This window comes from Mustela erminea, chromosome 5, assembly GCF_009829155.1.
Source record: "Mustela erminea isolate mMusErm1 chromosome 5, mMusErm1.Pri, whole genome shotgun sequence".
Taxonomy (NCBI): Eukaryota; Metazoa; Chordata; class Mammalia; order Carnivora; family Mustelidae; genus Mustela; species Mustela erminea.
The window spans coordinates 145,975,555-146,103,949 of NC_045618.1; the positions used below are offsets into that span (position 1 = coordinate 145,975,555).

Here is a 128,395-nt window from a genome sequence, read left to right on the forward strand (position 1 = left end):
GACCGGAGCCGGAAGCGGACGGGGGAATCCTCGTAACGCTGGCACGGGGGGAAGTGTTCCTCACAGGACACAAAACCCAGATGCGGTAAGCGAAGGATGAATTCTACAGGGAAACCACCCCGAAGCCAAGAGATGACTGACAAATGGTAAAACACACACATTTGCAAGTCGCGTCACAGACAAGGTCAGTCTAACCTACCAACAGTTCTTGGACAGGAACCCGCTGGAGAAACGGACAGAAGATGCGATCAGACAAGCCCCAAAACAGGAAGCCAAGATGGTCCCGACGGTCAACCCCACACCGGACTCAATGACAGAACTGGGACGCGGCTCACCGGAGAGTGCAGGCGAGAGCAGCCTCGAGGTCCGCGGATCCAAACAGGAAGGACCTCCGGACACGGGCTCCCACGTGGAGGGCACAGGAGGACGCGCTGCTCCGCGACGTCAGCCTGTCGCAAAGGGACAAGGACTGTGTGACACTCACACGAGGGCCTGCGGGAGTCACACCCACAGGCACAGAAAGCAGACGGGAGTGCCGGGGAGGTGCCGAGCTTCCGCTCGGGGAAGGGGAGAAGGTTCTGGAGACCGACGTGGCGGCGGCTGTAGGGCGGTGGGAATGCGCTTCACGCCCCTGAGCTCGGCTCTCGGAAGTGGCTAAAATCGTCAAGTTTGTGTTACGAGGATTTCAGCACAGTAAAAGCAAGAACACGACCCACCGTTTCACAGGGGCGGAATCAGAAAGGCCTGACCACGTGCTGCGTGTGCGGCTGGAGGACACGAGGCCGGTCCCCTGGAGGGGACCCGAGCAGCATCTCACGGAACGGAACTACGCACTTGCCTCCGCCCCGAGCCACCCCCACCCCCAGGGCTCCAGCCCCAAACACACAGGCACACGGCGACTCGGTGCGGCGCGGTGGTGGCCGCCGGGTCCCATGGGCCACCCCAGCTGGCCACGGGAGAGCACGGGATAAAGTGCGACTCACCGTGGGGGTTCGGCAGACCCCCATGAAGGGGCAAAGACCCCCATGAACCCGGGCTGCGGCCTGACTTCCAGGTATAAAAGCAGACAGCAGAAGCGCGTCTGGCACGCTACCGTCTGTGTGAGGAGGAGAGAGAACCCCACAGAGCTCCGCAGCCTGCTCCTTTGTGCAAACCGAGACAAGGAAGGGTAAGTCAGAGAGGCCGAGGCCATCCGCTGTGGGGCTCGGGGCTCAGGAGGAGTGGGGAGTAAAACGGGGTGGGGGGGCGGGGGACAGTCGTCCAGGCAAACCCTCCCGGGCGTGGTTCTGACTTTGAGAGTGACGTCCACGTTCACATACTCAAACACGAATAATGAATTAAAAATCAACAAAAGGAACCGAGCTTCTTCGAGAATCCGCCAGGGAGGGAAAGAACGGAACAGTCCTGAAATCCAGAAGCAGCCGAAGAACAAGAGACCACCCCAGCGAGACATAGCAAAGGATTGAGTTAAAATGGATAAAATAAGAACTCGGGACTTGGTTCTGATGTAAATATGCGATACTTACAAAATACGAGTTCTAATACTGATGCCAATAATTTGATGGATACACATATAAATTATTAAAGTATTATTTCAAAAACCATTAAAGTCAACATTTTTAAATCAGTGCACAGATGCACCAGAAGCTGGGACGCAGCTGGCGAGAAAGCCACCGTGGGCGCAGATTCAAGGAGTCGCCCAGAAGACAACCGGGAGGGAGGGTGTTTGCATCCCGAGGAGTCAGGAAGGAGAGAGGGGCAGGTCTGCGGTGCTCTGACCGGGGCTCCGATGGAGGGAGAGACTGTATCGGGGCCCCCAGGACCCCCCAGGGTCCGTGACGCCGGGAAGCTCACAGGGCTGGGGGTCTAGTGGCACTCACGGCCGTGATCGACCTCAGTGAGGGACGCCGGACGAGCTCAGCCAAGCGCAAAGGGACGTGGGGTCAGGTCTGAGGACACCAGACACCGGCTTCCAAGAGTGCTTCCCCTGTGAGGCCTCGGCAGCAGAGGCTCCAGGACAGGCCCCACGTGGAATCCGACGTCTGCCGGGTCCGGCCCGCCGCACGGCATGAAGCTCCCGCAGCGTCTCCCGCGGGTCCAAGGGAGCCGCTCCTGGGCACGTGGAAACGTTTTCTCTGCTGCTCACGTTTCCCCCCGTGAGGATGAACTCGTGAGAAGCGGTTTTTCATGTTGAAACTGTGGGTTTTGTGACTCTGTTGATTGCCACGCTGACTGCCGCTGGGCTGGGGCACGCAGCACGCAGGACCAGGGCTCGGCACTCCGAGCGGCGCGGCGTCTCTGCGGCGGTCGGGGGCCCTCGGGGAGGCCTGGCCCCTCCTTGAGCGCCCTCGTCGGCACCCGGGCCCCTAAACCGCTTCCCTGCGTCCTCCCGACCCCTCCCGTCCTGGCTCATTTCCACGGACGCGACCGCTGAGCCTTTGAAATAGGACCAGCCCAGCTGGGCTCTTCTCCCATTCTGCTTTTACATTTCATTCGCGTTAATTAGCTTAAATTGAAAACGCTGCACACGGTCAGGGGCCACATGCTGTCCCACGTGCGGTGAACGCCGGTTTAACAAGCCAGGCCAGAGGACTCGGTTCCCTAACACCCGCGCGCCGACTCCCAGGTGCGCGGAGGGCCGGGGGGCGACCGGCCGCGCTGCGAAACTTTCAGGAGAAAACGGAGAGGACCCGCCTAGAACGCGGGCGCAGCGACAGGTTTCTTACCGCACAAAATAACCAACAATAAAGGAGCACGTTGACAAGTCTGTCCCTCTTAAAAGTAAAACCTCTGAATGCCGAAAGCACGCAGGAAAGCGAGCACGGGCCTGGGGAAAGCTTGGCCGCGCACATGAATTATCAGAATCCAGAATACATAAAGAATTCCTATAAAAAGCAATTTAAGAAGAAAAAAGACGTGCGTCCCAGTTGAAAGAGCGAGCGGAGGGCGCGGGGAAGGGGTCACCGGCTATCTGTCGCCTTTTGATTCTGCAGGTGACGCTGGCCGGTCACAGGAGCCCCGGCCTGAGCCGTTACCCGTCGGAGGCCAGCCGCATCCCTCACTGGGTGCTTAAATCCTCCGCCTGGTTCTCCACAAAGTCAGGCCAATCCATCTTGCTCCGGGCGGCCAGGCTAGAGGCGCCCGGGACGCCGGCGCTGATGGAGGGTCTGCAAGAGCAAACATCCATCCTCCCCTCCCGCCGGGCTCGGCCGGCACAGAGCGACCGCGGACCGGCGGTCCACCAGCCTGGACCAGACCCCAGCCTGAGGTCTGCACAGCAGGGCCGACAGATGGAGACAGATGAGCACACGGAGCCGCGGAGCCACGCTGAGGGGACAGGCTTGGCCGCGCAGGACGGGGGGGCCTCTCTTCCCCTCCTCGCCTGGGCCTGGCCCCGCGCAAGCCAGCCTACCACGGCCAGGACGGGGCGTCTGGCCGGGACCCTCCTGTGAGTGGACGGAGGGCAGAGCCCTTCTGACCTCATTCAACCTTAATTACTTCTCTTCTCCAAAGGCAGCCGCGCCGGAGCTCAGGCTTCAACAGAGGAACTTGGGGCAACACCGTTCAGCCCAGAGCGCCGTGTCAGCCCGTCTGCCAGTGCCTCCGTGGGGCTCCCCACCGGCCCTGGGGGTGGCTCAGCCGCCCAGCCCCCACCGTCAGGAAAGCAGGGGAGCACATCCTTCCCGTGAGCAGACCCACCGGGGCAGCTCGCAGCCTGGGGCCTGGGGCAGGAAGGAGCAGGGACACACGGGCTACAGCACCCCGGGACCTGCACGGGATCCGCATGGAGGGGGCCACGCAGGCAGCAAGGTGGGCAGCCAGGTGCCTCCAGGTGGGGTTTCTGCCCCTGCGACCCTGGGGAGGAGGCAGGAGGGCCTAGGCGGCACCCTGCCAGCGTGGGGGAGGCCCTCTCCCCTTGAGCCCCCCTTGAGTTCTGGCTGCTGCCTTCTGGGGTGCCCTGGGCTCCCCGGCCAGTGCCCAGGCAGCTCCCCAGGACAGGGGCCTGTGGTCCTAGTGCACCGGGGGGGCCGGAGAACTGAGGCCACTGGGAATGCTCACCCCCAGCCCCGCCTCTGTGCCTCTTTCCCTGCCCCCACGGGACAAGCAGAGGCAACGCTTCCCACGGCCGCTGACCTCCTGCCTCTTATTTATGGGACCTTAACATTGTACACGCTGAGCACAGTGAGCACAGTGCCGCCGCGGAGCAGGAGTGATGGCCGGGTGGGGGTATAAATCGCCAGGCGCATCTCCGGGCCATGGCCGCATGTCCCCTCCCGCTGACCTCTATTCCCTGGTGCACAGAGCTCTGGACACGGAGATGCCCGCCTTCGGGACAGACTGGAAATCATGGCTTTTCTAAGCAAATCCACAGAAAGCCTTTGCTCTCTCATTTAAATCACTGAACAGTTAACGAGGCTGGGCCCCACCCCCATTCTCTGCCCAGCCTGCGGAGCCGGGGCGGGGCGTGGGGAGGGGGTGCCGGGCGCTGGCGGTCAGCAGCGGTCAGGCCAGCGGCCCCACGTCCACGGAGCCGGCAGCCCCACCGACGGCGGGGGTCGCGCGGGGATGGGTGGCGGCTCTGCCAGGCCAGGGGCTGGGGTCCAGGGAGCTCCGCCTCCCCCAGCACCGGGCCGTGAGGGACCGTCCTCCCCGAAGGGGCCCAGCACGGACTGAGCCAGCCCCACGGCCACGCCGGGCCTCGCCCCAGAAGGACGCTCCCTTGGGGCTCCGAGAGAACAGACAGAAAGGAGGGGTGCGGCAGGGGGCCTGCGCGTGAGCAGGGACCCCCACAGGGCCCACGGGAGTGCCGCCCTGCACCCTCCACCCCTGCACCCTCCACCCTCCACCCCTGCACCCTCCACCCTCCACCCCTGCACCCTCCACCCTCCACCCTCCACCCCTGCACCCTGCACCCTCCACCCCTGCACCCTCCACCCTCCACCCCTGCACCCTCCACCCTCCACCCCTGCACCCTCCACCCTCCACCCCTGCACCCTCCACCCCTGCACCCTCCACCCCTGCACCCTCCACCCTCCACCCCTCCACCCTCCACCCTCCACCCCTCCACCCTCCACCCCTGCACCCTCCACCCCTGCACCCTCCACCCTCCACCCCTGCACCCTCCACCCCTGCACCCTCCACCCCGCCGTCCTCTGTTCCCCCTTTCCTCCCTCCCTCTAGCTCTCTCTCCTCCATGACCCTCACCCACCCCTGCACCCCACCGCTCCTTCCCTACACTGCTTTCTCCCTCCACCCTCGCATCCCCCACCCCTGCACCCCGCCCTCCAGCCATCCCCCACCAGCTGCCCCGATGCCCACCGCGTGCTGGGCCCTTCACAGAGCGTGGGGCGGGGTACGCAGGCAGCCCCAGCTGAGGGAGGCCGACCTGCTCCGCAGGCACTTCCGTCCACTGGGAACTTGCTGCTGTGGCCCTCGGGTCGGGGCCAGGACCCCACGCCAGAGGCCTGGCTGCAGCCCAGCGCCCGCCTTACGCCCGCCACAGTCTGCACCTGCAGGAGGAGCCGCAGAGCCTCCCAGGCCCGGCACTCCGCTGAGCCCTTCCAGGACATCCTGTGTCCCCTCCCTGCCCTCCCCCAGGCTCAGGCTCGAGTCTTTCCGGCTCTGCAGGGGGCACTCCAGGAGACGACCCCTGAGCCTGCAGGCCTCAGCTCAGAGCCTGCCCTGCCCAGCTCCTGCTGCCGAGGGAGGTGGGGGGCACGGGCTGTGGCCAGCAGGTGACCAGGGCCCCAGGCAGGACAGCAGAGGCCTGTCCCATGGTGACAGTGCCCGGCCCAGGGGCCTCCTGGGGACAGGAGGGTAGAGACTGTGCCACGGACCAGAAGAAGGGCCTTGCCTCAGTGCACTCCAGCGGCCCCAACACCACAGGCTAAATGCCTAAACCCGGACACGCCTTCCTCACAGTCCCAGAGGTCCCAAGTCTGAGGTCAAGCCCCTGCAGATCCCCGGCTCCCTCTCAGGAGGACACAGACCCCACGCAGGGGCTCCATTTTCCAGACCCCCCCTAACCCTGACCATCCCCACGGGCCCACCCGCAAACGTCATCCCATGGTGGGTGCAGGGCCCTCGTGTGACTCTGGGGGACACACACCTCAGGCCATGACTGGCCTCAAACAGCTTCCCGCAGACCCGTGAGAGCTCACCCCTGACTCACGCCTGCCCTGACGCACCACACAGCCACCCACGGAGGGACCCACGCAGCCACCCACGGAGGGACCCACACAGCGACCTCCTCACAATCCCAACTCCGGCCAAGGAGGAGCGCAAGCCTCGCTTACGGGACGGGCCCTGCGTGTCTAAGGTGTTTCCCTAAGGGACATGCGCGCCTTTCCGCCCGCCTCCGCCTGTGATGACAAGCCCCCCTTTCTGAGTCCTCATCCTAACCCTAAATAAAAGAAACCCACCCAGGCCTGCTCGGAAGTCACGGCTTTGGGAGTCAGTCCCCTGATCTGCACACCTGCTGCCAATCAAGTTTCCTTTCCGAGGACTCGCCCGGTGGCGTCTCTGTCCGGGACTCACCGAGAAGCGAACTCACGTTGGTCCTCTCACACGTGTAGCGCCCACCCTCTTCTGCTGGGGGCACAGGGCCTGGGGACTCGCTGGGCCCTCCCAGGAGGCCCCCCGGCCTGTGAGGTGCCTTGCCCTCAGGTCAGTGCACACAGAGCCTGGGTTCCCCCTTTCCCCGCGTGATTCTGGGGTGCAGCCCACACAGCTGTCCGCCCCGTCCTCCGGGGTCGCTCCCCGCCGCACACACCTCGTCCCACGGCACCACGGTCCTCACTGCTGCTCCAGACCAGCCCCCAGGGCCCAGCTCTCCTTGTCAGCTTGTCCAGAACCAAACGGGGAGAGCTGATCCTCCCACCTGGATTTGAGCGGCGCTGGTGCCCTGAATAAAGGGGGTCCTGGAACCCCTCCACGTCCCAGCAGCACGCGGGGCCCAGGTCTGACAGCACTGAAGCAGGCTGCATGGAATCAGTCTGTCTGCTGGTGGCCAAGCTCCCGGCAGAGCTTCTAAACCCCTGGGCTCCCAGCGGGCAGGGCTGTCTTGACTATCCAGGAAGCCACCGACCTCCCCTGAGCTCCCGGGAGGGTCTGGTCACCAGAGAGACCACGCGGGGCAGGGGGCGGCCCACTGAGGGGAGGGCTGGGGACAGCGATCCAATCCATCAAGCCCACGTAATAGGACCCCGGAACAAGCTGGACACCGGGGCCTGGGCTCGCTGCCCAAGGGGAACGCAGGAATGTTCTAGACCAACGACTCCTAGAGTCCACAGGGCAGGCCTCCCACACGTCTCTCCTCCCTGGCCCGCTCCTGACCTCTGTCCTTTCCGTGAGCACTTCCGTCCTGAGTGCCCGGCCTTCTGGGCTCTGCGAGTCTGTCTACTGAGTTATGGAACCAGGGGGGTGGGGGGGCCACGGGAACCCTGAGTTCCAGCCAGACAGTCAGAAGTGCGATGAGTCAGCGTCCCTAACAGGTGGCTAGTGCCAGAGGTGGGGACCGTGCCCCTGCACCCGCGGGGTCAGGACAGAACTGAGCTCAGCCCCGCAGGCGGGGTGGGACAGGACACGGTGGCTGTGGACGACCGGTGTCGCCCAGCGGACACAGCGGCTTCCATCCCAGGCCGTGGGCAGCCGCACGGGGGGCAGCCGCGGGGGGCAGCCGCGTGGGGCAGCCGGCACGTTCCCTTGTGGCCGGGACAGCCTGCACGGCGTGTCAACAAGATGCCAAAAGGCCACGTGGGGAAGAAGTGTGTCCGGACGCCTCCTCTGACGCGCTCTGGAGCGAGCAGGAAGCACAAGCGCCCACATCCAGCGGCCAGGAAGGAAACCGGAGCCACGGCGCCGTGTGTCCGAAGCACACGCCCCCCACGCTCCTGACGGCACAGGGGCCCCTCAGGGGACACGTCCATGCAGAAAAGGTGGACAGAGGTGAGGCACATCTGGGAGTGACGTGGGGGGCTCTTTCTTGACCGTGCAGGCCCTTGGGGACGGCCGGACTCATCTCTTATTTTCAGTTTTATGCCGGCCTCGAGGGCGCTCTGATGAAACTCTACGATTAAAGAAGGCTGGAAAGAGCGGTCGCAAGAGTGCTCAGGTGAGCGTGAACAGAACTCACGCTCGGGAAGCTCTAGGCCAGGGTCACAGACAGCCCCGGCACGCTCAGAGGCGCGCGAGATAACGTGCACCTGTGATCGGCGGCGTTCCACCAAACTGGGCAAAACTGGGGAGGACACTCAGCCCAGAGGAAGACTCACCCCGGATCTGGGCACGGCTGTGGCTCGCAGGTCCCCTGAAAGGGCAAGGAGGGCAGAACAGCCCGGGGAGCGTCTCCGCAGACACAGCAAGGGACTGGACGGCGTCCAGCACCTACTGACAATTTCTGGAAACTCACAGACAGCATCCCTCCCTCTACAACCCCTTGAAATACAGGCTTGAGAGAGGAACCCAAGACATGGTGTCTTGGAGAGCCGCAGGGAGTCAGGATGTCCCTTGTCAACCTGCGTCACGTCATTCTGGAAGCACCAGAGACCCACCCGAGGTCTGGGAAGGCAAGGCTTCCGGCCGCCGCCGCTTGTGTCTGATGCGACGGCACGAGCCACGGCTGGAGCTATCGAGAGCTGCACCATAAATCGAAAGCGTGACTCCGTGCCCGTGAAAATCACCCAGAAAATAGGATCGCGCTCACAGCAGCCCCCGCGGCCTTCGAGCCGCGGGAACTCAATCACGGAGGACAGCGGGCGGCGCACGGGGAACGCCGGGAACTCAGGTGCCACTGCCAGACCGCATGACGCAGCACAGACAGTCGTCCCCGTCACGCAAACCGCGGTTCTGGCTGTTTAAGGAAACTTGGAAATCCGGTTGTAAAGTCGCTGAGGAGGGACAAAGGCCCGGGAGCAGGCGTGCTGACGGCAGCGGCAGCCCCGGCGTGAGGACAGACCCTGCCGGGGACACACCACCTCAGCAGCGGCCCGCAGTGCCCACCAGGGAGCAAGCTGGCCCGTGGACTCCCGGACTCCTAAAGGGAAAGGGGGCTGCGGGGCAGGGCCTGCTCCTTCCACGGGGGTGCATCTGGGTTCCCACGTTACGTCCTATAAAAAGCCGGCTCCAGACGGACCGGAGGCAGGAGCGTAAAGGAGAAAGTGAAAGCAGCCGTGGGGGCTGGCCCGCGCGTGCGGAAGGATTCCAGCCGCCCACGGAGCACAGACCGCGGGCGGCCGCCAGCCAGCCAGCCGCGGAGATGCCCTTGAACGCCACGGCTGCGGCTCCTGCCCCCGGCCTGGCCCAACCGAGGGGGTCCGACCTGGGGAGGGTCTACAAGCACGCCACAGGGGGGGCCATGGCGCATGGCTGGGGGTCACGAGGCATCACCACTTGAGAGCAAGGGCACATGTGCCCCATGGCCCGGGGCCCCAGAAAGCCTCGGCCATCAGAAGGGCAGAGCCGGGAGGGTCCGCACCCCCCAGACTTATAAATGGCTGAGCCTTACAGGCCCCCACTGTGGTAAGTCCAGTCCCGGGCCTGCGGGCTGGAGCCCCACCCGGAGCCCTGCGGCTGGGCCTGGAGGGAACACACACAGAGCCCCTCCCCCGCCTGTGGACAGGGTCCGACCTGGGGCTGGGGAGGGGACGCGGACGAGGACAGGCTGCTGGGGCATATGGGCACTGACCCCACCAAACAGACACCCGAAACCCAGTAAGGACAAACAAGATAGCCCAGAGTGGAGGACGACCCGAGGGCAGGCCGGAGACCCCCACCCCTGGCCCCTGGGGGTTCCCTGCAGATCCTCCGCCTCGGCCAACTTCAGACCTTCTGCCAAACCCTCACCCATGGCCGTGGCCAGGTAAATCCACTAACGTGTACGTGGCTGATGGACTTCTCGGGGGAGCAGCTTACGGTGTGGCATTCGCAGCCGGGCACAGTCCTGACCGTGGGACGCTTGCGACGGTCCGGACGGGTCCGCACTGACCGCTCTGGGCAGCTGGGCCCCCCAGGGACAGGTGCAGGCCAGCTCCCGGCAGGGACCTCCGCTGCAAGCCCAGGTCACCGCTTCCAGCCCCCAGGCCCTCCCGGGAGACCCCGCTCCCATACCAACCCCCAGCCCCGGCTTCAAACAGGTTCCTGGAGGGGGAGGAGAAGCAACCGCCTTCATATAAATGTTTAATTGGGAATTAATATTTATGAGGCTCTTGAATGACGGGGCCGAGGTCTTCATAAATATTAACAAGGGATGAGCCCCACCCCGCTCCCCCGACCCGGACGGATACGTCTGTTTGTGCAGCATCCATTATTCACGTGGCCTCCTCCTGGGCTGCTGGGGGCGGGGCCTCCGTGCAAGGCCACAGGAGGAGGCCACAGACGGACCAGCCAGCGCCCCGTGGGCGGGTTGAGCACTGAACAAGCGGCGGTCCACGGGTGTGGCCCTCGTCACACCACAGAAACCACGTCTCAGCCCTGACCCCAGCTCCAGGTGGGCTGCTGCCAGAGACACTGCCTCCCCCAGGAAGCCCTCCTGGCCTGCCTGCATGGCGGAGGGGCTCCTGCCCTCTTCCCTTGGGCTGACTGTCCTCCCCACAGGCCCTCACCCGTGGGCCGGGCGATCAGGCCGGCACCCCATGCCCGGCCGGCGGGGATGGGCGGCCCCAGGGACAGGAGCAGGCGCTCCCCAACCCTTCCGAGCGCTGGAGCCCTGGGTTTTGCGTCTGGACGTGGCCGGGGGAGGGGGTGGAGCTCGGGCGCCCTCGCGTGGCCAGTGTGGGCACGACCTCGCGCGGGGACAGGAGACCCGGGGGTCGCGGCGGACGTTGAAGTAGACCCCCAGGGCTGCCCCAGGCGCTGGCCGCGCGACCTGCCCTGGCTTGCGGCCCCTGCCTGCCTGGAGACCCGCTCCTCTAGCCGCCGCAGATGTCCTGCAGGGACGAGATGCAGCCCAGCACCTCGGCCTCCCGGGCCCGGACGCAGCCCACCCCTGCAGCCCGGCGGCCGGGCCTGCCTTCCTCCACACCCCCAGGTCTGCGGGGCCACTGCACCGGGGCCGCTTCCAGCATGCCTGGGGCTCCAGGCCCTCTGGGGAGTCAGCAAGGGCAGGGTCCCCCAGGCCTGGTCCCTGGCTTGCGGCCTCCTCACCCCAGGGCTCAGGGGCCTGTGGACTCCCACGGGAGACGCCGGACAGAGCCCCCACCCCATCCCTCCACCCACCCCCACTTCCCGTGGGCCTCCAGTGCCTGAGACGAGGCAGGGAAACAGCCCCTGGGGAGGCCGGAGTGGGGCACAGACAGGCCTCGCCGTCTTCCCAGCTTGAGCGGGGTCTGGGGGCTGAGAGACGCAGCCCCCGGGCAGGTCAGCACCAGCTCTGCCCTCATCCCACTCGTCCCAGCGCCCTGACCGCAGGGCCACCTCCCCCGTCTACCCCCCATCTCCTCTCCCCTGAACCCCCCAGGGCACACCTGCCCCGCCCTGCAACACAGACCGCCAGAGGGACCGTCCTAAATGAACCTCGACACCCCGGCACCATCCTGCTTATAACCCACGGCGGCCGTCTGTTCTCTGGAGAGAGCCCTGCCCAGCCCGGCCCCCTAGGGCCTCCCCACCCCACGGACAGCCCCTCAAAGCAAGCTCATCGGGCCTCAGAGCTTCCTGACATGCTGTTCCCTGCCTGGAAGCAGCTTCCCCCTCCCTTCCCTGAGCCTTCATTTGCTTGTTTTAGAGCTGAGTCACGTCCTCCGGGTGAGGAGGTCCCAGGGGAGGCCAGAGCCCACTGTCCCCCCTGTCACGGTCATTAGCACAGTCCAGTGACACAGGACACTTGGGTCATGGGGCATAGGAGGGAGTGCTTTGGGCAGCTGGGCGCCGGGTGTAGGGCAGAGCACAGGCAGGCAGGGTCACGCTTCCAGCCCGGCCGCAAGCCGTACAGACATGACACACGAGGGTCTGCCACCACCCTCCCTGCGTGCGGTCACGGCCCAGGCCGGGATGCCAGGAGGGCAGGGAAGACCCCACGTGCCAGCCACACGAGCGATGCACTGACTGTGCGGGGCGATAAATCCTGATCGAGCTAGTCCGTTAGTTACTGGTACAGACACGCAGCGGAGAACCCGTGGCGTCCGGGAAAGGCAGCAGGTGGAAGAACACGGCCGCAGGCACCGCAACGCGAGAAGCAGAAGCAACGCTGGAAAAGCCCCCGCGGGCCGTGCAGCCCACACGGCCGCCCCTGGAAAGGAACAACCTTAGACCCCGGGAGAGCTCCCGGGAATTAGAGATGCGGTCGGCAGGAAGGGTCCCCAGAAGGACCACAACAGCCGGCGGGAGCTCCGTGAGCAGCCTGGACGGGGCACTGACGTCCATCTCGGCCTGAGCTGTAACATCAGAGGCTGACATGAAGACAGGTGGCAGGCACTGTCCCTTTTTCCTGCCCGGCCCCCACTCTGGAGCCTGAGAACGTCAGTAGTTCATTTTCCCAGTCTCCCTGGGAGCAAGGGCTGCCCTGTGACCAGCAGGACATCTGCTGAGGGGCTCCCAAGCGAGAACTCTCCTCTCCTATGAAAGAGGACAGGCTAGCGAGGAACCTTCTACACCGCACGGGTGTCCCCTGCTTCCTGCCTTTAAACATGGCATGCGTGACCGATGGCTGGAGCCCTGGCAGCCAGCTCGTGATCAAGAGGCAGCAAGTCTGCACACTGAGGATGGCAGGGCGGACGGAGGGTGTGAAAGCCATGCACAAGCTACTGAACCCATTCTGGGACCACCGACCTCCGGCTTCTTGATGAATAAGTGGAAACATCCACAAGGTAATACGGCCAATGTCCATATGGTTTAGGCCACTTACTCCGGATTTATTACATGTAGCTGAGCAGACCATTCTGGAAAGGGTCAGATCTCATGTAACAAGAGCAGGTCCAGTCCTAGGAAGACAAAATAGGGAAGACGAGACCAAGAAATGGGAAGAAACGTGGTTAGAACCAGTTCTCCTGACGGCATGATTCAGTCCCAAGATCGCTCTCAGCCCGGTGACTACACGGACCGAGCCTGTACTGAGAACGGGGAAGATTCTAGAAGAGGTTTCGGGTGTCCTAGCTGTAACTCTGTGAGGAGCCCACCGTACGCATCACTTCCTGTGTGACACGCATCCTGTCACCGTGTTGCATGCCTTACCTACGATTAGAGGTAAAATTATACCTGTGTAGTTCTATTTTGAAATAAAATACATTTTACACCTTTAATTTAAAATGTTTAGTTAAAAAGAGAGAGAGAGAACATTGTTCTGATCGGAACAAAGACTTGAGGTCTGGTCGTAGCGATCACCGTACGTCCCACAGGACTGACAGTAAAAGAAGCAAGACGTCACGCACCTGACACATGCGGGTGGCCATGCTGAACCCCAGAGTTGAGAGGGACAAACTGCTGGCGGGAAAGAGCAGGTGGCCTGTGGAGGGACGGACGTCGGGGTGTAGCTTTCTCCTTCATAGACCGCGGAGCGCCATCTGCCCGAGGGAAGTGGCTCACCGAGGAGAACTTTGGGGCCCTAGAGCGCTAGGCCCAAGCCAGCCGTCGTTGGAACGTGAAGGGGAAACTTGTCCTCCGACCCTCTCTGGGAAAGCAAAACCATTCAAGTGTGCGCACCCGCAGAAACAGAATGCAAACTGGAGAAAGGGGGGAATGCAAATGAAGAAATGGTGATGAACAAAGGAACGTCCCCAAAGATTTTATTTCTCGAGAGAGTGAGCGAGCACAGGCAGAGGGAGATGCAGACCCCCCGCCGAGCAGAGAGCCCGATGCGGGGCTCGATCTCAGCACCCTGGGATCATGACCTGAGCCGAAGGCAGGCGCTTAACCCACTGAGCCACCAGGCGCCCCAAACATAAACTATTCTTAATAATTACCAACCACACTGTTGTAAGGAATGTGGCCACGGAGAAATGATTCCTCGAGCAGTACATGGGTCAGGTAGAAGCACTCACGGCAGCTAGAAACTGAAATTCTCGGGCGGAAGAGACACAGTCACTCCACAGCGTGGGTCTGAAACAGGCTGCGGGGTTTCCATTTTCAAAGCACAGCGTTGCCCAGGGAATGTCAGAGTCCCCAGCAGGCCAGGGGTCCCTCCTGCCTCTCCCATTCAACCGCCCGTGACCTCGGGCACTCACGCCCTTTCTGCAAGCCCAGGAATGTGCACCTGCAGGACGGTCGGCCGAGGGACACACACCCGGTGGCACTCACCAGCGTGTCGGGGCAGACAGCGAGGCCCGGGGAGCCCCAGGCCCAGATCAGACAGCCGCGCTAAGACCAAGCACACGTCAGCCCAATAAATGTAAATGCAATAAATTCCCCAGGAAGACAAAAGCTCTCAACGTGGGTCGTTTTCTATACCCAGCTGTGTTGCTCACAAGAGACACACCAAACACGAAATGACGCAGGTTGGCTATATTATGAACAAAGTTATACCAGGTGAGTCTTTTTTTTTTTTTAAAGAAGTCAGAACCAGGGGCAACCGGATTATCAGACGAGGTAGATTTCAAGGCAAAAGCACTGAATGAAATAAAGAGAGCCCTCTATTCGGATAAAGAAGGCCCTCTACCCCGTCGGCAAGCCCTGGAGGAGGCTGACCTCTGAGGGGACGGGAAGCCCTCTGCACCCCTGCAAACTGAGCTGCCATGGCCTGCACACACGCCATCAAGAACGTCGTCTCTGGAGGGGGGGTCTGCCTGCCGCGAAGCCAGGCTGCGCGTCTCAGAACATACAGACAAGCTGAGTGGGGCCAGCAGGCCTGAAGGCCAGTAGGACCTGTAGGTGGAGTGGACGTGGCTCTCTGGAGAATCCTCCAGTACGGGGGGTTTGAGTGTGTACAGCGACTTATAAGGGACTAGCCCATGCAGAGAGCCCCAAGTTCGGCCGTCAGCAAGCTGGAGGTCCAGGAGAGCCAACAGTGAAGCTCCAGTCTGTGTCCAAGTGCAGAGGCAGGAGAAGACCTATGTCCCAGATCAAAGACAGGCAGCCAGAGGGAGGACGCCTTCTTACCCTTTGTGTTTCCTTCGGTCCTTCCACTGCTTGGGCGAGGCCCACCACATGGGGAGACCATCTGCGTACTCCGTCTAGCAGTCTCGTCCAGAATCACCTCCATGTCCACAACACCACCGACCCCCGCGCCCAGCCCAGCCGCTCACAGAACTAACGACCAGCCTTGGCCAGCCTGCCGTCCATCCCAGGACACAGCTGGGGTCTGCTCAGCAGGTACTGGCCCCAGAAATCTCATCCCGGTGCCTGTCATCCCTCTGCGGGACCAGGAGGCCAAGCTCCACATCACCGCCGCCGCTGGTGGGTGTCTCATCACGAGGTCGGAGCCACCTGGCAGATACCGCCCGGTCTGAGAGGCTTCCCAGGCCCAGCCCGCAGCAGTGCCTCCCAGGGGACGCCCCACTGCCGCCCTACCAGCTCGGTGGGGACACGTGCGACCTGGCATGGCCACAGAGAGCTCTGCAGTCATCAGACCAAGAGTCCAACTCCATGGGACCTGGGAGCTGAGCGTCACTTACGAACCAGAGCCTTCCTGTCTCTGCCCCCCACGTGGCTCCCAGATGGGGCTGGAGGACAGCAGGTGTCAGAGCGAGGGGACCCCCGCGTCAGCTGAGACGTCACCCTGTGCCCCCGCGTCGGCTGAGACGTCACTCTGTGCCCCCGCGTCAGCTCAGACGTCACTCTGTGCTTCCTGCTTCCTGGTCCCTGAGTTTCTGTCTGCTCGGAGTCTGCGATGGTTGATTCTGTTTCCCAGGAGCCTCCGGGAGCCAGGCCCCGCAGTCTTGCCGGAAATTAAATTTGGAAATTAGGTACTAGGGGTGGCAGAGGGCATGGTGGAGCCCCATCAGAGCCAGACTGACACTCCACGGAGCCACATCACAGTTATTAACCTTCTGCTCCCAAACAGACGGAGACAAGCTGCCAGCAACCCGGGGGGTTCGCCCGCACAGCAGTCACGGCGGGAGAGGAAGACACCTTGCCCAGCGACTGCCAGACCCAAACAAGGCGTGAGGGAAAGAGAAGACGGGCGGTCACCCACCGTGAACTAGCAGACAACGGGCCTCGGCAGTCGGCACAGACAGGCAGTGCGCTCCTTTGAAATACCAAACGAGCAACAAAGGGCTTCTGTGGGGACCCCCAGAAATCTCGGTGGGTTCCTGGGGGCGGGGGCGGCGCAGGCAGTGGTCCCTGACCCCGCCCGCGCAGGAACACTCGAGGCCAACAACAGACGGGCCTGCTGTAAGGTCGTCTCCCGCCTGCTTGGAACGGCAGCGTACATCCGGCGGTCCGCCCGTCCAGTCCAGTCCAGGTGGCCCTGCTGCCGCGGGGGAGGGGCCTCCCTGTCGCCCACACCTGGGACACGGAGTTAAAGGCCGTGAGCATCCCCAGATGCTGCACCCCGACGGCGTGGCCGACGGCCCGTGCCCCACGCAGCCCACGCCGTCATCTGAGTTGAAGGGGACACGTCCCAACACGGACCCTCCTTACATTTGGTGACGGGACGGGCGAGCCAGAGATCACGACACAGCCAAAGCCACAAGGGCAGCCAGGCAGCCGTTCGCCGTTCCGGCCCAAGTAAGAAGGCGTCACTCTGCGGTTCCCTGTGCCAGGCTGGGCCTAGGAGGAACACAACACAGCCAGGCCTGGCCCCTCACCCCACACCCCTATGGGCGGACATGCATTCCAGCAACGCTGGTTCCCGTGGTCGAGGCTTTCATAGAGAGCCCAGGGGCTTCTAGCCCACAAAGGAGCGGAAGCGCACTTCCCGCGCTGGCAGCCAGCGCCGGCCTCCACAGCCCAGGGTCCGGCCACATCGCTGCCTCCACAGCCCAGGGTCCGGCCACATCGCTGCCTCCACAGCCCAGGGTCCGGCCACATCGCTGCCTCCACAGCCCAGGGTCCGGCCACATCGCGGCCTCCACAGCCCAGGGTCCGGCCACATCGCGGCCTCCACAGCCCAGGGTCCGGCCACATCGCGGCCTCCACAGCCCAGGGTCCGGCCACATCGCGGCCTCCACAGCCCAGGGTCGGGCCACATCGCGGCCTCCACAGCCCAGGGTCGGGCCACATCGCGGCCTCCACAGCCCAGGGTCGGGCCACATCGCGGCCTCCACAGCCCAGGGTCGGGCCACATCGCGGCCTCCACAGCCCAGGGTCGGGCCACATCGCGGCCTCCACAGCCCAGGGTCCGGCCACATCGCGGCCTCCACAGCCCAGGGTCCGGCCACATCGCGGCCTCCACAGCCCAGGGTCCGGCCACATCGCTGCCTCCACAGCCCAGGGTCCGGCCACATCGCTGCCTCCACAGCCCAGGGTCCGGCCACATCGCGGCCTCCACAGCCCAGGGTCCGGCCACATCGCGGCCTCCACAGCCCAGGGTCCGGCCAAATCGCGGCCTCCACAGCCCAGGGTCCGGCCACATCGCGGCCTCCACAGCCCAGGGTCCGGCCACATCGCTGCCTCCACAGCCCAGGGTCCGGCCACATCGCTGCCTCCACAGCCCAGGGTCCGGCCACATCGCTGCCTCCACAGCCCAGGGTCCGGCCACATCGCGGCCTCCACAGCCCAGGGTCCGGCCACATCGCTGCCTCCACAGCCCAGGGTCCGGCCACATCGCTGCCTCCACAGCCCAGGGTCCGGCCACATCGCGGCCTCCACAGCCCAGGGTCCGGCCACATCGCGGCCTCCACAGCCCAGGGTCGGGCCACATCGCGGCCTCCACAGCCCAGGGTCCGGCCACATCGCGGCCTCCACAGCCCAGGGTCGGGCCACATCGCGGCCTCCACAGCCCAGGGTCGGGCCACATCGCGGCCTCCACAGCCCAGGGTCGGGCCACATCGCGGCCTCCACAGCCCAGGGTCCGGCCACATCGCGGCGTCCACAGCCCAGGGTCCGGCCACATCGCTGCCTCCACAGCCCAGGGTCCGGCCACATCGCTGCCTCCACAGCCCAGGGTCCGGCCACATCGCTGCCTCCACAGCCCAGGGTCCGGCCACATCGCGGCCTCCACAGCCCAGGGTCCGGCCACATCGCGGCCTCCACAGCCCAGGGTCCGGCCACATCGCGGCCTCCACAGCCCAGGGTCCGGCCACATCGCGGCCTCCACAGCCCAGGGTCCGGCCACATCGCGGCCTCCACAGCCCAGGGTCCGGCCACATCGCGGCCTCCACAGCCCAGGGTCCGGCCACATCGCGGCCTCCACAGCCCAGGGTCCGGCCACATCGCGGCCTCCACAGCCCAGGGTCCGGCCACATCGCGGCCTCCACAGCCCAGGGTCCGGCCACATCGCGGCCTCCACAGCCCAGGGTCCGGCCACATCGCGGCCTCCACAGCCCAGGGTCCGGCCACATCGCTGCCTCCACAGCCCAGGGTCCGGCCACATCGCTGCCTCCACAGCCCAGGGTCCGGCCACATCGCGGCCTCCACAGCCCAGGGTCGGGCCACATCGCGGCCTCCACAGCCCAGGGTCCGGCCACATCGCGGCCTCCACAGCCCAGGGTCGGGCCACATCGCGGCCTCCACAGCCCAGGGTCGGGCCACATCGCGGCCTCCACAGCCCAGGGTCGGGCCACATCGCGGCCTCCACAGCCCAGGGTCCGGCCACATCGCGGCGTCCACAGCCCAGGGTCCGGCCACATCGCTGCCTCCACAGCCCAGGGTCCGGCCACATCGCTGCCTCCACAGCCCAGGGTCCGGCCACATCGCTGCCTCCACAGCCCAGGGTCCGGCCACATCGCGGCCTCCACAGCCCAGGGTCCGGCCACATCGCGGCCTCCACAGCCCAGGGTCGGGCCACATCGCGGCCTCCACAGCCCAGGGTCCGGCCACATCGCGGCCTCCACAGCCCAGGGTCCGGCCACATCGCGGCCTCCACAGCCCAGGGTCCGGCCACATCGCGGCCTCCACAGCCCAGGGTCCGGCCACATCGCGGCCTCCACAGCCCAGGGTCCGGCCACATCGCGGCCTCCACAGCCCAGGGTCCGGCCACATCGCGGCCTCCACAGCCCAGGGTCCGGCCACATCGCGGCCTCCACAGCCCAGGGTCCGGCCACATCGCGGCCTCCACAGCCCAGGGTCCGGCCACATCGCGGCCTCCACAGCCCAGGGTCCGGCCACATCGCGGCCTCCACAGCCCAGGGTCCGGCCACATCGCGGCCTCCACAGCCCAGGGTCCGGCCACATCGCGGCCTCCACAGCCCAGGGTCCGGCCACATCGCGGCCTCCACAGCCCAGGGTCCGGCCACATCGCGGCCTCCACAGCCCAGGGTCCGGCCACATCGCGGCCTCCACAGCCCAGGGTCCGGCCACATCGCGGCCTCCACAGCCCAGGGTCCGGCCACATCGCGGCCTCCACAGCCCAGGGTCCGGCCACATCGCGGCCTCCACAGCCCAGGGTCCGGCCACATCGCGGCCTCCCCAGCCCAGGGTCCGGCCACATCGCGGCCTCCACAGCCCAGGGTCCGGCCACATCGCGGCCTCCACAGCCCAGGGTCCGGCCACATCGCTGCCTCCACAGCCCAGGGTCCGGCCACATCGCGGCCTCCACAGCCCAGGGTCCGGCCACATCGCGGCCTCCACAGCCCAGGGTCCGGCCACATCGCGGCCTCCACAGCCCAGGGTCCGGCCACATCGCGGCCTCCACAGCCCAGGGTCCGGCCACATCGCGGCCTCCACAGCCCAGGGTCCCGCCACATCGCGGCCTCCACAGCCCAGGGTCCGGCCACATTGCTGCCCATCCAGGGCCCAGGTGGGGAAGCCGGTCGTCAAGGTCAGGGGCGTGCAGGGACAGCCACAGCCCCGCCCCACATGCCCCACACCGCAACCACGCTCGCTCCCCGGTGGACCACCCTCTCGCTGCCGGCCCGTCGTGGTCCCAGCGCGCGCTCAGCTGCAGACGCTGCCCGCCCGGAAACTCCCCAGCGGGCAGACGGTTAACCGCCTGGAGTCCAGATTTCTTCACGCTTCTCCTGGTCCTTCTGAGGAAAGCCGGGCGCTGCTCGCCACCGAAGGGAGCTCAGCACACGCAGCAGGATGAGAACACGACGCCCAGTGACAGGCGCCAGTCACTAAGGACCACCTGCTATGTGACCCTATTCACAGGAAATGTCCAGAACCAGGAAGTCTGCGGGGACAGCAGCTGAGGGGGCGGGGCACGGGCCAGGATGGCGGGGAGTGGGGACATCATCGGCCGTACCTCCCTGTGGATTCCTGCGGGAGCCAGTCCCACACGCTGGCACACAGCACCGTCACTCCAGAACATTCCCTCCTGCCGGGCAGGCCCTCGGCCCACCCTGTGGGGGACAACGCTGATGCTATCCCCCTCAGCGCATCCTAGAACTCCTGTCAAAGCGGACAGGTGGCCCTGCGGCCTTCGTCCGAGGCTCTGAGACCCACCCACCTTGTCCCACGTGCCTGACGGTCTCGTCGAGGACATTTGGAAAGCAGAGTTGGATCCGTCTTTGGAGCCGAGCCCGCCACCAGCTGAGGAAAGACAATTCTTAACGGGCACGACTTTCTCTTCCTGGGCCGGATCCTCAGCGCATGCCGCCCGCACGGAGGCCGTCACCTCGCTGGGGGCCTGCCCTGGGGCGCCGCCACCCTTCCCCGCGGGGAAATCACCCGTGGGGCCTGCAAGGGCGCGTCTTGGTCTTCTGGACCCCAGCGCCCCCCCACCCCCGACCTTCGGATGCGGCGGTGCCGACGCCCGCAGGCTCCCGAACCGCAGACCAGAAACAAGCACGTCACACTCTTGGACAGAAAGCTTTTCGGCAGCAGACGTGTCCTTGAACTGGGAAGTCGTCTCTGGCGGAGACGGCCGGGGGTCCCCGTGCGGTCCCTGTGTCCACCACGAGTGTTGCTTCCGGGGAGCCTGCAGCGTCCAGAGCCGGACTTCTGCTGTGGGCCTCAGACGTGTTAGCTCTGAGCACCTTGGTTCGCCGGAGCGCGCTGGGGACAAAAGGGGTTTGTTTCTGGATGAGAAACAGCTCATTGTTCGGGGATGGGGTGGAGGCGGCCGGCCTGGCCTCGCCCTCCCGCACAAAGGCGGGCAGGGGACAAGCTGCCCCTCCATCGGGCGCCTGTGCAAGTTGGGGCGCTGGACCGCACCCTTCCAAGACTGCGGGCCCCAGCTGGGCCCTCAGAGGTCTTTGGGGACCGACCTGGTCTCCCCGCCCCGATTTGAGACGACCAGTAAGGAAGACAAAGGAGGGTGATGCCGCCTCTTGCCACCAGAGGGCGCCCTTGCCCCCCAAAGGACGGGGTGAGCGGCAGGTGGCTCCTTGCACCTGCGTGTGAGCCGGGGCGGAGGGCTCTGGGCCCTTGCGGGGGTGGGGGGCACTGGGAGCCCCCATCCTGGGTCCCAGCTCAGCCCCGCCCCTCTGCCCGCTCCCCATTCCCTGGTTGAGGGGTGTGGCTGGAGGCACTAGCCAGCCCTCCCCGTCCGCTGGCCTCCACCCAGGGCACTGGGTCTGGGAGCACTGGAGGCATGAGGGTGCCGTGAGCTCCGGCACAATGTGAAGCCTGCCCTTGGCTGGGCGGACCCCCAGCCCCACAAAGGAGGGGGCCCTTCTGCAACCCAGCTTGGCCAGAACGGCCCTGAAGGTGTTCTCTCTTCTGGCCCTGCAGAGCACCTGCCAAGGCCCCTGGGAGGGAGTCCTGGGTGCCTTCAGGGAATGCCCAGGCTGCCCAGAGCGCGGAGGGAGGACCTGGAGCCGGGCCTGATCCGGCCAGCCGAGAGCCGTGTGACCGACCCGCGGGCCTGCACTTGGCACGTCCTGCGTCCCCTTGGGCAGCCCCCGCCCTCCCACCTCAGGCTGACAGACGGGAACTCAGCCTCGAAGCCCAGAAAGAGCAAGGCACACGTGGGGGTCCTAGAGTCCATGGCCAAGGCCCCAGCCACCCCGTGCAGCCCTGGGACCATCAGGCGGCGTGGGCTGCTCAGGCCGGGGCGGGTGTCCCTCCCTTCCATGGCCCTCACCTCCCGGCCCGGCCGGCCAGCCCCAGCGGGTCCCAGAGCCGCCTCCCCTCCTGGGCCTCAGTCCCCCGTCGGCAAAGCAAGGCACCAACGGCTCCTGGTTGGAAGGCAAACGGTCTCTGCGCTGGACGTGACCTCAGGTGCCGGCACGTAGTAGGGGCTCAGGATGGGATGTTCCCCCGGCCCCGCCCACCCCTCCACGAGCCCAGGACACTGACCGGCAGGGCCACCAGCACTGTTGGCTGCCCCTGGTGGTCGCAGCACTGGGAGGCAGTTGACGGTCACTGGACCAGACCAGACCCACACAAGATGCCGCAGCGTGGCCTCTCCCATGGGGGCAAAGGCCTCATTCAGGTCTGCAGGGGCTAACCCCAAGGACTCCCTCCGGCCCCCGAGACTGTGCAAAACAGGCCCAGACTCCCTTCCTTCCTGGTCGCGTAGGAGAACCAGCAAAGCAGTGTCTCCAGCAGGACTGGGCAGACCCCTTAGGAAGGGCCTGGCCTGGAAATCAGAACCGATCTGGGAGCTGGGGGCGGGCTCTGGGGCTGTCCCAGGTGGGAGGGGTCCTGGGGACCGGCCTGGGGACTCGGAGCAGTGATGGGACAGAGCTCACTTGGGCAAGAGGCGGAGCTTCTGATGAGCCACGGGGTGAGGATGAGCTCCCCGTCACTGGCATGTGACCAGAGCTGGAAGAGGGACCACAAGCTGAAGAGGGACCCCGGTCCTGGACGGGGCCTACCCGAGCCCCCAGAGAGGAGGTTCCTTGTCCCCAGAGGCCTCTCCCAGGGGTCCGGGACCTTGACCGCGGGAGCAGCCCTCAGGAGAGCCACCCAGCTCTGCCTCCAGCAGACACCAGCCTCCCCCCCTCTCCCTCCGTCCTGGGAGTACCGGGGCCTGTCATCGGTGAGCTGACCCTCAGCGGGCTCCTTCCCTGCCTCACCTGGTCCTCTGGGCAGAGACCGTGTGCGACATTGCGCTGTGCTCTGTGAACGGCGTGATGCCGTGCTGAGTGCTGTTGGCAGGGACAGGAGAAGGAATCCCTACAGCTCCCCGGAGCTCGGCGGCGTCCCTGACCCTCGCCCGCGGGCTCCTCCGCCCACCCACACCGCGGTTCCACCCGCCTGGACGGCCGCTTTCCAGGATTTCCCATAGATCTTTTAAGGCCTTAGAGTCCCAGGATCTAGTAATTCTGTAAAACTCTGTCTCGGCGTTAGTCCTTCTGGGTCAGTTTCCCCAAGTTGGGGCACTCCTTTCCGTATCTAGGCTTCGAATCTTCTTGTGCTGGCTGAGTGGTCTTGGATTTTAGTTTTTGGTGTCTTCTCTGATCCAGTGCTTTGGGGTTTTCCCCCAGGAAATCCTACTCTATGTATGTTGGCTCCTTTTCTTTCTTTCAAAACACCTCAATTGGGATAGAATTTACATATTATGAAATTCACCCGGAAATTATGAATTTCCGACGTACAGTTCAGTGGGTTTTAGTGTCGGTACAACACTGCGCACCAGAACTAGAACCGTAAGGTACAAAGAGACCTGTCAGCGGTCCCAGCTCCGGCACCACGGGTCCACTCTGTGTCTGCAGAGTCCCTGCTCAGACACCCCGTGTGAATAAAGTTAGTACGTGGCCTTGTCTGATGGGCTCCTCTCAACCAGCAGGGTGGGGTTATGACTCTCTTTTTTAAAGACTTTCTTTATTTAACTGAGAGAAAGAAAGAGTGCATGGGGGGAGGGGAGGGGGGCGGGAGAGAGACTCTCAAGCAGACCCCCCACTGAGCACAGAGTCCCCCTTCGGGGCGCGATCCCACCACCCTGAGACCATGATGAGCTGAAATCAAGAGCGGCCTGTCCGGTCCCCAGCGGCCGCACCCGTGGACCCCGCCCGGCGTCCTTGCGAGGCTCACTCGCGGCAGGACCCTCCTCCTGGTGGTGGTGGACCCTCCTCAAGGTGGTGTCTCCTGCCGTCCTGCCTGCCTTCCCACGTGCTGGGCGTGTGTTTCTGGGGGTGTCAGCCCCCCGCACCACTTCCCCCCCAAATGCCCACCGAATCCTCGTGACTTGCTCTCGGGATTTGCGGCTCTCCGACCCTTTCCGTGCGCGTGTGCCCCTTCTCTAGCCTTCGCAAAACATTTACTTCTGCGTTTACCGACCTTTGTGACCCTCTGGTTTCATGTGAATTTCCAAAATGATTTTCAGTTCAGCTCTAACTCCGAGGACGTCCTGTTTCCTGCTGTCCTCCAGCTTTGTCATGGCCTGGTAGCCAACCCCCAGGAGGGCCGGTGTGTCCCTGGGGCCCAGGACTCCCGCCGCTGTGTGTTCTCACCCACGTCGGATCAGGCCCGTGGGCTGCCTGGCCGCACGTGGGGCACGGTGCAGAGCTGATTTCTGGGGCGCGGTCATAAGCGGGATCACAGCCTCGGCCTTGATTCCTCGGAGCACTGGCCCCGGGGAGCGAGCGGCCGTGTGGTGAGGACGCTCGAGAGCAGGCGCGGAGGGGCGCGTCCGGGGAGGGGTGCGCCCAGGGGAGGGGAGGGGCGCGCACGGAGGGTGGCAATGCAGGGAGGAGCCACAGTTTGCTCCCTGTGTGGTCGGTCACCGTGGAGACAGACGCCGAGCCCCAGCCGCACCTTCAGATCACAGCCACCCAAGCCGCATCTGGCCCGAGGGAAAGCCAAGCACGGGCTCACAGGGAGCTGTCAGGCGGCAACCGACCGCTGCATCTGCCCTACTAAGTGTTGCGGTGCTCCGCTGCGTGGCCCCCAGTACCTGATAGCCGGGGGTTGTGAGCCTCCTCGCCCGCGGAGTCAGTCTCTGCACTCCTCACCCTCTCCCTTCCAGCGTCCTTGTACAGGGTCCGACGGCCGCTCAGCTCTCCGGCTCGCTCCTGTGAACTCCGGCTCCTGTGTGGGTGTGCTCAGCCCTCCTAGCCGTGCCCAGCCTCCCCGGCCCCTCAACCTGCCCCTGCTGCCTGCGGGGCTGTTCCTGCCACTCTGCTGACCCTGCCCTTCCCGGTGGGGCTCTAACCCCCCACCAGAGCTCACCGCGACCCTCGACCCTCCAACTCCTACGCAGTGTGGCGCCCTCCCTTCTGGCCTCCGGCACAACCAGGGTTCACGGGCTCTTCCCCTGCCCTCAGGGGCTCCTGTGTCCCAGGGCACCTCCTCTTGGTCCTCTGTGTCCTTCAGCTTCTCTCCTCCATCTCGCTGGCTCCCTGCTGCCCCTCCGGCGCTCCCTCTGCCCCTACATCTTGCCCCGGGCTGGGCCGTCCGGTCCTGCTCTGTCATTGGCCAGCGAGCTTGTCAAACCTAATCTCTCCCCTAGCTACGTTCCCTTTCTTGTGATTTCTTTTCTTGCTTCTTATTTTTTTTAAAGACTTTTATTTATTACTTTGAGTGAGAGCTCGAGAGCACACGAGCAGGGAGAGGGCAGAGGGACAAGCAGGTTCCCGCTGAGCGGGGAGCACAAGGCAGGGCTGGATCCCGGGCCCCTGGGGTGGGACCCGCGGGCACCGCACGGACAAGGTGCCCCTCTCCCGCTTCCACACAGGCGCCCGCGGGCTGGGCTTGGTTCTGTGTCTTCCTGCTCGTCCCTCTGCGGCCCGTCTGCGCCCGGTCCACACCGCACGCGTCGGAGGCGGCGGTCTTTCCTGCCCGGGCCGTGGTCCCGGAGCCTCTGCGAACCTGGCCCAAGAAGGCGCGCCCTGCCTCGTCCTGGCCAGCTGCCCGGCCTTGTCGTACTTCCTCAGAGCCTGGGGGGGCCCGGCGATGTGCCGCCCCCACTCCGCCACCCGCCGTCTGTCCCAAGAAGCGCAGGTCCGCGTAGTGGGGTGGGCCCTCAGCGTGTCTGCTGTACCATGATGAGGTGACGTTGGAAAGCCCCTGGGATGAGGCTGGAGGCCAGGGACCCAGCCAGGCCTGGCACATCCGGTCTCACCCCCTGACCTCTGGGAGGGGAGATGGGCGGGGGAGGTTCAATCCATCACCAACGGCCAATGATGTAATCAATCGTGTCTGCCTAAGGAAGCGTTTGTAAAAAGCCAAAAAGGACGGAGTTGGGGTCCAAGAGCTTCCAGCTGTCGAACTGTCGGAGACTCGGGGAGAGTGCCGAGCTCAGGGCACGGGGACTCCGCCTCTTCCCCGCCCTCGCCCTACACACCTCTGCGGGTTGTGTTCACAGTTGAGTTGTAGTGTTTCCTGAGTCGCGTCCGTAGTCAGTGGGTCAGAAGCACAGGTGATCGGGGCCGCGGCCGCCGGCATCTTCACTGCGGAGGAGCGTCGAGAGGGGCAGAGCGCTCGCCTGCCGGGTCTTAATGCGGTAGGGGTGCGGGTGAGGGCCGGAGCCCACGGCCAAGAAAGAATTCTGGAGACATCTTTGGTGCAAGAAGGTGATTTTACGCAAGCACAGGTCAGGCCCCGTGGGCAGAGAGGGCAAGGGCGCGGGCGCTGTGAGCGGCGGCTGATGATCCACGTGGGCGCTGGGGAGGTCCGGGCACGGGAGCCGTCCGAAAGGACTTTGATCCGCTCAAGAGGACTCTGGGGAGACGGGAGGCCCGGCCACGGTGCCCTCCAGCAAAGCACAACGTTGAGTCAGTGGGAGCTTCCTGCAGGGGTGGGGGGTCGGGGCTCCAGGAAACTGAGCTGTGGGTCTCTGGGTCTTAGGCTATTGCTAAGGAGGCTTTCCCCGTGGAAACCGCTGAGGCGATGGTGACCTGAGGGAGACTCCCGTCCTGGGGGACTGAGATCTCTGTCCGGGAGCCATTCGCAGCAGGAGCGCCTGGGAACGTCCCACTGTCCCATCTGCCGGCGGGCGGAGGGGGGTCCCTTGGCGGGAGGGGGTCCACTGGTGCTTTGTCCTCCACTGGCCTTCTGCTCCCTCGCCCGTCGGAGGCCGGCTTCCGTGGGCGTGTCAGAACTGGGGGCGCTCATAGGACACCCAGCTGGGGCGCGGGACCTGGTGTCAGAAGCGTCTCCCCCGTAGGTGCTCCTAGCAAGCCCCCTGGCGGGCGTGTCGCCTTCAGCCCCCGTCCCACCCACCACGGGCTCCGAACTGCTGACCCTGGGCCTGGAGACGGCGGGGGTGGGGGGGTGCTTGCCGGAGCCGCTGCCGACCTGCTCCCAACAGCCCTCCTACCCGCAGGTGCGTCCTCCCCTCCAGCCTCGCCCTGGGCCCGGCCCCCCCACTGTCCCCTCCCTGCCTCCCGGCGCCCCGCTCCTCCCGCAAGCCACCCTGTTCAAGAACCTCAGTGCCTCAGGCTTCCCACGGGCTCTGGCTGGGTTGTTCTGGTTCCCCAAATCCATCCGTGCCGCGGTGCCCTCCCCAGGTTGAGTGGGGAAGAGCCCGTGTCACCATGAATCAGAACAGGACCGAGGAGACAGGCGCTGGGGGTGCCCTGGTGGGGAAGACGGCCCCCCGAAAGCTCTGCTCCCTCTTCTGCTTTCCCAAAGGTCACTGGATAATGAGGTCTTGGCCCCGACAGAGTGGGCACTTGTGCCTGGTTAGAGGGGCCCCTGGGAGACGGGCCCATAGGCAGATGAGGCCATTCCTTCATCTCTGGGCAGGGTCGGGGGGCGGGGAAGTGGGGGTGCTGGGGAGGCTGGGACCACACCCCTCCCAGTGTGCGTGCACACACACACACACACACACACACACAAACACACAACACACACACACACACACACACACACACGCACGCACCACCACCATCTTCTCAGGCGGCTTTTTCTTTTTTAGATTTTATTTATGTTTGCGAGGGAGGGAGGGAGAGTGAGCACAAGTACAAGCTGGTGGGTGGGGGGCACTGCCGAGGGAGAAGCAGGTCCCCGATGAGCAAGGAGCCACTAAGCCTCGGCCTGTGCTGCCGCTAGAGCAGCTGCGCTGACCCAGGCCCACGGCGGCCCCAGGGCCCGGGGAACCACCCTTGGCCCCACCCTGAGCCCCTCTCAGGCCCCTGCAGCACTTACCCCCCCCACCCCCCCCCCCCACAGTCCGTGAAGCCGGTCGGACGCGTCACCCACAGCCACGGAGCCCCGCTGGGTCCCGAGAATGCCCAACACCGTGTGTCCCCACCTGCAGTGCCGCCCCTTCGCCCTCCCACTGCACTGCGGGCAGGGACGTCCCAGGACAGAGGCCTCTGCTAGAGGAAGGGCAGCTTCGGGCAGCCGAGCGCTCCCCGCACGGCGGCTGGGCTGCTGCGGAGCCCCTGGAGCAGGGCCTGGATTTCCACCTGGGCCCCCTCCCCTGGGCCCCGCCTCTGCGACTGAGGGAGCCGGGCTCGCCTCGTAGAACCCTGCGTCTGTCTGCCCGCCTGGAAACGTTCCTCTGACTGATTTGTCATCCACGACACCCTGGAGACCGGAGAGCGGCCCGGAGGAGGCTGTGAAGAGGCGGGCGTTCTCCCGTCCTGCTCCGGGTGTGGGCCCCGCCTCTGTCTGTCAGCCTCATCGTCCGGCACGCTTCGGGCATACGCTTCACTGCACGCAAATCGTACCTCAGAAACCCAGTCCACGAAAGACTTAGGAAGTAGGGAAACCCGACTGGCTCAGCTGGTTGTCCGCTCAGGTCCCGGGATCGAGCCCCGCGTGGGGCTCCCTGCTCCGTGGGAGCCTGCCCTCTCCTGCTCCCCCTGCTTGTGTTCCGTCTCTCACTATGTCTCTGTCAAAGAAATAAATAAAAATCTTAAAAAGAAAAAAAAAAAAAGGAAAGACCGGAAACAGGGCAGCCAGGCCATAGTGAACACGAGGAGGGTGACGTGTACAGAAAGGCACTATCGACACCACCGTGGCTTCTGCTGACTTCTGTCAGCCACAGAACATGATCCTGTTTCCACCAACTCTCACCCAATATTCTTAAGTGACCATGTGACTTATTACTGTATGCATAAACTGAATGCTTCTTCAACAAGTTCCCTACCATTGAGAATTCACTGTTTCTAGGGTTTTCCTTCCGACGTTGTAAACTGCCATCCACACCAGGAGCTCGAAGCCTGTGTATATGCTAAATCTTCCTCTTGACCTAAGTCCCAGGATTGGTATCCCTGGGACAAAATGCACTCATGTTTTAAAATTTGAAATTTCTTTTTAATGCCATGTGGAAAGCAGTGATTTTAATAGACTTTCTGGTCCCGCCTCTCATTGGTCTTTATTCCTGGGGAGGCTGGCGGTGCTGGGCCTGGAGGGGCCGGAAGGGGTGGATCCCCCGTGGGAGACATCACTCCTGTTGGCGACCAAGGGGGGCCGCACACTAGGGCCTCACAGCTACGTCTCAGAGAGCTGCAGGGCTGTGGAGACCCAGCCCCAAGAGGGGACACCCACACAGCCAACAAGCGTGGCCATCCTGCTGCCCAGGGTGTTCGTCAGTGCCAGCACTGGGCCAAAGACCGGACTGGTCCAGATGGGGAGCCACAGTGACAGGAACAGAACCCAGAGGAGCTTCCCACAGCCACAGGGACAGTGGCGACAAAACCGGAGGCTTCAGGGTCCTCGGACACACCGTTGGCTCTACCTACCCCAAAACATGTGGTGCAGGGAAATCTTGGTGCGGTATCCAGTGAGAGGCTGGGCCTTGCCAGCTCTCTCTGGTGAGACCAGTCCCCAAACCACGGCTAGCCAGAGCAAGACCGAGTCACACCAAATAACACTGCAATCCAGCTTGTCCTTCCTGACTGTGCTGTGGGACCCAGACCTCCTCCATTCCAGCTGCCCGAGGGCTGCTCCCAGCAATGGCCAAGTGGCTCCAACTGGACCAGCTCCAGTGTGGGGACATCCACAGTCACTGGATGTAAGGACAACTGTCCAACAGAGTGGAGGAGAGCCAAACCCAGACCGACGCTGGAGGACACAGACACTCAGGAGTCCGTGCTCGCTGGGTGAGCGTCCCATGTTTGTGCCTCTGTGTCGGAGGGCAGGCTTGCCTGCTTGAAGAATCAGAGGACGGAGTTGGGGGTGACTGCCGCAATTGGAAAGGGAGGGACGACCCCAGGAAGGGAGCCCCGAATGTTCGTGATGGGTTCTGCTCAACTCCTGGCTGATCTGTGAGGTGTGTTTGCACAGGACAGACTCCGAGCAGCTCTGTTGACAGCACAGAGATTTTACACAAAGCGGAGACTGTTCATGGTTAGAGTCCAGGTCCGCTAACCCCTCAATAAAACAAACAAAAAACAAAAATGAATGCTCTGAAAGTGAACCCAACAGAGCCCCCAAGCCCCTACAACGTACCGGTCACAATGTGCAGGACACAACCACAAATCACTAGACACGCAAAGTGGCAGGACATGGGACAACACCCAGGAGAAGCCAGAAGACAAAGGAAGAGCTCCTCAGCGAGCACACAGTGGGGGAAAGATCAGCCAAAAACACCATCCCGAGAAGACGGTGAGACACAGAGAGCCTGTCTTCCCTGGCCCTTTGCTAAGAGGAATACCGGAAGAGACGCTAAAGGAAATGATCCAGGCCTGGATGGGAAACTGTAGGAAGACGTGAAGAAGTCTGGACAGGACGACATCTGTGCACAAACTGAAGCAAAGACACACGTGCGCGACAGCGCTCTCAACACTTCACCGAGCTTGAAACACGAGGAAAACTGCGGACACCACAACCAGAGCAGAAAGAGCAGGCGGCAGGCGTTTGCAATACAAACGTGCAACAAAGCATCCAAGACTTACGTCCAGAATGTACAAATATATAAAGAACTCCTACAAATCAAAAAGAAAAAGACAGACAACTCCACAGGAAAACGGTCAAACAGACTTGAACATCACAAAGGAGGAGCGTCCAGAGATCCGTAAACGTATAACGGTGCCCGTTTCACTAACCAGCATGGAAAAGCAGATTAAAAGCCCAACATCATACCACAAACCCACAGAAGGACCAACACGGAAAACACGAAACCTTCCTGTTATCAGCAAGGATTAGAGTCGTTGGAGCTCGCGCGCTTCGCTGGTGACCGTGAACGCTGGCACAGCCGCTTTGGAAACGTGTCGGGCAGCGTCTGTGAAAGTCGAACACACGCAGACACACACCTAAGACTTATCCAGCAGAAACGAGTGTGTGCGTGTCCCCAAACACCTACTAGAATGCTCAGGGCAACACAGAAGCCGAAAGCCGAAGCCCTTCCATCAGTAGTAACTCGGGTGAATAAATGAGGGGCGTCCGCCCGCTGGATGACGCAGACAAGACAGGAGCCCCCCTGAGACCTCTCACTGCACTGAGTACGCAGACGCCAGGGACCTCACATGGGAGGCTCCACTTCCAGAAACACCAAAGCCCAAGAGACAAATCTCCGGTATCCTCAGGTGGGGGTGTGGGAGGAATGAGGGGAGCTCGGGGACAGGACCTGAGGATGGTCACCTCCATCTGCATGTGGGTCACAGGGTGGCTCAGATGGTGGCATCAGAGGCGCTTGTCAGCGCACATTCTACTTCAGGGAACACGTGCTGGGCCAAAGCCCCGGACCCGCACATTCGGGAAGCAGAGCGAGGAAGAAGCGGGGAGGGTGCCCGACCCTGTGTGCACGCGGGCTCGGGGGGCCTCCACCACAGCGGCAGAGACAGGACCACCACCCCCGTGCGCTCTCGTATCTGTGTCCTTCAGTCTGGAGAGCTCCGTTCAGAGCCAGTCGCCCTCGTAGTGAAGAAACAGTTCCTGAAACTTACCCGTTCCTTCTGTTTAAACCCAGATGAGATAAATTTGAAGTTTGGTGTTAGAGTGAAGCCTGCAGGCTTATCCCTGTCGGCTTTCCGGTGACTTGCACCGTCCTCCACGTCACACTTGCCGAGCAGGATGTCCAGAGCAAGGTTTAACAATTTAACAACGGTCGCTTCTTAGAGGTCGAATTTAAAATGACTTCTACAGACTCTTCTGTAAATTGTTCACCTTACTTGATATTTCTAATACCAAACATTGGAAAAAACCTTTATTTTCTGCATCTAGTTTAGCCATCACTAGCTGAGCAACCTTGAGCAAGTCTCTTCACCTCTCTGAGTTTCTGTATTTACAATTTTAAAACAGAGATAATATCCCCGATTCATAGATTTTGATAAGGATTAAGTTAGATCTTTCGGGGGGAGTGTGGGTGTGTCTGTCACCCCCGTCATCTCGCCAGCTGGCCGGGGCAGGGTTACCAGATAATGCAGAATAAACTCTGTGTTTAATTCAGAATAAATCGGATAAGTCTGGATAATTCCGATAAATCTGAATTTCAGACAACAAGTAAGTTTCAGCCTAAGTGTGTCCCATGCAGTATCTGGGACATATGTGTACCAAATATTACATACTTACATAGTTACACCAAAATGGGATTCACTTCTTATCTGAACTTCAAATGTATTAGATACCCTGTATCTATATTTGCTAAATCTGACACCCCTGCTCAAGCGCATTGCTGTGCTTTTGCCTACTTGGTTTAACAAGTACCAACCCTGCACCCAGCACAAGGCAGGCTTTCAGGAAATATCGGATGGATGGATGGACGCATGGATGGGTACTGGATACTGGAATGGTTTGAACACCAAACAGCCTTCAGTATCCGTGACTGAGCCAGGGTGAAGCAAAGGAAGAGCCTGCTGCTAGGAAGACCCCAGCTCGGACACATCTTACCGTGTCTGGGATTAATCTGCTCGGCTTCTGTGTCCATTAAATGGAAATGCTCTGCTGTGCCCCAGCAGGAGGAAGCCCAGTGTGCTGGGGCAGGGGCCATATGTCCTTGACATGGGAAGGAGGGAATCTGCCTCCAGGCTTCAAAACCTTCCCAGCCCATACCTGATGTCACCTAAAAGGTAGCCTCTCCATTCCTAGCACCAAGGAGCTGTTCTCAGACAGCTGACCACCCCCCTGCCCACAGCCACGCGTGCCAGCCTCTCCCGGCTGCCATCCAGAGCCTTCTTCAGTGAGGACATCCAGTCGGAGAGACCTCCCCCACCCAGGAGTCCTGAGCCGCAGGAACCACATCTTTCTAGAGAGGTCCACCTGCTTCTATAGGAAAGGGGCTCCGATCGGCGGGCCCACAACACCCGCAGAGATCCCGCTGGCCAGCTCTTCTCTTTTGGAGAGCCACCCCCTTGTTGAACCAGGCCTTGAGGGAAGCAGCCCATGGACTCCTGGCGCCCCCTCCGCTCGTCACAGAGAATGTCTGAGGGGGGGGGGCATCTCCCGGGGTGGGGAGCCCGTCATCGTCAACACGGCCCTTCCTGCAAGGCCCCCGGACAAGGAGCCGCGAGCTGTTGGCAGGAACGGCAGGGTGGGGAATTGTGCAAAGCGGACCAGGGACGGGGCAACACCGACACAGCAGCTGGGGAGAGCCCCTCCCACCTCCGTGGGACTTTGGGGAGACAATCCCGCTTCCTCTCCTTGCCTCCTTCAGGTTGGGTTTCTTGCAACGAAAAGTCTCCCGCTTACGTCCGCATCTCTGAACCACACCACACAGGGCGGCAGGGCCGGCCCTCGCCGGGACTGGGCCTGGCACCATGGGCACCCGCACCAGCGCTCAGGGGCCAGGGCGCCATGCCCCTCCGTCCGGTGGCTTCCTGCCGGCTCTGATGTGCGGGGGGCAGAGCGCGATCACCCAGCACACTCCCTGCCCCGCCAGCCCCATCTTAGACAAGGAGCCCGAAACCCAGAAAGAAATACAGCACAGCTGGGAAGCCAGGGCGCAGTGCGGGGGTGGGGGGGCACCCACCGCACATCGGCTCAAGGCGGCATGCAGGGGAGGGCAGGCCGAGGTCAGCTCCCTGTGCTTCACGTTGGTACAAACGTTCATCCCAGCACAAGAGGTCACTGCCAGGGTGGAGCCTCCGTTCCATACTCCAGAGCCCAGCTGGGAGGGATCCACAGCGAGACTAGGGGGCCAGGAGCCCCTTCCCCTCCGGGGCCTCAGGTGTCCCACCCACATAACAAGACGGGGGAGACTGACCTAACTGCAGCAAGTGGGAAGGCAGGGCAGCCTAGGGGGTGGCCCCAGTCAGAGGGGGCACCCTCTCCACCCACCCCTGCCCCAAGGACCAGGAAGGTGACCCCAGGGGCCAGAGGAGGGCCAGAACCTGTCCAAACCCCTGCAGAATCCACCTGGGGGACGGCCCCTCCCACAGCTGCCACGAGGTTCCCAGGGCCCCAGGGGAGAGGGGTCTGCCGCACTACAATACTTGGGGGAGGGGGCCTGGTATCGGGTTCCCCTGTGCTGTGCTAAGCTCAGGCAGTCCTGCAGATTCTGGGGTTCCTGCACTCGGGTAGGGGAGTCCCCAGGGGGAATCCCGGAGAAGCCCCTTGGCAAGGCCCCCCACCCCAGAGGTGGCCTGTTTGGCGATGCGAGCATCGGACACTCCTCCCCACTGATCAGAGGGCCCTGTGGGGGCTGAGGTGAGAGCCGTTTTGGGAAAGACCCACGGCCCGTGCAGGCCCAGGGAAGGCCGAGGTGAGGCGTGCTCCTCCTCCCCCAGCGGCTCCTCCTCCTCCTCGCAAGGAGACAGACGGGGATGGACACAGCCTCCTTCGCTTTCCGGAGGATGACTCAGAGCCAGCTGCTTCCTCAGCCCCACACAGCAGCCCGCAGCCTGCCCTCCCCCGCCCCGGAGCCTCGGGCCCCCCACCAGGCCACTCCTCCTGGGAAGACGCTGGGCAGAGGGTCTGCAGGATCTCCGCCCCCCCCACCCGCTCCCCAGGCCTGGGTGGGGAAGGGCTGCCCGTCCCCCAACCTGGGCTGACCCCATACAGCCCCAGCTGCGAAGCCTGTCGCTTCCCACCGCCCCACTGACGTCAGCACCCCTGGGCGGCAGGAGGACCGCGTGTTCTGGGCTCCCCCGGGGTCCCAGGGTGGGGAGATGTGGGGAGGAGCGCAGGGGAGGGGCGGGGCGGGCGGCCCTGGTTCTCAGGGACTCGGGAGAGAGCAGAGCGCCAGGGGAGGGGAGGGCTAGGAGGGAGAAGAAGCAGAGAAGTTTCCAGGAGCAGGAGGAGCAGAGGTCAGTGTGGAATGCGGCAGGAACCAGACAGACCAGCTTCCTCCAAGGGAAACGCCAGCTGGAGCCCAGCACGGCAGACCTGCCCCAGGATGGCCCCTGGGGACACAAGCCCCAGACCCCTCAACTCAGAACCCATTCCTCGCTCAGAGCTCAGGGGCAGCTCTCCCCCTGCGGAAGCCCCAGGACCGCTGGGCATGCCTTCTCCCCGTCACCCCAACGTCGCTTCCTCTCCGCATCCTGCCAGGCCGTGATGCGGACCCGCCCCCGGACAAGGGTGCACATGGACCCACACTCACCCGGGTGTGGAAATGAGGAGCCTGCGTTAGCGTCTCTGTTCGCTGCCCCGTGGGAGAGCTCCCCTGGTCCCGAAATCCCAGGCCGCAGCGGGCACTTCCTTCTGTGGGAGCAACTGGGCCTGGGTCGGCAGCCGGGACTCAGACCAGGGGCCTCCACCTTCGGGCCCAGGACGTCGAGTAGGTCCTTGGCTCCGGCGGAAGGTCCCCTGAGAGCTGAGCAGGCTCCGGGCCCTCCTAGGTTTCCTCCCGGTGTGCTGCCCCCCCATTTGGGGCTTCAGTTTCCCTAAGTCAGGAACAACCGAGACCCCTCACCTGCCTACCAGGTCGACGGGAGGGAGGGTGGGAGTCGTGCTGGGGGGGGCTGGGGGCCAACGGCAGGGTGGGGACGCAGGTGTGAGCTTCGAGCTGGGCCATGGCACCTGCCTTCTCTGTGGCCTCGAGCAAGCTCTTAGCGCCTTAGATGCCGGGTGTCCATCTGTGGGCAGAGGGCGACACGGGCCAGGCAGGGCCCCGAGACCACGGACGGGACCGAGCCCGTACCGGACGCCCCGCTGCTCCGAGCACCCTTCCCGGGCGGGGCCTGGGCTCCTCCCCACACTGCGCACTGGGCTTCCCACGGCACACACGGACCCACGTCCCCACGCTGGGGCCAACCACAAGGCCAGGCCCTGGCTGAGCTGCCCACGAGGGACCAGAGGCACAAGCAAGCCCCTGTCTCCTGGGCCTTCCTGACAGACCGTGGGGTGACGGCCCCACCTCCCCACGGCAAGAACCAGAAGCTGACCTCTGACCTGCCCTCACACACGTGCACACTCACACCCTCAGCTCAGGCCACACCAGCTGCGGCCAGCTTGGCGCTGCCTCCCTGCACCCCAACCCCGGGGATCTTTCCCCACAAGGCAGGTCGCCCCCATCCCTGCCCCTTCCCCAGCCTCCTTGCCCTGCTCCTTGGCTTGTCCAGAAGAGCCTTCCGGGACTCCCCCAGCCCCAGCCCCTCAGCCCTCCGTCTACAGTGGCCAGCTGGTCCCCACCAGGTCACCAGAGGGCTGCTTCCCCCGCCCTCCTCTCCTACCCCGGCCTCCACAACACACCCCCTTTCACAGTAGAGGGCGGCGCTCAGAGGACTTCACACCACTCACGCCGGTGGCCCTCCCGCAGCCCTGGGCTGGTCTCTCCTGGGGCCCCAAGCGGCCAGGGTTCCTGACCAGGACCTGGCAGCGTATGCGCGCAGAGCCTGCATCTGGGCCCGGTGCTCCCGGGCTGTACCAGGGGGCCACTGCCCGCCGTCCACAGGGCCCTAGGGCAGGCCGACTTCTGGAATGCGGCCTGTGGGCTACACTCCTCTGCATGGGGTCATGCCGTCATGCCGGTGGCGTCAGAAGGCAATGCTGCCCCACCCAGACCTCCGCAACCCCCACTCCCAAACCCGCCTGCCCCTCCCCCTACTCGCCCCGCCCTTCCTCCAACCAGGGGCCACTCCAGGGAGGCGGGGGACAATTCAGGCCTGAGCAGCTTTGGGAGAAGGACTTGGCCACCTCTTAGCCAGTACAAGGGGGGAGGACAGAGTCCAGGCTCTGCTAGCTGGGGTCAGCAGGGTCCCCCAACCAGCACTGAATCAGCCCGGGAGCCCAGAGACGCTCTCCTGCGGGGGCCTAACCCTCACAGGGCCCAGCACGCGGAAGATGGGTCTGGACCACGGGGAACCCGCAGAGGAGAGACTGCACATGGGGAGGGGAGGGTTCCGGGCTGGAGGACGGAGGCACAGCCTTCGGGGTTCCCTCAGACAGCAGCCGACCCACGGGCCCCCCACCCTGTGGAAATGGAGCTACAGGCTGACGCACTCACTCAGCAAACATCCCCTGGCAGGCGTCCCAGCCAGGCCCTGTGCCCGGAGAGCAAACATGGGGGCTGGGCAGGGCCCACGCCGGCCATCCAGAACCCGGAATGCACAAAGAAAAGGCTCCAGCTGCCGGCAGGGAGGGTGTGACGGGCGCCCGCGAAGCTAAAGTAGGAAGGACCCCCCGGCCCCCCTGCGCAGGCTTTGAGTCAGGACCTCATGAAGTCATCTGTGCTCAGTAAGTGAACGATGATTTAAAATGGGAAAAAGACAAAGGACATCCTCGTGACAGCCACGGGCAGGGAGTCTGGTGCCGCGCGTCCCTCGTCTCCGTGGACTCGATGTGGTGTTGGCTGCTCCCGGCTGGGCCGGGGTGGGCTGGGGACACGTCTGGAAGGACCAGCTACAGAAGGGCTCGGGCAGGTGCTCCCCCAACAGCCGGCTGCCCCGACTTGGCAGAGGGCACGGCTGTGCACCCGGAGACCACCTGCCAGGGGCCGACCTCTGCCAGCGCTCGGCCCATCCAGTCAGAGTTAGATTTCCAACTGATTTTAAAAAAACATGGCCAAAGCAGTAAGGAATGGGCAGATTAAAGGAAACGGGGTGCCGCCTGAGGAGACCCAAAAGGACTTCCTGGAGAGGGAGGCACACTGAGCCAGGAGAGCCCGGAGTCCACACCACATCACCGGGACAGCCCGCGCGAGGCACCCCTGCAGAGCTAGGACAGGGCAAGCCCACCCAGACCCCCCCCACCGAACCCCCTCGGCCACACCTGGTCTGGAAACCACAGATTAATCACACACAAGCCTGAGTCCAAGTTCAGCGGGAGAGCAGGAAGGACAGTGACCCTCCCTGGGACGGGCGTGTGGGGAGAGGCAGAGCGGGGGCAGCCCACGAAGGGCCAGAGGGAGCTGGGAGGGAGGGGCACCAGGGCAGCCCGGGGTGGGGGCCACCCCTGCAGAGCCAGCACCCTAGAAACTGGCAAGGCCGGGGTCTGCAGGAGGGCCACATTGCCGTTTGAGCTTTTGGGTTATTTTTAGCCGTTAAACCTCCGCCTGCTGTACCGGGTACATGCTGGGCCCTGCTGGGCGCTCAGGAAGGTACAGGGGGCTGGGGCAGGGGCTGGGGCAGGGGCCGGGGCTGGGAGCAGCGACCTGGGGGCATGGAGGCTTTGGGAGTGGAGCAGGCCAGCGGGGGCCCAAGGAGCCCCTTCCCACACCTTGGACTGAATCTGTCAAGTCCATCCATAGGACAGCTTAGGGGCAAGGGGGTTCTTTTCCACAAAGGTGAGGAGGCCCAGTGCCTCACTCAGGGATGGCGGGAAGAGCACGGAGCCCGGATCTGAACTCGGGTTGTTCTGGGACGACAGGTGGCTACGGGGCTGGGGGCGCCCAGAGCAGGGCTGAAGGCCAAGGGGCGGGTCAGAGGGAGGCAGGCGCCGGCCGCGATCCCACTCATAAACACTGTGTGGCAGCCTCCTTCCCTAAAATAAAACCTTTAAGACCTACGAGGCCCAGGCTTGGCACCGTGTCTCTAAGAAACACAGTTCAGGAGCCAAAAACCACTGGCAAGGAACTCCAGACTTGGTCCCCATCTCTCTAAGAACACCAGGGAGAGCCCAACACAGCGGCCGAGACGCCCTCTCCCCGCCCTCCACGCCTCCCTGAGACCTCTCCCTCCTCCCTTGCTCCCAGCCCTGCCTCTCTAGACAGAAAAGACCCACCCTTGAATCTGCAGCTTCAAGGCCAAGGGCAGGCCAAGTGGGAAAGGTCCTGCCTGCTGCACACCCCGGTCTTGGGGCCAGAGGCCTCCTCACCCTCAAAGCCCTAAAGATTCCCCGCGGGGACTCCATCTGGTGTGCCCCCAATTACTCCCTCCCCCCAGTTCCCGGGACCAGGGCTGCCCATCCTGCTTGTGTGTCTAGACCTTCCCTGGCCAGCTGTGGCCCCCGAGGAAGGCAGGGGAGCCCCGGGGCAGCCTGTCCCAGCCTCCGTGCAGCTCAGCACCTCGGCCTGCGGGTGCAGAGGACAGCGGAGAGCAGGTGCCCCTGTGCTGCCCCCAGCAGTGGGGTGGCCACAGTCTCGGCAGCCCGAGGGCATGGCCGTGGTGGTCTCTGGTCACCATAAACCACGAATTCGCCTCCAGGGGACCCAGGGTCAAGGTCGGCCTGCATCTGGCCCGCATGTTACCAGCTCGTCAACACACGACATGGTGCCATGCGTGTTTCTGGTTAGAGACGCCGTATTCCACGTAGAGCTGACTCTGACACCAATGCTGACCTGCCCCCCCGCACAGTCGAAAAACACGTCACTTTTAACTCCCCCAGAACTTGACCCCCCAAAACACAAGCCATCAGTTAACACACATTGTGCGCGCTGTGTTACACGCTGTATTTTCGCCATAGAAAAAGTCAGAGAAAAGAACGTGTAACCAAGAAAATCTTAGGGAGAATACGTTCACAGCACCGGACCACATTCACTGGGAGACACCCGGCGTCTACGCGGACCCGCCAGTTCAAGCCCGTGTTGTTCAAGGATCCGGCCGCACTGACTCGCTCGCGCCGAGCCCCGGCCAGCCGCTCTGCAACCGGGCCCTGGAGGGAGTCTCCTGACACAGGTCTGCTCCCGGGAGGCACGTCCCAGCCACTCCCACAGCAAATCTCCAAAGGAAGGACAAAAATGCGGAAAACACGTCCCTGGACAGGCCGAGACGGACCCTTGCTCACAGTGCGGAATGAAACCAGGAGGCAGGCCGTCCCTTCCCCGACGTCAGCTGGGGACCTGCTAGTCGGGGACTCAGAGTGTTTGCGGCCAGGCACATGCTCCCCAGCGGCCGTGGCCTTAGGGTCATAAACGTGTGTTCACCGGCAGGCACGTTCGCCAGCCATGAGACTGTCCTGTGCATGCGTGTGGGTGTTCACGTGAAGGACGGAGAGGCCACTCCTGGCCACTGCCCCCCCCCACGAGGACCGTCTGATCCCACTTCCTGGACCGCAATTCCCGAGCGGGGCGGGCCCTACGGACCTCAGCCTCCCGGAAGCCAGCACCAGCAGCCAGACCCTCGGGGGCTCCCTGCAGTGTGAGCTGGGGACACAGAGGACCGTCGGGGAACCCTGAGAGGCCACCGTGAGCAGGTACTGGGGCCACGGGGTCACGGCACTGAGGGAGAGACAGGGACACGGGGAGGAGCCGCCTCGGAAGGGACCGGAGGTACGGCGTCCTTATGGACAAGGACGGAGCAGGAGTGGCTGCCCGGGGTGCCGTGGCTGCTCTGGGCAAAGGCTGGGTACCCTGGCTCTTACTTACCAGGTAGAACTAGCTGAAGCAGGTGTGTGGACAGACCGCTGGGTGTGTGAGTGGGGGCACCGGCGGGCGGGCCGGTGGGTAGGGAGGCGGTTGGACCGACGACAGACGGACAGGTGTGTGGCTGGAGGGCTGGGTGGGTGGGTGGACCGTGGCTGAGTGGGTCGGTGGCCAGGCATGCTTTTGCTAACTCCATTGTGTAGCAGTGTCCGAGGTCATCTCAGGCCATCCCAGAAAGGAAACAGAAGGAAAAAGGTTTCAAAATGAAAGCAATAAAGATCACTCTGGGTGCCTGTCCGGGGAAGTGAAACTGCAGTCCAGGCTGCTGCCCAGGGTCTCTGGGGGCCCCAGAGGGTCCCCCTGGGCTCACAGGGGCCCACCCACCGCTCTCGGGACTGTCCTGGTTTTCACCTCCGCATCACGCGTCAGGCAAGGAGACTGCTCTCTGAGAGACGCCCACGCCTGCCTTCCTGCTCCCAGCAGAGCTCACTCAAGGTCTGCCCATCCAGTCTCTGAGCTCTGCTTCCTGACAAGAGGCGGGGGCTTGCTCTGTGCCAGCCCGGGCGGGGAGCAGGGCACCCTTGCTCTGCCAGAGCATGGGGGGGCGCGTGCTCCCCCAGAGTCAGGTGCCGGTGACACATGGACTCTGGCCAGTGGGTCAGAGGCGGCTGGCCACATGTGGAAGCTCCAGCATGTTCCATGTCCTCAGGCATCAAGTTACCCAGAGCTGGGGGTAGGCACAGATGCACCTGCAGCTCCGAAAAGAGACCCAGGTCCCAGGAAGGGACCTGACAGGTGGACGTAGCTTCCAGAAATAATGTCCGTCATCAGATGGGCCGAGTGTGCTGTCCTGGCTACAGGAAGTCTCTGGGGTGGGACAGGAAATCAGGTCAGAACAAGGTCTGGATGGGGGTGTGCCTGGGGTGCAGAGTCACTGGAAGAAATGGACCGGGGTTGAGGGCGTCTTTATATGTCTCTGCGGGTAAGGCAGGACGAGCCCTACCAAGCCGAGGCACGGTGGGTCAGAGCCCAGGGCTGAGGGAAAGCCACTCTCAGGCCAGCGTCTGTACCCCACAGCCTTCAAGGCCCCTGACCTCGGCCACCCACCCCATGGACACAGCCCCACACACACACTCCCCCTCCCCGCTGTCTTCAGCCGGCTCCAGCCAGTTACCTGTTGGCCTGCTGTGAACTGACTCAGTCCTTGGGGGCCAGGGCGCACCAGAGAGAAAGCCCTGGGCAGAAGGCCACACCAGTGGTGCCGGCTGGCCCCCAGCAGCCCCCTCCTCTCCATCGAGGCAGGGGGTCTCCCTGCTGAGCGGGCCGCAGGAGGACTGGCCAGCTGGCTGGGATGCAGACCCCAGCCATGCCAGGCGTCCACTCCAGTCTCTGGGTGAGGCTCTGGATTCTGCCCACTCCGCCGCCCGGGGGTGAGAGCAGGGGTGCGAGGCACAGAAACCCTGCTCAACGCTGAGCTTCCGGCTCGGCCATCCTCCCCAGCCCAGGCCCAGGGCTAGAAGGTCACCCTTTCTTCCACTGCCTAGTTCGATCCATTAAGCCAACAAATATACCCACTGACCACAGCCGGAGGCAGCCAGGCGCCAGCTCAGGACGGCAGTGAGTCAGCTGGCCCGTGTCTCCTGCCCCACCTCCAGGTCATGCCGACGCTGGGCATCTAGGCTCTGGGATCCAGGGATCCAGGAGAGCGAGGAGAGGCCCAAAACCCAGCTCTGGGGAGGGCAGGAAGGCTTCCAGGAGGAGGCCCCAAAGCTCAGAGGGTCAAGCAGAGGGGCAGGGAGCAGGATAGGGGCAGCTGGCCAGCCTTCCAGGCAGAGGCACTCACGCTGATCAAGGACTCGGCGCATTCCAAGAATCGCTGAGTCCCCATCCAGGAGTGGCCCTCATGTGCCTGCGTCTCCAGGTTGGAGAGTGTCCAAGAGTCAGCAAGCACCTTTCTTGGCTGGCTCTCCTGGGGACTCAGGGCCCTCATCCGGCACTGGCCCGTGGCCAGAAGCCACTCCTGTGCTGGGGCTGGCCTGAGATTTCCTGGGGCTGGGCAGAGGCTAGCGACGCCCCTGGGAGTCTGCATCGACGGGCCTTCTCCCCACCGGACAGAGGCGCACCGTGGGTCCTGGGGCAGAAGCTGGGGCAAGGTGGGGAATGCCCTCTGCCCTCTGCCCTTCCGTGGCCAGTCCCACCCACCCGGCCCGCCTCCCCAGGCTTTGAATTCTGCAGGGCTCCAGAAAGGTCAGACGAGCCTGGGGACAGGGATGCTCTGTCCCATGTTCTCATCTCGCCTAATTACAGGCCTTGGAGGCTCGAGTCATTCTCCTTTGCAGGTGGGGAGCAGAGGCTTGGCGGTTAAGTCGTGTCCAGGCCTGACTCGCACCCTGAGCGCTGGAGGGGGGCCCTGGGGGCAGGGGCTGTGTCTCTGTCAGCAGACGGGCTGGACAGAGGACCTCCTGCCTCACCTGCCCCTCGCTCACCCAGGGTCCCCTGGGCCCTCAGGCCTGGGGCCTTCCGCTCCCTGTGAGCTCCGCCTCAGGGTTACGTACCCCAAGGGACTTCCAGAGCTGGGGGCCGCCTCTCCCAAGCCGGTCAGCCAGGATTTCTGAGCGTGCAAGGGGCAGGTCCCCCCGCACTCCAGGGAATGTGGGGGTCATGGATCAGGCCCCCCAGTGCCGCAGGATTGATGAGACAGGGCAACAAGGAGGGGGTGGCAGAGAACACGGCCCCAGCACTCCCGCAAGCGGGGAGCAGGGGCGGCTTCCTCGGCCGTTGCCCGCAGGGCCCAGCTCCTCCAGCCTGCCCCAGACCCCCACCCCCAGCGGACTCCGACGGGGCTGCTGCGAGGCCCGCAGGGGCTGGCGCGGCTGGTGGGGGCTCTGTCCACCGCAGAACGCCCGCGCGAGGGACCCTCAGCCGGGGATCCAGGGGCCAGCGCAGGGGTCCCAGGCAGGGGCGCGGCAGCCGAGCGACAGCCCGACTCGGACTCTGCCGCTGAGCCCCGCGGCTGAGCGGGTCCGACGGCTGCCCGCGGGGGCAGGACCGGAGGAGGGGTCGGGGGCGAGAAGGCCCGGCGCAGGCGACACCAGGGAGGCGGCCCACCGCGAGGTCCGAGGTGGGGGGACTTTCCCGGGCCCCGGATCCGCGTCTCCCGCCCCCGCCGCCGCCGCGCCCGCCAGGAGCGAGGCCGGCAGGTGCGGAAGGGGCGGCCTCCGCGCGGCGCGGGCGCGGGGACACCGGCGGGCGCGGGGAGCCTCCCGCCGACCCCTCCCCGACTCCGCCCCGGGCGGGGCCCGCTCCCCACGTGGCCGCCGGGGGCGGGGCGGGGCGGCACCTCCTCTTCCGCGCGCCCCGCGCCGGGGGAGCCCAGCCCGCGCCCAGCCCGCGCCCAGCCCGGCCCGAGCCCTGCGGAGCCCGCGGCCCTGCCCGACCCGAGCGAGCGCCCCCGCGCCCCCGCCCGGTAAGTGCACACCTCTGCCCCCGCCCCGGGAGCCGCAGGGGAAACTGAGTCCGAGCGCGGGGGCTCCTGGGCCGGGGAGGGGGGTTGGGGCAGCGCCGCACGGGGCGGGCCGGCTCCCGGCTCCCGGCTCGCGGCTCCCGCGTGGCGCCCCCGGAGGCCCCGGCCCCAGGGCGCAGCCCATCCCGGACGGCCGACCCCCTCGCGGGGACGCCGCCCGCACGCCCCGGCCGCGGTGGTGGGCCCAGGGTCAGCCCGCCCACGCCCCGCCCGCTGCCGCCAGAATTTCCCGTCCCCGCGGCGGCCACGTCCTGACCATGAATCAGCCACAGTTGGGAAAAAAACTTCAACTTCGGGTCGGCAGCCGGGGGAGCCCGGCGAGCTGCGCGTGGGCCTCGGTCCCGCCGGCGCTGCTGCCTGTAGCTGCCTGGGCGCAGGTGGGCGCACCGGGGCCCTGGCACCGCCACAGGCAGCCTTGGGGCACGAGCCCCCGTCCGCTCGGGGTTCCTCCTGGCTGGGGCTGGGAGGCTGGCTCTGTGCTCCTCCAACCCCACCCCTGAACCCCTTCCCAAGGACGGAAGTGAGGAATGAGCACGGCCTCAGGAAGGAACTGGGGTTACCCGCCGCGCCCCCGTCCGCCTCCAGCTGCTCCTGCGGGGGGGGGGGGGGGCAGGTGGGTCTGAGTGCCTGGCCTCCTGAGTTTTGGTAACCTAGGGGCTGCCCCCACCCCCTCCACCCCCCAAACCCCCCCTGCAGGGCGGCCAGACTCCTGCGGTGACCACAGCAGCTCCTGCCCTGGCCTAGCCAGTCGTGTGCGCAGGCATGGCTGTGACCCTGCCTGGGTCATGCATAGCCTCAGGGGGAGCTGGGGTTGGGAACTCCCCTTCCCTCCAGCCCCACCTCCTGCTCCCTCCGCAGTCGGACCTGGGCAGGACACTCGCCTGCTTAGGCCTCAGTGTCCCCATCCGCACCCTGAAGGAAGGGGACAATGGTTCAGGTGTGGACTTCCTCCCTGTCGCTCTCGGTGGGGAGGAAGAGACCCCAGACCCCTTCACAGCGCCGTCCAGGACAGGGAGCCTTCGGGGAGGGGGTGTCAAGGATCTGGGGTCCCGGCCTTTCACTCCCCACCCCCACTCCCTCACCAGGGCAGCATCCACTCGTGACTTAAAAAGCCAAGTTGGGCATTAGCCCCCAGCTGACCCCTGCCCGGGGCCCACCTTCTGTCTCCCCCGAGGAGCTCGGGGCTGGTGGACAGCTCGTCACGTCTGCGGGCCGAGGGGCCCTGCTGCGTAGAGGGCCGCAGTGATCAGGTGGGGCTGCCCTCCTGGGACCCACCCAGGCAGCCTGTCTGTCAGGGTTGCCCTGGTTTCCAGCAGAGTGTAGCTCTCAGGTGAGGCGCTCACTTCGTGGAGGAGCTGACGGTGTCGGAGCTCCTCTCCACGCCTCACGTGCCGGGACCCGGGAGCTCCTGACCTCACAGACACTTTGTTCGCCTCATCAGAGTGCAGTGGCTTTCCAGGCTGCAGAAGGTAGCAGGTGCCCCAGGGCTGGGGAGGGACAGAAGGCAGCGGCTGGCCGGTGCAGGGCACGATGCCGTCGCCCTGGCTCCAGACCAGGGCAGGGGGTGATCTCCAGGGCACCCCGAGGAGGAACCAGAAGACAGAGTCCCCCCATAGTCTGGGGGCTGTGGCCTGAATCAGCTGCCCGGCTCCTTCCCGCACTGGTCTTGTACACAGTTGGTGTCTCATAGTTGCATGGTTCAAGGCCCAGTGGACACAGTGGATTGGGAAAGGCATGTGCACCTCCATTTCAAGACAGCGGACAGAAGCGGGTCTATGGGAGGTTGAGGCTGAGCCCAGGCAGGAGCCAGTCTCTTCAGGGCTGTTCCCAGACAGCGCCATGCCTGGGAGACCCTGGACGTCCAAGACAAGGAGGCTGGTTTCAATCCGTTAGGAAGGAGTGCGTGTGAGGCGGTGAGCTCCCCATCACTCAGGGTGACAGCAGGGTCTGACCCTGTGGCGCCTGCCAGCCACCCCCTGGTGAGGAGGGTCTTTCGCGCCCCAGCTGGTCCTGAGCAGGAGTGGGGACTGGTTGCACGGCTGCCCCATCTGCCGGGTGGAGAGAGCACTCCGAGATGAAGGGAAGCCCTTTCTCGGTGACCGCCAGCCTCCTCCCCTGCCAGGCAGGGAGAGAGGGGCAAGGGTGGGCCTGCACCTTCCCAAGGTGTGATTAAGGAAGGGACTGACTGGGTGGGGGTCTTCCGGGGGCCCCCTCTGCCGGGTGCACTGCAGCCTCCTGAGAGCGGGCCTAGGGGCCAGCCTGCGCACGGCCGCATGCCCTCGGGTCCTGAGCAGGGTCTGGGCGGAAAACGAGCGAATGACAGAAGGAAGGAGTGAGCCAGCCAGCCACGTTCCCACCGCATGGCCTCCGACCCTCGCATCTACCCAGTGAGGCACGGGTCCTGGGATGATCGTCCGTTTCACAGGACAGGAAACCGAGGCCTGAGGCTGCTGGGTTGTAGAGTCCTGCCATTGCGGCGGGACGCATTTATAAAGCCCCTACTGTGTGCATCAGCATCTATGCTCACCTCACTGCTCCAGTGGACCAGAGTGCAGCATAGAGGGCGTGCTGCCCCGGGGTCAAGGTGAGAACGGCTGGGCCATGGGGGTACATGGAGGCCAAGGCTGGACCCTCAGGTCCCCGCACCACCGCTCTGGGACTAGGAGAGCTCTGTCCCGGCCAAGTAGCAGCCCTGCGCCTCCCTACAGGGGAGGGGCAGGCTCTGGGGCGCCCCCCTGTAGGACTCCAGAGCAGCTCAGAGGGATGGGCAGCAGCCGCAGGCCTGCTGAGCCGGACCCCGGGAGCCAGTGGGCCCTTCCGGCCATGGGGGCTTGGTCACAGATGCCCGGATGGCTAGACCACACAGAGGCCCTCCCCCGGGGCTCCCTGAGGACAGAATGCTGTCTTCTGCCCGCCCCCGCCCCCCCAGGGCTACCTTCCCACCCAGCCCCACCTCATCCCTGCAGAGTTTTCCCTGGTCAGGGCCCCCCCCCACCCGTGGGCTGCAGCTACCTCACGAGAACCCCCTCCCTGCAAGCTGGGCCCAAGCGGGGGAGAAGGAGCTGGAAGTTGGACGGCCTAGGCCAACCCCCCACCCCCCGGAAGGCCGAGGCCCACCGAGCAGGCACGCATGGCCACGGCCACCGAGGGTCATCAGGTGCAGCCTTCCGTGGCTGGGAGACCAGTCAGGAGACACACTTGGGGGGGTGGAGGCGGATGGTACCTCCCATTTAGCAGATGGGGCCGCTGAGGCCTAACCTCCAAGCCTCGCCTCGAGGCTAACCCAGGGTGCAGTGGGTCAGGGAGCAGGCCAGCTCCAGAAACACACGCAGGGGCCTGGGTGACGGCTTCCCTGCCCCGCGCCCAGCGCCCGTGGTGCCCAGCCAGCGTGGGCCTACACGCACAGCACACTCTCTCTCACACACACAGCCCGTGGGGCGGGGGTTTCTCTGTTCCTGAGCTCAGTCTTGGCCTTGCTGAGTGCGTACGGACATGAGCGTGGGTGCCAGCGTGGGCCCTGGCCAGCTGTGTCAGAGGGCCTCTGTCTCCCCGTCTGTGCCTGCGCCCGGGCCCTCTCGGGCTCCGGGTGTGGCCTCAGTGTGCAGCCTGCTTGCCCCGCCGTCCGTGTCCCCATGCACGGGTCCCCATTTCTGCTCCCCAGTGCAGCTGGGCATGCAAGGGCAGGAGGGCCGACGTCTGCTCTTTGGCCGCCCAGAGATGAGACTGGGCACTCCCTGTCCCCCTCCCCTGTCCCCACCTTCCCACATACGGAGACATGAGAGTCGGAGAATAGGAGCACCACAGGCCCAGAGGGGAGCCTGCTCTTCTGGAGGCACACACGGCCCTGCTTGGGGCTTCAGGGCTGCTGTGGAGGTAGGGCACAGCCCAGGAGGGACCGTGCAGGCCAGGCAGGCCCAGTGGCCGGCGGGGGGGCGAGGCTCTGCCAACCCAGCATTCCCGGAGAACATCCTGGCCACTTGAGGATGGGAAAACCGAGTCCTCCACGGGCCCGGCCCTCGGCAGCTGGCAAGGAATGCCTCGCGGCATCTGGTGCTGGCCGCCCAGCGTCTTGCTCACCTGCCGAGCCGGGGCGACCCAGGGACCGAGTGGGGCAGCGTCCAGCTCCATGTTGGCCCCTGGCAGCCTGGCTGAGGAGGAGGCGGTGGCGGTGGGTGCCGTGGAAGGGTGGGCACTTGGGCACTTCCAGAGCCTGGTTTAGAGAGGGCGTCCCGTGGGTCTACCGGCAGGCTCCAGGGCTGGCACTGATGTGCTCGGCCCCGTTTGAGGACTGGACCCAGGGCCATGGCAAATCCTGTGGTTGTTCCAGGGACACAGCCAGGCCGCAGCAGAGCCTGATTTCACCCAGAAGCTGAGCCATCCTCTGCCCCCGGGGCCCTAGCCAGGGCCCTGGCAGTGCCAGCGGCCCCTCCCCCACCCTCAATCCAGGGCTTTGTTTTCCCTGCTCCTGGGCGGCCCGGGCGGCCTGGGCTGGGACTGCCAGTCTTCAGCCCCTCCTCTACAGCCTGAGGCCTGCGAGCACACACGTCAGGGCCCAAAGCCTGAGGCACCGAGGGTCCTCCCAGACTGGGTGAGGCCTTTCCTGAGGGCAGCAGGGACACAGGGAGGGACAGGGACCTCCTGGAGGAGGCATCTCTGAGCTGCCTGCCTCTGAACTTGGGGGGCAGAAGCCAGAAAGGAGGGATTCTGGTGGCCAGCCTGAGGTCCTCGTGGGGCCCCGGGAGGCCCTGCAGGTGGAAGGTGTGGTCGGGGGCTGGGCCTGCCATAGAGAGGCCCCAGATTCAAGTGCCGCCCTGCCACCTGAGGCCAGCCAGCTCCTTGCGCTCCCTCACACCCAGCCACAAGTCTGTACCCATCACTGCCCTCAAGGAGTCACTGACAGAACTGGCTCAGCCACAGAAGGTGGCAACAGTGGCCTCTGTGGTCCTTGGCCACACCGTGCCGCTCTCCAGTGGCCGCCTTGGGGCGCCAGACTCTAGACCCGAGCCCTGAGCATGTCAGAGGCGGGCAGGCCCTCCAGGGAGGCCCCTGGCCCTGCTCTTCGTGCAGCCAGGGAGATGGAGGCTCGGGCACAGCGGAAGGCCGGGGCCCACCCTGTCCCCGCGAGCCCTCCGCACAGGTGGAAGCGAAAGCTGGGCTTCCTAGCATGGGTGCCTCCGCCCTTCCTGTCCTCCCCTGCGCCGGAGCCATCCCTGGGGGAGGCGGGACTCCCAGACCACCCCCAGCCCTTTCTCAGAAATGCAGACGCACAGCGCCCCAGCCCAGGGCTGCGCCGCCAGCACCCTCCTCCCAGGGGCCAAGGGCAACGGCAGGCCCAGGGCCCCCCGCTACTTTCTAGCCGGCGTTTCCTGTTTGCCCAAATTCATCCTCAACCCCAGGGCAGCCCTCTCTGCAGCTTTCTGTGCTTCCAACCACTTCCAGTCCTAGCCCCGGAGGCCAGGACCCAGGGAGGGCACAAACAGGCCCGGCCTGGGCACCGTGTGTCCGCTGGCCGTCCCACCTGCCCCCCAGTGGCCCACGTCCAGGCCTGGCCTCCCTGACCGGCAGGGTCGCCGGGCTCTCCGCGCCAGCCCGCCCAGCCCTGCACCCTCGGTCCTCCTCCCTGCGTAGCTGTACCTCGCAGAGGAGACCAGCAGAGCTCCGCCCTGCCTCCCTGGTGACCTGCGCTGAGCCCACTGCCCTTCAGAGACTGTAGGTCTTTTCTCTCTCTGTGCTCTTCCTCTTTCTAATTATGAAAATGACCACAGTCACCCCAGATGCAACTTGTGTTAGGTTTCAGGAGTGTGTCTGGTGGGACTTGCTGGATGGCAGAAATCCTGCACAGTACGACTTGATGTCCTACTTCCCGTCTCCGTTTTTAATTCAGCAGCGCCGTGAAGGTCTTGGTGCCCATCCGCCCCCCCAGCAGCCCCTCTTGTCTTGTTGCTGGGTGGACAGTGGCCCGGCAGGCCTCCTCACACACGGGGGCGAGGCGGTCAGGTGAGGGCTTGGGAGCCACAGGCCCCATGCTCCGTCCTAGGACTGCTGGCTGCCGGTCCCGGCCCGTGAGGTGGTCCAGGGGCTGGTGAGGACACCAACACGTGGCCAGGGCCCTCTGCACTCTGCACCTGTGGATGGGTGGGCGGCGGGTTGGCGCTCAGCTGCTCCTCCTTCCCCAAGGCCCGCTGTGCCCGGGCCCCCGGCCTGGGGTGACCCCGTGGTGGGTGAACCACGCAAGTCCTCTGAGGGCTCACATCCTGGTGGGGAAGGGGCTGCGTGCCCTAGAGGCTCAAAAGGAACCAAGGTGATGGGGGGGGGGATCCGGGGAGGAACCCGCTCCAGGGGCTTCCCCCAAGCCCGCCGCCGGCCCCGGCTGCCCCCGAGCTCTAGGGAATTTGCTGCAGGAAACGCAATATAAGAGTTGCCAGGCAGTGGAAAAATTTGGAGCTAAAAATACAGCATGGCAGCCCCTGCCTCCCAGTTCCGGAGCCCCGCTCCTGCCGTTGTGCCCGCCTTCCCCAAGGAAGACAAGCTCGCTCTCTGCACCCCGCCCCCGCGCCCTCACTGGCTCTGGGCCCAGAAGCACCCCAGCCCCTGTGCTGATGCTGGCAGGGCTGTCCTGAAGCTGCCTCCCCACAGCAGCCAGCCCTCTCCCGGGTGCCCGGTCCCTAGCTGCTGCCCCCCTCACCCTCACTGCCCCCCCCCGGGTCCCCCAGCCCTCACAGCGATCTAGGAACAGAAGGCCAAACCCGCTCCTCCAAGGTGCCGAGCTCTGGCACTTAGTCTGGGCTCCCCACCCCTCCACGCTGTCCACACCTGGGGCGGGGGTCCATGCGGTGGCCTCCCAGCAGCCATGCCCAGGACCTAGCCTGGTACTCGATGCCCACCTCAGGAGGCCCTCTCTCTCTGGCTAAGTTTCTCCATCTGCGTGGCAGCCACTGGACTCTGAGGGCAGCGGGGGGGGGGGGGCAGCTTTGACCCTGTCCCCTGTCCCCTCCCCAGGAACACACTGCTTGACAGACGCCTGCCAGGGGCGGTGGCTTCTTGTGAGTCAGCACCGCTGCCCGGGCATGTGGGTGCCTGGTTGGAGGAGCTGGTACTGCTGTTCGGGGCTGGCTGGGCGTGGGCAGAAAGGCAGGTGGGTGTCTGTACCCCCTCCAGGTCCTGCGTGGGCTGGGTGAGCTCGGGTGAGCAGCCCACCCGGCTCAGCTGACCCAGGAGAACACTGAGGGGGAAGGCGTGATCCTGCCCCAGCGGGAACCCCACTTTATTGGTTAAAAAAGCTGAGCGCTGAAGAAGATTGGGGAACATGCCACTCATGTCAGAGCCCCAGTATCTTCCTCTACAAAGACCCCTGCCCACCGGAGCTCCCCTGGTGCAGGGGATGGACAGACCTCCTGTGGGACACTTGGGGGGTGCTGAAGCGCCCCTCATTTTGCAGCCACCCGAACGACTGGGTGCAGCCTGGACCCCGGAGACCGTCATGCTCTTCAGCCAGCGGTGCGGGCGGCAGAAAAGGCTCCGTAAATGCAAATTCCTGCTCTGTCCGAGCCCCTCTGTGGGGTGGGAGGGGCCGAGACCACATTCCTGAGCCTGTGGTTCCGCCCCGGCAGGCCAGCCCCGCCCCCACATGGGGTGGGGAGCCCCGATCACATTCCTGAGCATCTGACCCCGCCCTGTCTGGGCGCAGGGCCTGGCTGGTGGCCGTGGGCTGGGCAGGACGGCAGGCGGGGCCAGGCCGCCCACGGGCGGTGTCTGAGGGCTCCCGAGCGCTCCCACGGTGCCCGCCGGGTCCCGTTTGCCCCCTGGGAGCCCCGCCGCACCTGTCCCCGTGCAGACCCTCCGCAGAGGGGCAGGGGCCCGTCCCCAGGCGCACAGCCGGCAAGCCCAGGGGCCTGGCCTCTGCCTCCCATGCAGGTCCGGGGCCTGCCAGGAAGGGTGGTTCCCCGCGCTGTTCTCCTGACAGCGGGAAGTGCCCGCTTCCCGCTGGGGCCCCGGGCAGCAACGTTCACCAGCCCCAGACGGGGCCAGGCGGAGGCCGTCTCTCCTGAACGGCTCCTGGCGGGGACCAGGTCTCCGCGGCTTGCATCCGGAGGGTGGGATCACTTTCCAGTTGGATCACCCGTCTGCGCGGTCACTTACTGTGGGCAACCGGTGTTCTCTCCGTGTGGACACTGGGTGCGCGTCTGTCCGTCCTCTGCTGCCGTGTGAGATCACGTGCCTGCATGCGAGGCCCTAGTGTGTGCCGCGCTGGCACTGGTCTAGGCACGTGTAGGACGCACGCATGGAGGGGCTGGACCAGCTTGTGAAACTCAGCCCCAGGCCACACAACTAGCATCCTTCGTGGGCAGGCCGATAGTCGAGGCTGATCATCCCCTGCAAGGGGGCCGCTGGTCAGTCTCCTGGAGCAGTGAGCGGGTGCACAGGGAGGCCTAGGCAGCGTCAGGTGGGGCTGTCTCTGAGAGATTGTCTCCTGCATCTAGGGACCCCTGGGGCTCCTGGCTGGAGAAGACACCCAGGACGCTGAAGGCCTGGCCTGGGAGGGTTCGTGCTCTAGCCTCTCCGCTGTGCCAAGGAAACAGGGACTGGGGCCAGTGGGGCGGGTGTGGGGGCGGGGAAGGGAGGGTCATTCCTGGCTGCCTCTTTTAAGCTGCAGCACCCACGGTGGGCGGCAGTGTGTGCCAAGGCCGCTCTGCTGTGCTCTTCATGGTGCCGGGAGCGGCCCGGGAGGGACCAGAGCCGCAGCCGGCAGCAGGGCTGCTCAGCGGTTCGCAGGGATGAGAAGCCAGCAGAGCGAGAGGGGCAGCCCAAAGCAGGGCTTGGAGTGGGTGGGCAGAGGCAGCCGGAAGGTCCTGCGCATCTGGGTGAGTGGACCGTGGGGTACGGGGCAGTCCCAAGGGCTAACCACACGCCGCGCCGCACCCTCCCCACAGGGTCGCCCACACCCACAGCCTCCCAGGATGCTCCCAGTGGGCTGCTTCCGGAGGTTTGGGTGAGGACAGTGCGTCTCATGCAGGGTGAGTGGCCCGGTGGGCCCAGAGCCCGTGCCCCAGTAGGCCGGAGCCTCTCTTCCCCTCAGCCAGGCCGCCTCCCTGGGGCACCCCACGGGCCTGCGCAGCAGCCAGCCAGGGCCTGGGTGGGGGGCTGCAAGTGGAGGAGAGGCTGCAGGAAGGCCAGGCCATCCCTGCGGGAGAGGGGCTCGGGGAGCCCAGAGAAGGACGCCCAAGATGCTCACTGAGGCAGGGGGGCGGGGCCTCGGGAGTGCTCGCCGGGAGCCAGGCCAGGGGCAGACTTCTGGGCTCCTGTCCCCTCTCAGCCTCCGGCTCCTGTAGCGCCTCCGATGGCCCCTGGAGTGCCCCCCTAAGGTTCTAGGTCCGGCAGCCCTGAGAGGGAGGCCGGGCTGGACGGCCAGCCTCTCTCCACCCTTGGCCTGGGGTCCAGGCTCACTCGGTTCTGCCTTTTCCAGCTCTGGGGTATGGGCACGTGACCTGGCTTCTCCAGTGCCACCCTTGCTTCTCCTGTAACTTCGGGGGCTGGGGTGGGCAGTGGCGAGCGCAGGCCCTGGGCCTGAGGCACGGCGGTTCTCCCGTGCTCTGCTTCTCGGGCCCCCTCTCAGCCGCTCCGTGCTGTCCTTCTCACGCACTAAATGCAAGACCCAAGCCATACATGGTTGCAGGAGAGCCTGGCCTGCCCCTGACCTTTGAGGCCAGTCCCCAGGGGCTCTGGCCAAGGACAGAGTCACCGCCAAGGGCCCCCAGGAGCGTGGCTTGGTGGATGTGGTAAAGGCACAGAGGCACAGCGGGTATGGCCTCCTTTGGGGAAAGGCTGGTGTTGGGGGCATTCTTGGAGGGGGTGTCGCCCTTGTTGAGACTGCATTCAGTAAAGTCCACATGCCAAGGGTTTAGGGGGACATCCGGTCCTCTGCCCATACAGCCTGACCACCTGAGGGCCTCGGAGGCCAGGGCCTTGCAGGGCCCCATGGGGCCCTGGCCATGCTTGTGATGGGGGGTGGGCTCCAGGCATGACCCTCGAGTTAGCCCCTTCCGCAGCCACACGCCTGAGGATGTGGGCAGCCCCCAAGTGCCCCGGGTCTGGAAGAGCCCCTCCCGGTTCTCCCTATCTGAGCCTGTCCCCGGGGCAGGGGAAGTGCTCTGGGACAAGATAAGGGAGCCCCAGAGACGCCACTTCCGGTGCACCGTCACACTGGGTCAGTGGTGTTCCTGCCGGTGTGGCCACCTCGAGATCCTGGGGCGGACGGGGAGGCAGTCCGTCGGGGGGGCGTGTGAGAAGCCCGTGGACGGTGGCGGCCCTGACGGGGCGAGGGCACAGCTTCCCCGCCCAGGCCTGTTTGGCAGGTGGAGGGGGACACCACAGGGGAGACCCCGCCTCCCGTCGTGGGCTGGGGGCTCACGGCAGGTCTCCCTCGGGCCCCACAGTTCGGCAAGATGTCGGTGAAGGAGGGTGCGCAGCGCAAGTGGGCGGCGCTCAAAGAGAAGCTGGGGCCCCAGGACTCGGACCCCACGGAGGCCAACCTGGAGAGCGCGGACCCCGAGCTGTGCACCCGGCTGCTGCAGATGCCGTCCGTGGTCAACTACTCGGGCCTGCGCAAGCGCCTGGAGAGCAGCGACGGCGGCTGGATGGTGCAGTTCCTGGAGCAGAGCGGCCTGGACCTGCTGCTCGAGGCCCTGGCGCGCCTGTCCGGCCGCGGGGTGGCCCGCATCTCGGACGCCCTGCTGCAGCTCACGTGCGTCAGCTGTGTGCGAGCCGTCATGAACTCGCAGCAGGGCATCGAGTACATTCTCAGCAACCAGGCCTACGTGCGCCAGCTGTCCCTGGGTGAGCCGCGGCCGGGGGCCCAGACGGCCTCCCGAGCTCAGGCTGGGGCCCTGCGCCACGGAGGGCAGCGGGAGGGATTCCTGAGGAGGAACCAGGTGCCCGTTCGCCCCAGGTCTGAGACGTCCAGGTCAGCTTGGAGCTGTGGTCCACCAGCAGCACCTAGTTGCCCCCTCTGTTCCGTGGCTTTGCCTGGCCTTCCCGCCCAGCCCTCTGCCTGTTCGCGCCCTGCCCCCTTCCCCGCCTCCGGCCTACAGCACCCCCCACCCCCACATCTGCCACCCTGGTCCGTGCCCTGGCAGCCGGACTCATCTGGGCCAAAAACACACGTCCAGCGGCGCGCCCCCGCTTACACTGTACCTGGCCGCAAGCCCCTCGGAGCCTCACAGGTCACCGCCGCTCAGTTCTGGCCAGCACTTGCAGCTGGAGGCGTCCTCCACGCCCCCACACACCCCGCCCCTGCCCACTCTGCCCCGCTCCCACCTCCTGCTCAGGCTGCTCTGTGCCTTGTGCACCTGCTGACTCCTTAAGTTCTCACTCTCGATCGCCTCCTCCAGGAAGTCTCCCCAGGCTGCACCCAGTGTTAGTCTCCAACCTTTGGGAATGACCTCAGGTGGTCCTTAGTGAGCAGGGGTCCCACTGTGTTCCTGGCCTGCCGGGCTGTCCTGCTCTGTGGCAGCAACCCTGTCCCCCGATGCTTGGGGCTCTAGGGAGGGGTGGGGGAGTGCCGGTGGGTCGGCCCCTGGGAGTGGGCGCATGCCTGTGTGGAGTCCTTTGTGGTCTCAGCAGGCCAGCTGAGGGACACCCCCAGAGCTTTCCCAGCCCAGCGGATGAGGTGGGAGGCAGGGGCTCATGAAGACAAGGAGACACCCTAAGCTGCTGGGCAAAGTCATGGGCTTGGCCCGGGAAGCTGTGCCAGTGTGAGCCTTGGGCCCAGAGCCAGCAGGGACCACTTTCAGAGCTAAGGCCCAGCTCAAGCAGACTGACCCTGCATGGTCTGCCTCTCCTTTCCTGGGGAGAGCAGCGCCCGGGGAGGGGGAGGCCAGCCCCAGATGTGGCCCGTGGGCTGGTGCAGAGTGCCCCCTGGTGTCCACCTGCGGGCTCTGCCTGTCCAGCTGGAGTGTGGGTTCAGGACAGCGGGGAGCAGGAGGAGCCCAGGCCTGGTATTGATGGGGGGCCCCCGCTGAGACTCCCTGACCCTCCGCAGCTCTGGATACATCCAACGTGATGGTCAAGAAGCAGGTATTTGAGCTGCTGGCTGCCCTGTGCATCTACTCCCCTGAGGGCCACGGGCTGACCCTGGACGCCCTGGACCACTACAAGGTGAGCCCTGGGGCACCTGGGTGCGGGCCAGGCGTGTGCTGACCCCGCCCGGGGCACGTGCTGACCCCGCCCGCCCTGCAGACGGTGCGAAGCCAACAGTACCGCTTCAGCGTCATCATGAACGAGCTCTCCGACACTGACAACGTGCCCTACGTCGTCACCCTGCTCAGCGTGGTCAACGCCATCATCCTGGGCCCCGAGGACCTCCGCACCCGCACCCAGCTGCGCGGGGAGTTCACGGGTAACCGCCCACAGCCCGCCCCGGTGCCCACTGTGGGACCCCAGAGGAAGGCTCTGGGAAGCGGCCCCCAGCCAGCCACTCCCTGTGGTGGACTCAGGGTCCTAGGGCCCCGGACATGAGTCCTGCATGGCTCTCAGTGTGAGGCTGACCCCCCAGCTCCGGTCCTGCCAGTGGTGGCCATGCCATTTAGTGGGACGATGGCGTGTGCCCTCCAGAGTGTTCCTGGCACTCGCAGGAATGGCAGGTCCCCCTCCTGCCCCATGGGCTGGACGTTCTGGGTGGTGGGAAGAAGCCCAGGGAGAGAGCAGAGGAGAAGGTATCAGAAGATGCAAGCGACCTCGGGCGGGGCTGACCCGAGCAGCCTCCGAAGCCCGCTGACCCCAGTGTCCCTTCCCAGGGTTGCAGCTGCTGGACGTTCTGACGCGGCTACGGTGAGTCCCCATCACTGTTCTCCAAAACCCGGCTCACCCTCCCCTTGGGCCCGGAGCAGCACCTCCCGACGGGCAGAGGGAACTTCCAGGAGTAGCCCCCGCAGGCCCGCCCCGCTAAACCCAGGTCCCGGAGACCTCACCGTTGCCATCCGTCACGCTGCCTCACGGGCCGCCCTCCAGGGCCACCCAGCAGCCTGGGGGTGCCAGATACAACAGCGACCGTCCCGTTGGTGTGAGCACGTCCCCGGTAGCGCGTACGGCATACTTAGGCTAAACAGCACTTGCCGTTTTCCTGAAACTCAAACTTACTTGAGTTCTGGGAACCCATGCAGCTGAGAACGCCCCTCCCGGGCCCCTGTCAGGACCACTGCCCCAGCTATGGGGCCCACGTGCCCAGCACACCCCGCTCAGGGCTGTCTGTGTGTCTGTCCCGGGTTGGGAGGGAGGCGGGTGAGGCAGCAGCCTCAGCCCATGCGGCCCCTCTCGCCCCAGAGACCTGGAGGACGCCGACCTGCTGATCCAGCTGGAGGCCTTCGAGGAGGCCAAGGCCGAGGACGAGGAGGAGCTCCTGCGCGTCTGCGGGGGCGTCAACATGACTAGCCATCAGGAGGTCTTTGCCTCTCTCTTCCACAAGGTGAGCCAGGGGGCAAGCTTGCGGGGAACTGGCTCCAGAGACGGGGGTCCAGGGCTGTGCTGTGGCCGCCTTCCCTGCCCCGGGAGACCCCACCCTGACCAGAGCCGTAGGGCCGGATCCGGTGCCCCAGCAGGGAGCAGCGAGGGGCTGGGGGCGCTGGAGACAGGAGGAGCCCAGAGTCAGCGCAGGCGGCCTGGGGCAAGTCTTCGCTGGCACAGGCCCAGAGCCAAGGCCACAGGACCCTCTAGGACATTGTCCCAAAGATCAGAGGTAGCTGAGCTGTCCGAACCTCCAGCCAGCGGATGGCCTCAAATGGCCCCAGGGGCTTCTGGACCAGCAGGAGGCCAGGAGGCCGGGTTCTGGTCCAGTTCAGGCCCTCCCCAGTGGGAGCGCCTGTCCTTCACTGAACTCAGGGCTCTCGGCCAGGGGACGAGTGTTGCCAGGAGACATCCAGGACATCTGGACGCATGCGGGGGGTCTCAGTGGGGCAACGGGTCCCACTGGCTTCGGGTGGGTGGCGACCGGGGATGCCGGGCCACCTCCCAGCACACGCAGGGCCGCCCCTAGCATGGAGTGGTGTCTAACCCCCAGTGTCACCTGGGCAGCGGTCTGGGAAGCCGGGCTCTGGCCCATCAGCAGGGCCCTTGCGAGGCAGAGAGCAGTGATGGGGCGGACGTCCCTGGTGGTCTGACGCCGTTGTCAGCCCCGGGAAGGGCACGGCTACCAACCTGTCCTTTTCCTCCCCGCCCAGGTGAGCTGCTCCCCTGCATCGGCCCGGCTGCTGTCCGTGCTGCAGGGTCTTCTGTACCTGGAGCCCACCCTGCCCTCCAGCCAGCTGCTCTGGGAGGCCCTGGAGAACCTGGTGAACCGGGCCGTGCTCCTGGCCAGTGACGGTGAGCAGGTGGGGCGGTGTGTCCCTGACCCCAGCCCAGCGGACAGACAGTGGGGCGTTAGACCATGTGGGAGGGCATCCCTCCTCGGCCCCTGGCCCCCCCACCTGCTCGGGCATTCTGCCCTGACCCTGGACACCCCCACACAGTCCAGGAGTGCACCCTGGAGGAGATGGTAGAGCGCCTCCTGTCCGTCAAGGGGCGGCCACGCCCGAGTTCCCTGAACAAGGCCCACAAGAGTGTCCAGGCCGACCTAGGCCAGAGCTGGAAGGACAGCGCGCCCCAAAACAGTGGCTCCCTGAAAGCGGATGTGGAGGAGCAGCAGCCCGAGGCCGGGCTCAGCGGTCTACACCTCACCGTGCAGAGGGCGAATGGCTCGGTGGCCCCACAGCTGCAGAAACCCACCCCAGTCCCACCGGCTCCCCCGCTCCCCGGCTCCTCCTCAGCAGGGCCCCCTCCCCCGCCCCCACCACCCCCACCGCTCCCACCGGCCCCACTGCCAGTCCTGGGGGCCCAGGCCTCCCCACCCCCTCCCCCACCCCCTCCCCCACCCCCGCTGCCTGTCTCTGGCGGGGCCCCACCTCCGCCTCCTCCCCCACCTCCCGCACCCCCAGTCCCGGGGTGCCCCCCACCACCCCCACTACCTGGCCTGGACGGGGGCCTTCCTCCACCCCCTCCCCCGCCGGGTCCCCCCGGCGCCTCTCCGGTGGGTGGGGAGGAGACCATCGTGGCGCACAGGATCTCGGCCCCGGGCTCGGCCCCCGTCCCCAGCCACCGGCGAGTCCTTGCTCCCTCCCTGCGCATGAAGAAGCTCAACTGGCAGAAGCTGCCGTCCAACGTGGCCCGAGGTGAGGACCCCCGTCTCCCTGAGCAGCCGCCTTCCCGAGGCCGCGGACCCCACCCTGCTGCGCACGTCCCCCCGCCGCGTGTGGTGTATGTGCCTGGGTCTGGGCCAAGGGTCCCCCCGCCTGCGGGCCGGACTGGTCAATCTCCGCCCTGGGCTCGCCGCTCCCCGGTCGTCCGGGGCGGGGGGCTGGGGTGGGGACAGGGGCGGGGACCGGCCAGAAGACCCTTCCTCCGCACTTGCCCTGGTAAGCCGAGATGTCCCTCTGCGGCCACAGCCCCTGCCCTGCCCGGGCCCCGGGGTGCTGATGCTCGGTCAGAGAAGGTCAAGGCCCAGGCTTGTGAGACGGCCGGTCCCCCGCCAGCCGGGACACGGGCATGCGTGCGTCCGTCCATGTGCACGCGGCATGACGGCGACCGGAGGGCATCCCTGGCCCCCAGGGCCGGCGTGAGCCTGACCGGGGACCCCGCCCCCCAGAGCAGAGCTCCATGTGGGCCTCGCTGAGCAGCCTGGGCGCCGAGGTCGTGGAGCCCGACTTTTCCAGCATCGAGCGGCTCTTCTGCTTCCCCGAGGCCAAGCCCAAGGAGCGCATGGCCGCCCCCGCCAGGAAGGAGCCCAAGGAGGTGGGGCTGGCCTGGCCCGGTTGTGGGGGTACACGGGTCTCGGTGCAGCCACAGGTACCAACACCAGGGTGGGGTGTTTTCCAGATCACCTTTCTGGACTCCAAGAAGAGCCTGAACCTCAACATCTTTCTGAAGCAGTTTAAATGGTGAGCAGCCCGTCCTGCCAAGACCCTGCCCTCTCGGGCTGCGCAGTGCCCTGGGTGGGGGGGGGGCACTCTGGGGAAGTGTGACTCCCCCTCCCTGGGGCCAGTCGGTGCCCCAGACGGCCCCAACTGGGGGCCCTGGAGAGCCCCAGCCTGCTCCTTGGGGAAGCGGAGGCCCCGACAGCAGCGGGTGGTGCCCCCGGCCCCCGGGCCCTTCCCTGCAGCTGCTGAGCGCTGGCTCCTGCCAGGGAGGTCCCTGGGCATGCGTGAGCCCCCTGCCTGGGTCCTGAGCAGCCCCCAGGAAGAAGGAGCAGGGGTGCCCTGACAGGCAGGGAGCACGGGAATCGGCCTCCAGCCACGTTACTGTGCAACCCCAGGCAGGTGGATTGCCTTCTCTGTGTCCCAGCAGCTCGGCCCGAGCAGCAAAGAGGTCATGCGCTGAGGTCCCCCAGGAGCCCAGAGGAGGGGGCCGGTGCTCCCTCTGCTCCCACCGAGACCACGCCCTCTCTCCCGCAGCTCCAATGAGGACATCACTGCCATGATCCGGGCTGGGGACACCACCAAATTCGACGTGGAGGTTCTTAAGCAGTTCCTCAAGCTCCTTCCCGAAAAGCACGAGGTAAGTGGGGCAGAGCCTTGCCGGCCCTGCCCAGGTGCTCCCCACAGGGAAAGAGGAGGGGACGCACGAACACACGGACACACGGAGCTGTGCTGGACGTGAGTGGGCCCTGGCGGGCAGGCATGGGCAGGTGCCGGGCGGTGCAGGGGCTTCCTGGGAGGGGATGGGGGCCAGGGGATGGGGGCCAGGATCCCACGTGTGGGCCTCCTCCCTGCAGATTGAAAACCTGCACTCGTTCACGGAGGACCGCGCCAAGCTGGCCAACGCCGACCAATTCTACCTCCTCCTGCTGGGCATTCCCTGGTGAATGGGCTGCCCTCGGACTCCAGGGCCCACTGGCAGGGATGGGGCCAGGGGAGCCGGGCCCAGACTTAGAGGAGGGAGTGCGGCTGTGCAGACCGTTCCCTTGGGGCTCCGTGGGGAGCCCGCACGTACCCATGCTCCCCCCTGCTCCGAGAAGGTGGGGAGCCCTGCAGGGGGACAACTGTCTTCCGGGTCCCATGTGGGTGTTTGTCTCAAGTGCCCCTTCCCAGGCCCTACTCCAGTCCTGCGGAGTCCCCGTCTGGAACCCGGCCCGGAAATGTGCACACTGACCAGGGCCAGGCTGTGGGCCCCCGTGCTACAGGCCCTGGGTGGGTGGGGGACCCAGGCCCTGATTCCCCGCTCTGTCCCCAGCTATCAGCTGCGGGTGGAGTGCATGCTGCTGTGTGAGGGCGCAGCCGTCGTGCTGGACATGGTGCAGCCCAAGGCCCAGCTGGTGCTCGCCGCCTGCTGCAGTGAGTGGGGGGCACAGCCTGGGGCTGGGGGGCCCGGGATCCACACGGCGAGTGGTCCCGGGGCACGGACCTTCCCCACCTCACCATAGACACACCCCTGTCCTAAGGCACACGCCACACACACGCACTCGCGTGTGCGTTCACAGACACACACAGGCACGGGCACATGCACATCTGCGCACACATCGCAGGCCCCCGTGCACGCGCGGGCTCACCTACACAGAGACAGGCATGCACATCAAGGGGCGTGCTCAGGGACACCTGTGAATGCTCAGCAGTTTTTCCAGAAGAGGGTCAAGCAGGAATGTACCCCAGCCCCAGGGCAGGGACGCACGTAGTGGACATCCACTCCCATGTCAGCCACCATCCCTGAAGCCCCAAGGGATGGTTAGCTGAGAACCAGGGAGGCCACGGCTCCAACCTTTCGGAAGATTCCTCTCAGCAGCATCATACCGGATAGGGGCCAGGGGTCATCTGCTCCCGGGGTAGGGAGGGTACAGGAGTGCAGAGTCCCTGGGCCTGCTCCTGGGGGGGCTGGAGCCCCTGGGGACCGCACCCTGGGGAGGGGAGGGGAGACCCCCACACCCCAGCTGCAGACCCCTCGCAGCACCTACCCCTCCCTCAGCCCTGGCGCCCTCCCCCAGGCCTGCTCACCAGCCACCGGCTGCCCGTCTTTTGCCAGCTGATCCTGAAAATTGGAAACTTCCTCAACTACGTAAGCGGGCCCCGCCCCCCTACCCCCCATGCCCACCCCCTCCCACCGGGCTTCAGGGACCCTCACTCTGCACCCGGACCCTCGCAGGGCAGCCACACGGGGGACGCCGACGGCTTCAAGATCAGCACGCTGCTGAAGCTCACGGAGACCAAGTCCCAGCAGAGCCGCGTGACCCTGCTGCACCACGTGCTGGAGGTGGACCCGGGCTGGCCCCACTCCCCCCTCAGGCACCCCCGGGGCCAGGGTGTGGCCACCACCACACTCACCCGACTTGTCCTGTTGTAGGAGGCAGAGAAGGGCCATCCAGACCTCCTGCAGCTGCCCCGGGACCTGGAGCAGCCCTCCCAAGCAGCGGGGTAGGTGCCCCCTGCCCCCCCACGGGGCTCGCCCGCACCGGCGCCCCCACCAGCACTCCCACCTCTGGTCCTGGCCAGTGAGGTGGCTGGGCCAGGCTGGGTCCCCAGGAACCACTGCCCCCTAGAACGGTCATTTTCACATCTGAATAGGACTTTGGGTCCATCGTGGCCTGTTCCTAGGTGATTTACAACAAGAAACTGAGACCCAGGAGCGGTAGGGAGCGACCTGGTCGTGGTCACACCAGGGATTAGGCTCAGGCCACCTTTTTCCAAGGCTGAGCCTCATAACAGCCCATGAGGAAGGCCATGCCACGCCCATTGTACAGATGAGGACACTGAGGCCCAGGCTAGTGGGGCTGCATTCCTAGGGTCACTCAGCCCAGAGGAGCAGCTCAGGGAGGGTGGCCTGGACCTTCCAACTCCAGGTACACGCTGCTACGGGAGGTTCTCAGGCCTGAGAGCCAAAGATGGGCTGAGCTGCTGGGGTCACTGTCCCAGCACTTCACCCCCGGCACCGCCTGGCCCTTCCTGGAGCTCTGATATGCTTCTAGAACCTGAGGGCATGCAGCCCAGTGTCCCCCGCTGTCCCTGCGGCTGTGCCGTCCACTGTCCCCCGCTGTCCCTGCGGGTGTGCCGTCCGCTGTCCCTGCCATCCTCGTGGGTGTGCCGCCCAGTGTCCTCCCCTCTCCCCACGGGTGTGCTGTCTGCTGTCGCCCACTACCCTGAGGGTGTGCCGTCCACTACCCGTGGGTGTGCTGTCCAGTGTCCCTGCCATTCCTGCCGGTGTGCAGGCTGAAGGCCCCCACTAGCCCCTCCGCTGACCCTGCAAGACTGGACAGCGGCTGTCGCCTGACCCCGCCTGGCTTTGGGGTTTTCAGGATCAACGTTGAGCTCATCCGTTCGGAGTCCAGCACCAACCTGAAGAAGCTTCTGGAGATGGAGCGGAAGGTGTCGTCCTCCATGCCCGAGGTGCAGGAGCAGTACGCCGCACGTCTCCAGGCAAGCTGGGCCAGGGTCCGGGCCAGGAGGCGGCTGCTGGGGGGTCTCCCGGGTGGTCGGGGAAGACAGGCCGGGGTGAGGGGCCCCGTAGGAGGGCAACATGCTGTCCCTGATCCCAAGGTCGTTCCTGCGAGGGAGGGGCTTCCTCTGCGCCTGCGGCCTGCAGTGCCCAGACCTCTCTGTCCTGCTCGGACACCGGCAGCGGCCATCCCCCCTCCCGCAGCCGGGCCCCGCCCTGCCCCCAGGGCTACCCCGGGGCCGTGACCCTTTGAGGGCCGGTGGTACCTTCGGTGGGGCTCTCCCTGGGCCGTGACCGCGCCCTCCCGTCCCCAGGCCAGCATTGAGGCCTCCCGGGCGCTGGACGAGGTGTTCCAGGCCATCGAGGAGAAGAAGCTAGCGCTGGCGCGGTACCTGTGCGAGGACGCGCAGCGGCTGTCCCTGGAGGACACGTTCAGCACCATGAAGACCTTCCGGGACCTCTTCGTGCGCGCCCTGAAGGTGGGCCGGGTCCGCAACCCCTCCCCGGGCTCAGGCAGAGCTGCTGGAATCACGGGGTGCCGGGCTCGTGCTGTCCTTCGAGGGCTGGGGGTCACGGGCTCGCCGCCCACCCACGCAGGACAACAAGGACTGGAAGGAGCAGGCCGCGAAGGCCGAGAGGAGGAAGCGGCAGCTGGCGGAGGAGGAGGCCCGGAGGCCGCGGGGCGAGGACGGGAAGCCGGGTGAGGCCAGGCCCTGGCCGGGGGGCCCAGGGGGAGCGGGGGGGTGGGCCTTGTCTGGGGGTGCGGGGGCAGGGGGAGCTGGGGGGGCCCGGGGGACCTCCGAGGGGCCGGGTCTCATCCCCTATCCTCGAAGCTCTGGGGACACCGCCCACCCCCTCCTGGTCATCGTCCCAGGGTCACGTGGGAGGGGTCCAGGGACCCGCAGGCAGCCTATCTGAGGGTCTGGGGGCCTTTCAGTCAGGAGGGGAGTCGGGAAGCAGGAGGAAGTGTGTGTCATCGACGCCCTGCTGGCGGACATCAGGAAGGGCTTCCAGCTGCGGAAGACGGCCCGGGGCCGGGGGGACGCGGAGGGGGGCGGCAAGGCAGCTGCCACGGACCCACCGAGGGACAAGGCACCTGGTGAGAGCCTCTCCCACCTTTCATCACTGTCTCCCTCCTGCTTTCCGTGCTGCCCGCTACCTCCCCTCCTCCAGGAAGCCCTCTCTGATCTCATGGGAGAACCCCCGTGGTTGCCTGGCTGCTAGAGAAATGGCACAGCCATGAAGTAGGGTTAGAGGGTCAGCTCGGCCTCCTGGTCCTCTTGCCGGTGGCAGAGGGCTCCCTGCAGCCCCCTCAGGCAGTGGGCCTTTGACCCGTGTCTTGGGGCTCGGGGCTGCTGAGGTGGTGGGAGAGGTGGGCCGGGGCCTGGGGGAGGGGCGCTCCACTCAGCGTGGCTGCCCGGAGTTGGGGGGCTCTTGGGACGGGCATGAAGTTGGCCCAGTGTCCCCCGCCCAGCCACACCACAGGCCTGCTCTCTGGGAACCCACACTTCGGGGCCACCAGGGCGGGTTCTCGGGGCAGTGGGCTCTGCAGCGCTGGTGGCATTCGGGTAGATGTTGAGATGGACAGAGGCCTCTGCTTGGGCACGCCCGCAGGATGGCCTGGGAGTCGGGCCCTGCCCTCAGCTGCCGCGTCCTGTGTCCACAGCGGCCACCAGAGTCCCCGCAGGAGGCACCGGCGGCCCAGCCTCTGAGCCCCAGGGCTGGGATCTCTCCGACGCCACTGCCCCTGGCCCGCAGCCCATTGCAGACCCGCCACAGGGGAACGGGCCTGGGTCCCTGGAGAGGCGTTCTTCCTGCTACATAGACGCCAGTGACGTCCTGACCACCGAGGACCCCCAGAACCCCCAGCCTTGTCAGGGCGCCTGGCCGGTGGTGCTGGGCAGTGCACAGGCCCTGAAACCTCTCAGGCTGTCTGGTGACAAACCCCCTGGGGCCACGGGGTCAGGCCAAGATGCCGAAGACCCCACAGCCCCTCAAGGCGTCTGCCGGGCTGAGGCCGACAGCACCGTGGAGGGGACGCAGGAGGCTGACCTCCCTGCCACAGGCCCTGGCGTGGCTGGGGACGGGGATGGGGACCAGGAGGACACGGCCCCAGATTCTGCACTGGACACGTCCTTGGACAGGTCCTTCTCTGAGGACACAGTCACGGACTCTTCGGGGTCCGGCACTCTCCCCAGGACCCGGGGACAGGCCTCAAAGAGGATGGGCAAGCGGAGGAAGAAGCGTCCCTCGAGGAACCAGGAAGGTAACTTGGGGCTCCCTTCGCATCATGCCTTGTCCCCCGAAGCAGGGCTCGCGGGTAGGCAAGGCCCACGGAGCGTGGGGACGCCGGTGTGTGGTCAGAGCTCGTCCAGCCCCAGCAGGGCCTCCGCCTCTCGCTGCCGCTGGCCGTTCCCTCCTCTTGCTCCCGAGAGTGGGTGATTCCCAGGACACCCCACGTCCTGCAGGAGAGGAGGCGGCCGCCGTTCTGCGCGGGGGAGGAGCAACTTTGGTTGGGGGCGGGCGGCCCTTGTCCCCACAGCCCAAACCCCTAACTCCTGCTTCATGCCGTCCCCAGCAGGGAGCGGCAGCTGGGGCGGGTGTAGCCTGGGGCTGCCCCAGGCCCAACGGGTCTGGCTCCGTGTCCACACCGCCCGAGCGCCCGGCAGCCCGGCCCCCGCTCCGAGTTCAGGGCAGGCCAGGAATAAGCCGTTGAGTGCGTTTCTCTTATTTGAAAGCAGAGGTTGTCCCTGACTCTGACGATAATAAAACAAAAAGACTCTGTGTGATCCAGTAAGGTAGGTACTCATGCTGGTGTCCTGCACTAACGGCGGCCGCGGAGGCCCGGCCCGCGCCCAGCCCCTCCTGGACGCTAACCTGCCTCCCTGCGGCCCGCTTGGGCCTGTCGGCAAGCCCTGTCCTCCTGTGCTGCTGGTGCTGGGACCCGCCTGGCTGTCTGCCTTCTCCTCCCTCTCTGGAAGGGTGGGAGCCATGCCTCGCTTAGCTGGCGTCCGCTGTGTGCCAGGCGCGACCTCGGAAGGTGCACCGGGTAGAGGGGCCTCAGGAGGGTGGGGGGCCTCCGAGCGGGACAGGCAGGCAGGGGTCGCCTCTGCCCCAAGCAGTCCGGCTAACCTGGGGCTTTCCTGACTTCTATCTCCCAGGGTGGTTACCTTTGCTCTGAGACCTTCCACGGGGCACACCCCAGCTCTGGTCGGGCCACCAATGTCCCCAGGGCGGCAGTGAGGGACAGAAGCAGTCCCAAGGTCCGGCTGCCAGGAAGAGACGGGCCACAGGCCCTCTCCAAGGGATGGACATGCCTCCCCTCCCTTGTAGCCAGGTCCTGGAGACCGCAGATGGGTCTGTAGGCACATCCCGGGTCCACAGCACTGGGCCTCCCGGGACCCCGAGGACGGGCAGGACCATGGTTGTCTCAGATGTGGCCCGAGAGGCTCACAGGTGCAGACAGACAGGCCTGGGGTCCCTGCTGCGTTCTGGGCCGTGCTGATGGCGAACCGATCCACTTCCTCGGGAGCAGGGGGCCACCTGCAGCCAGCTCGGTGCTGACCCAGAGGGCCCAGGGCATGGAGGAGAGGTGTAGTGGTGCCCAGAGGAAGCAAGGGCAGGCGAGAAGCCAGGCGCACCCTCCGGACGGTTTATTCCCCGCTCTTGGTAGGGGCTTTAGCCTCAGTCCCCGAGCTTGCTGCTGGGATTACTTTCGAAGCCTGGCTCTCCGGTTTCACGAGTGGGGCTGTGGGGTCTTTGGGTTTGGGGGTCCAGCAGCCACGTGTGGCCACGGTCCAGGGAAAGCCTGGTATGCCCAGCACAGCTCTGCGCCCCCGCAGGACCGCCCCCCTGTCCTCCGGCACAGCAGTCCACTGCCTCCCCGGGCCCCAACATCCCTTGGCTGGGAGCAGGAGAGAATCCCACCCTCTCCGTCTCCAGCTTTTATTTGGAAAAACTGCCACCAGATGGGGGATTTGTGAGACCATAACGACCACTCGGAAACGGCAAGAACTTTCCAAAACTAGCAAAATTAATAGCATTTGTGGCGTTGCTCTCAGCTCACTGAGGGGTTGGAAGGTTCAAGGCATCTTGCCGCCGGGCCCCCAACCCGGGCCCCGGGGTGTCCTAAGTGAGGCTGCGCTCAGGGGTTTGGGGCAGGAATTCCACACACGTGACCTGAGTCCACCCCAGAGCAGGTCCAGGGGGGCTCGGGACCCCTTCTCCCATGGGCCGGGGCCTGGAGGCCGACTGCCTGGTTGAGGCGGTGATGTGGGAGCCCCTGCTGTGTGGGGTCCTGGCACCCTGGGGCGCAGGGACAGAAACCCCGCTCTGAGTGACTTTTGACCTTTCTGCCTCTCGTTTGTGTGCCTCATCTTTTTCACTCCCATCTGCTCAGGACCCCGGGGGCCTGGGGTGGGAGGGGGCAGGGCAGGGCGTCAGCAGGGAAGCACAGAACAGGGGCCCTTGGACCAGAGGGCTCTAGGGGGCCGGGGGCCTGCCGGGCCAGGTAGGGGGCGTCCAGGTGGCAGGAACCAAGGAGCTGTGGCCGCTGGGAAAGGACAGGTCTGACGCGTCCGGCGCCAGGGGTCGGGAAGCTCAGGGAGAGGCAGCCAGCGGGACTGATGGGGGTGGACAGTGTGGCCTGGCCCTCGGGGGAGGGGTGAAGTCAGGTGGGAGAGAAGGGCCTGGTGGGGGTAAGGCAGGGGTGGGGCAGGGGGCGGAGAGCAGGGCCTGGTGGGGGTGGGGGTGGGGAGAGCAGGCCCAGGGATCGGGCCTGGGCAGGTGGACAGGAGCCCGCCGGCTGGGGGGCCATCCCGGCGACTTCCACGTGGAAGGGTCTTGCTGCTGGAAAACAAGGGCCGGGGTCAGCGTGGACCGAGGGAGACGCAGTGCGGCCGCCCGGGCTGTGGCCGTGGGACCGCAGGAGCCTGGGGACCCGGAGGCAGGCACCTTGCTTGGCACTGTCCTAAAGATGCTGTTCCTCTCGCTTCCCACAGGCCTCAGCCTTAAGCCCAAAGCCAAGTGAGAGTGCTGCGGCCGGCCCCCACCACGGTGGGCCCCCGGAGGTACTGCTGAGCTGGGCCCCTCGAGGGCCAGGCTGGAACCGGGCCCCTGGGAAACCAAAACTCTGTGCCTTACCCTCCGGGGAGGTGGGCCTCCCAGAGCTGCTTGGGGTGCTCTGGCCGAGACCCAGCAGGCCCCAGCGCCCAGCCTCCTGGCCCCCTCCTGGACAGCCTGCACGCCCCCAGCCCCCGTGTGGTCTGCTTTCTGAATGCCGATGCCCACGCCCGCACCCGCATGCCCCACGGCACGGCCCGCAGGGGTGAGGAGCCTCGGCTGCATCCCCAGGGCGCCTCTCCGCCGTGCCCTGCCCTCCAGCCCCGGGCGCTCAGAAGCTTCTGGAGACGGGCCCTCACAGACCTCTCCCCACAGAGCCGCGGGAGCTGGACAGAGCTGGAGCCCCCACACCCCGCCCACCGCCTTCTGACCCAGCCCCTGCTCCCCGCTCCCAGTCCCGCCTCTCAGCCTGCTTACCTGGGCTGGGGCAGAGCGGTTTTTAACGGAGTTGGATTGTTTCTGTATCTGCTCTTCTGCGGTAGCTGAACTGGGCATAGGTGGGTGGAGGACCCCCGGGCCTGCGGCAGGGGCAGGCTGGCCGGCGTGGTCCCTCTGCCCAGCAAACAGGTGGGGGACCCTGTGGAGCCGGCCCCCGCCCCTGTACGCCCAGCCTTTGCTGCCACCAGGCTTGGCCACCGTGTCACCAGAACGGTCGTCGCTGTGGCTATGGCTGCTGCTGCCTCCGGGAGGGACTGGGCTCCACCCCTGCTAGGCTAAGAGGAGGCAAGGACCCAGGCCTGGGGGCGGCCAGCCTCCCCACCCCACCCCTGCCCCAGGTCTGTGCTCCTGAGGCTGGCGTACAGAGAGGCTCAGACCAATAAAGAAAAAAGCCGGCCCAGGGAGTGCTGCGTGGTGTTCGGGAGCGGCGGGCAGGCGGGCCCTGACCCTCGCCGCGGCTGTGCTGGCCTGCCCACTGCCCCAGAGCCCCCCGGGCCCGGGCCGGAGCAGGTGCCCGATAGACCCCAGCGTGGGGGGCGTGGGGAGCCCAGCACCTCTGTACAGAAATCTCGCCCATGGACGCCAGCGGGTTTCCGCAGCCGTCAAGCACAGACATTCAGTTCTAGAACACTCCGTCATCCCCCGAATTCTCTTAGCAGGCGCACCCCGTGTTGCCTCCCCCGGCCCCTAAGTCTGCTTCCATCTCCATAGATTTGCTTTCTGTGGACATTTCCTATAAACAGAGGCCACTACGTGGCCTTCCGTGGCCGGCTTCTCCCACACAGCGTGTTTGCAGGGTTCACCGCGTTGGAACGTGGGTCAGGACTCTGCGCCTTTGCCTGGCAGAGTGGGTGGGCCTCACGGCGTGGACGGCCCCGGGGGGTGGGGCTCCTGTGCGAATCAGCCGCGAGTCGGTGGCCGTTCACGGAACCCTGAGGTGCCCGAAGTAGCGGCACTGCTTTGCCCTCAAGGGCATGAGCGCCTGTGCCCGTGGGGTCCGTGTCTGCGACCACTGAGCATGAGGCTCAGTGGCTGAGCCCACCCCACTCCCACAGGGAGGACCCCAACCTCAGTGACCTGGGCTGCCATGACCCTGGTGACAGGCCCATGGCGCACAGGTCGCTGCACGGGGACGTGTTCTAATTCAGGCGAGGCCGTGTGACAGGCCAGGCCCGGCTGCCTGCGGGGACAGGGCTGTTTATAGAAAAGCCCGACCCCCCCTCCCCCCCGCCAGGCCCTCCGGCTATTTATAGAGCCAGGCTTGGGGGAGTTGCTGCTGCTGCCTGCCAGCATTTGGCCCTGCGGATCCCGTGTGAACCCCCATAGTGGCCCCCTGAGCCCCACGCTCCCCCGAAAGGGCCCCAGCTAGCACCCAGCCCTGCCGGGACTCCAGCCCATCCCCCCTCCGCGGGCGTTCCGGAGGCAGGAGGCAGCCCCTCCTGCTCCCTTCGGCCACCAGGCCGCCGGCGTCTGCCCCAGGTCCGCTCCCACCGCCTTCCCCTGGTAACACCCAGGCACCCTGGCCACAGCCCCTGCTGGCCACCCGATGCCTGCTCACCCCGGCCTGCCCAGAGTCTCCCGCCGTTCAGCCACTTCCCACAGGTGGGCAAGGGTCCCCCAGGAAGGCCAAGGACGAGAAGCACACCCCACACACCCTGCTTGTTGCTTGCATTACGGCGTCTGCCCCACAGCAATGCCTGGAGAAAGGAACCAGTGGGGTCCCCATGGGAGAGAACAGGGTCCCGGCGGGAGCCCAGGGGACTGTAGGGAGGGAACAGGAGAGGACTAAGGAGGGCGGGCGGACAGCGCCCTCCTCTGCTGGGACTCCATCAATGACCTCTGTGTGACTTCTCTTCCTCCGTGGGAACTTCTGGACCCTGGGGGAGCCCGTGGAGCCACAGGCTAATTGCTGGGCTCCAGGTCTCTCTGTACTGAAGACAGTCCCCCCACCAGAGAGGGAACAGGGTCTTCTGGCCCTGGGGGGAGGGGCCCGTAGCACCCTCCTGCCCACAGGGGTCCATCCCTGGCCCCTTTTCCCAGCAGGGCCAGCCATGTCCAAACCGGAGTCCACACGGGAGATCTGGGGGGCGGGGTGGGCCCCGCAGGAGCCCAGCAGACGTTGCAAATCCTCTCCAGAAGCCCAGGCCCTCCAGAGGGCCAGGAAAGGGTCTGCCGCGGGGCCTCGTGGAGCCTGCCTGCTGCTGCGGATGGCACGGTGGTCCTGCCGCAGCTTGTCGTTGCTGGACACTGAGCCCGAGAGTGGGTGGGGGTGCTGGGGAAGGGACATGCTGTCCTCCCCGACCAGAGCATGTGCGTCGGCCCCAGACCGAGCTTCACCACAGGCAAGCGCCCCCTCCAAACCCCCAGTGGGGTGTGAGGTCGTGGCTCCCCCTCTCACCCTGAAGAGGGCCCGCCCCCCGGGGATTCTAAAACCCTGTGGTCCCGGGCCTGGTGAGGACCCAGGGGAGTGGGTACCCAGGTCCCGCCCCGGGACAGGGCCGCACAGGTGTCCCCATGAGTGTCCCCACAGGGGGGACCTGGCCATCTGTCCTTGTGCCCCCGGCCCCAGAAGTGGGTGCCCTCCGCCGGCCGCCGCTCCCCGGTGGTGGCTGGGCGGGCAGGGGCGGGACCCGGCAGCCTGGAGGTCACCAAGAGGCGCCACTGCACCAGCCTGGCCCGCCCCCGGCCCGCCCCCTGCCCCGGGCGGCTCCTTTTAATGGCACAGCGGCGGGGGCTCTCCCGTGGCCCAGCGCAGCCGAGGAGCAGCATGTCGGGGACCCGCGCCTCCAACGACCGGCCCCCAGGCTCGGGGGGCGTCAAGCGCGGGAGGCTGCAGCAGGAGGCGGCGGCCACCGGCTCCCGGGTGACCGTGGTGCTGGGCGCGCAGTGGGGGGACGAGGGCAAAGGCAAGGTGGTGGACCTGCTGGCCACGGACGCCGACATCGTCAGCCGCTGCCAGGTGCGGGCCCTCCCCCCACCCAGCAAGCCCCCTCCTTCCCGCGGGCCGGGGGCCCTGTCCTCGCCACCCCGACCTGGACACGCCTCTTGGATGCCTCCCCTCCCTGGACGGCCTCCCCTCGGCCACCGGACCCTTCTACACGCACACACTCCCCTCCCCCCTCCCCACACTGCCTTTCCCGCCCAGCCCCACCCCTCCAGGCCGTGCGCCAGGGCGGAGCTATAAATGCCTGTGCTGAGCTGGGGACACCCGATCTCCAGGGGGTGGGGTGGGGTGCGCCGTGGGCGAGCCGCTGGGCCCTCCGGCGTGGGGGTGGGGTGGGGGCCCAGCTCCTGGCTGGTCTGAGACACCCTCCCTCCTCCCTGTCTGGGCCTGGTACAGGGGGGCCAGCCAAGAGCAGGCAGAGGCAGGGGCAGGACCATGGCCTAGGACCAGAAGGAAGACAGGCCAGGGGCAAGGAGGGTCCCCGGCCAGACTCGGGGCAGGGGGTGGCCACGGGTGGCTGGCCAGGGCGACCCAGTGTCTGCCGGTATCACCAGGGAGGCCAGACGTGGGCTCTGTCCCCAAGGGCCCAGGATGACCACTGCCAGCTGTGGGCCGTCCTTGGGGCTGCTCCCTGGGGCCACCACCCCTGTGCCAGGACTGAGAGCTATGCTTAGAGCTGGGGCTTAGAGCTCAGGGCACAGAGGGGGCCGGTTTTAAGGTGCATGTTTTGGCTGTGTGGGGTTTGGAGCCATGCCCACAAACGCCGCCCCAAATGGGGAAGGGGCACCCCTGAGCTCTTCGTCTGGTGTGGGGCTTCATTCCCAGCTCCTGCCAGGAAGGCTAGGGCGGGACTAGCCTTCCCACTCCCAGGGAAGGACATCGGCCCCACACTTGGCTCAAAGAACACACTTGGCTCAGCCGCTCTCTGGGTCACTCCTGTCCCACACAGACAGTGGGTTCTGGAAGGTGCACCCCAGCCTGATAGAGAGACCTCCTACCCTTTCTGCCCCGAGCCAGTGAGCAAGCCCCATCCCGGCCCCAGACAGTCTCCAGGAGCCAGAGGCAGTCTCCGGGCTCCCTGCTGCTTGAGCTAGGGGCCCTTGTCCCGCTGGGCACACGGTGCCGCCGCCCTCCAGGTAACCTGCTGGCTCCAGTGAGCCTCCCAAGTCCGTCTGTGGCCCGTCTCCCTTCTGAAGAGCCCAGAGGACTTTGCAGGCCATCCTGGCCGCGGAAATGGCTCTGGCGTGGGTCCTCCCTGCTCTGCCACATGGGTCAGCAGGACAGGACCAGCCAAGCACAGAACAGGCGGGAGCCCCGTCACCTGACCTGGGGGCCCACGGGGCACCCTCGCCCCTAGCTGACTTCTCAGACTGAGATCAGATGCGTCTTTGCCTGCAGGAGCCCCGGGTGACCTCACAGTGGGGACAACTGGGGGCTGTCCTGGGAGCCCAAGGTGCCTTCTTCCGTCTAGCCTGCAGACAGTGTGGCGGAGCAGGGGCACGGAGACCCAGAAAAGCTGAGGAATGAGAAGCAGCAGCCCACCTGGGCCCTCACGTGTGCCGCCCACCCGCGGAGACCGCCAGGCTGTCAGGGCATGTGCAGTGAGGGCCCCGCGCTGGCCCTGGGGAAGCTGCCACGACGCTCAAAGTCACGGCTGTGGGCGCAGAGAGCCAGGCCCAGCCCTGACCCCAGGAGCCGGCAGCACACGGGAGCAGGGGGCTTCCGGAAGCGGGCATATGCAGTGGGCATGTGCGGCGGGCAGGAGTCCTCTCTGGGTGGCTGCCTGGAAGGGCTGAAGCTGGCCAGCCCCAGTGACCAGAAGAGTCACCTGGCCTGTCACTTGGGCCCATGGCTGTCCTGAGTAGCAGCGGGAGTGCCCGCTCCACGCGGCCTCTGCCAGCCCTCACCAGCAGCCGCACCCCCGTCCCTCCCTGCTCCGACTCAGCACCTCTCTGAAGCCCTTCGGGGCCCCCAGCGGTCTAGAGCCGGGCTCCCCCAGGGAAGCTGGTTCCTTCCCTGTCAGTCACGTGGGGCTTGTGCTCAGCACCCCAGGACTCCCCCACTGCCTTCCCGACTGTCCAGGGTCTCCGGCTTGGGTCCCTCCTGCGGTTTTCTGTGTCCTTTGGGGGGCAGCCTCCGCTTCTCACTGGAAAGATCGCGCACATCCTGCCTCCCTGCCATTCCCGCAGGACCCCCCAGCCGCCTTTTGTCCCACGCTCTGGGCCTGTGGGGGCTGCTGTGGGGCACCTGCGGTCGGGGCATGGCAGGGAAGGCCTCCCTTGGCTCATAGCGGTGCAGGTTCCCTCTGGGCCATATCACGGTGCCCCTGGGGACCGCTGCTGGCCTCCCTGTTCTCCACGGGGACTTGGGGCCGGCACACCGGCCGTGAGCTCTGCCCTCCCGTCTTGGGAGTCCGCACACCTCCCCTGGGCTCTGTCTTCTTCTTCCCTCCCGCTGCTCTCCCTGTCGCCGGCCTGGAGTCGGCCCCAGGCCCACGTAACCAGCTGCTCACGCCCAGTCCTTCCTCCATTTCCAAAGTTATTTTGTCCAGAAGGCTCTGGGGCACCCTGGCCAGGACTGCCACGGTTGGGATTTAAAATTCTCTCCTTTGCAACGGCAGCATCCACGGTACCGGGGCTCCATGGGTGACCGTGTCCAGTACAAGGGTGCTGTGTTTCCCTCGGTTTCCCCCACAGTCCACATGCAATCACCCATCGGGGGGCGCACTTGTCTATCCAGCTCACGCCCCGGGAAGGCCCAGCGACCTCGAGCTGCTGGTGGAGAGCTACGGTTCTGTACATGGTGGTCTCACTCTTTGAAGGGCCATGTCCTGCAGATCGTGGGGGCTGGGGGACCTCTCTCGCCACGTGGGCATCAGGAGATACCGAGCCTCACCTCGAATCCCCAGCTGGTCAGGGCCCTCCATGGGACAAGGGGTGGGGAGAGCCTGTTGTCGCTTCCAGAAGCAGGCGTCCCTGCAAGTCCGCATCCTCTGGTGCTTGGAGGGGGGCATCCCCCAGCTAACACAGCTCTTGGTGGCCATGGAAGCGTCTCTAATGGGCAGCTGTCACCTGCCTGGAGCCCCTGAGCTCTCCCTCCCACTCCTGTGCGGTGCTGAGCCCAGGGCCACTCTGCGTGGGGTTGAGTGAGTGACCGCAGCGGGCCGCAGGCGAGGGAAAGGACTGTGTAGGTGGGTGGACTTCAGGTCAGGTGTCCAGCGTCTCCACCCTGAGAGCAGGCCACTCACCGTGTGTCACTCAGGACCCAGACTCAGCAGGACCCCTGCTGCTCCCGGGGCCGGCCAGGAGCAGCAGCTCCCCTGCTCAGACCAGGGCTGGGGATGGACGCAGGCAGAGGAGCTGCTCCCTCTCCGAGAGCTGGACTGGGGAGGCCAGCGGGCTCTATAGCTGCAGGGGGGGCAGGCGGGCAGAGCTGTCAGAGAAATGAGATCAGGAATGTTGGGGAGAAGGGGAGTCTGGAGCTCATGGGCCTGGGGCCCCTCGAAGCTGATGGGGCTGGGGGGTGCATCACAGGACAGATGACCAGGCTAGTGCCTCCCTGGGAATCAGGGCCGAGGGCATGGTGGCCAAAGGAGCCGTCCAGAACAGTGGAGATGCATGTTGTTGGGGGTTCAGGGAAAATGGGAGGGGTGGGGCCCCTGGCAGATCAGAGGTCAGCGGAAGGCCATCCACACGGACACCGGCAGGGCACTCAGGACGAGGGCTGGCGCACCGAAGCAGGAGGGGACAGATGCCGGCGTGCGAGGATGCACATGTGGGAGACGGGGGTTGCAGAATGTGCTCCGCGGGGAGCCCTGAGGAGATGGCGCAGCCCTGGGGAGTGGGGTGGGCGCCCCAGGGGCACCCTTGAACCGCCTGCAGTGTGCCCCCCCCGACACACTCGCTGCTCACCCTGCCCCGTCGCCTCCAAAGAGGGGCGAGAGCCCCGACCAGCGAGTGGACCCTCTGAGCCGGCTGAGTGGGTGCCTGACCCGACTTGGGGACCGAAGGCCTGCCCTTTGCACAGCCCCACTGCCTGCCCTGTTGCTGCAGGAGCAGGTCCCCCAGACCTGGGGCTCCACAGAAGGCAGCAGAAAAGGGGGGCTGGGAAGATGCCTCTCACAGGCTCTCTGTCCGCCTCGTCTTGGGGCCCAGTGGGACGTCAGAGCTGGCTCTCAGGGCTGCACAGGCCTCGAGGTGCCAAAGAGAGTGGCTGAGGCCATGGTCTCGCTGCCAGGTGGGGACCAGAGAGGGCGTCTGCACTGTGTGGCTCCTGGCCACCGCTTACACTCCCACAACGGGCCTTGTGTGTATCTCAGACTGGGCAGTCCCTGGGGCGGGCTTCCTGCGCCTGGGCCCCGCTTTCCCTGGTCCCAAGGAGAGTGGGCCCGCTGGTCTTCAGGGACAGGAAGGTTCAGAGCTGCCCAGGTTTCTGAGTGGGCCGGCCTTGGTCCTATTCCTGGGTCCAGGAGTGAGAGCCCCCTTTTCTGCCTCCAGTGGGGCAGCTGGCTGGGGCTTCCGCAAGGTTTGGGCAGCGTGGCGGGAGTGGCTTCAGAGTCCGTGGTGGGCCCGAAGCTGGGCCTGACCCAAGGCTCTGCCACAGAGGGAGGACCTGGAGGCAGGCAGAGCCCCGGAGGGCCCATCCCGAGCCCCGCCTCTGTGCCCAGCTCCCGCCTGACTTGGCCCGTCCCCTGGGGTACAAAGGTAAGGGGAGGCCTGCTCCAGGGAGCTGGGGGGCAGACAGTGAAACAGATCTGGGAGTCGCCCCAGGCTGCCCTGAGTTCCAGGACGGTCCTCGCTCACTCTCTCGGGCACAGAGCGTGGAACCTCCAGAGCCTGCCTCCTAGGCTGAGCCGCCCAAGAGGGAAAGGGGCCAGGCCAGGTCGGATGTTCACACCTGCTCTCACTGGGACCCTGGACAAGCTCCTCCCTTCACGTGGTTTTCCAAACGGGGCTGGAACTGGGGCAGCTGCACCCCCAGCCCGAAGGCCCCCAGGCCCAGTCCTCTTTGGGCCGCAGGGGGCAGGTGGCAGTGGGGCTGAAGCCTAAGGAGGGCGCGTGGGGTGTCCCTGCCCCCATCTCATACCCTGCCCACATGCCACCTGGGGAAGGATGGACGGTGGTCTCTGGGACCATCACCCTGAACCTCGGCAGAGCTGCTGGGAGATGCTCCCCACAGGTCAGCAGGCCCTGGGCTCAGCGTCCTGGGGTGAGCTCCTGCCCCCTGGGAGTGGACTGGGGTCTGAGGCCTGGGCCCTGCTGCTGGCCTGGGTCATCTGATGCCCACTGGGCCACAGTGGCCTGTGCTGTTCCTAGTGCCCGTGTTTACCCCACACAGAGGCGGGGGTGTGCTTCACAGTGCTTCTGGTCTCCGCGTGTGTCCTCAGGCCAACCGACACTGGCCCCGAGCACTGGGAGAGCAGGTGGCGGGAGGGGGACTGTCCAGCCCGTCTGTGGCAGGTGCGAAGCCGCCGTGGGGGGAAGGCACCGGCAGGGAGGCAGGGGTGCTGCGTCCCAGAACAGCCTGGATCCTGCCCTGAACGCCCGCTCTTGGGACTGAGGTCCTCCCATTTGCCAGTGGAGACCCCGCCCCCAGCACCCCTCGCACGGGAGACACAATCCTGGCTGGGGAGTCGGCGGACAGATGTCGAGGTGAGGGCAGAGCAGGGTGGGCTGGGTGTGTGCCTCGGAGCCTCCGCTCCCCCTGCTGTGTCTCCCCCACCCCACCAGCGTCCGCCCGCTTCCTCCCCCCCCGCCCCCCCGGGGCCCCTTCCCGCACCTCCTCCCGGCGCAGCCCAGCGCCTCACCTGCCACTGCCGTCTCTGTGCAGAGCCCCCAGGGCCTGGAGCTGCCTGTCCGCCCTTGCTCGTGGGGTGGCCCCCGGGCTCCCAGGCCCCCACAGGCCCCTTTGTCCTTCCCGTCTGCTCCCCGCAGCCCACCGTATCCACCATCGTTCCCCCAGAGGCTGCGGTCAGTTCCCATAGCCAGTGACCTGGGAGCCCCAGGGCAGCTCGGCTCCCACGGGTGACGGGGCGCTGGGGGGGGGCACGGTCACAGTAGGGTGTCAAGCGCATGCCTAGACTGCGAGGACCCCGGGAGTCTGTCAGAGACGCCCTCCACGCCACGTCAGGGGCAGCGGGAGCAGACGCACCGGACTGTCCACGTGCACTGCAGACCCGCAGCGCTCGGGCGTCTGGGGCCCTCCGCGGACCCGGCTTCCAGCAGGAGCACCCTGGGCAGCTGGCAGAGCTCACAGGGTGGAGACGGGGAGCAGGGCGCTGTGGACGTCGGGGAGACGCATTCAGACCCTAACCCCACTGCTTCACGTACCGAGGCCTGACGTGAGGTCCAGGAGCAAAAGCCACTGGGCCTGGGGTCTCTGCTGTCACCCCAAGCGCCCTGCCGCCCCCCGCGCGAGCTGTTTGGGTGCAGAAACTGGGAGACATAAATTTCATCCAGATTCTCTGGGAGGAACAGGTGCTCCCGGATGGCAGATGCGGGGAGTAGGCCATGGTCACTCAGCCCTGCCTGGAATGGGCAAGACCAAGGCCACCAAGAGCCTGCGGCCCAGGGCCCTCCTCTTCGAAGCAGGAGGACGGGGGTGTGTGGCAAGAACTGGGCCTTGGCCTGGAGGGGCCCTGTGGATAAGCCCATGTCTCTGTGGGAACTCAGGACGGGAAGGTGGGGCTGGGCTGAGCACAGGGCACGGGCACAGGCCAGCATGCTTCCCACCCAGGGGCACCCCCAAGGGTCCTGTGTGGCACACTGTGGGGGGGGCACCGTGTCCTCTGTTGGCGGGAACAGCAGGCTGGGCACCCCTCCTGGGACTAGATCTCCTTGCCCCCCCCAACCCCCTCAGCCAGCCCCAGGCCCTACCAGCAAGAGTCCCACAAAGAAAGGACCTGGTCACCGGCCGTCCCCCAGGACAGAGCTAGACTCAGAGCCGTGTTTTCCTTCTTATTCTTAGACGGCAGGCCAGGTGGAGTGGCCCCGGCTCAGGGGGCTGGGGGCGCCGGCCTTGTGGCCAGTGGCTACACCTGTCCCTCACCTCGTCCCAAACAATGGTGCTGTCTAGCCCAACCTCTGCCCGCAGGGAGCTTGGGCTGTGGGGGCCTGGATTTGTGCTTCCCGGAGAGGCTGGCCCCTCATTCCTGCATCAGAGGAGGGCCCTCCGGAGGGGCTCGTAGAGGGGGCCTGTGCCAAGCCGGCCTCCTCGGAGCATCAGCGTGGGCCCATGGGATGGTCCTGGGCCAGGGGGCGGGGGGCAGGGACCAGCCCGGGTCCCCTCCAAGCCAGTCCCCTGGCCGGGCCTCTGCACCTCCTCTATGGCGTGGGCCGGTGACCCGGTGCACCCAGACGTGCATCAGAGCCAACCACGGCTCCAGAGGCCCCCAAGTCCAAGTGTGGACAGTGTCCCACACGCCCTGGGGGACAGAACCACTGGCCTAAGCCACCTGTGTTCAGAGCTAGTCCAGAGCAAGGCTGGACGGGCCCTCCCGGGCAGGCCAAGCCCTGAGGCTCCCGCATACTCATCGGGGTTCTGTTCCCAGGGTGGCAACAACGCCGGGCACACCGTGGTGGTGGACGGCAGGGAGTATGACTTCCACCTGCTGCCCAGCGGCATCATCAACTCCAAGGCCGTGTCCTTCATCGGTGAGTGCCGGCGACCCGGGACCCCGCGTGTGTCGGCAGCACAGGCCAGGGTGTCATCCGGCCCAGGGTGCCCCTGCATGTGGGGCTGGACACAGCAGGAGTGCTGGGCTGGCGCACGGGTGGGGATCCTGTCCTGGCAGCCGCCCAGCCTGGGCCAGAGAGACCGAGGGCGGGAGGCCCCACAGAGCTCTGTGTGCGAGCTGTGTGCACGTATGGGAGTAACCGTGTGTGGGTGTGAGTCCGTGAGCAGCTGTGTTGTGTGGACAGGTGTGCAGGCCGGTGTGTGTGTGTGTGTGTGCGCGCGCGCACGTGCAAGCGTGAGCAGGGGCTGGACTCCTGCCGCACGGGCGGACGCCCAGCCTGCTGGCCCCCCTTGCCTCCCCTCCCCACAACACCCCTGCCCTGGCTGGGGCCTTCCCTGCCCTTCAGGGTCTCTCCAGCCTCTAGGACTGTGGGGTTTCCTGCTCTCGCTCGCGCTCTCTCTGCCCCTCTCCCCTCCCTCCCTCCCCCCCAGCTCTACACGGAGCCTCCCTGGCCTAGAGCAGCACCCCCAACCCAGATGCCCTCCTGCAGCGTCCAGGACACTTCCTCTGGCTCCTTCCGGGGCTCACCAAGACCACCACGCGCCTTCTCTGGGCCCAACGCCGTGTTGGGAAGCCCAGTGAGGGCACAGGGCTGCCGAAGGGAGGGGAGTGTTGGCTGAGGGGCCGCATGCGGTCAGGCTGCGCAGGGGGACAGACCCGGGCTGCCGTGTGGGCGAGAACAGCACAGTGACACTGGGGTTCACCCAGAGTAGGGCTCGGGGGGAGGCTCTCCTGCAGCCTTCTCCTGGCCCAGCCTCATCCGCTGGGCCCTGCGCCCCAGTTGGTGGGAAGCGAGGCCAGGCAGGCCCTACTTGGAGCTGGGGTGAGTCAGGATCAGCAGCCGGAGCCCAGGCTGTGTGGTCGAGGGGGCGCCTGGCAGCGTGCTCAGCAGGGGGCGAACATGCCCGAACTCAGCTGCCCCTCGGCTTGCGACACTCCCCGGGCCCCTGCCATGTGGCCACTTCAGGACACCCTGGCATTTAGGTGACCTTTTGTACTTGGCGTGGCTTGCACAGTCTGAGCCACTGCCATCTGGACCCACATCCTGTCTCCCTTGGCAGAGCCTACGCCACGGCCACCGGCAGCCCTCGTGGGGACCAGGGGGGCGGGGCAGGGGGAGGGCTCCTCCTGGGAAGACAGCAGGTGGCCCGGCTGGCTGCCTTCCTTCTAAGAGAAAAGGGACAGCATTTCACTTTGGCCTGGACCCCACGCTAACATGCTGTGTGACCTGGGGCCAGTCGTCTTCCTTCTGTGGGCCTCAGTCCGTCCCTGCGAACGATGTCCACGCATGGCATTTCAGCGTCCCAAGGAGGGAAGGCACGGCTCCCCAGAGGCCCTGCTCGGGCCGGGAAGGGTCTTTCACACCACTCGAGTGACCAGCTTCCTGAGGCTTCCGCGCTGTTGAAGTTCAGCATGGTTCCGCTCCGGGGCTCGATCCTCACTCCTGGCAGTGCCCTCCGCTGTTCTCTGGGACGCCTCTGCTCTCAGGCTCTGCACCTGCGTCTGTTGCTTTGGTTTCGGCCGCTTCTTCTCCTGCCGTGACACACTCCTTATAAACCCACCAGCTAGCCGCTTCGACATGCAGAGCTCAGTGCCATGAAGCTCACTCACTCGGCCCGTCTCCAGAACTTTCCATTTCCCCAGCCTGAAACTGCCCCCATTCAACATGAACCCTGTCCCCCTCCCCAGCCCCTGGCATCACCCCTCCTGTCCCTGTGAATCGGACTCCTCTAGGGACCCCCATGAGTGGAATCACACAGGGTCTCTGTCCTTTGGACCTGCCTGTGTCACTCGGCACAGTGTCCTCGAGGTCCGTCCGTGTTGTCGCAGGCGGCAGAATCCCCTCCAACGCATGCTGCCTCGGCCGCCGTGCGGCTCAGTCCCCTGTGCTGTGTTGCAGGCAACGGGGTGGTCGTTCACTTACCCGGCTTGTTCGAAGAAGCAGAAAAAAATGAGAAGAAAGGTAAGTCTTAGTCGGCGCACACGCACCCTGGCCTGGGCCAGTCTCCGGCAGTGCGGTGGCCAGCGCCTCCTGCACGGGTTCTTGGGGGGGGGGGGTGTCTTTCCCCAGCTCAGCAGACCTGTGCAGAAAGCTGGGTCTGCACTCGGGATGCGAGGCCTGAAGCATGGCTGTGGGCCTCAGTGTTTACGGGGAGTTTTCAGGACTCTGGGGACAGGGGGCATCCGGAGGATCCCACTCAGGAAGTCTGGAAGGGGCCCTGGGACCTAGAATTCGATGAAGCTTCCCAGGACACCTGATGTCCGACCAGGCTGGGGGACCATTGGGCCAACAACGCCTACAGGGAAAGATGTGGTTCCTGGGGGTTCCTGGGGCCAGGAGGCAGGCAGTGACCAAGCCCACGGGCCAGGGTGTCTGGGCAAGTTGTCCCCCGGGAAGACTGTCTAGAGGGGGAAGCAGGGCTGGGCCTCTGGGCTTGAGTTCCAGACAGGAGCGGGAAGGGGAGAACAGGAACGGACCCTGGGCGTGAGCACCAGGAAGGACCAGGACAGAGGTCCCACAGGGGGGTGGGCGTGAGACTCCCGGCCCTCAGCAGGTAGAGGGGCCATGAGGGGAGGGCACACCCACATGATCTTTGTGGACTCTTGCCCTGGGTGGGAGCTGGGCTGGCTGCCCAGCCTTGGCTGCGCTGCCCGGGATGGCTGACCGCCTGCCGTGTGACCGCAGGGCTGAAGGACTGGGACAAGAGGCTCATCATCTCCGACCGCGCGCACCTCGGTGAGCACCAGCACCGCTGCCTGCCGCGGGAACAGCCGCCCCCTCCCCCGCACACTGAGCCCACGTAGCCCCATGGGGCCTTCTCCGAGAACTGCCAAGTAGGCAGGGGGTTGGAATCACGGTCCCAATTGGCAGATGGGAAAACTGAGGCCCAAAGGAACTCCCGGTCACATGTGAGCATGCGTTGGGCAGAGGCAGATTCTAGTGTGTCCCCTTTCAAACTGGACCACCTGTCCTGGGCAGCCCGGGCATGGGCAGGGGAGCCCCATAACCCGGTGTCTGTCTCTCGCCCGGGCACTCTCACCGGGCCGCGCAGTGTTTGACTTTCACCAGGCCGTCGACGGGCTGCAGGAAGTGCAACGGCAGGCCCAGGAGGGCAAGAAGTGAGTATCTCCAGGGCCTCCTCTTGCCTCAGTGGCTCTCGAGTCTGGGAGCTCTGCAGTGTGCCAGCTGGGGGGACGGGGTCCCCTTGAAGGCATCATGACCCTAGACACCCAGCACAGCCTGACCCCATACACAGGACCCCCACACCCTGGCCCCACAAGCACACACAGCTGTGACTTTGTCCTCTGAAGATATTTATGAGAATGTGCAGGGCTCTGGTTCTCCAACCAGGACAGGGTGAAGCCAGGGTCGTCCTGCCCCACCGAGCGACATGCTCACTGGCCACCTGTGTGCACGCACGCCCATGTGTGTGCACGCGCAGACCACACACACACTCATAGCCACAAGTGCCAGGTGGAAGCTGAGTGGGCCGTTCACTGAGCCCGGGTTGAGGGCAGTGGCCGCCAGTGGGCACAAGGTGGACATGGCCAGTGTGCCCAGCCCCCGGGGAGGCAGCCGCTGGCAGACCAGACGGCAGCGTCCTCCGCGCCCGGCCAGGGGGAAGCTGGGGCCCAGAGCAGGCAGGACATCAGAAAGCCAAGGCATGGAAGGTGGGGAGGGCTAGGCCTGGCCCAGGACCCCTGTGGGGGCCCCAGCCCGCAGATTCCTGACCGACAATGGAGGGACCAGTGGGGTTTCAAAGCCGTCCCAGACTGCAGGTGCTGCCCTGGGACCGTCCCTCCCAGCTCAACCCTGTTTGTAACGGGGTGCTGCCTGGCACCCTGAGCGCCCGGGTGGTCCAGGCCCCAGCAGGCCGCGGGACGGGCCCCTCAGGCTCACGGCCACCTGTCTTTCAGTATCGGCACCACCAGGAAGGGCATCGGACCCGCCTACTCTTCCAAGGCCGCCCGCATGGGCCTCCGTGTCTGTGACCTCCTGTCGGACTTCGATGAATTTTCCGCCAGGTACCGGCGCCGCGCGCAGCCCGAGGGGGGGACTGCGGCTGGAGCTGCGGGCGCGGACACCAGGCGGGGCGCGGGGTCGCAGTCACTGGTGTCCCCGCAGATTCAAGAACCTGGCCCGCCAGCACCAGTCCATGTTCCCCAGCCTGGAAGTGGACGTCGAAGGGCAACTCAAAAGGCTCAAGGTAGAGCAGAGGCTCGGCGCGGCGGGGCGGGGCGGGGGGCGTGGCGTGGCGCGGAACCGGACAGCGGCGGGGGCGGGGCCGGACAGCGGCGGGGGCGGGGCCGGACAGCGGCGGCGGCGGGACCGGACAGCGGCAGGCCCGCCCCACCGAGGCGCAGCTCCGCTGTCAGACGCCCTTGGAACGCGCAGGGACATATTGTCCCAGGTACTGGCTGGCCCTCTCGGCGACCACAGGCCTCCCGTGCAAACCCAGGCCACTGAGGGCAGGAGGGTCCCCGTCACACCCCCCCCCACCAGGCCGGAGGCCAGGGGATCAGGGGACCAGGGGACATTTCCCGGGATGTGCTGGGGAAAGCCGCTGTCCCTGTCCTATTTGGGGCAGCGGATAGAGGTGGCCTTGCTGACACAGAGCGGCAGCACAGGGTGAGGAGAACACAAAGCCCTTCCTCAGTTTAATCCCCTCTTTGAAGGCATGTCTCCACATACCGTCACCTTCTGAGCTGCTGGGGGTCAGGACTTCAACAGATGAACCATGGACGGAGTTGGGGGTGGGGGACAATTCAGTCCGTGGATGCAGGAGGAGGCCTCTGCGAGCCTCGCAGACAAGACCCAGACGGGCTGGGGGCTGGGGGCCGTTTCACATCTCGGGACAGGCTTGCAGGGCAGGCCCCTTTCGGGAAAGGAATGCCCTAGAACTTCAGGCTGTCGGAGGGGCCTGGCTCCCACCCCCAGCCTCCTCTGCCTGCCCCACAGGGCTTTGCTGAGCGGATCCGACCCATGGTGCGAGACGGCGTCTACTTTATGTACGAGGCGCTCCATGGCACCCCAAAAAAAATCCTCGTGGAAGGTGCCAACGCAGCGCTCCTTGATATTGACTTCGGTAGGTCCCCAGCCTGGCTGATCTCAGTGAAACCCCCTTTCCTGCCTGCTGGGGACCAGGCTGGCCACTGCCCTCTGCCAAGCCAGAGCCCAGGGCCAGCATGGTCTGCAGGGGTGGCAGGCAGCCCCTGACTGGCTGTCTTGCAGGGACCTACCCCTTTGTGACGTCCTCCAATTGCACTGTGGGCGGCGTGTGCACGGGCCTGGGCATTCCCCCACAGAACATAGGCGAGGTCTACGGCGTGGTGAAGGCCTACACCACACGTGTGGGCATTGGGGCGTTCCCCACCGAGCAGATCAATGTGAGTCTCCATCCCAGCAAGACCACAGCAGGGGGACACAGAGCCATGCGGGTGCCCAGGGGTGGGGTGTGCAGAGACACACAGGGCAAGTGCGGAAGCAGGCGGCCACAAGTGCGCGCGAGGTGGCGCGTTCCAACAGCCCCGCACCACACAAGCTCCCGGGGACCCGCTTTCCCCAGGAGGCACCGCAGGCAAGCCGCGTGCCTCACGGCCCCTCAGAGCACCCCAGGTGGTGCGGCTCAGGGGCCATCTCGGGAGTCCCCTCGGCATCGAGGGCCCAAGGCTCTGGTCCTGAGCAGGGGTGTGTGAGGCCAGTGTGGGAAGGAGGGGAGAGGCAGCGGAGAGAAGCGCTGAGCTCAGAAGCGAGGCGCAGACTCCCCCCTTCACGCGCCGTGGACCTGCTCTGCTGTCACGCAGGAAATCGGAGACCTGCTACAGAGCCGTGGCCACGAGTGGGGGGTGACCACGGGCAGGAAGAGGCGCTGCGGCTGGCTAGACCTGATGATTCTCAGATACGCGCACATGGTCAACGGCTTCACCGCGTAAGCAGCTCTTCCCACATGTGTGATGCTGGGGTGCTGGCCACAGACTCCCCCACCCACCCCACAGCGGGGCCACAACGGCCGGCGACACGTGAGCCGGCCATCAGCTCCTGAGCTTGAGCAGGGAAGGGGGTGGCCCAAGGGCATCCTGGCACCCAGAGGCTAAGGTCGATCATCTAGAGAGGGAGTGTGAGCCTGGCACCAAGGGCCTCCACCGTGGCCCTCGTGGACACACCACCTTCTCCGTGGGCCCTGGCCAGGCCTGACTGTCAAGAACTCCATTAGGTCTGCTGGGGTGTGGGGCTGGGCGGTGGGAGGGCAACACTGTCCCCACACTGGGGCCAGGGGGTGAAGAGGTCGCACTCTCAGCACTGAGGTGCCTGCCGCGGCTGCAGCAGAGCAGAGGACCAGGGCGGCCACCGTGGGTGCAAGACGCGTAGAGACCCGCCCACGAGGGCCTGCGAGGGAGAAAGGGGAGTGAAGGCGGAAGGGGGCTGAGCCGGTTAAGAACGGTGCCTCCACAGTCCCTGGGTGTCCCTGGGGTTGCTGGCCACAGAGACCCCACACGCGGCCCTGTCGGAGGGCCACTAGGGCCAGGGCCATGGGAACGGGGTCTCATGGGGGCGCGCCCAAGGGGAGGAGACCTCAGCCAGGCAGAAGCCATGCCCCAAGCCCGGCCACGGGTCTCTGGGCTCACCGCATCTACACTCGCTGGCAACCGTCAGTAGAGGGGACACGCGGGTGTGCAGGCTTCTGCAGCGCAGCTCCATCTGCTGGCTTGGGGACAGGCTGGCCTTGACAAAACTAGACATCCTGGATGCCCTGGACGAGGTGAAGGTCGGCGTCTCATACAAGCTGAACGGAAAAAGGATCCCCTATTTCCCAGGTACGGGGAGGTGGTGGCTTTTCTGTCTGTTGCATGGGAAGAGGAGGGGTGGGTCTGCAGACTGGGGGGGGGCCCATGGGAGCCAGCCCCCGCTCACTCCAGACCCTGGGGACACTCAGGCACTGCCGAGGCCCGGCTCCTGGGCGCCCTGGAAGCTCCCTGGGCAGGCATGGACTGCTTTGTGCAAACGTAAAGATGACTGTCTTACCAAAGAAAACATGGTTTTCAGTTATTTAAGACCTAGTGGTTTTGTTACTATGCGCCCCTTCTTTTAGAAAGCACAAAAGCGTTTTGTTTTCTTGGATCTCCCAGTTCCCGTTCTGACTGCACTCCCCCTAGCAACCCTCTCTCCTCTGAGCACATGTGTAGACCCCCCCAAGTCCTCTTGGCCTGCATCCCCTGACCCTTTAGTTTCCAAGTTACGGGGAAGGGGGCGCCTGGCGGGGCTCAGTCTGTTAAGCATCTCTTGATTTTGGCTCGGGGCATGATCTTGGGACTGTGAGATCGAGCCCCGAGTCAGGCTCTGTGCTCAGGGCAGAGCCTGCTGGAGACTCTGTTCCTCTGCCCCAGCCCCTGTACGCGCGCTCTCTCTAAATAAATGGGTAAATAAAATCTTAAAAGAATTTCCAAGTGGGGGCCGTGGAATTCCTCAGCTGAGTCACCTATGGGCGTTCTAGCAGACCCCTTACCAAGTCCATGTGCAGGGGGGTCTGGAAGGGTTGCAGCCCATGTCCGAGGGCCATTCCCCACCCCCCGGCACAGCAAACAGGGCTGCATGCCTTCCCCTGGCTGACCACGGTGGCAAGCAGACCCCCAGTGGACGCCCCGAGCACCAGCACCTTGGGAACGTGGGTCACCTCCCCCCCGCCCCCCACCCCGCCCTGTCTCCCCAGCGAACCAGGAGATACTGCAGAAGGTTGAAGTTGAGTATGAGACGCTGCCCGGGTGGAAGGCAGACACCACGGGCGCCAGGAAGTGGGAGGACCTGCCCCCGCAGGCCCAGAACTACGTGCGGTTCGTGGAGAATCACGTTGGAGTGGCAGGTAGGTGCCCGTGTCCCGGCCACCGCCCTGCCCTCTGCCCCCCACCTCCGGGGCTGAGCGACCCTGTTCCCTTCCAGTGAAATGGGTTGGTGTTGGCAAATCAAGGGACTCGATGATCCAGCTGTTTTAGGCAGACCGCGCTGGCCGAGCGGTCCCCAGCCGTCCCGTCCCGACAGCCAGTCAGCGCCTGGAAGGAAGAAGCAGGAAACCTATTTTCTGTACTTTGGTATTTCTCGCTAAGCCTTCAGCTCAGCACAGGCTTCTACAGTGATCCGAACATCTGACAGCCAGCGTCATGTCCATTTTTTCTTTTTAAACCCTGCTACTGAAAACGAGCAGGAGCACTCCAAACCGAGAACTTTGATGGCACATTAGTAGTCACATGGTTGTACGGCCAGCGGGAGCCACTTAGTAATAAACATAGCCAGGAGCCACTGAACGGTGGCGATCAGTCTGTGTCTGCTTCTCACTGTCCTTACTTTTGACTTTACTGGGGACAGTGGACTGGGTGATGCGTGTTTCTGGGATCACAAAGCCAAGCTGTTTGGTTGCTCAGACGGGAACGGACCCAGGCAGGCGAGACCACGGGCCTTCAGTGCGTCCCAAAAGGGAACCATTACAGAAATGCCCCCTTGAACTCTTAAGCCTCGTGCGAGGGCCGGGGGCAGCCCCCAGCAGCCCCTCCTCACCTCAGCTGCACACACCTGCCCTCATCCCTCCGGAGGCCACTGGACTGAATAAGCGACTTAAGTGGCCACAGCTGCATGAGCTTACTGTGTTCTCCACTAGAAGCTGAGTGACCTCCTTGAACAACTCTTCCAGGTCTGGGTCAATTTAGAGAAATAACTGCCCCTTTGCTATCATTAGAGAGAGGGAAGGAGTTAGATGGGGAGGACGCTTCTAATTCAGGGTTAAATCCCAGCCTCCTGACCTTGACCCTGTCATCTGGGCTTCAGGAAGTGGGTGGAGGGCCCACGGGGCTTTCTTCCCAGGCAGCACACGGGTGCAGCGGGCTCCAGGCTGGCGAGAGATGCTAACCACGTGACAGGATCTTTAGGGCGCAGGCTCCATCCGGAAAGTCCTGGGACCTCACGCACACCAGCAAACTGCTCCAGGCAGTGCCCGCAACAGTCGTGAGGGATTTCCGGGGAGCTACAGTTTCTCTGGGCTGCCCGTCAGCGAGGAGCAATGCTACTTGGAGGCGGGGGCGAGGGGCACCAGCAGAAACTGTTGAGTTTTCCGAGAATCACTTCTTTCCACGGTATGTCGAGAGGGGCAGGAGGACAGCCCCGAGGCAGGTGTCGGATCTTCGGGAAAGAGAGGTCGTCCCCTCCACTGCACGGACCGCACACGATCCTCTGCAGAGACGGCTGCCTGGCCGCGTCGTGCCACAGCACAGGCGCACGCCTCCGGCCGAGAACCAGAGTAGGCATTTTTCGGAAGGAAATCGTTCATTCCGTGTAAAAACTCCCAGCGTGGCTCTGCAAGGTTACCCCGCAGTGTAAATTAGCTGCAGAAAAGGCTTCCAAACCTCTACCTGCAGGGGCTGCTGACTAAGACGCACTGGGGATGCTCCCCTACCTGCAGGGGCTGCCGAATCCCGCGCGTGAAGACGCACTGGGGATGCTCCCCTACCTCCAGACAGAACCTCGAGGGGGCGGCCTCGGGCCGCGTCCCCGCGGGTCTGCAGCGCTGTGCGGCCGCCTTCCGCGGAGCAGGATTCTTCCCTGGCACCGACCTCCCTCCGGCGGCCCCTTCTCCGGCCCCAGGTGCCCAGGGCTGGAGAGACGGTAAGGCGCGGTCCCGGCGGCCCCGAGGGGCTCCAGCGCTCTCGCTCGGCGCCCGAGTTGGGACAAGCGGGTGGCGCACGCGGCCGGCTCCCCCAGCGGCCGCCAACGCACGAGCGCGCCCGCAGAGCGGCAGGCGGACGGCGGCCTTCGTCACAGCCCCACCCGGGGCCCGCCGCGGCGCCCACCGGCCGGGGACAGCCGGTCCACGCGCACCCCGGGCCGCTCGCCCCGAAGGAGCCGCGCGGGTCTGCACGAGGCGCGGCAGGCGCGCGCTGCGGGGCCCGAGAGCGGAGCCGCGTGTCTCGCGGCGCCCGCACGTGCGTCTGCAGGGCGGGGTGGAGCGCGCGCCGACCCGGGGCCTCAGCGCGTGTCCGCCGGGCCGGGGCACGGCCGCACCGAGGGGGCTGCGCCCGGCCCTGCGGCCCCGAGGCGACCTCCCCGCCCGCCGCGCCGGGAAACGGGAGCCGAGTCCGCCCGCGCGCGCCGACCCCGGCCCCGGAGCGCGGCGGGGCCTGGCCGTGCTTCCAGGCTGAGCCGGGGCCCCCGCGGACGCCGCGGTCCGAGCTGCACGGAAGGGCCTCGGGCTGCCGACCCGCGTCTTCCCGGCACGAGCGGCGGGGCCGCCTCCCGCCTCCGGCCCGCAGGTCAGGCCCGGCCGCGCCGCAGCCGCACCGGCCCCGCGCGCGGCAGCTCCGCTCTAGCGGCGGGACGGAGGCCGCCGGGGCGCTGGCGAGGGGCCGGGGCGGCGCGCGGACACAGGCCGGCCGGGCCCCCGACGCCCCTCGGCCCCGCCTGGCGCGCGCGGACACCGCGCCGCCGGAGCCCGGCCGAGCCCCGCACCACAGCCCGCCCTCCCGCCGGCCGGAAGTGACGCGCCCCGGACCCGCGGAAGTGACGCGCGCCCACTTCCGGGAGGCCTCCCGCTGAAAACCAGGAAACGCGAACCGTCCTCCCACGCCGGCGACAAACAAGCGGCTGCACCAGTTCCGACCAGGGTGTAGGGACCGCGGCCCTGCCGTGGCGGAGCCACCCGCCCGTCCCGCGCAAACACGCCCGGCCCCGCCCCCGCGGGACCGCAGCCCATCCCGCCACGCCGCGTCCCGACGGCAGGTCCGGGTCGCGCTCGGCCTGTCCCGCGGCGCGCCTCCCACAAGGCCCGCCCCCGGCGCACCGGTTCCGCCTCCAAACTACGCTCGGCCTATCCGGCGCCGGGCCGCCCTCGAGCCCCGCCCCACACCCTTGCCTTCGGCCCATCCCTCGCCGCGCTGCAACCGGGACCCCGCCCACTCTCGACTTTTCCCGCGCTGCCCATCCCGCTCCCACCCTCGCCCCCAGCCTATCCCGCGCCGCCCCGCCTTCAACGCCGCCCCTGCCCTCGTCTCCGACCTATCCCGCGCCGCGCTCGAGCCCCACCTCCGCGATCCCCCAGCCTATCCCGCGCAGCACCGCTTTCGAGCCCCGCCTCCGCCCTAGCCCCTGGCCTATCCCGCGCCGCGCCGCTTTGGCGCGCGGCTGTGACGTCACGGGTGGCGGCGAGGCGCGCGCGGCTGAACGGCGCCGCTGCCGGCCCGCGGCCATGCCCAAGCGGGGCTGTCCGTTCGCGGACGCGGCCCCGCTGCAGCTGAAGGTCCGCGTCGGCCGGAGGGAGCTGAGCCGCGGCGTCTGCGCCGAGCAGCACTCGCGGGAGATCTTCGGTGAGCGCGCGGCGGCCCGGGGCTGCCCCTGCTCCGCGGGAGGCCGGGGGGGCCGCGTCCCGAGCGGAGCGGGCGGGCGCGGGCGTCGGGCCGGAGCCTCGGGCCGCGCGGGGTCCCGCCTGCCGGGGCTCCCCGGTCCGGGGCGTGGGGCGACCCGCGGGGCGCGGGCCTCGGGGGCCGCAGAGGCCGAGCGGGCGCCGCGCGGCGGGCACGGAGGGACGGCGCTCGGGCGGGCGCGTTCGCGGCGCCGCTGGGGCCGGACGGCTGCGGCAGACGCGGGCGCGAGCCCCTCGGCCCCCGCGCGGCTGCTCCGCCTTCCCGGCCCCGCGCCCCGAGGCTCCGCAGGGGCAGCGAGGGCGGCGCGGGCTGGACCTGTCGCTGTGCGCCGCGGCGGAGCCCGGGACCCGTGGGCCGAGTCCCGCTCCTCTGCGCTCGAGCTGGCGTGGCGGCCGCGGCTGCCGGCGGCGCTCGGTCACGCGCTGTAAGGACCAGCGTGGCCGCAGCCCAGGCCCCGCACCCCGCCCAGGGTCGGGCGCGCTCCCGAGGGGCTGCAGGAGGGGCGCCGCCGTCGGCCGCGCTTCCGGTTCCCGGGGCCGGTCGTTGTGCCCCACCGCACGGCCGGCAGCTGGGGTCCCCGCCCTGGCTGCGTGCGGACAAGGCAGGAACCACGGAGCGTCCGCGGGCTGGCCTTGCGCACTGGGCCTTGTGAAAGCCCCGACGGCCGCGGGGGCCGGTGGAGAGCCGCTGCCCGGTGCCCAGCAGCCGTTCAGCTGGGGCGGGGGCGGTGTCCAGGGCCCACCGGGTCTGGAAAGCTCTGGGTTGCCGCCCGCCCTGTCCTTGGCCTGCAGCTCCGCAGGAGGTGGGGGTGCCCCCGGCGGGGGCTGTGGGCCCGGACCAGAGCCGCTGGCTGTGAAGTAGTGACCTGAAGCGCCGGCTTACAGGGAGCCCGGGGGACGCGGTGAGGCCCCTTGTCCCGAGAGCCGCACAGGCACGGGACAGGCCTGGGTAGGGCCGCATGGCCCAGAGTCCTCCTGGAGGCGGGACCGTGCCGCAGGGGTGAGGACGGCGAGAGGACAGAGTGGTCCCCAGCTCACCGGGGAGCAGCGTGGGCTGAGGGTGCCTGGGCGACAGCACAGAGGAGGCCTGGCCTCCGCCGGCCGGAGGGGCGAGGTGGCCGTGCAGCGCTTCCACCCACCGGGCTGTGAACACCGGCACCGGTTTGTCTTCCCCAGAGAAAACCAAGCAGCTGCTGTTCCGCGGGGCTCAGGCCTACATGGACCACGTGTGGGAGGAGAGCTGTGCCGTCGTTGAGCTGCCGGAGTCCCCGAGGCCGGGCCCCACAGAGGCCCTCCGGGCCGCACGGGGGCAGATGCTGATTGGACCCGACGGCCGGCTGACCAGGAGCCAGGCCCAGGCCGCTGAAGCTGGTGAGTAAGGCCGACGGGCGCGTTCCCTGTGCCCCAAGCGGGGCTGTGACGAGTGTGTTGTCCTTCGTTCCTCACACGGACACCTGGGCCGGGGGCTTCTCCTCCCCAGACAGGCAGGGGCTGGGCCCAGGGTCTGACAAGCTGCTCAGCACCAGAGGCTCCTGACGTTAGGAGGCTGTTACCCCCCCAGCCACCGATCCGAGCCTGGGGGTTGTGCAGTAGCTTCTGGCTGGGGATCAGGAAAGGAGTAGAAACCCCCTTGGTGTCCTGCCTGCTTTCCACCTGCAGCGAGACACGGCGTCCCAGCCGGGTGGGAACCCTGGACAGGCCGCAGCGTCGTGTGCGGCTCAGACCCCCCCACCTTTGTTGCTGGAGTCACCGTTACCGCCCGCCCCTACCCGGCTCCCCACTCCCCAGGGCCTGGACGGGGGCCCAGCAATGCAGGGGCCACACTTGGAGACTAAGGTTTCGGACGCCTGACACGAAAGCCGCGGGAGCTCTCCTACAGGCCAGCGAGGGAGGAGTTGATCCTCCCGGTGCCCAGCTCCTAGGTGGCGGGAATGCAAGGAGGGCTCGACCCAGAGCCTCGGAAACCGCGCTCTAAGGGCTCCTGGGCACCTGGGGTCTCCCTGGTGAGCAAGGAAGGGTCTGTGTGCGGCGCTTTCTGGAAGGTTGTCCTGAGGACCTGGTGGGAGAGACACAGGGAGCCGGTCAGCTCCGTCCGCAGCTGGGGAGGCAGCCCCACGGCCTCTAGCACCTGGATCTCCTGCGGGGCTGACAGGCGGTGTTTCCTCCTCACAGACCTGTCCGGGGCCGTGACCAGAGCCTGCTCCTCCTGTGTGCGCACGCTGGACGGGACGGCGGTGTGCGGCCAGTGTGAACGCGCCCTGTGCGGGCGCTGCGTGCGCGCCTGCTGCCGCTGCGGGGCCGTGGCCTGCAGCCTGTGCGCCCTTGTGGAGTAAGTGTCCGACCGCGGGGCGCCCCGTCACGGTGGGGACCTGGGGCTGGGAGAGCAGCCCGGCCGGCATGGCCCCTGGGGGTGCGCTGGGGCCGCGCTGGGGCCAAGACCTGCCTGGGCCTGGCTTGCACCTTCTCCGAGGACGGGCTTTCCTTGGGGAGACGCAGGTCACGTGGACGGCCAGCTCCGCCCTTGCTGGGGTCCCGCCATGCTTCGTGGGCCGACTTTTCAGGCTTTGACCTTAGAACTGGCTCACGTGGTTTTTCCTGTTCGCGGGCTGCCCATGGAAGAACCGGTTGAAGCACACGCGTGTGTGTGTGCGTGCGCGCGCTTTCCTACCGCCTCGAGCGGAAACGGAGCGTTTGCGTGGTCTGTTCTGGGAGCGTGTGTGTCTGTCTGTCTCCGCCCGCTGAGCCCACACACGTGCCTGGGAAGTGCCGGGTACCAGTCCCTTCTCCAGGAGCCACTGTCGGCTGCGGGGTGTAAGATGCAGCCCCCCACAAAGACTCGCAGCTGGCTGTGTAGACCTCAGACTAGCTTGTCTCGGCAGTCTGACACCAGCCGTGCAAAGCAGAAGCCCCGCTCGGGGCGGCCAGCCAGTGGAGCCTGGGAAAGCCGGGCAGCGTGTGCCGCACGAGGCGGGGTGGGCGCCGGGAGCTGGGCTTGGGCGTGTGTGTCGGCTGTTCACACACGCGGGATACGCTTTCCTTTGCTTCTGCTGGTTCTGCCCCTCCTGTGTCTGTGCAGACTGAAGACCGCTGGGTCCCCAGCGTCCCGAGGCCGGTTCTTGTGGGGCGGGACCAGCTTTGCAGCAGGGTGGCCAAGGGGCAAGGAGAGTTGCCCGGAGCCCTCTCCCGCCCGCCCGTGTGCAGGAACCTTCCTGCTGCCCTGACGGTGTCCTCCTGGGCTTTACTTCCTGCTTTTCCCCAACTGCCTACACAGCTCACCCTGTGACGGGCGGCAGGGGCGTCCGTTTCTCAGACGCGACCGGCCGGGCTCTGCTCCGTCTCACGGCACGCTGCAGGCCACGAGGCCGAAGTGGCAGGTGTGGAAGCCAGCCTTGGCCTGCTGCCGCCGCTCCCACAGGGGTAGGCCCTCGGTCCCTGTGCCGGGAGCCGCAGAAGTGGGTGCTGTGCCGAGGCTCTGCGTTCACAAAGACACAGTCCAGCGGCCGGCACCCCGCCCACAGCTGATCATCCTCGTGAGTCCCATGCCAGAGGCCACAGGCTTACTGCCCTTCCCATCAGGTGGCGGGCAGCTCTGCCTTCTGCTGGCGCATCTCAGACTAGACGGCCTTCCGCGTGTTCTGTAGCAGGCAGCCAATTTCTTGTCCTGCAGGGTCTCTCCTCATGACTGTCCCCTGTGATTTGCTGGACCACTACGGCCCAGTAAGTCCCCGGGGGATACTGGGAGGTTTCTGTGCAGCGCAGGCCGCAGGTGGACCACCGGCCACCTCAGTCTGCCGGGGCTGTGGGGCAGACACCGCACATGGGCGCTGTAGACAGCAGCTCTCGTGCTCTGGACGCAGAAGTCCAGATCAGGCGGCGGTGGTGGTGGCTCCTTCCCAGCTCTGAGGAAGGCCGCCTGCAGGCCCGCGGAGTGTGGGCGTGCCTCGGCATTCTCCCGGTGGCCTCGAGCATGGGGTCAGGGCACACGTGTCTGCGGTGGGGCCGCATCGTAACTGGTTCTGTCTGCAGCTCCCAGCCCTGTCCCCAGATAAGGTCAAGGGACAGGGGGTCAGCACTGCACCATAGCAGTCGGGGGGGGCACAGGTGAGCCCCTGAATCACTGGTTCTCTCTTCCTTGTGCCGCTGCAGCTGCGGAGACGTTCACGAGACGCTGCTGTGTGCCGGCTGCGCCATGCTCGAGGCCTGAGGCCCAGGGCGGATGCCAGCTTTCCGGACGGGCCGCACGGGCGCTGCTGCTGCCGAGCTGGGGGCCGGGGCGGGGGTCTGTTTTATATTTTGTACTGAGGGCAGAGTGAATAAACCCCTTTATATTTGGACCAGAGGCCTTGCTCAGCAGTTCTGGGAATACAGCCTCCAAGGGCACGTGCCCACCGACATACCGGGCCTCGGAGCTCTGGGTGAGGTGTGCTCCCACTCTTCCCGATTTTACGGATGGGAAACAAGCGTCCGAAGTCGGGTCCTTGAGCCCCTCCAGCCAGTGGTGAGGAGAGAGGATTTGGAGCCGGGTCGTCTGACTCCGGAGTGCAGGACCCCTGTGTCAGAGCAGCTCGGGATGTCGGGTGACGTCCCAGACTGTCCCTGAGCTGGCACCACTACCTGTGCCCATCTGGGTGTCCACTGGGTTTTTCAGGGGCGGCTCTGGGTGGCCTGACGGTCCCTGCTCTCCAGGAGTGATGCCCAGCCGGGCAGTGTCCTCGCTGTGTTCGGGGCAGCGGGCTGTGTGCGGCCTGGAGGAAGAGCTGTTGCCGGAGCCGCAGCGAGGCGGCCGGGGGACAGACGAGGCGGCCGGGGGACAGACGAGGCGGCCGGGGGAGGTCCTACATGAGCCGGCTGTGGGTCTCCCTCACCCGGCATGAGGGTCCCCTGCTGTGGACTCCGTGGCCTGCTCGTGAGCAGAGAAGTGTCCAGGGAATCCTTAGAAGACAGCAGGGTGGCGGGCTGGAGAGTCGCTCGGATTCGCTACCATGACAGGAGCATAAAAACCCGTAAGTTCAGATGGCGGCGGGGGGGGGGGGGGGGGGGAGCCGCACAGGCAAGGAGGCAAGGACGGTCAGGGCCCCGAGCTCTGGAAACAGCTGTCGGTCGGCCATCCTGCTCACAGGACCACCTCTCGTCTGGCTTCCTGCAGAGGCCCTGGGGCCTCCTGGGTGCCCGGCTGCGGGCCATGAGTCCAGCAGGCACAGCGTCACACCAGTCATTCGGGAAATGTACATCAAAACCCCAAGGACACAGCACCTCTCCCCAATGGCCGCCATTAAGGAAACCAGAGTGGGGGCGCCTGGGGGGCTCAGTGGGTTAAAGCCTCTGCCTTCAGCTCGGGTCATGGTCTCAGGGTCCTGGGATCGAGCCCCGCATCGGGCTCTCTGCTCAGCGGGGAGCCTGCTTCCCCTTCTCTCTCTGCCTGCCGCTCTGCCTGCTTGTCTCCCTGTAAAATAAATAAAATCTTTGAAAAGAAAAAGCAGAGCCAGTGTGGGCAGGGGCGCGGAGAAAGCGCTGCTGGTGGAAGATGGGGCCACTGTGGGAAAGTGTGCTGGGTTCCTCAAAACACGGAAAGGAGAACTGTGGGGTGATGTGGTTGTCCCTCTAGTGGGAGTGTGTTCACCCAAAAGTGAAAGCAGGAACATGAAGAGACGTGTGCCCCACCCCCTGTGGTCATCGTGCTGTGAGTCACCATGGCCGGGGGGTGGAGGGCCGCCTGGGTGTCCATCGGAGGCGAGAGGGTAAACAGCCTGGCCCGTCTGTGCTGGGGGGGGGGGGCGGCAATCCAGCCTCCGGGGGGAAGGAGGTCCCGACACCTCTAGGGACCATCAGGAGAGGGGCTCCATGACCTGAGCCGGCACGGAGGACTGATCCTGCCCAGGACGCCCCTCAAGGAATCTGGTCATAGACAACGGTTGGGGTGGGGGGGGTCCGTGTTTCACAGGGAGAGTTTCAGTTTGGGAGTATGGGTGGTGGTGGGGAGACCTGCACGCCGGTTAGGGTTGGAGCTGGTTGGAGCTGATGAAGTTGCCAACTCTTGTTTTTGGCTCAGGTCGTAACCTCAGGGTCCGGGGATCGAGCCCAATGTTGGGGGGCAGTTCCCTATTCAGCCGGAAGTCTGCTGCTCCCCCGCCCCCAACTCACGCTGTCCTCCCTCTTAAAGTGTTTTTTTTTCTTTTTTTTTTAAGATTTTATTTCCTTGACAGACACAGACAGAGGGAGCAGAAGCAGGGGGAGAGGGAGAAGCAGGCTCCCCGCTGAGCAGGGAGCCCGATGCGGGGCTCGATCGCAGGACCCTGGGATCATGATGCTTAACACCTGAGACACCCAGGTGCCCTAAATATAATATTTTTTAAAATAAGAAAAAAAATTTTTAAAGGCATGTGGTTGGGGCGCCTGGGTGTCTCTGTCTAGTAAGTGTCTGCTTTCGGCTCAGGTCATGATCCCGGAGCCCCACGTTGGGCCTCCTGCTCAGCGGGGTCTGCTTCTCCCTCTGCCCTTCACCCCACCTGTGCTCTCTCTCTCAGAGCCACACTCTCTGTCAGACAAATAAGTAAAATCTTGAAAAGTAATAAAAATAAAAAGGCCTGTCGTGTCCTGCATAGTTGCACGAGAGCCCGTATTTAAAGAAACCGATGCCAGTTGCCTCTTGAGAGTAGAAGTGGTCGCAGCGTGCTTAGGGCCGGACGCAGAGGGTGGCGTGGGCGTGTGCCCTGTCCCACTCCGGCCCAAGCCGCCGGGCGGGGGCCTCCGTGCAGCCGGCACCACAGGCCGGCTCCTGCGGCCAGAAGCGATGTCAGTGGGAACGCTGGTAAAACAAGCCAGTAAAGGAGAGACGATGATGTTTGAAAAAAGTCATTAAATCCAAAACCAGGTGAGGAAAGACAAGAAAAGGAACAGATGAGACACAGAAGCGCGGCTGGAGGCTGGGTAAGCTCAGTCCCGCCCGGCGGGGGCAGACCCGGCGCTTCGGTCAAGGCCACTCGGGCCGGAGGCACTCCGCTCGCACCCGCCTCTTGCCCGCGGAGCTCACCTTAGGTGTAAAGACAACACCCGGAGGACCATAAGCCCCATCTCCCAGCCGGCATCCCTGGGTCGGCAGCTTCTGGAGAGCAGGCCCGGCCCGGCCCCTCCGAGCCTCCGCAGGGCAGGCCCGCGGCCACGAGGCAGTGCGTGCGCAGGTGCCGCAGGGGTGGGCCGTGCAGGTGCGGAGCACGGTCCGGCCGGCCGGAAGCCCCTGTGCCGGCGAGAGCGGCTGTGGGGATGTGGGCCGGGAGTGGGCGGTCCGGCTGGGACAGGATAGGCCCCCGGGGGTCGTCTGAGGTGCCGGTCTCACTGGCGCGGCCCCCCGCCCCCCGCTGAAGTTCGGGGCATTCCCTCATTCCTCAGCTCCCCCCACCTGAGATGGGGTTGTGCCGAGTCCGGACCCCTGACTGACCCCTCTCCTGGGACCAGAGCATCCCCGATCACCTGTGGGGAGGGGCGGGCCGCCCGACACGGAGTCCAGGCCCCTCCCCGACTTCCACAGCCGCCCAGCACGGGCAGCCACTGTTTTTGCTCAGAGTTTGAGGGTAACAGAAGGGGGTCGCTGTACTTCCCGTGCTGGACTTGTTTTTCATTTCTGCATTAAGCTGTGTGTGAAAATGTAATGATCTTAACCATTTCCAGTGTGCAGCCCGATGGCACCAGTTGTGTCCCCAGCGCGTCCCGCCGTCTCTGGACTCCGCCGTGCGGATCTGCTCTGGCCATTCGACGCAGCCTGGCCCCGGGCACCGCCTCCGCTTTCCCTGTGCGTCTCCCTCCTCCAGGACCCCGTGTCCGTGGAGCCCTCGGGTCTGTCCTCTTCACTCCGCATGACGTCCTCCGGGTCCGCCCGTGACGTCGCAGGGGCCGGGAGGGCCGCTTCTGGAGGCTGGCTCCGGGCCTGGGAGTGGACGGGCCGCTTGGCGCGTCCGCTCACCCACACCGGACACGCGGGTTCCATCCACAGGTTGGCCGCTGTGAACTGTGCGGCAGGGACCACAGGGGACGGATCTCTGCTTTCAGTCCTTCCGGGTACAGACCCAGAAGTGGACTTGCCGGACTCTGGTCCCTGTGTGTGCGGTTTCTTGGGGAAGCGCCGGACCGCTGGCCTCAGCAGCTGCACCGTTTCACCTTCACACCGGCCAGCGCGCAGGGCTCGGACCTGATGCCCACGTTCGTACGCGTGACACGAGGACGTCTCTTACCTCCAGAGCACGTCACGTCTGGTGCGTGTGTGTGGTCCCAGGAGAGCTGTGCCCTCGTGACTGGGGGCTGCTCCGCATGTGCCCCCGACCCGGCATTCCTCACAGGCGCTCCCTCCGGCAGAGGACGGCCACCCCGCCTGGAACCACCTGGGGGTCAGGAGAGGGAGGGGCCCGCACCCCCACCTGCAGGCCCATGCCCCAGGACCTGTGAATGGCCGGGGTGCCCCGGCCACACCTGCGGGGGGAGTCCACGGGAGAGATGAGGAAGCCAAGGCTCCCGGGCTCCCTCCGCTGAGGTGGGCTGGGCAGCGGGCCCGTCTGCGCGGAGCAAGCGGCCACCAGGGGGCACTGCCGCCCGTCCCTTGGTCGGCTGGGCCCGATGGGGCGCTCCCCACTCCGCTCAGCAGTCCGACCGGCTGTGGGATGCTGCCAGGCCTCCTGGGATGAGGGGGTTCCCGGCTGGGCGCATGGACAGCCAGGGCATCTGCCCACCCTCCCTGGCTCACGGGGACAGGGTGATCGCGGCTCCCCCAACCCGCGCCAGCCCACGCTCTTGGACCCGCCACCCAGCAAAACGAGCCAGAGCTGAAAAGCAGTGTTTATTGAGGAGTCTGGGGGGAAAGTCTTGTGATAGTAAAAATAGTAAAGTCGAATGTAAAAAGCGCCCTGGGTGGCATGGCGTCCAGCCTCGAGGCACGGAGGGTGCGCCGCGGCCCCTCCCAAGGGGCGCTGGGCGCACAGCAGGCCAGTGAAGCTGCGCCGAAGGACGGGTGCTACCTGGGGACACCGTCCCAGTGAGACGCCCCCGAAGGGACCAAAGTGTGGGAGGGGCTTTCTGGCCACTGTGATCAAAAACCCCAAAATACAAGTGAATAGCATAACACAGCAACGGGCTGCGACCTCGTTCCTCTGCCTCCGGGCGAGCCCGGCCTGGCCTGCCCCAGGGAAGGGACCAGGCCCGCGCGCCACAACCAGCTGCTGCTGGTGCCCCCAGGCCGGGCCCAGACAGCTGGCGGGAGGGATGCAGGGGCCACAGGCAGGGCACCCAGACCCCCGCCTGCACGTGGCTGCATAAGGTCCTTGACCATTTCCTACGTGACCCTAATCGTTCTGAAGGCCAAGGCCGTGTCTGGAGACGGAGATGAAATAAATTAAAAACCCCGCAGGACGTCTTTCCTCGGAGGCCGGCCGCCCGCCCACAGCATGAAGCGTCTTCCATCCCCGCGCGGAGGAGGGCGTGGTTCCTCCCACACCCAGAAATCACCCCAAACACGCGCGGTCCCGCGAGGCTTCCTCCCCGTCCCCTGCAGCCGCCAGGAGCAGGGCAGCCAGCTGGCCTCCCTCAGGCCGTGCCGCTGGCCGAGTAGGAGAACTGCGGGAAGTGGGGCCGCCGCTCGTTGTCCTCGTCCTCCATGGTGTCCCCTGCGGGCAGGCCAGAGGGACGCTCAGGTCCCGGCACGGGGAGCACGGCTACCACGCACCTGGAGAAACCGAGGCAGGCCCCAAGGCTCGCCTGCCAGACCCTCTGCCTGCCTGGGGCCAGGACGGTGCCCTCCACCCCCATCACCACCGGCCTCACACCAGGGACCATCCCAGGCCTCGGAGAGAAGGAAGAAACAAGCCTGGGGGTTGGCCGGAGGTGACCCTCCCTCACCTTGGTCGGGTGGCGTGATGGTGATCATCTGCGCCGTGAACTCCTCGTCGAAGTACCGGGTGTCCGTCTCCGACGTGACCTGGGGCTTGAAGGGCGGACTGAGCTGCGGAACGAGGCGGGGCAGGTTAGGCTGTGCTCCGCGGTGCCCCAGGCCTGAGCCCCCTGCCTCCCGCCCCCAACAGGGAAAGGTCTCCAGGCCACACTGAGGCCGTGGAACTTGGCTCCACAGAGAGACACCCAAGGGAGGGTGGCGGCCTGGGACCCTGCAGACATGCCCCTTCCCCAGAGGCAGGCCGGCGTCACAGGGGGCCCCACAGCCCAGCAGCTCCGTAGGGCCCCAGGCGGAAGGAGACAGACCCACGCTCCTCTCCAGCTCTCTTCACTTTCCTTCTGGCTCTCTCATGAAGTAAGGACATGAAGACGCCACAGGACACGGTGGGCGCCAGGCCCCACCAGAGCCTGCTTTCCTGACCACGGCCACTCAGCCTAGCCACCACGGGCTCCCACTTAGAGAATTCACGATAAAGGGACAGTCCCGTCCCCACCAGGGCCAGTGAGTGGCACTCCCATGCCGTGGCTCGGGGGACCATGGCGGCCCTGGGAGAGGACCCCAGTAGCACCCCAACAGTGCTGGGGTACAAGGTGAACTTGATATGCTGGGCCCTCCCTGCCCAACTTCCCACGAGGAGAGGAGGCCAGGCCTATCTGCAGAACGGGGACAGGACAGGTCCTGAGCGCAGTGCCTGGCTGGTCTCCTTTGAGGCTCAAGGACAGGGGCACAGCCAAATCAGGCTGCAGAGGGTGCGCGGGAACTCTGCCCGAGCCGGCGGTGGGAGGAGGGCCCTGCAGGCAAGCACCGGGCCCGGGACTCCAGGGCTGCCCTGCACAAGCTAGCAGCGTCCCCGGTCAGCGGTCGCTGGGCAGGGGCAGGGCCAGGGAAGTGGACAGGAGCTGGGCAGGGCGTGTGGCCGGCAACGGGCCTGCACAGGGAGAGGACGGAAGCCAGCTGGAAGTCTGCTCGGTGACAGGGTGCCCAGCACACCCCGGGACGGCCCTCCTGAGCCTGCCGGGCTGGTCCTGTTCCCCCCTAAGCCTGCAGCAAAGGGAGGGAGTGGGGAAGCAGAGCTGGTGCCCCCACATCCCCGCCAGGGCGCCAGCTCAGGGAGCCGTACGGACCCAGCTCCTCCCCGCAGGGCTCCGGAGCCAGAGCCGGGGGCACAGCCCGGCCCCCCGGGATCGGAACGGGAGGGGCCGGGGCACCAGGCGCCCACCCACCTTCTTCTCATACACGTCCTGCCACACGATGCTAGCGAAGAAACGGTGCTGCATGATCTCCTTGGCGTCCTCCGGGCCCCCTCCAAGCCTGCGGGGACACGCCAGCTGCCACTGCCTGCCTGCCCGGCTCAGCAGAGGCCTGCCCCCCACCGGGCTCTAGTGCAGTGCAGGGACGGTGTTGGGGGTGGGCACAGAGTCGGGGCCACGGCCTGGTCCTGGGGCCACAAGGGTACGGCAGCCCCTCTGGGGGGGCCGTGGACAAGCCGTGCCCCCACGTGTAGAACACCGAGGAGGCAGGCGCTGCCGGCACGGTGGGGTCTTCCTGAGCAGCTCTGGAGGCTGGGAGGTCAGGGTCAAGGTGCCTGTCTGGCCCCGGCCAGCCTGGCCGAGGACGGCACACATCAGCCATTGCTACGGCCTGGAAGCGGCCCCGCCGTCCCGAGGGGAAACAGGGCCGGGGCCGCGTGGCTCACCTCTGCTTCGGGTCCTTACGGAGCAGTCCCGACAGCAGGGACTTGGCCTCGGGGCTGAGCGTGCGCGGGAAGCGGAGCTCCTCCATGAGGATGAGCTCGAAGAGCTTCTCGTGGTCCTGGTTGTAGAAGGGCAGGCGGCCGCACAGCATCTCGTACATGACCACGCCCAGCCCCCACCAGTCGACCGCCCGGCCGTAGTCGTTGTCCTCCAGCACCTGGGGGCGCAGGGCCGCGGGGTCACGGGCCGCCGGGGGCGCGGGGTCCCAGGCCGCCCGGGGGACGCGGCGGGGCGCACCTCGGGGGCCAGGTACTCGGGCGTCCCGCAGAAGGTCCTCGTGGTGGCCCCGTCCTTGATGCCCTCCTTGCACAGCCCGAAGTCCGTGATCCGGACGTGCCCGTCCTTGTCCAGCATGAGGTTCTCCAGCTGCGGCGGCCTCCAGGTCAGCACCAGCCCGGCCCCGCCCGCCCCCCGCCGCCCCGCCGCCCCGCCGCCCCGCCGCCCCGCCCCCCACCGCCCCGCCCCCCGCCCCCCCCGCCCCCCGCCGCCCCGCCCCCCACCGCCCCGCCCCCCGCCGCCCCGCCCGCCCACCTTGAGGTCGCGGTAGACGACGTTCTTCTCGGAGTGCAGGTAGTGCAGGGCGGACACGATCTCGGCGCCGTAGAAGCGGGCCCGGTCCTCGGGGAACACGCGCTCCCGGGACAAGTGGAAGAAGAGCTGCGGGGCAGGGCTGTGAGGGCGCCAGGCCGCAGGGACCCCCGCCCCCGCGCGAGACCCCGCGAGCCCGTGCTGCTCGGGGAGGGCCAGCCCCAGCGGCCGCGCAGCCCCTACCTCGCCTCCGTTGGCGTACTCCATGACGAAGCAGAGGCGGTCGTGGGTCTGGAAGGAGTACTTCAGGGCCTGTGGGGACGTGGAGCTGGTGCCCGGACCCCGGCCCACCCAGAGCCCCGACCCCCACAGGCCGTTCCCAAAGGAGCAGCTTGGGCTCCGCACCCAGTCTCAGCCGGCTGGGATCACAGACGCCAGCAGGTTCTGGGGACAGTGAGGAGGCGTCCCTGCGGCCCCCGGGCTCCCGGCACAGGAGGCAGGGCAGCAGCCAGACCCTCCGCGAGGCCAGGACGCGCCCAGGGCAGAGCTTCCCAGCCGCCTTCCCACCTCATGGCACCGGAGGCCTGGCTCAGAGAGGAAAGGCCCAGGTGACCAAGTCGTCCCCCCAGGTGAATGACCCCAGATCTAACCTAGCGGCCAGAAGGAGCCGCATTCACGGGAAGGCCAGCTCCTGACTTCAGGCAGCAGGACCAGCCACGCCGCACGGCCCCCGTCCCCACGGAGAACCCGCAGGAGGGGGGGGTGCCGCTGCCGGGCCAGAGAGGCAGGGGCTGGTGTGCAGGGACCCCAGCGTCTGTCCACCGTGACGGGGGTGCCGCGGGCACGGGGCTGCGCGGAGGGGGAGGGAAGGCACGCAGCCTGGACATGAGGAAGGGGGCGAGCGGACACACAGGAGGTGAGACCAGCATAATGAGTGAGTCCGGCAAACCATCAAACCTCGTCGAGATGTCGGCTGCTTCTCCGAAGAAACCACTTTAATGACCAGACACGTTAGAGAAATACAGCCTTTCTCTGCTCTGCCCCTGCTCTGGGCCAGGCAGTCCCCTTGGAAGAGGACGCCACACTGAGCAAAAGGTGACAGGGCCTGCAACTCCCGGGGAGAGCCCGGGTGGGGGTGGCCGTCTGTCCCCTCCATGCCGACTGGCTTGTCTACCCCTCCGGGAGCTGGCTGAGCCTGGGATGCTCACGAAGGCTAACGGCGTTGCACGCGCCCCTCCTGGGCTGAGCACCCCCCGGGACAGGGACCCTCCACACTCCGGCCTCGGAGCAGAAGCAGCAGGAAGGTGGTGTGTCCAGTGGGGGCGTGGGGGCCTGCCAGGGCCTCGGGCAGCGCAGAGGGAAGACTCGGGCTCCCATCCCATTTGCTACCCCCACCCCCGCCCAGCCTCGGGGGCCTCCATCCCCAGCCTGGACTCGGAAGGACAGCAGCTCGGTTGCAGGGACACGGGCACAGGGCCTCCAGGACTCACTGTCAGGAACGGATGCCTCGAGTTCTGGAGAACACGGTTCTCCGTGAGCGTGTGGGCGACCTCGTCCTGGAAGACAGGGCCGGGTGAGCGGCCCGCCCCGGCCCGCCGCAGCCCGCCCCCACCCGCCCCCGGCCCTGCGCCGTACCTTAGCCACGATGACCTCCTTCTTGAGGATTTTCATGGCGTAGTAGCGGCCCGTGGCCTTCTCCTTCACCAGAATCACCTTCCCGAACGTGCCCTTCCCCAGCAGCTTCAGGTACTCAAACTCATTCATGGTCTGCGGGGCGGCGGGCAGTCGCCTGAGGTCAGGGGGGCCCGCCCCCCCCAGAATCCCGCCTCCCCGCCCACACGGGGCTCCCTGGGGGCCACGCCGGGGGGGGAGGGCCTCACCACACGGTGCTTGGGCTTGGCCAGGGACACCTCCATCTCCTCGGCCCCCGAGTTGTCGCTGGGCGAGCCCGACCTGAAGTCCATCATCTCCTCCTCCTGCCTCTTGAGCCCGTCGGCCACCGTCTGGATGGCAGTCGTCCACTCCTCCCTGCGGGGCGGCAGGTCAGGGCCCGGGAACGGCCCGGATGCCGGGGACACGGAAGCGCTGCTCCGCACCCCCGCGCCCGCCGTGCCCGTGGGCCGGCCCGTACCGCTCCTCTGGGGTCTCCACGTGGAAGGTCCGCTCGATCACCGTGGTCCACTGCAGGCAGCGGATGATGAAAGTGTTGGGCCGCGGCCGCTCCGTCTTCATCAGCTGGCATTCTGGGGCGCAGAGCCGGCACATGAGTGCCCGCACCCCCCCCCACGGCCCACCTGCCCCCCAGGACCCCACCCTGGGGCCACGGGAGGCCCACTCCAAGGCCTGGCTCCCCTCCTCGTGCAGTGGGGCTGGGACACCTATTCCCGCCCAGGCGCCGTGCTCTGAGCAGTGAGGCGCCCCTGTGGGGCCAGCCGGGTCCTCTTGCCCCCTGCCGTCCTCTGCCTCGGTCCTTCGGGCTCTGAGCCTGTGCTGCCAGCCAGGCCACGGCTCGACGGGCCAGACGGTGAGTGCGGGCGCCCCCATGAGGGGTGGGCAGGAGGGAAAGCGGCTGGGCCCTGAGCAGCGACCCCTACTGTCTTCCTGCCCCCCCCCACCCCCAGCAGGCCCGTTCCAGGGCAGAGGCTGCTGGTGACTCAGCCTTCACAGAGGCCCCCTGTCCTGGCTGCAGGCAGCTGGAGCACACGACCCCCCAGGAGGCTGCTCGGGCTGTACTCCCCCTGCACTGGTGACACCCCTGCCCCCCCAGAGGCTGCTGATTCCAGACAAAGAGCCAGAACATGCACGCACACGGGGAGCACGCAGCACACGCACACCGGGCACGGGCACACACACCTGGAATGTGTGCACACACCGGGAGCCCAGGGACTGTGGGGATGCACCAGCCCCGAGGGGGAGGCCGTCGGGGGTGCTGCCGAGAAATCCTGGGCTGATGCCGGCCCAGCCTGTGTGAGCGGAGAGGGAGCCCAGGGCCGGCGCAGGGGCTTCTGGTGGTCCAGCACCTGGGCCTTGGCCACCCCAAGGGGCCCCGCGTGGGCTCAGCAGAGTGTAAGGAAATGGCCCACCAGGGCTCTGCACCAGAGGGGGGCTTGGAACCAGCCTATGGTGAGGTGGCCTGTGTCAACATCGGGGTGGGGGACCCAGAAGCCCGTGGTCTTCTCTGCCCTGCACCCCGCCTCCCACTCGCTCATCAGGGACCAGGTCTTCCAGCGTCCAGGTGCCTGGCGTCCGTCTCAGAGCCTGGCTTCTCGTCCCCTCGCCCCCACCGTCCGTCCCCAAGGAGAAGCCCCTCAGCAGAGGCCGCAGCCCGGCCACCTCCCTGTCTGTGGCTCTGCACCTTGGCTGGGGCTCCAGCTGGCCTGTGTGGCCTGGCCTTAAGGCCCCAGCCCCTCCCCCACTGCTCCGGCCACTTTCTGGACGGTCCCTGCCTCCTGCGAGCCTCCACAGGGTCCCCTTCGGCCCCCCTGCACTCTGCCCATACCGAACACTCCTGAGGACCCTCGCACCCCTGCCAGCAAGGTGGCCCACGCCCCAGCCCCGGCCGAGGCGGCAGTGGAGGGAGCCCACGCGGTCAGCAGGCTGCAGGGGACGCTGGTGCCTGCCTCTTTGTCTCCCTTCCCCCGGGACCCTTACTCCATCCGCGTCTGTGGAAGCCTGAGGCTGGGGGGCGGGAAGGAAGCGGGGCTCCGTGGACTCCGTGGTAAAACCTCCCTGGGAGACCCCCAGGCTGGGAACTCCCCGACAGAAACTCCTGGGGCGGGCACCGGCGCACCCTGGGAAGATGGGCAGGGCAGCCAAGGTCCGGGGGCGCCCCTGCTCAGACCCTGGACCAGAACCTGCCCCGGGCCGCGTGGGCAGCGGGACTGGGAAGGCGGAGCTAGCCAGAGCGTGGAGGAGCCTGGACGCCCCACTGGACACTGCACTCCGGCATCCCAAGAGGGACCCAGGAGGCCTGTTGCTGCCTGAGTCCCTCCCTCATGCTCCCCCCCGACTGGGCCTGCGTCCCAGGAAGTGCCAGGACAGAGTCAGGGACCGGGGTGCCTGGACCAGAAACAGAGACCAGGCCAAGGCCCACTGGGCTGCGCAGCACCCCCTCCGCACCCCCCGCAGCCCAGCTCTGTGTCCGGCGCTCCCCAGCCCCAGAGTCACCAGCCCTTGGGACTCAGCTCAGAGAGCTCCCACTGGCCAGAACCGGCCACTCACCAGTTCCCACGGGGACTCAGGACCACCCTGCCCCACCTGGTCCCTGGCCACTGCTGGCCCCAGACATGGAGGCCCAGGGGATGTCAGTGCGGGGGCTGCCGGGCCCAGAGGACTCCTGGCACCCCGGCCACCTGTCTACCCAGGGCCAGCCCCACGCCCAGCAGCGGACCACATCCCTGCGTGGCCCTGGGCACTCACGAGCCACGGAGAAGTTGTTGAGGGGGGCCTCTCGCTGCTCCACATCCTGGGGCCGCTCCTTGTAGCCGGTGAAGCTGCCGTCGCTCTTGAGCAGGAAGTACCTCGGCCGCCAGGTTTTGATGTACTCCCCTGAGGACACCCAGAGGACACGCAGGCAATGAGCGGCTGGGCCCGCCGGCCCTGCTCCCCGCCCCCCAACGCAGCTCCGGCTCTGCAGCACGCCGGACACTTGCTGTGCCTGAGCAGACAGGACGCCCTAAACCCAGGCCCCTACCCCTGCCCCCACCCCCAGCATGGAGGGCAGGCCGCCTGCCAGGGCGTCGGGGCTGAGCGCTCCCCACCCTCCTGGGGCCCCCAGTTACTGCAGTGACCGGGTCCAGGGGACTGCCCACCACAGTCAGTCCCTGGCCTACGGGTTGGAGCCTGGCGTCCGGAACTGAGAGGACAGTGGCTGAGACTTAAGGCCCAACGCCCGGGGCTGGGCACCGGCACGGCCCTCACCACCCCGCCCAGAGCCCCAAGGAGAAGCCAGACCCTGGAGGTGTCCGTGCGGTCCTCGGGCTGCGAGCCCCAGCCTTGACCCCCATGGCGCACTATGAGTTACCCAGGTACACGGGGAACTTTCCCCAAAGTTTCGCCACATCAGCCATAAACAGGCGTTCACACTTAAGAACCAGAGCAGATGTCCTCTGCGATATTCGGGCGACTGTCATTTTTCATATTGACACTCAGAAAAAAAATGTTTCATTTACATTTTGCCGAGCAAGGAATTTGAACAACAACGGAGAACTTCCTAATTAGACAACTGCTTTATCACAGGGGCCACTGGGCAGCAGGTGGGGAGGGGGTGGGGTCCCCACGCTCTGGGTCAGGCGCTCCCTCCCAGCTGAGCCCCAGGGGAGGGGGTGAGCAAAGGCCCCATGCTGGACCGGGCGCCTGTGCTCCCCGAGCCTCACCACCCAGCCCCTCCTCCCAGGGGCCTCCGGCCGTGGCCTCTGAGAGCCAGCCCTGCCTCTGCTCCGCACGGCGTGCCGCTGTAGGCCCAACATGGCCGGCTCAGGGAGCACCCGAGGGATGGCCAGCAGTGACCTGCCCCATAGCCCAACAGCGTTCAGTGGGATCTCCGGCCAGCACCCCAGCCCGGGAAGACACTGGGAAGGCTGCGGTCCGGTCTCGTGCGGACGCCGCTCCTGGGACTCCCCCGACCCCCAGACACCCCTTCCCTGCTGGTACGGCGGGTGGGCAAGAGCGGAGCAGGCTCCGGGGGGGGCTGCGCGTGGCCCCCCCCCGGTGCCGTCCCGGGCCGCTTGCTCCCACCCGCCTGCGCGCCGGTCTGGAGCTGTCGGCCCCTGATGGAGTGCTTCCCTCCTGCCAGCTGCCGCTCCCCGGGACGCTAACTGAGCGGAGAGACTGATGCGCGCCTCGCCCGCACAGACCCCAAATCCATCTTGATGCACCAACTGCCACCAGCCCCCACCGTGCCCGCACAGCCCCCCAGCACCATGCCCCGTGCGTGCAGTTGGGGCGTGTGTGCCTGCCCAGCAGCACCCACGTACCAGAGGGGCCCTCAGTTTCCCCACTGGGTCCAGGATCCCTGGAACGGGGGTGCCGGTGCTGCTAAGGAGCCACGACTCACCCCGCACCTGCGGTCTAGCAGCCTCCACCCCCTCCCCCACTCCAAGGCCAGGAAGGTTCTGGAAGCCAGAACTGGGGAGTGGGGGCGAGGAGGCAAGGGAGCAACACTGGCAGGGACGAGGCGGAAGGGCAGGCTCGGCCCCAGCCGAGCCTCGGACAAGGGTCCAGGAGGACAGGCGGGGACTCTGCTGGGCCCTCCGCCAGCCCCAGCCCCAGGGCACGGAAGGGGGGACCATGGTAGGTCCCCAGCTGCCCCCCTCCCCGCCTGTGCCCCACATGGCTGAGCCCAAGAGCCACCAACACACAGGGAAGGTGGCCTCACCCGGCCCCCACCTGGGCAGCTGGGCCCACGGACCCCTGGGGAGGATCCCCCGGGGAGGCTCCGAGACACACAGACCCCTTCTGCCTGGCGGGGTGCACCCCAAGGGCCACCTGGGGCCGCCGCAGTACCAGACTCATCCTGGGCTGTGGCCTGTCTCTGAACGGTCCAACCCAGGCCCCAGAGCCCTAAGGGCCTGGGGTGACACAGGCTGGACCCTGTGGGGGCTGCAGCCACCCCTGGGCCGAAGCACCGCTGTGCTCAGCCACAGGACTGCAGCCATTGGCGTGGGGCGGGCACGCCCACCATCCAGGGCTGCTGGCGGGAACCCCGGCACCTTCACTCTGGGCAGGGGACAAACAGGAAAGACCAGGCAGGCCCTTCAGGCCACGACTCCCTCCACGGGGCTCTGTGCCACTCCTCTGGGGACAAACGCCTGCCACAGCTGGGGGAATCTCCTGGCGGCCACCTGCGCGCAGCGGGAAGCAGCCTGGCCCGGACCCAGGCCCAGGGCACGTGTCTGGTCCCTGCCCTCGCAGCCAGAGCCCAGGACCCCCAGAGCGGCTCTCCATGCCCCGCTTCCTCCCCACCCTCCCCACGCGAACATTTCAGACCAAGGCCCACACAGGGTCTCCGCAGGGGCCCGGACCAGACTCAGAGTCCCCTGCACACCGCCCAGCAGCCCAGCCAAGAGGACCCCATACCTGCTGCCACGAGCCAGGAACCAGGGTGAAACCGCAGGCAGGCGCCCCTACCCAGAGGATCTCGACCTGGGGAGGCAGCTTCTCCTTTCCCGCTCCGCGTTCTCTTAGAAGCCCAGCCCTAGGCCGGGGTCAGGGAGGGACCCACACTGCCCCGGGCCCCACAGAACCACACCCACCCACCCCTCGGGGACCACATCTCGCCCAGCCACCAGACCAGGGGCGGGGGGAGGGGGGGCTCACGCCCTCCTGACCCCCTTCACTCCCACACGAGGACGCCCGGGGAAGGGCCCCAGCGGGGGTTGAGGCACGGCGTGCAGGCTGAGCCAGGGTCTTAGTTGCCCAGACCAGGACTCCCCTAGCTCCTACCAACCCTCCAAGGCCCCTCGGCTCCCAGCACCAGCCCCTCGGTGTCCCCTGTGTCATCCACCAGGAGGGACCTTCCACCCCACCTCATCCTGGCAGCCAGCTCAAGCCCAGAAAAAGGCTGGAGGACCCCAGAAGAAGGGGGGTTCTTTGTTAGCAACCCTGGCCCCCCAGAGCCCAAATCACACTGACAAGGCAACAGGGCAAGGGCTCAGGGACAAGACAGGCAGAGGCTGAGGGCCTGTCCCCGCCGTGGTCCCGGGCACGTGTCCCAGGCCACGCTACGGTCAGGGCACCCCAGGCAGAGGACCTGGGGGCTGGATCCCAAGCTGGGGGCAACCCGGGGTCCCGCCGCAGCCCAGGCGGGGTCCTCTACCCCATGGGGTCCCGGCATGCTACCCCCCACCCCCAACTCGGCTGCCGCGCCCTGAGCTCCACGGACATTCCCTCCAAGTCCCTGGTTCTCGGGGAAATTGCTGGATAAACACTTTGCCGCGGCAGCGGTGCGGGCGGCTGGCAGGGTGCCAGGCAGCGCCGAGCTGTTTCTCCACAGCAAAGCGAGCCCCAGCAGGCCCGGGGAGCAGGCGCCAGCTGACAGCGGCGACCGTGCGGTCCCCTGCCGCCAACACATCCATCGCGGGCCGACAGCTGCCGGGCGCCCATTTACCTTCTCCAGCACAGTGAGCAAACGGCCCCGCTGACGGCAGCCCATCCATCCCGCCCACCAGGAAGGGGGCAGGCAGTGGGCGGGCCCGGGCCATCCCAGGGGGTCCAGCCTGCCAGGCCTCTGCCCTTGTGCGAGCCAGGGTCCCGGGTCCCCACACTACCAGCAGGGCACTAGGCCACAGAATGACACCGGAAGCCAAGAGTGCCCTGGGGGTGGGGGTGGGGGGTGTCACAGCCCCACTCAGACAGGCCCCGGCCCGTGCACCACACCAACCCGCCCCCCGAGATGGAGGCTCTCCAAGGGCAGCATCACGGGTCTTCCCGGAGGCCGGGCTCGGACGGCCATTGTGGCTGAGAGGAGGCAGCCACTCCGTGCCCAGCAGGAGGGCGACACAGGGAAGACAGATGCTCCCCTACCGAGGCCCTGAGCCAGGCTGGGCCCGCCCCCAGCCCACCATCGCACCCGGCCCTCCCCTCCCAGAAGGCCCCCCTGGCAGGGCTCATCATGCCCACCGGCCACCTGGGGAAACTGAGGCCCAAGCAGGGGACTCTCAAGGTCACAGAAGGTGAGCAGAGACGCCGGGCCTGCTGTCCAGGATGGGCTCACTCCAGACCACCAGCCAAACTCGTCGGGAGTCTGGTTCTGCCCTCCGGCAGGCAAGCCCCCCAGTCAGGGCCCGAGGCACACAAGTGGACACAGGAGCACAGGGAAGGCCCTGGGGCCACTCCCCGCCTCCCTCCCGCCTCAGGCACATCCCCTCCGCCCGGCCACCTCCGGGCCACCGCGCAGCATCTGCAGGCAGGCAGGAGGAGGGGCCTCCCGGAGCCCCAGGCCGGCTACCGCACGTCCACATCCCCCCAGGATGTGCCCCCGTGGCTTGGTCCCACAGCCTGTGCCCACCCCCACTGTCTCACTGCTAGTCTCCTGCCCTTTGCCCACATCCCGGCTCACCCAGAGCATCCAGGGGGCTGGGAGGTCAAGCGGGCAGCCCCCAGGCCCATCAGTCCCCCAGCGGCCCCGTATCTGCGGGCCCTCAGGTCCCAGGACTGGGTCCCAAGACTGGGGCTACAGTCTGGGGGCCCACCTGAGTATTGACCCTACCCCAGAGCACCAGGGCCAGCAGCAGCAGCACGGAGAAACCCCTCCCCAACCAGGCCATCAAGTCTCACGTCCCCGAAACAGGGGTCTAGTCCACTATTTCTGAAGGCTAAAGAGACCTCTCTGAGGGCAGCAGAAAGGAAAGCAAAGGACGGGCCCAGGAGGGTCACGCGGCTCCCAGCAGCGGGCTCGTTGCTCGCCTTGCCCCGTCCACCCTAGCCGGGAGTCCCAGGGTCTCTGCCAGCTGGTCAGAGCCAGATCTGGGCCTGGGGGAGGGGGCCTGCCCCGCCAAGTGGAGAGGAATGGCAGACTATCAGCCCATGGTGGGGTGGCCCCGGCGGGTGGGCACAGAGCCACAGCTGCAGGCTCTGGTTACGGGCCCGTAGGGACGGCACTGGCCCCAAGCCCAGCGGGGTGTGCCCGGGCAGGAGGGAGGCCAGCAGCGGCCGAGCCAGCTCCCACCCCACGCTGTCCTACAGCACTTCTAGGAACCCGGCCTGGTGCAACCCAGGCCGGCCTCTCCTCAGAGCTGCTGGCAGGAGGCGGCCCGGCCCCCTCAACCCAGGCCCCAGTGTCCCTTATGCCACAAGGGCACCGCGCTGCCTAGGGTCACCTGGAGGGAGCCTAGGCCCCTCCCTAGCCTGCACAGAGCCTGGCCCACCGCAGGGCTGCCCTGCCCAAAGCGCACGCCACAGCCACCTGCTGGGGCCGCCAACACAGGCCAAGGGACCAGGGCTGGCGGGCGGTGACCCTCACGCCCCGAGCGAGTCACCCCAGCTTCCTCTTCTGTTGTTTGTTCTGCACGGAGAACCCAGCACGCTCACAAAACAGGAAACAGCCCCCAGCGACGGTGGCCACGGCCACGGCCACACACCAGGGCCAGCAGGCCCTGGAGCACACGTCCAGCCCCAGGCCCGCCTGCTCTGCACCGAGCTGCCCCACAGGCAAGGCCTGGGCTCCGCTGGACACGGGGCTCAGCAAGAGCCGCCTCCTGGACCAGGGGCTGCCGTAACCAAAGCCACGGCCACCTCGGCGTGCCCTGGACAGGCGCTAGGGCCGCCCCTCCCGGACAGCCAGGGAGACTGAGGCACACAGAAGGCCCAGGGCAGCCCCGCCCTCCAGCCCCAGGCACCGGCTCCGGGGAGCCAACACGCGCCCTCGCTGTTCCCGCCGAGCCCCCTGCTCTGGCGAGGCAGCCGGCGGCACTCCGTGCAGACCCCGGGGCCGCGGGGGCCCAGAAGTGCGGTGAACAGGCTCCTGGGCCTACGTCCCCGCATCTGCCCAGCAGAGCTGCCGCCGCTCCGAAGGGGACCAAGGCCGCCTCCACGTGGGGCCACAGAACCAGAGATGGAGGAGGGCCTGTGCCACCAAAGTGGAACTGCCTCAGAGCCACATGAGGGACACAGGCAATGCCATGGCCACGACAGGAAGCCAGACCTTGCCACAGCTGAGGGAGGGGCGGCGGGAGACACCACAGCCCCGGGGGCCCCTCCCCCGCCAGGACCCAGGGGACCGACACAGCCTGGAACCCGAGGAGGCCAGACCCCCTCCACGTGCCTGCAGATGTCACCGGTGACGCATCCCCATGCCAGCCCCAGGAGCCGAGTAGCCCCACTCCCACAGGCCAGCTGCCCAGAGGGGCCGGGCCGGCCTCACGGTGCTCTGGTGAGGACGTCCCCCCCAGGCACCCGCTGGCCTGCACCAGCACGGGGTGCCCGCCCAAGGCTCCCCACCCCACCCCAGACCCCTTCCTCCCCTCTCCTGGTCCACCTGGTCCAGCCGGCCCATCCGGGGGTGCGGAATACCCGGGAAAACCCCACGAGCCTGGCTGGGCATGCAGTGCACATGGGCACAGGCTCCAGCCGTGGGCCCAGGGGCAGAGACCCCCAAACCAGCTGCACAGACGGAGGCCATGGTCTTCGCCTAGAGCGGTCTGAAGACAAAACCAGACGCCACAGGCCAAGCTCAGCCAGACCAACACCCTGGAGCTCACCTGCTGCTTTTAAAGGGCCGACCCGTAAGTCCCAAGGGAACACCCAGAAGGGACGGAACACCGGCCCAGCCCAGCTTCTGCTGAGCCCTGGCGGCTGGAGCTGGGCTCGCTGCTCCTTGCTTGGGGCATCTGCCCGTCACTCAGGACGCGGGTGTCAAATCACCCAGCTCCGGCGCAGGAAGCCCGCCCATCTCGGGGGACCCCTGTCTGCCCAGCCTGCCTCCAGCCGCTGGAGCTCACTCCCGGGGACCAGCTCCCCAGTGCACACGCTGGGACACTGAGGCCCGGCCTGACTGGCCCACAGAACAGGCCACTGCTCAGCTGGAAATCACCACCCAGGCCGGGCTCCCCACCGCCCACGGTGGCTGCTCTGGCCCAGGGCACAAAGCATCGCGACACCCAGGAGACCACCCAAAGGTCACTCACCACAGATGACGCCCACCTCCCCAAGAGGAGCAGGACACCCTCTCTCCTGGCCTGAGGCTGGGGCCAGACAGCAGGGCCTGGAGGCTGTTGAGGCTGCTGGACCCTGACTTAGGGCCCCGATAAATCACAAGCTGAACATCAGCAGACCGGTCCCCACCACCATTCCTGTCCCATACACAGGGACACCAGGATCCAAAGACCTCAAAACAGATTTGCAGTTACAAAGCAGCTAAATCACATTCAAACTCAGCTCTGCAGACACCCCACTGGGCACCACCCCCGTACCCTACCCCCAGCGCCTTCACAAGGCATGTGCCCCGAGTGGCAACTGGAATTCACCCAGGCCTCAGAAAGGCCTCCCCGCCCCAGCCTGGCGGGCCCGTGCACGTGCCGGTGACTGGTCAGTCAACACGTGTTTGCCAAGGACGGAGGAGTACCGGTCCCATGGCGGGCTGTGGGCGTGTGCTGCTGCCGGGCCCAGAGAAAAGGCATGGGGCCAGGCCAAGGCGGAGGGGGCACCAAAGGGCTCTATGAGAGGGGGCGGACAGGGCGGAGCCAGCAAAGGGGCTCCAGGCGGGAGGCAGGACCCCTGGGGCAGCAAGGAGGTGGTACGCAGTGGGGGAGGGGATCAAGAGGGCAGGTGGGTGCAGGGGTGCTTGGGGAAGCTAGGCGGAAGGGCTCCCCACGGACCACAGGGCCTGGAGCCTCCTCACCTCCGTGTCAAGGCTCAGTGCACTGGCCTCCCTACAGCTGCCAAACTGAACTCCAGAACACGCCGCTGACCGCATCCTCTGTTCCAAGCCCTCTGCAGCCCCCGACCCCTCACCCCTGTCACCTCTCACCTCCCCCTGCCGCTCCTGCAGGCCCCCAGCCTGCTCTGTCAGGGAGCTCCTATGCATCCTACAAAACCCAAGCTGGTGACACCCGCCTCCGCCACGCCTCCCTGTCTGCTCCCTCTGGGGCCAAGGCTCCCCCTCCCAACAGCCCGGGGGGGTCCTGGAGCGGGGATGGGGCACCCTCCAGCCATCTGCCGGAGGGCACACGTGAGGAAGTAGCTAGCTGGGGTCACCACAGCTTTGGGAAGGAGCAGGTCTGGAGGAAGAGGAAGTTGGGGGGGTTGTCGCTGAGCCCTACCCTGAGGTAGGAGGGAGTCACCCGCCTGGGCACCTGGACGGAAGCCTATCCAGCCCCCACCCCTCATCCCCACGCAACGACAGGGCTGTGGAGCAGGGGCTGTGGGCCAGGCTACAAAGCAAGGGGCCGAGGCCACGGTTCCGGCCCCACTAGGCCCCGCCAAGCCCCTCCCTGGGTACAGAGCCCTCAGTGCGGACAGGGGAGGCTGGACGGGTGCCGGGCTCAGGCCACTGACTGCTCCAGCACAAACACAACCCATGCCGGGCCCCTGGGTGGCGCAGGTCCCCCGGCACCGCCCCCCCCCACCAACTGCCTTCCCAGCCCAGGCCTGAGGCAGGCACCAGGCCAGGCCCAGCAACTCTGCCCTGCCCTCAGGAGCCCTCAGGCAGTGCCCCGGGCCGCCAGCGAGCCAGGCCTTGGACAGGCCCCAGTGTGCTCACCGCCTTCCAGGAAAGCAGGGACGGAGGCAGCCGGGGCTCTCTGCGGCGTGAGGGCCCTGGCCAGACAATCCCGGTGCCGGCCCAGGTGCCGGCCCAGGGAACGCCTACAGGCTAGCTCCAGGCCCCGGCCCCGAGCCGGCCGCGAGGGCACTGACCTCTCTTGTGCAGCCAACCCTCCTTGACGATGGCCACGTCGTTCATGGCGCCTAGTTCCAGGAGCGGGGGCACCCCCAGCGCCACTCACGGTCCCCTCTCGGCAGTGTCGCCCTGAGCCCAGCCGATGTACCCAGCGTCTGGAAGAATCGAAGGGAAGAGTGTGAGGCGGTGCCCGGCTTGGGGCCACCCCTCCAACCCCACGGTGAGCCCGGGAAGCGCTCTGCACCTAGGGTCCCATTTGGGGCCCCCTTCCCACGTGGCTGGCCCCGCTCACAGCCCACAGAGCTGCTGCCGGCCCCCACTTGCTTCCACCACAGCACCCGACAGAACAGTCACGTGATTCCATCTGTTCCCTGGGCCCAGGCCTCCCCTGCCCCTGGGGTGCAAGCCCCCTGCCATCCCCTTCTGACCCCCAGACCTCAGCCTGTGATACATCATGCATATGCCTTTGTACAGATCACCCCATCCCCAAAAGGCCCTCCTCACATATTCCAGCCTCCATAACCTGCCACCCCAGCAGAGGCCACCTCCTGCAGGCAGCCCCTCTGACTGCTTGGCCTGCCCAAGCCCCTGCTCTCCCTGCCCACGCTGCAACCCCCCGCCCCCATAGGCTAGGGTGCTCGGAGCAGGACCAAGATTCCTCCTTCTTGCCCCAGACTAGGAAAGAAGAGAAACTCAAACACAAAGCAAGTAGGGCCAGGAGACCAGTCGCCTGGCGCCAATGAGAGCCCAGAGCCCTCCAGGGTGACATATAAACCCCTCCCTGAGAAACCCCAGGACCCTCCTAAACCACAGGAGCCCAGCTGTTCTGAATCTGGTTCATTCATAGGGCCAGCATGTGGCAGGCATCCCTGGTTTTGCCAGGATCAGCCCTGGGGACAAAGAAAGGTTCAGATGGGTCCCGTCTGTAAGCAGCACCCAGTCCCAGTGGTTACGAGCCCATAATTACAGCATTCCGGAGGCAACAAACGGGGGGTGTGCGGTCCACCAGCAGCCTTCTCCTGAACACACACTTTGGCCATTGAACCAGAAGGGCCCTTCCCATCGCTCCCTGCTGGATGAACTCCTAGGCATCCCTCAAAACCCAGTTCAAACATTGCCCATTCTGGGCATCCCAGGGAAGAGCGCTCCTCTGCTAGCCCCACACACAAGCACTCCTGAGGGCAGACCAGCAAAGACCCCCGTCTCCGACCCCTAGACAAGGAGGACCCCTGAGGACCTCCCAGCATGGACTTTCCTACAGCTACCTAGGAGTTCCTGGGCAACACACCTCACTGGCCTCCTGAGGCAGGGGTTGGGACCCAGAGAAGGGCCGCTGTGCACAGAAGGTCCTAGGCTGAATTCAGTAGAGCAGGAAGACCCCACTGCCTGTGTCTCCTGCCAGCCCAGAGAAGACCCACTCTGTCCCAGGAGGAACGGGCCTAGTGAGCTCAGCAGGCCATGGGGCAGCAACAGGCGGCCAGCAAGATGGAGGTAGGAAGACCTCCAAGGACAGGGGGGGCCTGGGAGGGGAGGGGCCCCCTCTGGTGACACAAGTGGGCATGGCCTGGACGCAGAGGGCTGGACCCCAAGACCTCTAGATGTCCCCCCCCCACCCCGCCTAAGCAGGGCCTGCTGCTGACAGAGTCGGACAGCTGGCGAGCCCCGTATGTAAAAATATATCTGTGCTCACGCGTGTGGTGGTGCACACCCGCAGAGAAATCAACAGACCACACCAGCGCCTGGGCTGCTGCTGGGCACCAGGCAGAAGGGACGGAGGGTCCCCATTCCTCACGACCACACTGCCAGTGTGTCAGTGCCGTGATTGTTTACGGAACAACTTACCCAAAATTTGCTCCAAACACTGGTTTGTGAACAGCATGTTCAACTGGGGGAGGGCCGGGAACCCAGACCCCCGTGCACCCCCGCCCTTCACTTGGCCCAGGGGCTCAGAGCAGCCAGGGGTAGCCTGGAGCAAGCCTGGGGGGCCCTCTGGCTACAGAGCACAGGCCCTGCCCCCTACTCTGTCCACCATGGCAATACACAGGAACCAGTGGAGCCGGTGGGCAAGTCCACCAGTCGACCCCCCACCCCCCAACCTGGGAGGCAAGTCCAGCCCCCCGCTGGGCCCCAGCCTCCGGGATGGGCTGGGCAGCACCTCCAAAGCCCACCCAGGTCAGGAAGCAGTTTCGGCCGGAGGGTCGCTAGCCCTTCGGGGGCCGGCCCGGCACCTCGCTCTCGCGCACAACTTCTCCTCCAGGAGCGAAGGAGGCTCCTTCCAAGGCCCACCCACAAACCTGAGCACCCACTCCGCGCGCGTCCGGCCGGCCCGCCGCGTCCCTCGCCCCTGCCCGGCCCGATCGGCCGCTTCCCCAAGGTCATGAGGGAGGCCCGGGCCGCGGCCCGCACCCCCGCCGCCGCCGGCCCGGCCCGGCCCGGCCCCGTGCCCTCCCCGCCCAGGCCGCGCTCGGCCACTTCCTGCTCCGCTCCTCCACCCCGGCTGCGCGCAGCCCGCGCCCCGGGCCCCGCGGCCGGGAACAAAGCGCCGGGCCGCGGGAGGAAATCCGGGCCCCGGCGGCGGCGGGCGGGTGCGCGCGGCGGGGCGGGCGGGGACTCACCGGGCGCCGCGTCCGGGCCGAGCGCGGGCCTAGCCGGGCCGCGGCCTCCGGCGCCCTCCGCTCGGCATCCCCGCGCGCCCTCCGGGCGGGGCCGGGCTGGAGGCCGCGGCGGGCGGGCGCTGCTCGGGCGGGCCTCGCGCGCCGCCGGGCCCGGTGCTCGTGGCGGCCGCCGGCTCGCGTCCCCCGGCTGCGCTGCTGCGCTGGCCGCCCGCCGCGCTCGGTCCCGCCGCCGCCCGCCGCCCGCCGCCCGTCCGCCGCCGCCGGCCCGCCCTCTCCCCGCCCCGCGCCGCCCCGCCCGGCCGCCCGCCCACATCCGCCTCCGCCGCCCGGGGCGCCCCCAGCGCGGCCGGGGCGAGGGCGCGGCGCCGGGAGCGCGCGGCGGACGGGCCGCCCACGCCGCCCGGGCCGCGTGCTCCCCGGCCTCAGTTTCCCCGCGCGTCCGGGGCGCCCGCGCTGCCCGGCCGGGTTCCGCCGCGGCCCTGGGGGAAGGGCCGGCCGCGGACGATCCCCGGGCTTCTGCCTCCGTGGCGCCGGGGGTGGGGGTGGGGGGCAGTGTGCCTTTCCAGAGGTGCCCCAAGTGGGAGCCCCTGCCGTGGGCCGGAAAGCCGTCGAGATGACCCCAACAGGCCCAATCCGAGGACCCTGCCAAGCGAGCGGTCCTGGGGCCGCGTGCGGGCGGCTGGTGGAGGTCAGGTGCGAGCGGCCTGAAGGCTGGCTGCAGTGCACAGGGACAGGGAAGGCTGCGGAGGAAGGGGACACAGGCCCCTTGTGCTGATGGACGACCTTGCCCTGGGAGGGGCGCCCCACCCCTTGAAAGGGGCTTCCAGGAGCTTCCCCTTGCCCCTCAGGAACACAGGGACGATCCTTCAAGAGGAGATGGGAGACTTCGCGGGGTGACAGAGGGCTAAGAGGCTGAGGAGGCAGGACCGCAGACCCCTCCGCCTACAGATTCCCAGGACACCGCGGATGACTCCCCGCCCCGACCCCTCCCTGGGCCCTGCTCTCCCCGGAGCCAGAAGTTTCTCCAGCAGCAGCCCCTCCCCCTATCCCTGAGGCCTCCAAGTTGACAGGGACCCTTTTGTAAAAGGAGGACTCCTGAGCGTCGCCCTTCTGGGGTGGGAGTGTATTTTGTGGGGTGGCGGGGGGCATTTTTGTTCCTCATTCAGGGTCAGAGTTCAGCCTGGAGGGTAGAGATCCTTCTTCTGGGTCAGAGGCAGATGCAGCCCGGCAGAGCTCACCAAGCATCTGCGCCCAGAACTGGGGCTCCTGGCAGACTTCCTGTGGTTCCGGGACAGAGGTATACTCCTTGGAGAAGGACCCTCCCCTCCTCAGGGGGACACCCTCTCCTCAGGGAGGTGGCTGCCAGTTCCTCCCCTTGCCCCACTGCCCCTCTCCCCAACCCAGCCCAGGACTCCCAGCTGTGACTGAGTGCCCCCCGCCAGCCCCCACAGGGCCCTGCCTCCAGGGGGCCCAGTGAGAGGCTTGGATGACTCAGTCATCCATGCTTCTGGGACCGACACCTGCCCTGAGGTCACCCGCCAGCTGTCCCACATCTGTCCACCCCTTACCCTGCAAACCTTCCCCATGGGCCCCTGGGACCCCTCAGGAACTGTCCCAACTACCCACCGCCCTCCCAGGAAGAGGGTCCAGACCCGCCCCCATCCTGGCCAGACAGGGCTATGGAGAAGGCCCAGGGCAAGAAGAGATTGGGGTGAGGGCTCTGGGCAGGTGTCCTTTCATGGAAGACGTGGTGGCTCCCCGGGCCTTGCAGGAGCCCCGCGGCCATTTGAGGAAAGGCATCTTGGCCAAGAGGCTGCACCGTGGGGGTCCGAAAGCTCCCTGCTGACCCAGGAGGCCTCCCCACAGCTCAGCATGGAGCTCTGGTGCCCACCGAGTGCCTTGAGACCCGCTGGCAGCCCCATGCCCCACCCCTGCAGCCCCCCCCCGTCCCGACCGCACCTCTGTGGGAGCCCATCCTGTGACATGGGGGCAGACCCGAAGGCAGGGCTGACCCTCTCCTCCTCTGGAAACTTCCCCTTAAGAACATCCGCCCTGCACCTCAGACAGAATGACGAGATGGGGACCCAGTCCTGTCAGCCCAGCCTGGCCCACGCTGGGGCCTCTGGGGAGCCCCTTGACCAGATGTTTGCAGCCAAAACTGCTGTAGCGGTCTTGGGGAGGGTGGCCTCCTCCCTACCCCCACCCCCACCCCACCCCACCCCACCGCACCCCCCCGCCCCCGCCGCTGGAGCTCAGGGGCCTCGAGCCCTGTCACCTTCTGCAGCTGTTGGCCATCGGGCGGGCGCAGGCCAGCACCCCCGGCCACCGCCGGGGCTCAGCGGCAGCTGTGGGGCGGGGCCGGGGGCAGCTCCCAGGCCAGATGGCCGCCTGGCCAGCTGCGTCCAGGGAGGCTCTGCCCGCACCACCGCGGCCGCCTCCCGTCATCCCGGTGTCCGCGACCTTGTCTAGCCAGAGAGGGGATGCTGGGGGGGGAGGGGTGGGCAGCTCCCAAGTGCCATTCCAGGGGCTTCTGGGACAGCCCCTCCTGGGGAGTGGGGGGGTGGGGACAGGGGCACTTAACTCAGGCCTTCCCACCCGAGAGGCACAGAGTGGGGGGGCCTCCCCAGCAATGATGGCCCTCCCCCCTCCTCTAGCTCATCCCTACCTGGGCGGGCCTCCCAGGCTCCCACCAGCAGTGTCCTAACCGGCTTCGGCCCGTCTCCACACCCTGCAGCCTCGGTCGGGGCCCCAAGGAGCGCTTTGTCCCACTAGCCAGGCAGGGCAGGCCAGGACACACCGCCCGCCCCAGGGCCTCACTCTGGCCTGCCTAGGGAGCTGTCCGCCCAGAGCCCCAGGACACTGGCCTCCCTCCTGCCTCCCTGGCCTCAGGGGCCCAACCTGGGGAAATAGCACTGGACAGGCAGGCGCCACGGAGCAGTCAGGATTTGGTTGGACCTCGCTCACAGAAGCCCCTGCATTCACTCGAGACACGTACTGAACCCCCATTTAGGGCCGAGCTGACTTCTTTGCACGGAGGAGGCAGCGGGAAAGCCTGAGGTCACGCGCAGTCTCGGGACCCGGAGAGGCTCTGTAGAAGGCTCAGGCTAAGAAAGGAGAAGGCGGGCCTGGGGGCTCTTAGCTGGGGCGTTCAGCAGAGACCACGGTGGGAGGGGGGCACGGCCCAGGGAACAAAGACAGAAATGGGGGAGGAGCCAGGGCAGGGCCCTCTGGGGGAACACAATGGGAACCCCCCCCCCCCCCGCCCTATAGATAACCTCCCACTTTGCAGATGAGTGTTTCAAGGCTCAAGGAGGTTAAGCGCTGGGCCCGAAGTTGGGAGAGGGCAGCTGGCAGACCCCGAAGTTGGGAGAGGGCAGCTGGCAGACTGTAAGCCAGACTAGACCCCAGGGGGCCATCCCATCAGGGCTCACTTGGACCTGACTTGAATCCATCTCCTCCTGCTGGGAGCCCAGCCAAGGGGGTGCAGGGGTGGGGGACCAGCCGGAACAAACCTCCAGAGCCAGGGCAGTCTCAGCGGCTGAGTGCGGTGTGAGTTCAGGGTTCCAAGGGTGCTGGCCAGATTTAGGAAAGAAAAATGCAGGATGTCCCGTCAGATGTGAACTTCAAATGAATAAGGAATAATGTTTTAGTATAAAAATGTGGCTTTCCTTCCCGCAGACTTGAGATACCAGCTGTGCTGGGCCCTTCCTCAGGTCTCAACCCGAGGCTTTGACTAGGACCTCTGGCTGGCTGGCACCCACCATCCCACGGGGGCCACCCCCTCCTTCTGGAGAGCCCAGCTGGATCCCTCCCCACTCAGCCTGCAGCCCGGTGATCCAGCCCCTTGGCCAGCACCTCCTCCACCCCTAGTCGATCGGGGTGGGGGGTCTTCCTCCTTCCCAGCCAGCCTCCATCTCTGGGGATGCGTGCAGGTGGGAATTCGGGAGACTGTCCGGATTCAAATCCTGATTCAGGGACTTCCCTTTTTTTTTTTTTTTTTTTTTTTTTTTTAAGATTTTATTTACTTATTTGACAGGGAGAGCACAAGCAGAGGGAGTAGCAGAAGGAAAGGGAGAGGGAGAGGTAGGCTTTCCGCTGAGCAGGGGACCCAATGTAGGGCTTGATGCCAGGACCCCAGGATCATGACCAGAGCCAAAGGCAGACACTTAACCGACTGAGCCCCCCAGATGCTCCCCACCCCTGGTTTAGGGATTTACTGCCTGCTCTATGGCCTGCTGGTGGCCCCGGGCCCTTCCCTCGCTAACCACCCCCCACCAGCAAACAGAGGTAATAACAGGAACAACTAGCCTGCCGGACTGCTGGGAAGGGAAGCTGGGCAGTGGTCAGTGCCTTGTCCCTGCTCCAACGAGGGCAGCCCCTTTAGATGAGACTGGAAGAGAATGCCAGCCAACAGTGCCCCCCACCGCCGGGGCCCCAACTTCTCCAAAATCGGCGCTATTCCACCCAGGTTCTTCTCTGGGCAGACCTGGGTGACACCCTGACACCTTCGGTTGGTCTCACACCTGGCCCTCAGGGGGCCAGCTGCGCTCCCCTGCAGGGTCTCCCCCTTCCTAAACACGTTTCCGCCTGCCCTGGACTTGGGGCACTTGGGGCTCCCTCCGAGGCACTGGGCTGTCCCCCAGGTCTGCAGAAATGTGCCCCATCCCTGGGGCTCCGGGACACAGAGCTCAGGGCACCCGGCCCCGCCCCCACAGGTGGAGCTAGGCCCTGCTGACCGGGTGGGGGTCCCCTTTTCTGGGCTCTGCCGTGGAGATCCCGCCCAGGTGTTTGGAGGAAAGTACCAGCCAAATTAATTCCAATTCAGAAAGAGGCTTTCAACCAGGAAGGGGAGGTGTCAACTTTTCAAAATTTACGACCCCCTCCACGGGTCCCCTCCTTCCTCCCACAGCCAGCGCCCCCCAAAGTGCGCCCTCGGGTGACAGCCCCAGCGCGGGCCCGCAGAGGAGCGGGTCCTCGGAAGGGGTGCTATAGCAGAGGGCGCAGTGGGGACCCCGTGGGGGGCGGTAGACACCCAGGCCGAGGCGGCAAATATCGCGAGAGAGCCCCCTCCCCGGCCGCGCCCCTCACCCCCTCCCACCCCGGTGCCCCAGCTGGCGGCTCGCCGGGCCCCGGCGGGGCGAGGCGGGGCGAGGCGGGGCGGGCCGGGAAGGGGCGGCGAGGGTGACCTCAGCGGTTCCGCCGCTCCGGGAAGTCGCCTCGGCCCGCCCCCTCCAGCCCCCGCCCCGAGTTTCGTTCTCTCCGGGGCGGGGCGAGCGGCGGGCGCGGTCTGGCCAGCCAAGTTGGAGCGCGCCCCGCCCGGCGCCCTGCCGTCCCGCGCCCTCCCTGCCGGGGCGCGCCGCCCGGAGCCCCGCGCACCGGGGCCGCACCGGGGAGGGCGCGCGGCGCGGGCGGCGACCGGAGAGCCGGGCGGGCGGCGGAGGTGAGCGCGGGGGGCGGGCGCCGGCTCCTCCCGCCCCGCCCGCCGGCCCGCTCCGGCTCCCGCTCCCCGCGGCCGCGCTGCCATAAATGGGGCCCGCGGCGGCGGCGGCGGCGGCGGCCGGGCGTCGGGCGGCGACGCGGGCGTCGGGGGACGCGGCGGGCGGCACCCCGGAGTGAAGTTCAGGGGCGGCCCGGCGGGGGCGCGCGCAGGTTCGCGCCCCGGGACCCGCCCCCGGCCCGCAGCTTCTGTTTACTTTCGGTCGAGTTTCTCCTGCGCCGGGGCAGGTGCCGGCGGCGGCGGCGGCGGCGGGGGCGGGGGCGCCCCGTCCGCGCCCGCCGGGGCCCGCGGCGCATGGAGTTCCCGGAGCACGGCGCGCGGCTGCTGGGGCGCCTGCGGCAGCAGCGCGACCAGGGCTTCCTGTGCGACTGCACCGTGCTGGTGGGCGCCGCGCGCTTCCCGGCCCACCGCGCCGTGCTGGCCGCGTGCAGCGTCTACTTCCATCTGTTCTACAGGGACCGGCCGGCGGGCAGCCGCGACGCGGTGCGGCTCAACGGCGACGTGGTCACGGCGCCCGCCTTCGGCCGCCTGCTGGACTTCATGTACGAGGGCCGCCTGGACCTGCGCAGCCTGCCGGTGGAGGACGTCCTGGCCGCCGCCAGTTACCTGCACATGTACGACGTCGTCAAGGTCTGCAAGGGCAGGCTCAGGGACAGGGGCCGCGCGCTGCACCGGGGGACCCCCGCCGCCCGGGCCGAGCCGCTGGACCAGCCCCCGCGCCCCCAGCCCGCCCGGTCCCCGGTGTTCTGCCCCGCGGCCCCGAAGGCCCAGCCGCCCCGGACTGGGGTCCACGCCCTCCCTCCGCGAGCCCCGGGCCCCCCTCCCTGGCAGGGCCCTGGAGACTCGGACCGGGCCCTGGACCTGTCACTGAAGCGGAGCCCCAGGCGGGAGCTAGTCCACCCGCCCTGCGTCCTCCAGACAGCCGCCTGCCGCCGGAGGCAGCCCGGCCTCCCGCCGCCGGTGAAGGACTCGCGGGACTCGCTGTCAGAACCCGAGGACGACGGCGGCCCTCGCGGCCCTCACCGCCCCCTGCAGCCCCCCTGCGCTCCTGCAGCTGAGCGCCGGGCTGTGGGCTTGGAGCCGCTGCCGGCCGCTGGCGCGGGCCGCGGGCAGCTGGAGCTGGATGCAGAGCGGGGAACCAGTGGGGGCGAGCTGGGTCCCGGCGGGCCCCTCCGCGTCTGCCCGCTGTGCACCAAGCTGTTCCCCGGCGGCCGCGGCCTGCAGCTGCACCTCAGCGCCCACTTCCGCGAGCGGGAAGGGGCCCGGGCCCGGCTGTCGCCTGACGGCGCGCTGCCCACCTGCCCGCTCTGCGGGAAGACCTTCTCCTGCACCTACACGCTGAAGAGGCACGAGCGCACGCACTCGGGCGAGAAGCCCTACACGTGCACGCAGTGCGGCAAGAGCTTCCAGTACTCGCACAACCTGAGCCGCCACGCCGTGGTGCACACGCGTGAGAAGCCGCACGCCTGCCGCTGGTGCGAGCGCCGCTTCACGCAGTCCGGTGACCTCTACCGCCACGTCCGGAAATTCCACTGTGGCTTGGTCAAGTCCCTGCTCGTGTGACCTGTCCTCGTGGGGCGTGGAGTGGCGTGACCTGTCCTTGGGAGGGCGGGGAGGGGCCGCCCAGGGGGCCGCAGGGACGGAAGGCGAGGCATGGGAGCTCCAGGTGGCAGGGAGCCCCCGTGCTGCAGCTCCCAGCGGAAGGGCCCCCACTGCCCCTGGACCGCAGTGCCAGGCTTGGGGGCACTCAGCACGGCTGGGGCTGCCCTCTTCCACACCTTGCTCCCTCCCCCCAGCGTCCAATGGACTCCGTCCCCCAGCTGTGCCCAGACCTTGATCACTGTCTTCCTCTCCATCCCGAGTCAGCTCCGTGGGGGGTGGGAGGTAGGGGTGGGGGTGGGGGGGTTGTCCCTAGGGCCCTGAGCTCCAGCCCAGCCACCATCCTTGAACCCGGAAGGAGAACGCACTTCTGCCTCCGAGGGGGGCTCTCCTGACCACCTCGCTGACTCGCTGGGGCGTACCCTCCGGAGCCCGGCACCGGGCGTGCTGAGAACTCGCACATCACAGAAGTTGCCGGCGTGTCCGGAAAAGGGTACTTGGACGGACCAGGCCCTTTCTGGTGGGTGGCAGCAGGAGCCTTCCCGGGAGGCCCCAGGCACAGGGGGACATTGAGGACAGGCGGGGACATTGAGGCACAGCTGGTGTGGCTGGGCTGCAGAACCAGCCAGATGCCAAGGGGCTCCTGCGTTCCCGGTGCTGGGGCAGGAGGTGGGTCCCCGGAGCCAGTGACCCTGACCACGCTGCAGGTAGCTGGGAGAGAGGAAGTCGCAGTTTGGGAACAATTCTCTTTAGACGCAGAGAGAGCTTCCCTGAGGTTGCCAGATGTCTGCCCACGGGCGGTGGGCCGTGCTGCTTCCCTGCCTGAACTCAGGGTCCGGGGTGCCTCAGAGCATCCCTTGGGTGGGGCCAGGAGGGGCCTTGAGTGTCGCAGGCTGCCACAGGGCTGCAGTGGGCCTCACCCTGAGGTCCTTGGCTTGCCCGCTTGAGGTCTCCCCAGAGCAGCCAACCATTTCCAGAGCACCGAGCTGGGGGCCAGTGCAGGGCCATGTTTGCAGGCTCTCCCTTCCCTCCGGCAGGGCCTGGGTGCACGCTGCCATCGAACAGGGAGGGGACAAGCACCTGCTGGGCTGGGGTCACGGCCCCCCACTGTCATCCACAGCTCCTAGACCCCGAAAGACCTCTGCATTTGTAGCTGGTGGGGGTCACCCAGCCAGTCTTGCTGCCCGAGTGTGATTTTGACAAGGGGAGAGGGCAGACGGGGCCTTGTCCCCACTTCCAAGAGCCCCCTGGACTCCTCAGGTCCGCGGACTGGAGGCACTGAGGACAGAGTCCAGCCAAGCTTAAGTGATTTTCTCATGTCCCGGCAACCACTTGATGTCGTATGTATTCGTCTGCCCGGTCTGCAGTGAGATGACCGATGGCCTTCACGGCAGGCGGGCGGAAGGGGCTGTCTCCCTGCGCTCCGTCGGCTCTCCCAGCAGGTGGACAGCCTGCCACGTGCTGCAGGGCCTTTCCTGGTGCGCGGGGCTCCGAAGCCCTGGCCCAGCCGCAGACCAGGGCGCACTGAGGAAGGGGCCCCTGCTTGAGATCGTCCTGACCGTGGGCTCCTCCAAAAGGGCTACCTCACACTCCGTGTCATGTCCTCCACTAGCAGGTTTCCGTGTGTGTGTGTGTGTGTGTGTGTGTGTGTGTCTCCAGCAAATGGCGAGGTGAGCCATGCCCACAGCCCCGCCACACCGCAGGGAGAGGTGGCCGCCCTGGTTTTCCCCAGAGGTTCTGTGGGGGAAGAAGCGGACTTTCCTCCTGACTTACCAACACTGGATTCATTGTCTTTGGCAAACAGTTACTGTGAAGTTAATGTAAAGAGAAGTGGTTAGTTTTTAATGTGACAACCAACACCGGTCCAAGGAACTCTGTATGTCTGACGCAGAAACGTGCAGATGTGTGGTAGAGGCGCACGGATGCCGTCCGAGGTGGGCCTGCTGTGTGGGGTCCTCCTGGTCCTGTCCCGCCCCCTCCCCGCGGTCTCATGCTGCTCTGCCCCAGGGTGGGCGACCCCTGGGACCCAGAGGACACTGGTTTGCGTGGGACGGTTGGCTTGCGTGCACCCGCCTGCCACAACAGCCTGGACACCGGAGCTGTCCTGTGTCCCGTCATCGTCTTCATGCTGACCCTGCTAATAAAGTCTGCACCCTGTGG

General features: G+C 66.5%; 6 protein-coding genes and 1 long non-coding RNA gene across 16 annotated transcripts in view; 4 read left to right on the forward strand and 3 right to left on the reverse strand.

Annotated features, from left to right (window-relative positions):
* Positions 1–35,295: 35,295 nt before the first annotated feature.
* On the reverse strand, positions 35,296–42,314 carry LOC116589884. Of its 3 annotated transcripts, XR_004285426.1 has the most exons (4): positions 41,547–42,314; positions 40,376–41,306; positions 36,373–39,729; positions 35,296–35,334 (listed from the first exon to the last, which is right to left on the reverse strand). It is a non-coding gene; the product is annotated as an uncharacterized LOC116589884 (long non-coding RNA). The 3 variants fall into 3 exon arrangements; XR_004285427.1 differs by lacking the exon at positions 35,296–35,334 and having other exon boundaries at positions 39,440–39,729; positions 42,022–42,314; XR_004285428.1 differs by lacking the exon at positions 35,296–35,334 and having other exon boundaries at positions 39,440–39,729; positions 40,376–41,239.
* A 6,878-nt stretch (positions 42,315–49,192) lies between these two features.
* Positions 49,193–52,471, reverse strand: LOC116589867. Of its 3 annotated transcripts, none has more exons than XM_032341615.1 (3): positions 52,035–52,471; positions 51,287–51,448; positions 49,193–50,020 (listed from the first exon to the last, which is right to left on the reverse strand). In XM_032341615.1, the coding sequence occupies exons 1-3, from the start codon at positions 52,369–52,371 to the stop codon at positions 49,929–49,931; spliced, it is 591 nt and encodes a 196-aa protein (XP_032197506.1). In that variant the 5' UTR covers positions 52,372–52,471; the 3' UTR covers positions 49,193–49,928. The 3 variants fall into 3 exon arrangements, with proteins under 3 accessions (XP_032197506.1, XP_032197504.1, XP_032197503.1); XM_032341613.1 differs by having other exon boundaries at positions 50,780–51,448; XM_032341612.1 differs by having other exon boundaries at positions 49,193–51,448.
* Positions 52,472–52,566: 95 nt separating this feature from the next.
* Positions 52,567–69,663, forward strand: INF2 (inverted formin 2). 4 transcript variants are annotated; one of them, XM_032341562.1, is made up of 23 exons: positions 52,567–52,756; positions 54,329–54,728; positions 55,933–56,048; positions 56,130–56,289; positions 56,687–56,720; positions 57,213–57,354; positions 58,106–58,247; positions 58,394–59,092; positions 59,566–59,711; positions 59,796–59,857; positions 60,371–60,473; positions 60,691–60,776; positions 61,149–61,249; positions 61,894–61,964; positions 62,052–62,159; positions 62,250–62,320; positions 63,199–63,319; positions 63,653–63,817; positions 63,936–64,038; positions 64,276–64,437; positions 65,005–65,604; positions 66,080–66,136; positions 68,339–69,663. In XM_032341562.1, the coding sequence occupies exons 1-22, from the start codon at positions 52,670–52,672 to the stop codon at positions 66,133–66,135; spliced, it is 3,735 nt and encodes a 1,244-aa protein (XP_032197453.1). In that variant the 5' UTR covers positions 52,567–52,669; the 3' UTR covers position 66,136; positions 68,339–69,663. The 4 variants fall into 4 exon arrangements, with proteins under 4 accessions (XP_032197453.1, XP_032197457.1, XP_032197455.1 ...); XM_032341566.1 differs by lacking the exon at positions 66,080–66,136 and having other exon boundaries at positions 68,339–68,407; positions 68,775–69,663; XM_032341564.1 differs by lacking the exon at positions 68,339–69,663 and adding an exon at positions 67,181–68,332.
* A 1,936-nt stretch (positions 69,664–71,599) lies between these two features.
* ADSS1 (adenylosuccinate synthase 1) lies at positions 71,600–87,891 on the forward strand. Its single transcript, XM_032341599.1, has 13 exons — positions 71,600–71,856; positions 79,391–79,493; positions 81,477–81,539; positions 82,263–82,313; positions 82,630–82,696; positions 83,495–83,602; positions 83,703–83,784; positions 84,537–84,663; positions 84,810–84,964; positions 85,382–85,506; positions 86,295–86,392; positions 87,286–87,435; positions 87,513–87,891. Exons 1-13 carry the CDS (start codon positions 71,614–71,616, stop codon positions 87,563–87,565), a joined length of 1,425 nt encoding a protein of 474 aa, XP_032197490.1. The 5' UTR covers positions 71,600–71,613; the 3' UTR covers positions 87,566–87,891.
* Positions 87,892–90,729: 2,838 nt separating this feature from the next.
* SIVA1 (SIVA1 apoptosis inducing factor) lies at positions 90,730–95,309 on the forward strand. Of its 2 annotated transcripts, XM_032341636.1 has the most exons (5): positions 90,730–90,919; positions 92,152–92,346; positions 93,148–93,304; positions 94,643–94,692; positions 95,122–95,309. In XM_032341636.1, the coding sequence occupies exons 1-4, from the start codon at positions 90,802–90,804 to the stop codon at positions 94,668–94,670; spliced, it is 498 nt and encodes a 165-aa protein (XP_032197527.1). In that variant the 5' UTR covers positions 90,730–90,801; the 3' UTR covers positions 94,671–94,692; positions 95,122–95,309. The 2 variants fall into 2 exon arrangements, with proteins under 2 accessions (XP_032197527.1, XP_032197526.1); XM_032341635.1 differs by lacking the exon at positions 94,643–94,692 and having other exon boundaries at positions 90,731–90,919.
* Positions 95,310–99,780: 4,471 nt separating this feature from the next.
* Positions 99,781–119,343, reverse strand: AKT1 (AKT serine/threonine kinase 1). 2 transcript variants are annotated; one of them, XM_032341597.1, is made up of 14 exons: positions 119,140–119,343; positions 116,542–116,679; positions 107,608–107,736; positions 105,320–105,431; positions 105,069–105,216; positions 104,824–104,955; positions 104,679–104,744; positions 103,432–103,500; positions 103,192–103,317; positions 102,898–103,026; positions 102,603–102,817; positions 102,130–102,217; positions 100,855–100,957; positions 100,543–100,622 (listed from the first exon to the last, which is right to left on the reverse strand). In XM_032341597.1, the coding sequence occupies exons 2-14, from the start codon at positions 116,585–116,587 to the stop codon at positions 100,543–100,545; spliced, it is 1,443 nt and encodes a 480-aa protein (XP_032197488.1). In that variant the 5' UTR covers positions 116,588–116,679; positions 119,140–119,343. The 2 variants fall into 2 exon arrangements, with proteins under 2 accessions (XP_032197487.1, XP_032197488.1); XM_032341596.1 differs by lacking the exon at positions 119,140–119,343 and having other exon boundaries at positions 99,781–100,622; positions 116,542–116,587.
* A 5,411-nt stretch (positions 119,344–124,754) lies between these two features.
* ZBTB42 (zinc finger and BTB domain containing 42) overlaps positions 124,755–128,395 on the forward strand; it is a 3,644-nt gene continuing 3 nt past the window's right edge. Inside the window, exon 1 of the mRNA XM_032341600.1 lies at positions 124,755–128,395. This exon is cut by the window's right edge and continues 3 nt beyond it. Within this exon, the coding sequence (XP_032197491.1) occupies positions 124,931–126,199 (1,269 nt within the window). The 5' untranslated portion in view covers positions 124,755–124,930 and the 3' untranslated portion in view covers positions 126,200–128,395.

Excerpts from the sequence above, each read along its gene's own strand:
- LOC116589867 (XM_032341613.1), bottom strand. The coding sequence starts at position 52,371 with ATGCAGGAGACAATCTCTCAGAGACAGCCCCACCTGACGCTGCCTAGG. Across the intron at positions 51,449-52,034 it reads GAGAACACCGGTTGCCCACA|AGGGGCTCGGACAGAGCAGG; the intron begins GTAAGTGACCGC and ends CCCACCCCACAG.
- INF2 (XM_032341562.1), top strand. The coding sequence starts at position 52,670 with ATGAGAAGCCAGCAGAGCGAGAGGGGCAGCCCAAAGCAGGGCTTGGAG. Across the intron at positions 60,777-61,148 it reads CTCCTGCTGGGCATTCCCTG|CTATCAGCTGCGGGTGGAGT; the intron begins GTGAATGGGCTG and ends CTCTGTCCCCAG. Across the intron at positions 64,438-65,004 it reads ACCGAGGGACAAGGCACCTG|CGGCCACCAGAGTCCCCGCA; the intron begins GTGAGAGCCTCT and ends CTGTGTCCACAG.
- ADSS1 (XM_032341599.1), top strand. The coding sequence starts at position 71,614 with ATGGCACAGCGGCGGGGGCTCTCCCGTGGCCCAGCGCAGCCGAGGAGC. Across the intron at positions 81,540-82,262 it reads AGAAAAAAATGAGAAGAAAG|GGCTGAAGGACTGGGACAAG; the intron begins GTAAGTCTTAGT and ends GTGTGACCGCAG. Across the intron at positions 85,507-86,294 it reads ATGGTCAACGGCTTCACCGC|GCTGGCCTTGACAAAACTAG; the intron begins GTAAGCAGCTCT and ends GCTTGGGGACAG.
- SIVA1 (XM_032341635.1), top strand. The coding sequence starts at position 90,802 with ATGCCCAAGCGGGGCTGTCCGTTCGCGGACGCGGCCCCGCTGCAGCTG. Across the intron at positions 92,347-93,147 it reads GGCCCAGGCCGCTGAAGCTG|ACCTGTCCGGGGCCGTGACC; the intron begins GTGAGTAAGGCC and ends TCCTCCTCACAG. Across the intron at positions 93,305-95,121 it reads AGCCTGTGCGCCCTTGTGGA|CTGCGGAGACGTTCACGAGA; the intron begins GTAAGTGTCCGA and ends GTGCCGCTGCAG.
- AKT1 (XM_032341596.1), bottom strand. The coding sequence starts at position 116,587 with ATGAACGACGTGGCCATCGTCAAGGAGGGTTGGCTGCACAAGAGAG. Across the intron at positions 104,745-104,823 it reads AGGAGGTCATCGTGGCTAAG|GACGAGGTCGCCCACACGCT; the intron begins GTACGGCGCAGG and ends CCTGTCTTCCAG. Across the intron at positions 100,623-100,854 it reads CATCACGCCACCCGACCAAG|GGGACACCATGGAGGACGAG; the intron begins GTGAGGGAGGGT and ends GCCTGCCCGCAG.